This window comes from Hoplias malabaricus, chromosome 2 (genome assembly GCF_029633855.1).
Source record: "Hoplias malabaricus isolate fHopMal1 chromosome 2, fHopMal1.hap1, whole genome shotgun sequence".
Taxonomy (NCBI): domain Eukaryota; kingdom Metazoa; phylum Chordata; class Actinopteri; order Characiformes; family Erythrinidae; genus Hoplias; species Hoplias malabaricus.
The window spans coordinates 63,685,698-63,801,169 of NC_089801.1; the positions used below are offsets into that span (position 1 = coordinate 63,685,698).

General features: G+C 40.2%; 9 protein-coding genes and 2 long non-coding RNA genes across 22 annotated transcripts; 5 read left to right on the forward strand and 6 right to left on the reverse strand.

Annotated features, from left to right (window-relative positions):
- Positions 1-1,803: 1,803 nt before the first annotated feature.
- pi4k2a (phosphatidylinositol 4-kinase type 2 alpha) lies at positions 1,804-19,332 on the reverse strand. Its single transcript, XM_066660755.1, has 9 exons — positions 18,920-19,332; positions 10,432-10,632; positions 10,093-10,224; positions 8,815-8,968; positions 7,516-7,577; positions 6,993-7,092; positions 5,888-6,021; positions 4,160-4,219; positions 1,804-4,038 (listed from the first exon to the last, which is right to left on the reverse strand). The coding sequence occupies exons 1-9, from the start codon at positions 19,217-19,219 to the stop codon at positions 3,877-3,879; spliced, it is 1,305 nt and encodes a 434-aa protein (XP_066516852.1). The 5' UTR covers positions 19,220-19,332; the 3' UTR covers positions 1,804-3,876.
- On the forward strand, positions 18,639-33,158 carry cdc25d (cell division cycle 25 homolog d). 3 transcript variants are annotated; one of them, XM_066660758.1, is made up of 13 exons: positions 18,639-18,763; positions 21,142-21,241; positions 22,261-22,370; positions 22,697-22,718; positions 22,866-22,902; positions 23,989-24,072; positions 26,257-26,397; positions 27,380-27,484; positions 30,187-30,249; positions 31,584-31,682; positions 31,773-32,023; positions 32,155-32,266; positions 32,370-33,158. In XM_066660758.1, exons 2-13 carry the CDS (start codon positions 21,168-21,170, stop codon positions 32,505-32,507), a joined length of 1,236 nt encoding a protein of 411 aa, XP_066516855.1. In that variant the 5' UTR covers positions 18,639-18,763; positions 21,142-21,167; the 3' UTR covers positions 32,508-33,158. The 3 variants fall into 3 exon arrangements, with proteins under 3 accessions (XP_066516855.1, XP_066516856.1, XP_066516853.1); XM_066660756.1 differs by lacking the exon at positions 18,639-18,763 and adding an exon at positions 20,355-20,677; XM_066660759.1 differs by lacking the exons at positions 18,639-18,763; positions 23,989-24,072 and adding an exon at positions 20,354-20,677.
- A 1,304-nt stretch (positions 33,159-34,462) lies between these two features.
- pgam1b (phosphoglycerate mutase 1b) lies at positions 34,463-41,064 on the forward strand. The gene is made up of 5 exons (XM_066660760.1): positions 34,463-34,611; positions 35,398-35,564; positions 36,745-37,019; positions 37,539-37,719; positions 38,910-41,064. Exons 2-5 carry the CDS (start codon positions 35,426-35,428, stop codon positions 39,077-39,079), a joined length of 765 nt encoding a protein of 254 aa, XP_066516857.1. The 5' UTR covers positions 34,463-34,611; positions 35,398-35,425; the 3' UTR covers positions 39,080-41,064.
- A 1,317-nt stretch (positions 41,065-42,381) lies between these two features.
- Positions 42,382-49,136, forward strand: exosc1 (exosome component 1). Its single transcript, XM_066660778.1, has 8 exons — positions 42,382-42,491; positions 43,870-43,985; positions 44,229-44,303; positions 45,473-45,561; positions 46,207-46,240; positions 47,197-47,247; positions 47,680-47,764; positions 48,154-49,136. The coding sequence occupies exons 1-8, from the start codon at positions 42,464-42,466 to the stop codon at positions 48,258-48,260; spliced, it is 585 nt and encodes a 194-aa protein (XP_066516875.1). The 5' UTR covers positions 42,382-42,463; the 3' UTR covers positions 48,261-49,136.
- On the reverse strand, positions 49,137-59,450 carry knop1 (lysine-rich nucleolar protein 1). Of its 7 annotated transcripts, XM_066660774.1 has the most exons (8): positions 59,359-59,406; positions 58,470-58,588; positions 56,991-58,121; positions 56,154-56,891; positions 55,398-55,427; positions 51,432-51,494; positions 51,093-51,146; positions 49,137-50,240 (listed from the first exon to the last, which is right to left on the reverse strand). In XM_066660774.1, the coding sequence occupies exons 3-8, from the start codon at positions 58,119-58,121 to the stop codon at positions 49,935-49,937; spliced, it is 2,322 nt and encodes a 773-aa protein (XP_066516871.1). In that variant the 5' UTR covers positions 58,470-58,588; positions 59,359-59,406; the 3' UTR covers positions 49,137-49,934. The 7 variants fall into 7 exon arrangements, with proteins under 7 accessions (XP_066516871.1, XP_066516866.1, XP_066516867.1 ...); XM_066660769.1 differs by having other exon boundaries at positions 56,154-58,121; XM_066660770.1 differs by lacking the exon at positions 59,359-59,406 and adding an exon at positions 58,820-58,940 and having other exon boundaries at positions 56,154-58,121.
- Positions 59,451-62,292: 2,842 nt separating this feature from the next.
- On the reverse strand, positions 62,293-74,304 carry gprc5bb (G protein-coupled receptor, class C, group 5, member Bb). Its single transcript, XM_066660776.1, has 4 exons — positions 73,842-74,304; positions 67,236-68,348; positions 65,792-65,898; positions 62,293-63,645 (listed from the first exon to the last, which is right to left on the reverse strand). The coding sequence occupies exons 2-4, from the start codon at positions 68,344-68,346 to the stop codon at positions 63,601-63,603; spliced, it is 1,263 nt and encodes a 420-aa protein (XP_066516873.1). The 5' UTR covers positions 68,347-68,348; positions 73,842-74,304; the 3' UTR covers positions 62,293-63,600.
- On the forward strand, positions 69,538-92,146 carry LOC136686793 (uncharacterized). Of its 2 annotated transcripts, none has more exons than XR_010800383.1 (3): positions 69,538-69,786; positions 73,415-73,587; positions 91,949-92,146. It is a non-coding gene; the product is annotated as an uncharacterized lncRNA (long non-coding RNA). The 2 variants fall into 2 exon arrangements; XR_010800384.1 differs by lacking the exon at positions 91,949-92,146 and adding an exon at positions 84,226-84,646.
- On the reverse strand, positions 82,586-87,904 carry LOC136686791 (LITAF domain-containing protein-like). The gene is made up of 4 exons (XM_066660781.1): positions 87,769-87,904; positions 85,254-85,454; positions 84,823-84,955; positions 82,586-84,264 (listed from the first exon to the last, which is right to left on the reverse strand). Exons 2-4 carry the CDS (start codon positions 85,396-85,398, stop codon positions 84,159-84,161), a joined length of 384 nt encoding a protein of 127 aa, XP_066516878.1. The 5' UTR covers positions 85,399-85,454; positions 87,769-87,904; the 3' UTR covers positions 82,586-84,158.
- Positions 92,147-92,177: 31 nt separating the features above from the next.
- Positions 92,178-102,997, forward strand: LOC136686792 (uncharacterized). Of its 2 annotated transcripts, XR_010800382.1 has the most exons (6): positions 92,178-93,928; positions 94,020-94,159; positions 94,634-94,748; positions 101,035-101,087; positions 101,584-102,306; positions 102,412-102,997. It is a non-coding gene; the product is annotated as an uncharacterized lncRNA (long non-coding RNA). The 2 variants fall into 2 exon arrangements; XR_010800381.1 differs by having other exon boundaries at positions 101,035-102,306.
- LOC136686790 (LITAF domain-containing protein-like) lies at positions 98,032-104,204 on the reverse strand. Of its 2 annotated transcripts, none has more exons than XM_066660779.1 (4): positions 104,141-104,204; positions 102,406-102,642; positions 101,624-101,756; positions 98,032-101,073 (listed from the first exon to the last, which is right to left on the reverse strand). In XM_066660779.1, exons 2-4 carry the CDS (start codon positions 102,584-102,586, stop codon positions 100,968-100,970), a joined length of 420 nt encoding a protein of 139 aa, XP_066516876.1. In that variant the 5' UTR covers positions 102,587-102,642; positions 104,141-104,204; the 3' UTR covers positions 98,032-100,967. The 2 variants fall into 2 exon arrangements, with proteins under 2 accessions (XP_066516876.1, XP_066516877.1); XM_066660780.1 differs by having other exon boundaries at positions 104,135-104,175.
- Positions 104,205-105,637: 1,433 nt separating this feature from the next.
- LOC136686915 (uncharacterized) lies at positions 105,638-111,948 on the reverse strand. Its single transcript, XM_066660999.1, has 8 exons — positions 111,815-111,948; positions 110,527-110,659; positions 110,381-110,442; positions 109,606-109,687; positions 108,171-108,205; positions 107,950-108,068; positions 107,061-107,360; positions 105,638-106,614 (listed from the first exon to the last, which is right to left on the reverse strand). The coding sequence occupies exons 2-8, from the start codon at positions 110,647-110,649 to the stop codon at positions 106,595-106,597; spliced, it is 741 nt and encodes a 246-aa protein (XP_066517096.1). The 5' UTR covers positions 110,650-110,659; positions 111,815-111,948; the 3' UTR covers positions 105,638-106,594.
- Positions 111,949-115,472: the final 3,524 nt, after the last annotated feature.

A 115,472-nucleotide genomic window follows, 5' to 3' on the forward strand; every position in this document is an offset into this window, starting at 1 on the left:
AAATAAAAACAAGACCGTGGTATTAACGGATGTTAATGACGCCTTAATGAAGAAGTGTTGTCGTGTTACTGTCGCATAGTGTTTCTATGGTAATTACCCATTCACTTATGATCGTGATATTGTCGCATAAAATGTGGGTAAATATGCGACTATGTCACAAATTGCAGTCCCCTATATATGTGACTATATCACAAATAGGTGTGACACCAGGTTGAAATAGAAGGTAGTACAAGCTTGTGTCTCTCTGTGAAAAGAAGTTACAACAAGCATATGACTATTTATTTCTTGTCTATTTACTTAGAGATAGGAATTGGCATGCCTTTACTAGCTGTATTTCACCAGGAGATGAGCTATACTGGCATATGGCTAGCTTCTTCATTAGGAGTTGGTTTATTCTATTTCTATTCCATTCTTTAAAGTGTTAGCTTGTATGTTTAGCTTTTATTTCGCTAAGAGACAGAAATACCCTTAAATTCATTTGAAGCCAGAAAGGAAGTGTTCAGCTAACTTCAATTTACTCTTAGCCATGCTAGCATTTTTGCCTGCTCCTTTAACAAGCCTGACAGTCGCTACAGCCATAAAACCCTGCACTTGTGTCCAAGGTTATCCCAAGCAAGAGTATAAATGATTCAGATGTTTCTTCTTGGTCTCAGCACAGCATTTCTAAGGCTAATCATGTTAAATATTGATGTGTCATATTGTAAGTATTGACGATTCTCTGGGCAACACAGGTTCTTCTGGAGTTTTGAAATCTGGTTTCTGGATTTGTATTAAATTAGTAGTAGGCATATATAGAGCCTGTATCATTTATACCCACTACACTTTAGTAGTTATTGCTCTTAAAGGAGTGGTTCACTGAAAAACCCAAATATAGGCTTTTCCTCCTTATACAAAATGTAATCAACTGGCCAAGTCTTGTTTGTTGTCTTTTAAGTCGAATACAATTTCAGGTGACATAGATGTTAATTGTGGGCTAAATTAGCCTCTAAGGTCCAGTGAGAAAGCAACACTAAGTAAGATTTGGTATTTATGCTCCTGGGCTCCCCCTACAGTTGCCAAGCATAATTCACTTTTACAGCACTGTCCTGTAAAAATGCAACCTACTGATGCAAACCTCAGAAAGTTGTCTGCATTTGGGGAGAGTGCTCGATATTTTAAAAAACTCACCTGCTTGTCCAATATTTTTTTTAATGACACTATAGGGTAGTCATAGCACTCGTCCTTTGCTGCAGTAACAGCGTCTGCACACCTGTGAATTAGTGAATTGCTGCGAGGTTCTGATGGTATTAAACTACAAAGAATTAGTGAGGTCAGGTACTGATGTTGTATGAGTTATGGATCACAACTACTACCCCAACTTCATCACTCCAGAGAATACAGTACTGCCCCACTGCCCATTACTGAGGGAGGTTCATACCCCTCTAGCCAATGCATGGCACTGGTGTCCTTAGGATTGACAGCAAGCAGTTTCATTTTATGCTTTTTTTGTGGAGGTTTTTATACTTGAATATTTTTCAACAGAAATGAGTTCCTCTTATAATAGCTTTACTCACTAATTGTTAGGAAACGTGTCATGTATATAAACAAGGCTTTTCAGTGAACCAGCCCTTCTTAGATTCTGTCTTACTGTATGTGTGTGAGGTACAGCTTGAGGCAGACAGTCTGGTAACACCAGAGATGCTATGCACATTGTCTTACTCCGTAGCATGTTAGCAATATGCGTTCAAACATTATGAAGACTATGTAATTAAAAGTAAACCACACTGAAGGATGTATGGTAAATATGCATTAAAGCAATCACTCTCATTGTTCTTCCACACGCAAATGTATTTGAATCAGTAGATTATTACTAGGGACATGATATGCTCCTTCTTTAGACGTGAAGTAGATATTGTGGATGGAAAACTTTGACGTTGAGGAATGTAGCGGTAATTTTATAGTAAGTGACACTATTTAAAATGCCTTAGAAAAACCTGTCTATGATTCTTCATTTGAAAATGATGTGATAAACATGCAAAATGAATAAACGTCTTATTTTTTTGTGGTCTAATCATCAGGGTTCCTGAGTGAAGTGTTTTTTTTTTGTAAATAAAAGGCAGCTTTTCATTGATTTTTAATTGAATATGTTGCCGTCTTAGCTTATCTCTTTGTCATTAAATACATTACATACAAATTATACAGTTCATTGCCACGAGACTTGTTAACTTCAGTTCTGTTAACAGCTGTAGATGCATTGTTATAATAATAATAATAAAAATTTAATTTGTTACTCAAAAAAAAAAAAAAAAAAAAAAACACAAATGGAAAAGACACGAGTCAATGCAGCAGACACACAGTGACAGCAGCTGAAAAACTACCCACCATATTATCTTCCCACCCACCCATTTTTTATGTGAATGTATTACTCCAGTGTTTCTGCACATGCTCAGTTTAGCTCTGACTCCTGCCTGGACTGACAGATGCAAAAGCAAGAGTGTGACCAAACAAGAAAAGATGGAAATAAGGAAATGTACACACTTTAAAAAGGTGTGAAAATATTTCTATGAATGATGGCAATCAAACTTTTTAACCCCTTGAAGAACCACATTTGCATGAAGAACCAAAGTCTTCTTTAACACATTATTTCTATGTGAATTTTTTTTTTGTTAGTTTGTTGTTTTTTGTTTTTTTTTTCTAATCTGAAGGTTCTCTGAACTTTACAGAACCATCTGTTTAATGGTCTCTAGGGAAGAAAAACTAAAAATACAGATTTTCTGTTCTAAGAGAACTGTAAAAACTGCAAAATATTGACAAAAAATTTATAATAATAAAAAAAAATGAGGCTGATAATGCAGTGGCGGTTTTCCAACAGTAAAGAAATGTACTAAAACAAAATCAAAAACACAAAACGAAAGTGCAAACAAGCTTACAGATGCACTGGAGAAAAAAATGACCAAAGATGACCAAAAAACAAAAATTAAATAAAAACAGTAATAAACTGTAGCTGTTATTAAGCTTTGGAGGTCTCTCAAGAGAGAGCAGGCAGGTTTACAGAGATGTGGGGGAAATGAGAGAGATACTGAGAGTGTAGGAGACTCTTAAGTGTTTGATTCTTCAGTCAGTTGCTCGGCTGCGGCTGGTCAGTGTTGGAGGTTTGGAGGCAGACTGGAAGTTTCTAAACATGCAGAGCTGTTTGTCGCTGTAGCTGATACAGTTCCTCCCCCCACAGACAGAGGGAGACAGAGCGCTGCAGCAGGAGAGAGTCATGCGGCAAAACTGAAACCGACATCGTACTCACCAGTGTCTTAATCTAATGATCCATTCCACATTAAATGGTGCAGCATTTACATTCTGGCGGGGTACACAGTTTAAGGTGTAAGGAGATTATAAGTAGGAGATGAAGAGAGGGAGAGAACGAGGGAAAATGATGGAGAGAAGTATCATTTCCACCTTAAAAATGGTGCAGTACATTCCGCCACGCATAGAGAAGGGGAGGGAGGGAGAGAAAGGCACGAGTGAAACCATTTAAGGTGGAATTTAACATTTTATCAAGACGTTTTAATGTAATTACTGCACCGTTTAAGGAGGAATTGGATAATCAGAAGCTGGGGAGTAGGGAGGTGGTTTCAGGCTGCGGTTGAGCGCATGTCCGTCCTAAGAGACTGCAGCAGAGCGGCTCTTCTCCGGACTTGAGGAGTGGGTAATCGTTTACGGTGCCTCATCTCCTTGAACAGGAGCGGGCGTTAAATTCAGAGAGAAAACACAACTGAAAGGAAGCTGTCCTTTGTTCCGTCCTCTTCAGATCCTACTCTTTTCTCTCCTCTGTCCGTGAATCCAAGCATCCTTCTCTTCTCAGACCTGGTCCAGAGCTCCACCGTGGTGGAGTCCCAGGGGTCTTCACCACCATGTGAAAAAGGGTCTTCTACTCTGGAAACTCTGAGTGTACGACTCCGTGTTGGCGCGCTGCGGTGCCCTTGCCGTCTCCACGGTAACAGGCGGCATCTGGACCAGCTGCAGAGGTGTTTTACCATCCTTCAGAGCCTGACTCAAGTTCAGTATCTAATACACAGAGAGAGAGAAAAAGAAAGAGTTATTAACCTTTTCTCAGACGCAGTAATGGTGTAAAGGGTGTGCTGTAGTCACAGATCCAGAGATGAGATCATGTGACGTAGTGACTAACCTGTCCCCTCATCACTGAGATCTGCTTGTGGAACTGTCCTCTGTCAAAACCTGGATCCTTCTGCAGCAGAGAAACACAAACACAAAAACATTACTGAACTGATCCTGGATCAGTGTTTTTTAAACATGGGAAGAAACTTAAGTTGAAGGGAGAGAAAGAAGAAAAATAGATGGAGAAAAGAAATTGAGATTTCCATTTCCACCTTAAAAAACATGCTGCAAGTTGTGCCATGTTTCATCTTGGCACCAGAAGAGACGGAAACTAGAGAAAGACAGGAGTTTGAGATCATTGAGCACCAGAATGTTAACAGTTAAGGTGGAACGGAAAATGAGTGAGATGTCTTAACGCATCTCCTGCACCATTTAAGGTAGAAATGCATATTATAATCAGATGCTGGGGAGTAGGGAGGTGGTGCCCTCTCCAAGGGTCTGTTCCTGGACAATGATTTCAGACCGTTCAAGATGAACCCTGACAGACTATGAATGAAGTAACATCTGGTTACACATAAAACCACAGAGAGGGTGTGAAATCCTCTGTTCTGGAAAAAACTCAGTCAGAATTCTTTACAATGGGAGTGAATAGAACCAAACATCTGAAGAGAGTGGAACATGTTATTGATCGTCATTGTTCAGCAGTAAATTGAAACTTGCCCTCCACATTTCACTCATCTGTGGCAGTGAAAAGACACACAGGGATTAGCAGCAATGAATACACACCCATAGCAGGAAAAAGGGGTGGTTTGTAGTAAGATGCATTGCTCAAGGGCACTTAAGCAAGGCACCAACCTTGCCCCCAAAATTTTCCTGCCAACATTAGACAACGTTTTATCAAAGGTTTTTAATTATATTTTGTCCCAAATATATTTCAAATTCTGCACTCATGACTGAGAGGTACGAGGGAACATTCATGTTTTCATTCATTGCCTGTAAGCACTTATCCAGTTCAGGGTCGTGGTGGGGTCGGAGTCTACCCGGAATCACTGGGCACAAGGCAAGAACACACCCTGGAGGGGACACCAGTCCTTCTCAGGGCAACACACACACACACTCACACCTACGGACACTTTTGAGTCGCCAATCCACCTACCAACGTGTGTTTTTGGACTGTGGGAGGAAACCGGAGCACCCGGAGGAAACCCACGTGGACACGGGGAGAACACACCACACTCCTCACAGACAGTCACCCGGAGGAAACCCACGCAGACACAGGGAGAACACACCACACTCCTCACAGACAGTCACCCGGAGGAAACCCACGCAGACACAGGGAGAACACACCAAACTCCTCACAGACAGTCACCCGGAGGAAACCCACGCAGACACAGGGAGAACACACCACACTCCTCACAGACAGTCACCCGGAGGAAACCCACGCAGACACAGGGAGAACACACCAAACTCCTCACAGACAGTAACCTGAAGTGGGACTCGAACCCACAACCTTTCTGGAGCTGTGTGACTGCGACACTACCTGCTGCGCCACAGACTGACCCCTATTTTTCCATCATCAACGTCCACACAAGAACCTCAGAAGACCTGTGTAGGTCACTGAAGATGGTGGACAGTATTTGTGTTGTAGCCAGAGACGTCTGGTTACTATCACCACCACTGTAAAGAAAAGTTGCACGTCAACCCTCTCTGAATGACATTCTCTCCCTCTCTGCGTTTGATGGGGAGCTCTGGTGGATTAATACCAGGTACAACCATGCACCAGAACATTTTTACACACCTTAAACAGTTCGTAGAGGTCCTCCTCCAGGTCTTTGATGAAGTTGGGATCGGAGAGTTTGGGAAGAACCAGTTCGCGGATCTCCTGAGAGAAGGGCACCTTGGCCTGAGCCAGCCACGCCCAGTAGAACGGGTCTACAGCAAACACACACATCAACAGAGAGATAGTTCACTGCAGTGTAAACACAGTTATTCACCAAGACTATGGGTCTAGGAGGAGTAAGTTAAAGAGCTCATAGCCTACATCCACACTTGTGTGGACTGATGTACCAATAACTGAGGGAATACATTTCCAAACGACCATTCTTTCTTCATTGCTGAGGATTAATCAGTCAAAAACAAAAAAAAAATCACTTAATAAACTTTTATTTATACAAACTGAGGAACTATGAGCACTTTAAACCCTTAAAAATTAAGCAGCAAATATAAGTGGGGTCAATCACACACTACTCAGCCATAACATTAAAACCAACTCTTATTTTCATCCCTCAATGTCCACTCCCTCAGCTCCACTGACCATACAGCAGCACTTTGTAGGTCTACAATTACAGACTGTAATCCACCTGTTGCTCTGAATACTTAGTTAGCCCCCTTTCACCCTGTTCTTCAATGGTCAGGACCCCCAAAGAACCACCAAAGGGCAGGTATGATGTGGGCAGTGGATCATTCTCAGTGCTGCAGTGACACTGACTTGGTGCTGGTGTGTTAAGTGTGTCTTGTGCTGGTACGAGTGGATCAGACACAGCAGTGCTCCTGGAGTTTTTAAACTCTGTGTCCACTCACTCTAAACTCTGTTAGACACTACTCCCTCTTTGGTCCATCTTGTAGATGTAAAATCAGTGACCTTTGGGGTCCTGACCATTAAAGAACACGGTGAAAGGGGCTTATAAAGTATGCAGAGCAGCCGATGGACTACAGTCTAAGTGTAGAACAACAAACTGCTCCTGTACGGTCAGCAAAGCTGATAAAATGGACAATGAGTGAAACAATTATTTAATTAAAAATGATAACACTAAAAATAACAATAATAATAAAAACATTGCACAATTAAGGCTCTATCTGATTGGTGAGTAAAGCATGCATAAGGTGAAAATTGATTGGCTCACAAGCTCTCCAGGAGTCAGGGTGTTTCAGAGGGAAAGCCAGGCCATTATCGATGGCAGCTATTTTAATAACAGGATCTTTCACCAAAACCCAGTCTGTGTCCTGCAAGATATAAAAAACACAAACACAGGCTTAATGTGCACCAGAGAACACTCAAAAGGCTTTTGGTCCACTACTCTCCCTGGGGATCTGATCAAAATCAAGGGCACTAGTTCACACTTTGGTGCAGTAACAGTCTTTGCCCTCCTGGGAAGGCTTTATGGGGGATAATGGGAAATCTAATGGTGGGAGGATCAATGCTATAGAGGCTTTATACCTCTCTAGTTGGTATTGCGCATGGCCTGTATAGAAGCAATCTACAGGTCAATGCTTTTCTATGGTGTTTATATGAACTGTGTGTACGCAGTTCAACTCAGTATACAGAGTGCCCTGTGTATACACTGGAGTAAAGTAAAGTAGTGACCTTGAGCCCATAAATAAATAGCTACAGTAAATATAGAGACAAAACAAACCAGCAGGTCTCACCCTGTTTCCGGAGGTGTCCATAGGACAGTCGTATTTAATGAGCCAGTTGTCATTGCCTCGATCTGCAGAGAAAGTGAAAACACATCTGTTACAGCACACAGTTATTAGACACCACAACAGGAACCGTTCCATTAGACGCCGAACAAACGGCAGTGTAATGACAGTGTGAGGCAGGAACACTGTGAACCTGAAGAGGATGATGTGGTTACAGAAGATGAATGAATGAAATCTCTGTGTAGTGAGTGGAAAGAAATCTGTTCAAGGAGAAATGAAGTCTTACAGGTGGTGATCATGTTGTCATTTTATACATAATACAAGATCGAAACACATAGATATTCTCCTGAAATTGCAGATTCTAAACTTTGGAATCGCAGCCCATTTGTGTTTTTGAATAGAATGCAAATAGAACGGTGCAATGAATGTGGGTCTGCACATTTAACCCTTCACACACACACACACACACACACAAGCTGGGGGTTAGGTGCTGTGCTTGTGGTTATTTCATTCCCTCATTGTTTGAGGGAGGAGAAAGTCACCCTGCCCCCAATATTTTTATTATTACTATGAATTTGATGAACAAATTTTTTTTTGTGTGCCTCGTTTTTCAGAAAAACCAACCTTCATTATGTTAATTCTGAAGCACAGATACAAAACAATAGAGAATACAATACAAAAACCTCATTGTACAGTGGCTCTCGTTAACAGAAACCCAAGGAAACACCCATATTAAAGTGATGCAATTTTAGAGAACTGTGCGAGAAGGGAGAAGCCATGGCCTAACAGGTTTCCTTCCCCTACAGTCACCCTGTAGAGCTGTAAACTAATTATGTATCTACGTAAAGAATGTAAAGGTGCCAGATTCTATTACAGGGGAATAAACTAGGATCATTTGCTGTTCACAGCTCTGCGAGGCACAGTGTAATTCAATTTTACAGCACTGTCCTGAAATCAAGGAGGAAGGATGGTTCCCTGCACTCCTCCAAAAGTTACATAGTGCAGTTTCTGCAGTGCTGAGCCTAGAGTAGCAACAGCAGAGACGCTATTCTTCATTTTACAGCTCAGTGGAGCATCACAATGATTTTGAAGCTGTGATTTTAAGCTAAAATTACCACCTAGTGCTTCTTCAAACCTGACTCTCAACCTGTTTCTCAACGTACAGCAGTGTGATTAACTTGCACCTAGAACGCACGCTCAAACACACCCACTACTGGCGGCATTACTGTGTAGCTCAGTGAAGCTTGGAAAATGTTAAGAGAGTATGATAAAATGTGACCTTGCCCAACACTAATCTGTGTTTACCTGTGTTGCGGATGATGTAATCCAGTACCACCAGCCTCTCGAACTGAAGCTGCAGCTGCCGATTTGTGTTTTCCGGCAACGGCTCAGCCTCAAACCTCCTCAACCAGAAGTCTGCATCTTTATACCCGTCTACAAACAGCTGGAATGAACCCACCTGCAGCAGACCAGCACAGAGAGAAAGAAATGGCCAAGTGTGTCAGTTCAAAACTATTAAAATGGGTTCCTCCACACCAGGGGGTGGCACTGTGGCTAGAGCTTATATTGCACCAACAAGACTGAATATGCCTTCAGCCACATCATCTCTGATGGGGTCTGTATTGGGATCATTCATCCATGATTTAGAATCAGGATTATCATAATATGAATCACAGATAATACTGATACTAAATGATGGATTAACAATGTGATTCAGGATAAGGATTACTAATCTGTGATTCACGTTTACTAATCTGTGATTCAGGATAAGGATTACTAATCTGTGATTCACGTTTACTAATCTGTGATTCTGTATAAAGGATTACTAATCTGTGATTCAGGATAAGGATTACTAATCTGTGATTCACGTTTACTAATTTGTGATTCTGTATAAAGGATTACTAATCTGTGATTCAGGATAAGGATTACTAATCTGTGATTCATGTTTACTAATTTGTGATTCTGTATAAAGGATTACTAATCTGTGATTCAGGATAAGGATTACTAATCTGTGATTCACGTTTACTAATTTGTGATTCAGGATAAGGATTACTAATCTGTGATTCACGTTTACTAATTTGTGATTCTGTATAAAGGATTACTAATCTGTGATTCAGGATAAGGATTACTAATCTGTGATTCATGTTTACTAATTTGTGATTCTGTATAAAGGATTACTAATCTGTGATTCACGATAAGGACTAATAATGTTTGATTCAGTATAAGGATTACTAGTCTGTGATGCAGGATAAATAATCTGATTCAGTATAAGGATTACTAGTCTGTGATGCAGGATTTCTAATATGTGATTCAGGATTACTAATCTGTGATTCAGGATAAGGACTAATAATCTGATTCAGTATAAGGATTACTAGTCTAATGCAGGATTACTAATCTGATTCAGGATAAATAATCTGATTCAGTATAAGGATTAATAATCTATGATTCAGGATAAGGATTACTAATCTGTGATTCAGGATTACTAATCTATGTGATCTATGTGATCTATGTGATTGCTAATCTGTGATTCAGAACCCACAGACAGAAATACTGTAAAGACACAGGAGAGAGAAAGTGACTAACCTTGGGTGGGAGGCCGATTCTATGGAAGCGCTGTCCGACTTTCGGCACTTTTTCCAGAGCCAGCTTTTTGCCTCGAGACTTCACTCTGTCTATGGCACTGTAGTTAAACGTCTCACTCGCCAAATACACCACCTACACACACACGTTTGTTTTTTTTGTATCTCAATGGTCCACACTGTAGGGAACTGTTTACAAACCAACATTGTGGAGATTGTTTCTATGGAATGTCTCGTGAAACCATGAAGACAGGCCTGTGTGCGTCTCAAAAGGATGAACAAGCTGAGTGTAGTGAAGGGAACACTTTTGTCTAGAAAGCTAGAGACAGAGAGTGACACTGACCCTGGTTCGAGGTACTATGTTGAGCTCCAGTTTCTGGTCCACTAGACTGGCCCCTGCCTCCGAGAGATAGCCCTGATTCAGCACCAGACAATCTCGGCCGAAGCAGCACGGACAGCACAGCTTCTGCAGCCATTTGGTCCACTTCGGGTTCAGCTGACCGTACGGCTCCTCGTTCTTTGGCTTGAACACTCCGATGATCTTCTGCGCACACAGAGAGAGAGAGAGAGATTATTTGTAATGCACCACTTTAGGCTGCATATAATGGGGTCAGCCATATGTTTAACAGGTTAAATACGGATTAAATACGGTTAAATACCTTTCACGCTTACAGGCCACTAGGTGTCAGTATAAACATTAGAGAAAATGACTGACTGCTTCTTTAAAAGGAGCTAAAGGCTCTTATCATAAAGAGTAAACAAACTTTTGGACGTGACTGAGATCAGAGTATAGTGATAGTGTATTTTCTCTTGGGTGCTCTCATTTCCATGGAAACAGACCACTGGCATGAGCCCCTATTCGCACTTGCAGCACTGCAGAAACTGCACTATGTAACGGTTGGAGGAGGGTAGGAAACCAATCCTTCCCTCCCTCTTAATTTAAGGCAGTGCTGCAACTTCAGGGGGAGCCAAATGCCAGAACTTACATAGTGATTCTTTAAGGTTGAGTTAAGATAAATTAATAGAAGTAATGTCCACACAATTCACAGATAAAGGTTTTTTTTGTGTGTGTGTGCGCATGCGCTCAAGGAAGCTGTGGCAACACAATGTAAACTCCTGCTTCCTCTTCTACTAACAGATAGAAAATGCTGACTTCTCCCATGTGGCTTTATCTGGATCTCGGGGCAGATAAACTGACCAATGACTCTAACCCATTGGTTCAAGACTGTGGCAGTGCGCCATGTTTCTTCACAGAGCCCTGCTCTACACGGCTAATAAAACGTACAGTACAGGTACATTACTGTTCCCTAAAAGGTAGTAACAGTGTAAACGTAGTCCTGGAGATTAAATGGGAGTGTATGAAATCAACATAAATGTACAATTATTATAGAATATGGTACAACAATATTCTCTAAGCATAAGTAGTGAATGTGTACCCTTGAGAGTACCCCCACTGTGACAGTTTTCCAGGGAATGTAGAGTAACAGAGGGCTCCTCCACCTTCATGACTGACTGAGCAACAAGCTTTCCCCCAGATAATACCAGGTTATAACAGGACAGAGCACCACGGTACAGACTGAGACTGCCCCGCTTTCACCGGTCCACTGCATTGATGGACAGCATCAGTATCCTCAGTGTTAAAACAGCTGGGAAATATCTCACATTTCCCATACTCATATCTCACGGTATAAAGAACGGTAGTGAAGGATACCATAGGGACACAGCCTAAACAAACACTGCTCGTTCCCAAAGGCGCTGTGTCTGAACATTAAAGGCCATCTGCTTCGGGAAAACAGTGCGGTTAAAGGTTAAGATCTTAATCACAGACCATATGACAATGATTTCTCAATTATTTTCCTCATTTCATTGTGACTCCACATCTCTTCCTCTTGGATGGATAGATAGATATGTCAGAAATTGTGCCCTATTCACTATATAGTGCACAATTTTAGGGTTCTGCCATTTTGTAGCAGTGTCTCAATACAAAGTGGAAACTTTTCAGTGCACTCAAACATTCCCACAATGCACCTAAAAGGCAGTGTAGAACCCATTTACACTAGCTGACATTAGTGGATAGAGGATCCCCTGCATGAGATAGTGTCCGGAATCGTTCACTACCCTCCTGAAGTCAGCTCACTATAGTAATGAACCCATTTTGAACACAGGGATGGTGCGTCCCAATTGTGCACAACACATTAATACAGTACAGGGCTTGAATGTCCCGCAGATGTTTTCAGCTAGTGTACGTCTACTCATTTTCAGCCTACGTTTGCACCAGACGTGAAGGCACACAAACATAGACCAGTGTCTAAAACGTAAATCTTCCAAAGTTGGATCTGCACAGATTACGCAAACAATGGTACTAGCGATGTCAGCATAAACAGCATTAACCCTCAGAAGCCTCAGACATGTAACACTCATGTCACCAGTCCACAGACGAGTTTAAAATGAACTGTGGCTCGAATTTATTTGTAAACTTTACAGTTCTACTCCTTTTACTAGCAAATGTTACAAAAGGTCAACTTTAAGTAGTCAATCAGATGATTAATGTGATGACTTAATGCTACTGAAGTTGCGAAAGAGACAAAACATTACAGCAATGTCCAGAGTATTCTTTAAATTGGATAGAGCAATAAATGTAGTCCGAGGTAAAAATGGCGTTAAACTCCCAAGTAGTATCCCACTCTCCAAAGTGTATTATTCACCCCAGGTGAAGCATTAAAAGGGGGAATTCATCCCCATTTTTATATACTATTATCCATATGGTCGTATGTATGTAATAGTGGAGTAACGGTGTGTGTTAGAACACTAACCCCAAGCTGTAAGTCACTGGATTTGCATGATATTGTGGGAACTGTGCAAACCCCCAATGACTACCCATACTTTTGGGGTGTGTTCATGGCCACTAATGGGGTAAATGCAAAAGTCGCATTTCGTTGTACATTACTGGTCATTGTACAAATGTATGTTTGCACATTTCACTTGCCAACTGTGGTCTAGTTGGTCTCTCACCCCTCCTCCTCTCTCTGCAGTGTGTAATGAGTCTTGTTTTTTCTCTCTTTATTCTCTCCCTCTCTCGCTGTGCTCACATTTTAGTTTGAAACAACTGAATATAAGCTTTTCACTGAGAGTTTGGCTTTAAAATCTTATTTCAACTCATGAAATTATTGTGGATTGGACGAGGACTATATGTGGGCATTTAGGTGTGTGTAAACCTGTAGAACGTTTACATTTTACAGCTTAATTACCCAATCCAGGCTGTAATAATTACCTCAGAGGGACTACACCGCACTAAGTGGGCCAAACTGTAACGTGCACAACTGACTGTTCAAATGAAAGGAACAGAAACCTAGGTTAGTCTTATGTTGTTAATCGGTTTGCTGTTGTACTGTACTCATAGCAAAATGTGACTTGTACACTAACACCCCTGCTGTGTACTAACCTTAACTGAATATATTCACATTTAGGTTCATACACACAATGTGAACCTATTGCTAGTAGCGTTTCACGCCAACAGGAAGTGATGTCGTATTGCCATGACAACATCATTGAATTCAGTTTGGTTTTACTACAAACTAGAATTGAAAAAAAAAAAAAACCAATGCTTTAACGACTGTGGTTGTGTTCCAGTCTAAACAATTCTGGTTTCACTGCCCTCTGTCCCGGCTCTTCACTCAGGGTCAGTGGACAGTGGTGTCCATCAGCACCAGACTCAAAATCTGACCAGCTTTCAGCTTTATGTATCTGTGGAAATCTGAGTACAGTCAACACCAACACCATACGCTCAAAACACGAGTTTCTTAAAGATAATTTATTCTCAACATTAAATACAGATTGGAATACACACACAACCTTGTGTCCACACTCTGTGTTTATTTCCTATGTCCATGTGTGTTCTGTAAGAGCTTACGAGTACGGCGGGAACCGCGGCAAATCGTGGGGACACTGCAGCCAATCCTTCAAGAGAAACACGACCTCTGGTAAAATAAGTGAAAAGAATTCCCCATCCACTCAGGGTTGGACGATACGCCAAAATCTAGATCACAATATATTTCTTAATTTCAGTCGACACCATGTAATTCTGATATTGACATAAACAATGTAAAAAACCTGAAACCGAAACAATATAAAAAAAGCTGATTTTTTTCCCCGTCAGTGTTTACATTAGACTTCTTTTTGTTCAGTGTCGTCTTCACCAAGGTCCTTCCTGTTTCTCCTGTGCTGTTGAGTAGCACTGCCCTTAGATCTACATCTATACTTAATGTCATTTATTTCTTTAGTACTATTTTAATTGCACTGTTTAATTTGTCTTTAATACGTCAATTTGTTTAATTCTACTTTAATAGCTTTTTAATTGTTTTTATTGATTTATGTCAATAAACTAAGAAAGTTTAGATTATGATTCATTTATTTTAATTGCACAGCCCTAAAATTAGTCTCCAGTGGAAAGCATGCAATACGTTAGGGATTCACCCAGAGAGAGAGAGAGAGAGAGAGAGAAATTAACTGTCGCTAGGTTGGACGATCTTTTCCTGTTAATCCTTCAGCACACAGTGATGACCTCCCTCCTGTGTTTGTGATGAAGGGTTAGCGTTAGCTGATCATCAGCTGCTTCACGGACGTGACTCGATGTGGCTCACTTTCCTGGAGCCAGATCTCATCTATCGTTTCATTTTATCACACACACAGTCCACAGAGTTTCTGTGTCCCTCCATCCGTCCGTTTATCTATCCATCAGATCATTTAGGATTCAGGAGGTTTCTTTTACAGCGCTTAGGAATTCACTTCTGCTTTTTTTTTTTTTTTTAAATACACACACACACTCCACTTAAGAATCTGTTGGGCAGCACATGACCCTGTAACAGTGGCGCACGCGCGCTCACACACCCACACATAGGTCATGAAGGCATGAATAGAGATGTGTGGTGTAAGGGGATTAGTCTACACAGGCCATGCTGTACAGAATTAACCAAACCCTGTGACTCTTCTCCACACATCACAGCTTCCACGTACAGCTACTACCCCACCCAAACCTACCCCCGGCACAAAGGGAACGTTCACAGCAGAACCTCCCTGATTTGATTATCCAGAGCACCACGACTGCAATTAGCCTTCCCTAAAGCAGAGGTTAGGTAGTTTGTATTTAACACCATATCTCTCCATAGGGCCACATTCATGGCAAGAAAGGTAGTAAGATGTAACTGATTTACTAGTACAGTTTTATTTTAGGGACGCGGAGGCTGTCATCTATTTAAGTTTATCATACGTGTTGCTTATGTTTTGTTACTGACTGGAATTGTAGGAATTGTTAAATAATTATGTTATGGACGCTGCAGGTAGGATCTGTTGCCTCTCGTGGCCAAAATCAACACAGTCCAACATTAAATGTTTTATCATAAGCTGAGTTTGCCTAAATCAGAGGAGCCAGATGAAGGAGTCTAGAGTTTTACCTCTGGTTTTAATCCTGGACGTCTCCGTCTGATCTACAGCAGACTGCTCACTGCACCAAGTGACCAAGGGATTCTGAGTTTTATACTGAAATATCAAACAACTCCCCCCACCCAGGCCCCCAGAAGAAAGTCACACATTGACCCAATCACTCACACAGCCTCAAGGCCAAAACACCATTTGGGCAGCCACTGTGTTCAAATGATATAGTAAACTAAACAGCCAAAAAAATGGAGATACTTGGTTGTGGGGGGTAGGAGCGGTGTCCTGGACTGTTGTCGTTTGTTTGGTACATTCACAACCAAACAGCAGTGAGCCAGACTACGGTCAGAGGTCATCGGAGGACGTGCAGTGCTCCAGCTCGAGCCAGAGTGCCACGTTTTGGCAAAGAATGAACATAGCTTTCACTCAGAAACAATTCCCCCCTCCACATGTGACAGGGGCTTTACACCTCCGTCGCCATCCAGAGACATGTGGCTGGAGGCCTGAGACAACTGAAGAATTTATCTCAAGGCCTGGGACAGATTTAAGGCTTTAAAAATGTTATTTCAGTTTTGTAAAAGACAAATATGAAAGTCCGTAAAGATTTATACATTTACAGCTGAAAAAAACGAAAAGACCTGAGAAATACTTATTAAATTATTATTATTTTTATTGTGGGTGTTGTTATTTTCCACTTTTCCACAGACATTTCCCAGAAGAGATTTGTTGCAAAGTAAAAAAATCTGAGACCAGAATCCACCATCTACTGATTCACAGCTCCGTTCTCCAAAAACCCAAACACTCAAAGCCCTCCAGGTCACGTGAAAGAGAAGTGGGCAGCAGCGAACTTTATTAAGCTCCAAACTTCCCCAAAGAGTGAAACCTATGGAAAATACCCAGGACCACAAACTTCTCAGAACACCAGAGACACCAGTGTCCCTCTCCAACAAACACAGGCATCGGACAACTGTCTTAATCACTCTTCCCTGCCTTTCAAACCATGCTGCAGACCTCCGTCCCTCCCTCCCTCAGGTCATTATTTCGGCAGCATGCCAAGAGCCCAGACCACTGTGATTTCTGTTTGAACACACCTTGGCTGGATACAGCTGGCCTGCAGTCCTCTCTGTCTGCTGTGTCCTGTAGCAGTGTGTGGTGCCTGTTGTCAGGGGTCTGGCCTCTGGATGTGATGTAGAGACAGGTGCACGAGCTTTAGCATACGACTAATACCACTCCCCTCATTGCACACATTTATAATATTGAACTGGGAGATCCAGAGCAGATCCAAAGGACAAAGATATCAAAAGTCCAGGGTGACTGAGTGAGTGAAGCAAGGAGCGACAGAGAGTGAACGAAGCGGGTAGCGAATGAGAGAAGCAGGGATCAACAGAGAGTGAGTGAAGCAGGCATCGACTGAGAGAGTGAGTGAAGCGGGGATCGACTGAGAGATGCAGGGATCAACAGAGAGAGTGAGTGAAGCAGGCATCGACTGAGAGAGTGAGTGAAGCAGGCATCGACTGAGAGATGCAGGGATCAACAGAGAGAGTGAGTGAAGCAGGCATCGACTGAGAGATGCAGGGATCAACAGAGAGAGTGAGTGAAGCAGGCATCGACTGAGAGAGTGAGTGAAACGGGGATCGACTGAGAGATGCAGGGATCAACAGAGAGAGTGAGTGAAGCAGGCATCGACTGAGAGATGCAGGGATCAACAGAGAGAGTGAGTGAAGCAGGCATCGACAGAGAGTGAGTGAAACGGGGATCGACTGAGAGATGCAGGGATCAACAGAGAGAGTGAGTGAAGCAGGCATCGACTGAGAGATGCAGGGATCAACAGAGAGAGTGAGTGAAGCAGGCATCGACTGAGAGATGCAGGGATCAACAGAGAGAGTGAGTGAAGCAGGCATCGACTGAGAGTGAGTGAAGCGGGGATCAACAGAGATGCAGGGAACAACATAGAGTGAGTGAAGTTGGGAGCAACCAAGAGAAGCAGGGAGCAACTGAGTGAGTGAGTGAAGCAGGCATCGACTGAGAGATGCAGGGATCAACAGAGAGAGTGAGTGAAGCAGGCATCGACTGAGAGTGAGTGAAGCGGGGATCAACAGAGATGCAGGGAACAACATAGAGTGAGTGAAGTTGGGAGCAACCAAGAGAAGCAGGGAGCAACTGAGTGAGTGAGTGAAGCGGAGATCGACTGAGAGAAGCAAGGAGTGACTGAGAGAGTGAGTGAAGCAGGGAGCAACTGAGAGAAGCAAGGAGTGACTGACAGAAAGAGTGAAGCAGGGAGCGACTGAGTGAATGAGTGAAGCAGTGAATGAATGAAGCCCAGAAGGAGGCAATACGAGAATAAAACAGCAAGTGAGTGAGTGAAGCAGGGAGGGAAGACTGAGTGAGTGAAATAGAAAGCAAATGAAGCAAAACTATCAACACCCTTGGATTTTCCCTCTTGGAATTAACTGAAGACCACTGGGGGAACTGGGGTGAGCCCCTGAAGTCCAAGCCTGAAAATTATTAAATATATAAAATGTAATCTTTCTGAGTGAAGGTTGGTTCCTATCAGTGGCACCGTAAAGAAATCAGAGTCTGAGCGTTAACCTGAGCCATTTCACATCAACCTCACTGCAGGAGCATGCTTTGATCCCAACACATCTGGGAGGTGGGGGTCGGGGGGTGTCAGAATGAGCCCCTCAGTGCTGAATAAACAGTGCTGATCTTGTTTAATACACACACACACACACAGACATCAAGGTTAGTGGACCTTTAGTCTTGAAAATCACAGTCCAAGTCCAGTTTCTACTGATCAATACAGCGACCTTTGAGTCAAACACAACAGAGCTCAGTAAACCTGGATCAGCTCAACAGGACAGGACTGAGCTGGAGCTTAAGAGCAAGACTATCCGACTAAATAAAAACCAATCCATGATAAACTGAGTTAGCCTAATGAATAAGGAGAGTGGACCACACATTCATTCATCATCTATAACTGATTCACCCTCATCATGGTTGTGGTGGGACAGGAATCACACTCATGCCTGGGAACAATTTCACCCACTCACCCATTCACTCACACCTGTGGACAGTTTCGCACTCACACAGACTCTCACACACGGGACAACGTCATGCCATCCAGCCATTAACTTGTGTATTTGTCCCTAAGGCTGGGAGTACGACCACAAAGATTCTGAGGGTCCGTTGTGTATCTATTGCGGACATCATGACGCCTAGTTCCCAACCAACGCCACTGTAAAGAGGTATGAGTTTATAGGTTTCTCTGGAAGGGCCCCCCTCAGGTGAAATCTCTCTGCACGACTTTGTTTACACCTTCATGAAGTACTTCACCCGAGGTTTTGTAAACATTGCGCGGTTCGCCTTTAACTCGCTGGATAGTCTGCGTGTTCCTCACTCACCCCCTGCTCGTCTTTGACGAAGTAGCTGCCGCTGGAGCCCTGGTAGATCCGCTCCGGGTAAATGCCGTGCTCGATGGCCCGCTCGGTCCGGCGGATGATCTCCCTGAACTCGGGCTCGTCGGGAAAGTCATTGGCCCCGCCGCAGTGTGAGTCCCGGTCCCGGAGCAGCGGCTCTCTCTCCCGCTCTCTGCCCGCCGACGGGACGCGGATGGCAGAGCCCGGGGCCGAGACCCCGCCACTGCCGCCGAAAAACTCTCCGGAGCCGCGGAGGGGAGACACCAACGGACTCCGCTCGTCCATCTCGGACCCGGAGAGGGGGAAGACAGGAGGAGGAGAAGATCAAGTTAGAGGGAACTAGAAAGAGAAAGAGAGCTAGAGGGAGAAATAAAGCGATGAAGCCCCGCACACAGTGACTCCACACAAAATAACACAACACACAATCACCTGACCTGCAACCTCTTTGTGACGTCACTGCGCCGCCAGCCAATCAGCGCACACATGCTCCAAATTGAGCGATACCATAGGACGAGATCTGTCCCGCCCATAATAAAAAACACGTGACAAAGGGCAGTACAAACCATCTTGCAGTCTTAAGTGTAGCGAAGTTCAGTTCACAATTCTGGACTCACTCTTATCGACGTCATGTCGGTTGAATATAATAAAGAATCTTTCAAGAACCTTCCTAACACAATTTACAAAACCACAATGACGTTTGCTCATTCAAAATTTACCAAATGGTCCATATCTCCTAAGGTAAAGGAGACCCGTTTCAAAATAATATAATATAAATATGATATATCCTGTAGCTGTGTTTCTTTAAAAAATATTTAGTTTTAATGTTGATTTATGTGTATTTTGTAAAACAGAGAATGAATCTGGAAATTTTTTTTCATTTCAACATTCGCAAAGTTTTGGACGGATATTAGAAATTGTATTAATCTCAAACTTAACATTCCTTCCTTAGATGTTGACGCCATTTTATTTTATATGGAAAACCTAAAAAAAGTCAAGCTTTCTCTGATGCTATAAATGTAATCATACTCTGTTATCATACTCATAATCATAAAATGCCACATTCACTGCAGTTGTTGACAGCTGGAATACGTACATTTCATTCAATCACTAGACATCAACCACAGGGAAATAGGAATGTGGTGGATCATTCCAAGTGCTGCAGTGATACTGACTTTATGGTGACGTGTTAATGTGTGCGGTGCTGATGAGTGGATCAGACACATCAGTGCTGCTGGAGTTTTTTTAAACCCTGTGTCCAATTACTGTCCACTTTGTTAGACACTCCTACCTCGTTGGTCCACCTTTATCAATGTAATTGTAGAACTGTGAAGGTCTGTGGGGGCAATCTGACAGGTTCAGTCCCTCCCTCCTCATTACTGAAGCCTGTGTTGTGTTTGCGATGGCTGCTATGGGATAAGACGCTGCTTTGATCCCAGTGTGCGTGTTGTGGCAACAACCGTTTCTAACGGGTGGGGCTAAAGACCCCACAGTCGAATGCCCCCATATGAAGCTTACAGCTGGAGCAGGTGACACTTTACACAAATCAGGTGTCCATCAGCTCTTCATTTGATCTCCATCAGCTCTTCATCAGATCTTCATCAGACCTCCATCGCCTCACCATCAGCTCCATCTCAGATCATTGTCAGGTCTTTCGTCAGCTTTGTTAGATCCCTATCAGATCTCTCTCCACTCGTCATTGGCCTTTCATTCAATCTCTATCAGATCTTCACGTCTTTTCTTCAGGTAAGAACTGATTGAGGTGATGGATGTTTTGAGGTGCTACTCTCATCTGACTCTGGGCTGAATGACTTATTAACTCTTAGCCTCTCTGTATGATTTATAAGCATTTTATGATCTGTATATTTTATAAATTCAAGTGTATAATATTTATGCGGCTCCTACATGATTTGCCATGGTTAAGGTTTGCGTTGCCTGTGTTGTGATTCTGATTGGCGCTGTCCACAGCTGTGTTTGCCCCTCAGCTTCACTGGACTGATGTTGACTTTAGTGTAGTTATGAGGTTCAGAGTTGACTGATTCGCTCTTAAAAATAAAGATGACCAAATTGAAGAGATTGTTAGCTGTGGAGGACATTAATAAAATTCTGTGCAATGCCTAGTTTCTGCTGTACGTATTACATTCATAGTCATCCCTAGAAGAGAGTGTGGCTCTAACAGGTTGTTTGTGTGTTTACTTGTTGACTTTAAGCCTGTTGTGGTGCTGTAAGTGGACGAATGGAGGCTGTCTCTAATCTGTCGCCCATCTCTGAGCTCTCCAGCTGCATGCAGACCCTCCTCTGTCAAGAAAGGTAGGACATGAAGGACTGCTCCTGCCCACAGTTTAAAATACACAGTAAATGGGACTCATAGCAACCGTGCAAGACCTGCTCTCACACCACAACTGTCCCCACAAGATACACAACATTTATAGCTTTTGTCTCAGAGAGAGAGAGAGAAGAAATATAGCTCCACTCTCACTCACCTCTGATCTGAACACATCCAGAGTCCTTCCACTGTGGGTCTGAAAGGACATGGAGCTGAAAAGAGGCCTTACTTGAAGCTGAAATAAATATTATTTTTATATGTTAAAACCTAGAGTGGCTCATTTTGATATATGGTTGAAACACAAGAGAAGTGAAGGGACCAGACCATAATTTAGGTTCATCAGAGAGTGTGTTTAATTAAACCCTCAAAGAAAACATCCAAAACCAACACAAACTGAGCCTAGGTGTAATTTGGTTCTAAGAGGAGCCAACGGTGATGATGCCAAAAAAAAGAAAGGAACATAGCAAAGCATTAATTTAAGCTACATCCTGTCTAAACAAAACAAAGAAAATACCACCTACCTACTTAACCTATCAAACATAAATACAAATAAGGCACCCGCTGCTAACCTGGTGTATCTAAACATCTATAGAAATCTACATGGAAGAATGTATAAGACACCTTATTGTTATCTTGGCAAAGGGTCAACCAAAGACACACACAGAACAGGCCCCACTTCCTGTGTGTGCACCACTTCCTGTGTGATTGCAGGTTATATAGCCCAGTACTCCTCCTATGAAGGTCATGGACTTCCAAACTGCAGAGACACCTCCCAGCACACCAACAGTGTCAGGACCGAACATAACATTATATAATGGATGTTTTGATTGGGAGATAAAAGTTTATCAACACTCATGTGGTCTCTGGCATTAGTACAGTGGGCTTAATTGAGAGCAAAATTGAGGCATGGGTTTAAAGGGTTAAAGCCATGCATGAAATCCCATGGTCCCTGTTAATGAGTGTGTGTGTGTGTGTGTGTGTGTCCTTCGTCTGTGCCTTTCAGTGTTTCTGAAGGAGTCTCGAGCCCTAGGAGAGCAGCTGTGACACCAGAGCTGAAAAGACCTGAGACCAATGACACAGATCACACACAGCAACTAATAGAGACGCCAACAGGTCCAGACACGATCTCTCTGACACACACAAACACACACATACACACACACACACACACACAACAGAGAGAAAGAAGAATACTTGGTTGGCACTTTGTTTTTAAATTTTACAGTGCATTTGTTTTCAGATCTTCTTTATTTTAAAAGTCCTAAAAAAGGAACCTATACAAACAGAATTCCAGACACAGTTTGTTCATGTATTTATACAAATGAATGTCATAGCCCTTATACTGAAACTGCAATGAATTTAATAAATGAAGAACTCTTTCGGTTTCTGATTCAGAAGAAGTTATATTAACTCAGTGTTGTTTTGTCCTGTGTTTACAGGGAGCAGGATGAGGGCTCATAGGTGAGTTTATTCATGTTTTAACAATGTTTTAATAATTTTTTTGTTCTCACAGCTGATAAAATACTTTATTGATCCTAAAACAAATAGCTGAATGTGACTAGTCAATACTGATTAACTAACTGACAGTATTCTGTGTGTATTCTGCAGAAAACTCTCACCACCTCCGCTGCCTTCATTAAAAATGGTAGAGCTTTATTTATTATTAAAAAAAAAAAAAAACACTTGTAATGAGCCATAGCCACCACCCAGGAATTAGGTATTCATTCATACATTGTCTGTAACCCTTATCCAGTGCAGGGTCGCGGTGGGTCCGGAGCCTACCCAGAATCACTGGGTGCAAGGCAGGAACACACCCTGGAGGGGGCGCCTGTCCTTCACAGGGCGACACACACTCACACATTCACTCACACCTATGGACACTTTTGAGTCGCCAATCCACCTACCAACGTGTGTTTCTAGATCATGGGAGGAAACAGGAGCACCTGGATTAAACCTACTCAGACACAGGGAGAACACACCACACTCCTCACAGTCACCCGGAGCAGGACTCAAACCCACAACCTCCAGGTCCCTGGAGCCGTGTGACTGCGCCAGCGTGTCACCCTGGAATTAGTTCTCAACCATGTGATATAACAGTAACCACCATAGAACACCCTGTCATTGCAACCACTTAAAGCAAAACTAGGTAGTATATGTAACTTTAAAATCATTGTGATGTTCCATTGAGCTGTAATTGGGAGAACAGAACTTCTGACGTTGCTACTCATAGTGGAAACTGTACTATATATAATTTCTGGAGGAAAGTAGGAAACTGCACCACTTCCATTGCACCCTCCTCCACTTGATTTGAGGACCGTGCTGTAAGTTGATTACACTCTGAAACTGTAGGGGGAGCCCAGAAGCAAAAATATCACATCTTTCCTAGTGTTGTTTTAACAGAAACACACCTATCACTTTCAGTGCCTTTAGCAATCGTGTAGCAACACTGTAGCATCCACCAAGTAACACCCTCTATATATAACCTGGATTCTGTTTAGCAATGATTAAAACATTACAACTGCTTCAACAACACTCTTAGCCACCACCTGAAACTGTTGAGCAACTAATAGAGATAAACAGACAAAGATGCCGAGATGCCACTATTTTTTAACATCCTAGCAACCACCTGGAAAACAATAGCAAACACTTTAACGATATCCCTACATAATCAATCTCTCTCTCTCTCTCTCTCTCTCTCTCTCTCTCTCTCTCTCTCTCTCTCTGTGTATAGCGGTGGCGGAGGGCCAGACGTATGAGAGGAGACATGGAGGATGAAGAGGATGATGAAGATGAGAAGGAGAACACACAGATACGAGTTAGTATCATTGTTAATCAGTCAGTTACTGATTAAACACATTAGTGTTTACCCAGTGTGGAACATCAGTGATAAACTTGAGAGGGATTAGCGATCAGTGATTAATGATCAATAACCTCCTGGTAAACACAGTGATAACACATAGACATGGTCACTGAGGGTCATGCGCTACTTTAATTGAAGTTAAGAGACTTTTAAAGCAGCACTAGGTGCAATGTTCACCCTAAAATTACAGCATCAAAATCACTGTGATCCCCCACCGAACTGTAACAGGGAGAATAGAGCCTCTGTCGTTGGTACTCAAGGCACAGCATTGTAGAAACTGCACTATGTAAAGTAGGGTGGGAAACCATGACTCCTTCCCTCCTTTCTTAATATCAGGATAGTGCTGTAAAACTGAATTACACTCTGCAACTGTAGGAGGAGCCCAAGAGCAAAAATACCAAATCTTGCGCAACGTTGCTGTAAAAGGGAAAATTTGGCAAATAATCATCATCATCATCATCATCTTCTTTTCCGCTTCTCCATTTCAGGGTCGCAGTAGGTTTGGCAAATAATAATCTATCAAAATAAATAATAAATAATAATCTTTCAAAAGGGAGGCACAGTGGCACAGCAGGTAGTGTCGCAGTCACACAGCTCCAGGGACCTGGAGGTTGCGGGTTCGATTCCCGCTCCGGGTGACTGTCTGTGAGGAGTTGGTGTGTTCTCCCCGTGTCTGCGTGGGTTTCCTCCGGGTGCTCCGGTTTCCTGGTAGGTTGGTAGGTTGATTGGTGACTCAAAAGTGTCCGTAGGTGTGAATGTGTGTGTTACCCTGTGAAGGACTGGTGCCCCCTCCAGGGTGTATTCCCTGCCTTGCGCCCAATGATTCCAGGTAGGCTCTGGACCCACTGCGACCCTGAATTGGATAAGCGGTTACAGATAATGAATGAATGAATGAATGAATCTATCAAAATAAATAATAAATAATAATCTATCTTCCATCCTTACCCCAAATGTGATCAATATGCCAAGACATATCTGAACATGGGTTTAGAACTGAGGGTCTTTATCAGACATTTTGCACTAAACCTATTTAAACATGGCCATCTCCATATGGAGCATCCACTGTGTGGAGCATAAATTGCTTGAGTCCAGCATTTGGATTGTTTATCTCATGTGAGATGCACTTCAGAAACAAATGTTTATTGTTTTAAAATTGTTATTTATTTCTATATATAAAAATACTTATTGCGCCAAACATTTGAGCATATCTTTCTCTAAATAAACTAAACCGGGCTACACTTTAATTAATCTTTTAAGGTTATATTATTTTATATCCTAGGGCACAGCCAACACACCAGCAATTTGCCCATGGGATAAATGTTGGCCCAACATATGTTCAGTTAAGAGACTAGGATGGGTTAAACTCAAAAGACTTGTCCAGTTCAGGGTCTCTGTGTGAACGGACCCTCTCCAGAATCACTGGGCGCAAGGCAGGAACACCGATCCAGTCCTTCAATCCTAATGTATCTTCAAATTAAGAAAACCCACCCTAATGTATTTTTAAATTAAGAAAACCCAACCCACTATCTGTTTAAATTAAGACAACCCACTGTGGACCTATATGGGAGTTACTGGGCTGACTCGATTTATCCCATACAGGCAGTCTGCCCATGTACCAACCCACCCAGAGCCCCTCTAAGGTGTTCCAGCTGTAGAAACTTTAGGTACTTTTGATAATTTTCAGTTAAAGATACAAATCTAAAACATTACATTAACATTAGCCTGTGTATAAGTCTGGTATAAAGATGGAATGGTATTAGAAACCACATAAGACATTTTAAGGTTACTTAGCAACTCTATGCAGTTTGAGGTGTGTGATGAATAAGGCCTTATAATAAGGTTTTATTTTCTTCCTGTTCTGTCTTCTCTTCAAAGTTTAATTATGTACTACAGCTTCTATTTCCTTGTTCAAGATGTGCTATTGAACCTGGGCTAGCTGCCCAGTAGACATTAGCTTGTTAGCCACATTAGCCTTGTTGCTAAAGAAATAAACATCAGACACCAAAGTTATCTTAACTGATTGGTTACATTCTGGGTAAAGGGCAGATTGTGTACATTGAATATATTCTCCAAACTCTTGCTGTTCTTTGAATACTGTGTCATGTGGCATTGTGGGTAATGTAGTTCTTTGTGCTGCAGAAACGAGTGCGTGTGAAGCTGTTCAGTAAATCCAGCGCGGACTCTGAAGAGGAGGCTGAGAGCAGAGCTAAGAGGCAGTTTCACAGCTCTCCAGGAGAAAGACCCAGTTACAGCGGAGAGACGGAAACTCCTGACCCAGCGGTACAGTCACAGTGCACACGTACACACCTGTCAGCCATAACATTATGACCACCACCTTGTTTCTACACTCACTTTCCATTGTCTCAGCTGTCTGGATATTTTTGGTTGGTGGACTATTTTCAGTCCAGGAGTGATACTAATGGGCTTAAAAACTCCAGCAGCACTGCTCTGTCTGATCCACTCACACAGCACAACACACACTAACACCACGTCAGTGTCACTGAGGCTCTGAGAATAACCCATCACCCAAATCATACCTGCTCTGTGGTGATCCTGTTGGGATCCTGACCATTGGACATCAGGGTTAAAGGGTGCCAAAAAAGTATGCAGAGCAACAAATGGACTACAATGCTCCTGTAGGGTCAGTGGAGTTGAGAGAATGGACATGGAGTGTAAACACACTCATGGAGGTGGACATAATGTTTTGTCACATGTGATGTTAAGGCCACATCTAAGCACTTTTCCATTCATGGTCCAATTTACTAATTTTTCATTCATTATGTTCTTGTATTATTCTTTATAAAGTAAATATAAAGAATATAAATAAATAAAATAAATTAATCCAGCACAACATTTTCAGCATAAACATTATATCAGGTTTATACTCATTATTATCTCATAGTTGTTGGTAATATTAATATTAGTTTGTTTTCCAGAATAAAAGTCTCTGTGAATTTAATCCGTGAATGTAAAATCTGTTTGAGGAAATTAAAATAGAGTTCTATTCTGTACAGGACAGTAATCTGAGTGGTCCAATGGTGGACCAGCAGTGGTCTACTGTCAGTGGTGTGCCAGCCTTCTTATGCCAGTGGACCGATATGCGCTCGGTGTCTGGGAATATATTATAGAAACTGAATGATTCACAGTAGATAAAATACTAAAATAAGTCTATTTTACTATTAAAAGTTAGTAATCAACATTATTAAGGACGAGTAGTAGATGCTACTCTTCAGTCTCTCTTTGTTGTCTCTCTATTTTCCAGTCTGTGATGCTGTTCCAGAGACTGAGGTCCAGGAGAAAACTTGAACACACACACTTCCCTGACCCCATCATCACAGAGAAGCGGTTCATCGGAGACTTTAGTCAGGTACAACACCAGACATAGAGGTTATGATGAATGAAGCTCTATGTATACATTCTCTCTTGGGAAGTCACCTTTGTAAAGAAGAGAAAACGCAAAATAAAACTTAATAACTGTAATAAAGTGTAATATACTGAGCTTTAATTGAACACAGGGTAAACAGAATTACTCGTACTCTATTTGTCCACTCCATAATCAGCAAGACAGAGTTACTGGGGGCAACCATATGTTTACACACAGCTGTCTGTAAACAGAGTGTAACATGTGAAGGCCTTTTCACACCAAGTAAGATTTTTTTGTTCTTAAAAACGGACGGAATTTTTAACGTAGTAGAACCTTCACGCTGCACTTACACAGCTCCAGCACATCGACGCACCACAACACATCCCAATGGAAAGCAGTGCTGCCGTCGAGACTGGGGAAGCGGTGCGGCGAAAAGTTAGCTGTTTCTTAATATGTGTTCTTGTCTGTACTTGTGTTCTCATCTTCTTGTCTATACTTGTGTTCTTGTGTCCTTGTCTGTACTTGTGTTCTTGTCTGTAGTTGTGTTCTCGTGTTCTTGTCTGTACTTGTGTTCTCATCTTCTTGTCTGTACATGTGTTCTTGTCTGTAGTTGTGTTCTCTTGTTCTTTTCTGTACTTGTGTTCTCTTGTTCATGTCTGTACTTGTGTTCTTGTGTCCCTGTCTGTACTTGTGTTCTCATCTTCTTGTCTGTACTTGTGTTCTTGTGTCCTTGTCTGTACTTGTGTTCTTGTCTGTAGTTGTGTTCTCGTGTTCTTTTCTGTACTTGTGTTCTTGTGTCCCTGTCTGTACTTGTGTTCTTGTCTGTAGTTGTGTTCTTGTGTTCTTGTCTGTGCTTGTGTTCTCGTGTTCTTGTCTGTGCTTGTGTTTTTGTGTTCTTGTCTGTACTTGTGTTCTTGTCTGCACTTGTGTTCTTGTCTGTACTTGCGTTCTCGTGTTCTTGTCTGTACTTGTGTTCTCGTGTTCTTGTCTGTAGTTGTGTACTTGTGTTCTTGTGTCCTTGTCTGTACTCGTGTTCTTGTGTCCTTGTCTGTACTTGTGTTCTTGTCTGTAGTTGTGTTCCCGTGTTCTTTTCTGTACTTGTGTTCTCTTGTTCATGTCTGTACTTGTGTTCTCTTGTTCATGTCTGTGCTTGTGTTCTTGACTGTGCTTGTGTTCTTGTCTGTACTTGTGTTCTTGTCTGTGCTTGTGTTCTTGTCTGTACTTGTGTTCTCGTGTTTTTGTCTGTGCTTGTGTTCTCATGTCCTTGTCTGTACTTGTGTTCTCGTGTTCTTGTCTGTACTTGCGTTCTCATTTTCTTGTCTGTACTTGTGTTCAAGCGTTCTTGTCTGTACTTGTGTTCTCATGTTCGTCTGTACTTGCGTCCTAGTGTTCTTGTCTGTACTTGTGTTCTCAAATTCTTGTCTGTACTTGTGTTCTCTTGTTCATGTCTGTAGTTGTGTTCTCTTGTTCATGTCTGTAGTTGTGTTCTCGTGTTCTTGTCTGTAGTTGTGTTCTCGTGTTCTTGTCTGTACTTGTGTTCTCGTGTTCTTGTCTGTACTTGTGTTCTCATATTCTTTGGGAAACGTCATCAATCTCAGCCCAAGTGCTGTTCCATTTACAATTCCACATCTAGCCAAGTTCAGTTAAAATCCCCAGATGTGTTCTTGCTCCACCTGAACTATTGAGGATGCACTGGGACGTGACTTCTGTAGACTTGAGAGAGTCTGATATCCCAGAATGCATTTCGCAGAAGCTCAGCACTATCCGCTTGTTAAGTCGTGACGTAGCGACCTTATGAAACGTCACGCCCGGGTCCAAACCACTACTCGCTATAGTCAAGTTAGTGATTTCGCCACTAGATTTAGTGACTTTTCAGACCATCTAGCGAATTATTATGATGGGAAAAAACAACCGGCACCAAATCTAACTAATTTCTTTAAAAACCTTAGCTACTTTATATTGATATTGCAACTCGGGACTGACCATAAGTGAGAGACGTCTCTCTCCGCGGCTCCTGTACTTCCAGAGCCGGAGCAACGAGAGACACGGTTCTATCTCTCTCCGCGGTTCATTGGCTCCCAGAGACGGAGCCCACAGTGAGCCCGCACAACAGATCACACAGATTAGAATGAGCTGTGAATGTGCAAACAGGTCTGGCAGTTCACACTTGACGCACTTTGTATTGAGAAACAGTCGATCAGTCAAGATTAACTTTTTGCAAACTTTATGAATTCGGCCAACATGATGCGTCTAACCAATCAGAAGATAGCTAGTGTTTGCCTGATAGGTGCAAACACCCACATGTGATTTAAATGAACAACGCAGGACACCCCCCCCCCCCCAACCTTTAACTGTAAGACTACATAAATAAATAAATAAATAAATAAATAAATTACAGGTAGTGAACGGGCTGAAGATAGGGATGATCAAGAGGCCAGAAATGACCACAGTGGTAGATTTAACTGGACATTTCAGAGAGTCAGGAGCTAGGACAGCAACACGTGTCCAGTACAGTGTTCCTGTCACTGCACCCAGGCTTTGGGATCCCCACAGACCACAGGGACAGCACCCAGTGTTAGCCCCATGCAACATTACCCAGGAGACCCAGAGAAATGAGAGGTCTTTGAAGGTCTAGAGAAGCACTGTATGAGTTTAACTACCATAGCATCATCAGCTGTAATTAGGTATGTTTTGGATTTTTATAGCAATATGTGCTGCCGGTGGAGTGTGTGGACCACCAGGACCTCCACTGTGTTTCTGCTCAGACGGTGAGTATACTGTCAGCAGGGTCTTAAACAGGGTCTGTTTAGCCAATAGCTTAAGAACACCTGCTCATCCTACACTTAGTACCTTACAATGTACCTAAATGATAGGCTAAATGATCGTTATTGATCTTAGGCAGATTCACAAAATAAAATCCCCGACATCAGTGTGTAACTAGTGATGACAGTATTAATGCATTAGGATTAGCTTTTTTTAATGGCTATTAAAACATTTTATAAAATTTTGATCACAACTTCCTCCTGTAATTAATTTTTTACAGAGTATAATGACGTATGATCTGTTTTATCTAGCGATGTAAACACAGTGTCTGTTCTGATGTTTTCACAAGGGAAACATTTTATTTATGCTGAAATATTTATTAAATATCATAACTCTCAACTTTACCCTGACTTATCTCTCTCTTTCACACACACACAGACAGAGCTCCTGTTTCCTCTCGTACCTCACATTATCACTTCATTTATCTCTCAAAAACAAGAAAAAAACTGGAACATGAAGTTGTTTGTTGTATGAGCCACGAGGTGCATTGTAGCATTCATTTTCTCTTTTTAAGCTTCTGTGTCTGATGCTGAATCTCTCCTTTAAACTTTTAAGAACAATTTCCCAGATATCTCAAGTCTTCTGGAAGTTCTGGGAGTCTCCCACATATTATACGATATACGATGCCCCGCAGGTCAGATAAAATCTCCCGAAATATAGAATAAATGGCCAAGAGCGCACACAAACACACACACAGGTGACAGACACAGGTCCGGGGCTACCTCCCTGAAATGAGTTTTTGCAACTTGGGATGTCTGGTTTCCTCGCGCCACTCTTATGCATATCACACTAGGCATTTATCTTCCTCCCAAAAATACAAGGAATTACTAGTATATTTTTTAAAATATAGACACTACTAATATAAATGGAATTCCATTGTGTCAATCTTATTTTATGGTTTATTTTTACATTTAAACATCCATTATTAAAGGCTTCAGTCTTAAACACAATAAATTGGGCAATAAATATATTTTTTTAATGATTGATTAACAGTCCAGTGTGTAACGTCACACCAGAATGCAGTTTTCGAGATCACAAAGACCATTCCAACTCTAAGGAATTGGGTAGAGAAGGCAGTTCTATTACCTCACTGCCCAATGCTGGAGGCTTTATACATTTCCAGCTCACACTTGGCATTGAGCATGGTGACCTTAGACTCATATGAGGCTGTTGGTTGTCAACAGGGCCCTGTAAGTTTTTACAGAAGCAAATCAGGCTCAGAAATGTGTTTTTCACTCTGGTGTGTATATGAGGGTGTGTATGCGGTATTGTCCTGCAGGTGGCGTCGCTGATCAGGGGTCAATACAGCTCTGTAGTGGAGGAGTTCCTCATCATAGACTGCCGTTATCCGTATGAGTATCAGGGAGGGCACATTAAGGTAATAATAAACATATTAACACAGAATGGAGAGCCCACGTCCCCTAGCGACCCTCGAACTGACAGTGTTGTTTTATCTTTACATCCTCAGGGAGCAGTGAACCTCTACACAGAGACACAGGTCCTCCAGGCTTTCCTCCCCAGCTACACCACTTTCCAGACATCTCCAGGGGCTCAGCCAGATCCCCACACCCCAGCCCCTGTCTCTAGGTTGGGCTCACCGCAGCAGAGCAGCGGCGGGAGGACACATTCTTCAGCCGGGGAGGGTTCGGACGGAGGATCATCTCAGAGAAAACTGATAGTGTTCCACTGCGAGTTTTCATCCGAGAGAGGGCCTTGGCTGTGAGAAAGAAAACACACACACACACACACACGGTCTCTCGCTCTCAAACACACACTTTAACCATGCATGAGAATCTTTTTTAAATATTATTATTAATCATATTATGTTTAATATGTGTGTGTGTGTGTAGGTGTCAGTATCTGCGAGAGTTGGACCGTGCTGTAAATGTTTATCCTCGGCTTCTTTATCCTGAATTGTACTTGCTTCAGGGGGGATACAAACACTTCTACACCTGCTGCCCGGTAACACACACACACACACACACGTATATACACACACACATTTCTCTCTCTCTCTCTCACACACATTTCTCTCTCTCTCTCTCTCTCTCTCCCTCTCTCTCAGGAGCTGTGTGAACCCTGTGATTATGTGCCAATGCGTCACCGAGACTTCAGAGAGCAGCTTCGCCGCTTCAGCAGAAAGAGGCGCTTGCATCATCGCAGACGTCCAATCACAGCGCAGCAGAGGGTCGCACATTTGTGACGCTGACCACTGACCGGACACATCACATCCCATCATAACTAAACCAGTCTGACGTGTGCTGTCATGCTCTCTGTTAACGCAGCTAGACATGAAGGCGTCTGTGCTGAGTGTAAATACTGCAGTGGCTTTAGGGTAACCAACATAAAGAAGCCCCCCAGGGTCAGGCTCCACCCCCAAACTTTTAAAAATGTAATATTTCTGTGTTGTACTTTTATTCGTGTTTCCTTCCAGGCAGGTTCCTCACAGCTCCACTTAGTCTGAACTTTGCAGGTACTGTCCTAACTGTGCAGACATGTCCTGTGCTGATGGATGACTAAAGTGTGTTTGACCTGTGTGTCACTTCACATTTATCCCGCAGTGTAACAGGAGGTCAGCGCTGGCCACTCGAGACTGTGGTGTCCTTAGAAATATTATGTTAAAATCACTTCTCATGCCTCCCCCTTAAAGATCTACAGCTACATTCAGATGCCGCAGGTGTTTATTCGAAAGCTACAGGCTGGATTTCTCAGTTCCATATTAAATGGTGCAACCGAGCCGAGCTGATTATTTCTTGTTGTTTCTATTTCCTTGTAGTTCTCCATTCCATCATAAGGAGAGCAACAGTGACACTTATGCTGGTTGTTTTCTCACCACTTTCTAATTACAATTCTCTGTTCCACATTAAATCATGCAGCAGTGAGAATGGCGTTGGTTTCTTTCATTTTTTAAACATACTGTTCATTGTTTAGACCCAGACAGGAATCAGTTTACTCTGTCAGTAAACATGGGATAAAATGAGTCATTCTGATTCTACTCCTCCTCTGACATCAAGTCCAGAGACCTCGTCTGAGTCTGTCCAATCTGAGCGCTTGACCCACATTTATGTGTGAGCACAAAGATCAGGTTAAATGCAGCAAAACCGACACAATGGGTGCAGAGAAATAAGAGCACTGAGTAATAACAGAGAAAACAAGAATGGAAATGAAGGCGATCCGAGCAACAACAGCTAAAAACAGAGCTTCTGCTCCTCACTGCTGTGCACTCAGGGTTGGGGTGAACAGCGAGTGGCTCATTATCATTTAAAGGAACAGGCGCTGAAATCAGCTGCTCTGAACATGACTGTATAGACGGGAGAACGCTGCTGTGGAGGCGGTGTGGAATATGGCCACTTCAGTTTAGAGAGATGTTGTGTTTTCAGGTGGGCTGCTCTTATAAGCTCTATGTGTAACCCATCCTGGTGGGCCAAGGTTAAAGTAACAAACACTATGTAGTATTTTACCTTAAAATTACAGTTTCAAAATAATTGTGATATTTCACTGTTTTTGTTCTTCTGGCCTCAGGACTGCAGAAACAGTGTATCTTTGTGAGGAGGGTAGGAAACAAACCCTCATCCTCCCCCTTGATTTCAGGACAGTGTAAAATAAATTACACTCTGCAACTGTAAAGAGAGCTCCGGTTTCTTCCCACAGTCCAAAAACACGCTGGTAGGTGGATTGGCGACTCAAAAGTGTCCGTAGGTGTGAGTGTGTGAGTGAATGTGTGTGTGTCTGTGTTGCCCTGTGAAGGACTGGCGCCCCCTCCAGGGTGTATTCCCGCCTTGCGCCCAATGATTCCAGGTAGGCTCTGGACCCACCGCGACCCTAAATTGGATAAGCGGTTACAGATAATGAATGAATGAAATGAACTGTAAAGAGAGCACAGGAGGAAATATACAAAATCTAACCTAATATGTTCTTTTAAACCCATGGCCAATCCTTGCTGGTACCTGGCTGGGCTGCCCATTTGGGCCCCACAGAGGTGTGTTGGCTGGTTATAAACTACATTTATGATCATTTTAATTGTCATTCTGATAAAGTTTACAGGGTAATGAAGTAATTAAATAAAAACCTTGAACAATTCAGGATGTTGTTTTTAAACGGTATCCACACGCGATAACCGAATGAATGTATGATAATGAGGGATTCACGGTAGAGCATCCATGCAGAAGTGGAACGGTTGTCGTCACCACAGTGACGTCACGGGTCTCAGTCTCCGGTGCCGTATCTCTGAGAAGCTCCGGTTCAGCTTCAGCTTCAGGACAAAGCCGCTCCTCTGTCCCAGTGTGAGCTCCATACCCCGGGCTGAGGTAGGTTTATGACCGCTAATGCTCCTTCAGATGTTTAACCTCCAGCTTCTGCATGGGTCTCTCAGTTCCACCTTAAACGTTGCGCAGAGGCTTGATGCTGATTTCTTGCTTATTAGATTCTCCTTGGATTTCTCGTTTCCACCTTAAGGAGAGCGGTAGTGACATTGAGATTGGTTTCTTTCCCGACAGAATTTAGTTACAACTCTCGATTCCACATTAAATCATGCAGCGTTGAAGCTGAACTCGCCAACTTTTGATTACATCTCTCGGTTCCACCTTAAATCATGCAGAAACGACTCAGAAATTGCCCCTTTTCTCGCAAGTTTCTGATTACAACTCTGGGTTCCACCTTAAATCAGTGAAGATGTAGTTGGTTCTTTCTTGCCAGCTTCTTCTTAGAACTTTCTTTTCTACCTTAAATGCCGCGTAATTCCATCTGGGGAGCCGGCCTCCAGTACCATAGAAACGGCTGAACTGTTTAAGGTGGAACGGAGAATTCTGATAAGAAGCGAACCTCGGAGTCCTAAATGTAGTCGCAGTGTGAATTAAAATAAGGTGGAACGAAAAATTCCAAGCAGCTGGTCTCGGGCAGCAGTAGAGTTAACTGTAGTATTATTTAAGGTGGAAGGGGGAAATTTCTGGAAGCTTTTTGTCAGACCAAATACATTCAACTGCTATATTATTTAAGGTGGAATCGAAAAATAAAAGAAGCTGACCTTAGTATAACAGAATATACTACACAGTTTAAGGTGGAAATTAAAATCTTAATGATGTGGATATGTTTAGTTTCTTCACAGTTTGTTCGAGAGCAGAGATGGCGGCATACAGACTGGTTCTGATTCGGCACGGAGAGAGTTGCTGGAACCAAGAGAACCGCTTCTGCGGCTGGTTTGACGCGGACCTCAGTGAAACCGGAGTCGCAGAGGCCAAGAGGGGAGGAGAGGCGCTCAGAGGTAGAGAGATAGATTGGTGTTGTTTTGACCTTGTGGCTGCATCAGAGGCCTGAACACTAGGGTGGGAGAACACAGAAGGACAGGAATAGAGAGAGAGAAAGAAAGAAAAGCAGTGGATAGGAGAATATAGAGAGGATCTGAACATTTTTGAATAGTAATTACAGTCTAGTTTTAGGAGATAATTCAGTGGCTGTAGTTTACCACTGATCTCTGCAGTGATGATACACACAGACAAAAAACACACCCTGAACCACTTTAAAGGGACATATGAAGAAATCACTTGGTCAGTGGAGCCCACCAACCAACACACTGTGAAACAAGAACATCCAATTTCATGGGATCAGTCTGAAAAAAAGTATGAAACATGGGATAAAACGAGCCGTTCTGATTCTGCGCCACTTCTCACATCAAGAGCAGAGACTTTACAATCGCCCAGCCCCCTCATCTGTGTCTGTCCAATCACAGTGATGGACCTGTGTTTATATGAGAGCGCAAAGATGAGGTTAAATACAGCAAAACAGACACAACGTGCGTGGAGAAATAAGAGCACTGAGTAAAAACAGAGAGGAAGGAGAAGTGAGTGAAAGTGGCTAAAAACCAGAGCTTCTGCTCATCGCTCTCCATTGCTGTGCGCTCCGGTTGGGGTGAACAATGAGCAGCTCATCATTTAAAGAAACAGGCACTGAAAACAGCCGTCCTGAACAGGGCTTTTTAGACAGGGGGAGAACGCTGCTGTGGTGTTTGATCCTTGTGGTTTTGACCAAAGCAAATCAAAACTTTGGAAAAGGAGGAGAATATGTCAAATCATTTTCTCTTTAACCAGTCACTGAAAGGTACCTTGTTTCCTATTTAGCTTTTTTCCCTCTTTTTCATGCTTTAGTTATGTGCTTGCTTTTCATTTTTGATAACTTTATTTCCCCTCTATTTTTGTTGATGCCTCTATATTTAATTGAAGTGTCTGTGTTACTATAGAAAATGTGGTGAGTCAGCTGAGTTAGTTGGATGCACATTTGTCAGTAGGTCTTACACAGAGTAAAGGGTCTCTGGATCATTTGGGCCGAGGGGCTTTGTGAACATTGCAGACCCCCAGAAACAGAAAGAGCTCTCCACTGCATCAGTGTGTTTGAAAACAGAAGATATGAATCTTGTTGTGTGTCACCCCCTCCTGTCTCCTCTGCAGAGGCTGGGTACGAGTTTGATGTGTGCTACACTTCCGTTCTGAAGCGAGCCATTCGGACCTTGTGGCTGGTTCTGGATAATATTGATCAGATGTGGCTCCCGGTGCATCGTACCTGGCGTCTGAACGAGCGCCACTACGGTGGCCTGACAGGTTTAAACAAGGCAGAGACAGCTGCCAAACATGGAGAGGAGCAGGTGAAGATCTGGAGACGCTCTTATGACATCCCACCCCCACCCATGGAGGCCGACCATGACTATTACTCCACCATCAGCCAGGTAAGGCAGTGCCGCTGGTCCAGGGTCGGGTTTAGCTAAAGGATTTGTTGATATATCTGGGTTTAGACTTTCAAAATCTGTGGCAGTGAACACGCACGCACATGCACGCTAGTGATTGGCGGCAGTGAACACGCACGCGCATGCACGCTAGTGATTAGGGGCAGTGAACACACGCACGCTAGTGATTAGGGGCAGTGAACACACGCATGCTAGTGATTAGGGGCAGTGAACACACGCATGCTAGTGATTAGGGGCAGTGAACACACGCATGCTAGTGATTAGGGGCAGTGAACACACGCATGCTAGTGATTAAGGGCAGTGAACACACGCATGCTAGTGATTAAGGGCAGTGAACACACGCACGCTAGTGATTAGGGGCAGTGAACACACGCACGCTAGTGATTAGGGGCAGTGAACACACGCATGCTAGTGATTAGGGGCAGTGAACACGCGCACGCACACACATCCATGTCTAGCTAGGGTTTCTGCAGGAGCCTGATCTGAGGCCTATGATTTTAGGACCGTCGTTATGCTGACCTTACGGAGGATCAACTGCCATCCTGTGAGAGCCTGAAGGACACAATTGCACGCGCTCTGCCTTTCTGGAATGAGGAGATCGTCCCCCAGATCAAAGAGGGCAAGAGGGTGCTCATCGCCGCCCATGGGAACAGCCTCCGTGGGATTGTCAAGCATCTGGAGGGTGAGGACACATCGATAACTACGACCCTGGTCTTTCAGAGCTGTGCTTTTGTAGAATTTATTTCTAGTCTTAGACTTCTGAAATAGATGTCACAGATAATAAATGAATGAATGAAGAATTCATTCTAATTTGAGCAGTGCAGCAGTCTAAGCGTTCAGTCCCTGATTGTTCCTCAGCCGTTAATTCTCATTCTCCACTGGCACATTAAGATGTTCTTTGGTGCTCCATTAGCTGCAGTTTAAAAAGAAGAGTTGGGCTGGCCTCAAGTTTCCCAGAGGAAGCACATGGTCTACTCCACCCTCTTGAGGCTGGGCACTGTGTGTGATTGGGTGGAGATTCACTGAGAGGGTGGAACCGGAGGCAACTAATAATTGGTGGAGAATTCATATATCAATTAATGTTTTCTTTTGTTTTTTGGTGCATATACAAATATCAAACAGATGACTGATTACTGAGCTAAATAGTTGCCATAAGAATATGAATCTGAATGTTTTATATTTGTATTAAATTTATATGGAATTTGATCAATTAAAAAAAATATATTTTATGGCATAATTCATGAATTAGACTTTTAACCATGCTTTTGTGTGTGTTTTGAAATTGTAAGGTGGTGAATTATTTATTCATTGTCTAACTGTTTGTGCAATTCAGGGTTGTTGTGGGTGTTGACATTCTCCATGAATTCAATGAACATAATTAAAATATACAAAATTCAGATACATATAATTTAAATTTAATTAAAAATTCAGATTCAACTTCTTATGGCATCTATTTAGCTCCATGACTGATATTAGGAGATCAGGTTAATTTTAGCTGGGGTTTGGCTCAAGATACTTTTAAATATGTCAGCTACATCTTCCTTTTTCTGTTTCTTATCTGCACTAAATGTAGGGTAAAAACTGAAAGCTTGAAAGAACAGATGTTGTAAGAACTGCCCCTTGCTAAAACCCTGAACCTTTTTCATGATAATCCTTATTCAGCTTCACTAAACAGAAATATTGAAAACAAATGTCCAAACTGTAACTTAAACCATTAGATCTATAATGCAGAAACTAGATTTTAGTGAACACTACTTACTATCATCAAAAATACATCGTCACATCATAGGCTCTGACACAAACAGAAATCATGTCTGAATACATACTATATAATCTCACCTGAAGATCTGCCCCTGTGTGTGTGATCTTCAGGTATGTCTGAGGAGGCCATCATGGAGCTGAACCTGCCCACAGGAATCCCCATCCTGTATGAGCTGGACAAGAACCTGAAGCCGGTCAAGCCCATGCAGTTCCTCGGAGACGACGAGACCGTTCGCAAGGCCATGGAGGCTGTGGCCGCTCAGGGCAAGGCCAAGAAGTAAAGAGAGAGAGAGAGGGAGAGAGAGCGAAGGGGTGGGGATGGAGTGAGGGTAAAGAGAAAGAAGTATGGGTTAAAGCATTGGAGCGGTAGATTAATCAGGTTCTGGGTTTGTGTTCACAGTGCTGTCTGACTGGCTACAATCCTCAATGTATACAATCCGTGTTTTAATATGAGCCCATAAACAACCTTGTGGTATTTTTTTCATGTTACCCTAATTATTTATCATTCCAGGAAACTGCAAAAACAAACCTGGGTTTTTTAAGGCAAGAAAACATCAACACAACAATCACAAACCAACACTGACAGACTAAAGATGGGCTGTGTGAGAATGGTCAGAAAAACATGCAACAAACCAAATAACATTCAAACATGTAAGAATTTAGGAGAATGCTCTAGAACAGTGTGAATAAACAGAGAGGGATTTGGGGGGGGGGGGATATCTTCTAGAGCAGTTTGAATTGATAGGAACAGTCTAGAACCGTGTATTGTTTCTAGAACAGTGAATATATAGAAAAGTATTTTTAAGACTGTGTGAGTTGACAAGACCATTCTAGAACACATAGTATGAAAACATTTCTAGAAGAAACAGTTGGAGGAATGTATTCTAGGGCAGTGAGAGCATTTGAGAACAGTGGAAATGGAATGCAGCATTCTAGAACAGTAAAAGGAGGGGAAAATATTCTAGAGCAGTGGAAATGGGTGGCAGTATTCTAGAGCAGTAAAAGGAGAACATTCTAGAACAGTGGAAATGGAGGACAACATTTTAGAAGAGTAAAAATAGGAGAACATTCTAGAACAGTGTGAATGGAAGAGTATATTCTAGAACAGTCAATGGAGAAGTATGTGTATGAGTAATGGAAAAAAAACATTTCTAGATGAAACTGTTGTAGAACGATGGGAGAACATTTTAGAAGAAAAGTATGGTGTAAACAATCTTGAACTCAGTTTATATGGAGAACATGGAGGATAAAGTTCTAGAAAAGTGGGAACAAAGGATGACACTTTCCCATTTCTCAGAGTCTCACACATGGCTGGCAGATTTCTTCACGTTGGTATTTAGCTAAAAACATGAATGATCGACGGACCCTGGAAGACTTTTGAGAATCACTGTTCTAGATTCTCCACATAATCACATTCAGGCACAGCCCACTAACCAAACGTTGGTTTGTCAGTGTTTGACGGTTTGATGCGATCTGGCCTTAATGAATAGTCCTCATGCTTCTGGTTCCTTCAGCAGTGTGGGGTGTTAGAAGATTAGAAAGGGAACAATGTGAAGGTTCTTATGAATTTCAAAGATTACTGTAATCTTGAGCACCATGGGCACCGTCACTTATCCGCTGCACATCTCAACAGAAGGTACTTGGCTTTGCACTGTGGTGGCAGCTCTGCGGCACTGTATCCAGGCAACAGCGGATACAGGCGACAGGGCAGTGAATGAATGAGGTGTTTTTAACAGAAATGATCAAAATGCATCGCGTTCCAGATCTCCATATGACTCACACTAAGCACCGATGGCCTACGTGCCTGGACGCCCACAGCACGGCACTTAAAATACATCAGTACATCACCAAAACCTGAGAATACACACACACACATGACATTTCAGATCAACCTGCATTTGAGACATTCCCCACTCCAGGGACATTTACCACTTGAGAGTTATTCCTAATGTACTGAGCCAGTCTAGTCTTTGAAAGCAGCTCTTATAGAAAGTGTTTTTCCTCTCTTTCTGCTTCTGAACTGTGTTTAGTGTGAAAAGTAGCTTGCACTGTGGCTTGGGTCCCATTTCTGAGGCCTCTAGCACATTTGTTTAAATGTCATCCACCTGAATGTTACAAATCCACACACATTTTGATGTTACCTCCCTAAGCACATTAGTTATATTTTAAAATGATAGTCTAATATATATTTTTGCTCGACTGAATGCCACTGTCCTGCGTGATCCTACACTGGAGTTTGTGTGCAATTGCTAATAAATGTTGGCTAAGCAGAAAAATGATCTCTCTGTGCTTTATTGGTTTTTGGAAATGGTGTGTTTGCTTAACATTTAAGATTAAATTCAAGCACATTTTAATATGCTTTGTTTTAAAGTTGGGTATATGAATGATTTAATGCTGGGTCGCACAGTTGTGACTGGGTGTGAATGTGTGGAACTGTCCACAGGCATGTGTGAAAAGGGTGATTGTATGAAATTATCCATAGCTGTGTGTGAAATTGGTTGGGTGTGACTCTGTAAAAAGGTCTACAGGTGTTAATGACTGGGTGAGTGTGTGCATGACTGGGTGAATGTGTGAAAATATCCACAGGTTTGAGTGACTGGGTGAGTGTGCGAAACTTTCCACAGGTGTGAACTGAATAATTTAATGCCCACAAGACATTGTTGCTGCTTTGTATACATCAAACTAAAAACATGTTGTCGTCCAACATTATATTACATCACATTAACATTTTATAAATCACTGATCGTACATGAATTTTCAGCTCTTATCCTTTTATGGTCTTGTACAATCTGTGGTGGGCTTCAGTAGTGTTTTAGCCTTCCTTCATTTTTAATCACCTGATTTATTTCTAGAAATTGGTGTTGAAACATTACGTTTTTTTCCATAGAAACAAACTGTTCCTGCTTTTTTCCTATGGCCATAGCACCATCCCACATAGGGATATTACATAATGCAGGATTAACCAGATAACCAGATTAACCAGATAACTTAAGCCCAACATTTATAGAGTTGAGGGCGATTTGTACTGGATAATCCAAAGTTTTGAGCTCAAGTTAGCTGGCTAACTTGACATTTTTCTATGTGGAATAATCCCCAGTTTTGCAAGGTTATTTTTTCCATTAAAAAAAATCAGTCCCACACACCATTACACTTCCGCACCACAGCACGCCTTTAACATTAGGTTTGATATAATCCAGAAACATACCCCAAACTTGATAGAACTTCTTAATCTTTTTATCATGTAGATACGCTAAACTTTCGAAGGGGAGTATATTGTACAGTGTTTTGTACCACTGAGTTACACTAGATTGTATAGATATAGTCCAGTCGACCATCACAGTTAAGCATGTTGATGTAGCCTCACAAAAATAACATTTATCATAGCTAATATAGTATGACGCCCAACTTCAGACGTTCATAGGTAGCTAAAAGCACAGTACATGCGTCAATTAGGTTGTGTGTGTGAGGTCACAAAAAGGCACAAATCCAGTCTGGTAGTTGGGAAAGGAATTCAAGTACGCTTGCGGATGAGGTCGATTTATTAGTGCCGCAACAAAAATGGCGCCCAGGGTTCTCCAAACAGCCTCCTTCCAAGTAAACCAATCACAGACTCCTCTTGCTAGTACTTTCAACCAATCAGGGTTCGCTCGTCTCTTCTTGAAAACATGTCGCCCATGAAGCTGTGTGTTCCAGGTGAGTGAGAGTGGATAATGTATTTTAAACGTTTTAATTAAATTTTCTTAGCGGTAAATTACACTTTTAAGGCCGTGGAAGGGATTATGGATAATGAGATGTACTCTCTGTATACTTCAGTGTGCGTGGGTGTTAGAGCAACGTTTTTACCACGAGAACGAAAGAAACGTGCTCAAGTGGCTGAAATTGGCTCCTAATTGGAAACTCTCCGTTCCACCTTAAATGCTGCTGCAGTTTCATTGCGGGGTCTGAAACGCCTTCTGAAATGTAACTGATGCATTATTTAAGGTGGAACAGAGAGTTCCACATCAGAGGCGATTTTAAGTTAACGAAATTGTTAATATGTTGTTGTTGTTTCTGTTGGCATGTTTTAAGGAATCAACCCTCAGCATTATTTATCTTTCTTCTTCGTTATTATTATTACTATTATTACTATTATTATTATTGTTATTATTATTATTATTATTATCATCATCATTATTATTAATAATATTTGCAGTAATAGTAGTCACTTTGAGTAGCTCTTGTTGACCTGTTACTTGCTGACTGGTTTGGTGAGCCCTGCCCACAGCCTCAGGGCCAGCAGCTGCCAAGCATTCCACTTTTACCTTCTTCAGCTTCACTCAGTCCTCCCTCGTGTCTCAGACTTCTGCTGGATGTGTCTTAACATGACCTGCAGTTTCATGCAGCACCTGTTCCCTATCTTCAGCTTCATAATAATACAAATATAGCAGTCAGCTGTAACATTTAACTGACCCCCCTGTTTTTACACACTTTGTAGTATTACACAGTGCACCTTTAAGTTGACAATTACAGACTGTAGGCTCTGGAAGGAGATGGGTAATAGTGGATCAGACACAGTAATGATGCTCAAGTTTTTAAAGCCCTCAGTGTCACTGTTGTACTGAGAATAGTCCACCAACCAAACACATCCAGTCAACCTTGTCCTGTGTCCACTGATGAAGGACTAGAGGACGAACGACACGCTGTGCAGCAGCAGATGAGCTACTGTTTCTAACTTTCCTCCCTTGTAGCTGTAGTGTCTAACAGAGAGGACAGTGAGTGGACACAGTATTTAAACTCCAGCACTGCTGTGTCTGATCCACTTGTACCAGCACAACACGCACTGACATGCCACCATCACGCCAGTGTCACTGCAGTGCTGGGAATGAACCACCACCCAAATCATACCTGCTCTGTGAAGGTCCTGTGGTGTGGATTTTTAAATATGTATTTTTTTTTTAATTAATTCAATGTCTAGGAAAATCTGTATAAATAAATATGTGTTATAATCATTGTTGTTATTAAAACCCATTCATTTCAGTGCAGACCTGTGCATTGTGGTGATTTGTGTGGGTGTGTGTTATTAACGCTGCAGGTGAAAGGCTGTGTAGTACGGAGGACTGTATCCCAGGAGCAGGGACGTATCTGAGGCATGGCTTCATCTTCGCTTCGCTGGCAGGGTACGTGATCCGGAGGAACGAGGGAGAGGAGGTGAGAACACACACAAACACTGAGGTTATACAACTCCGGTGTGGAGTGTGATATTTCGCAATCTAGGAATGTGTGAAGTAGCGTTCCTCGGGAGAGATTTACATAAATCTGATCCCAGAGGCTGAGTTACCTGTCTGTAGAACCCTTCAGAGGAAGAGCCCCCTGTGCTGGGTGGACGTGTCACGTTTTTGCAGGAAACGACATTAAAGTCTAATGAGAGTCCACTGTCTGACCCCTTTTCAGCTTCCAGTTATTTCGGTCGTAAAAGAAACAGAAGCACAACTTCTGCCTGATGTCGGGGCCATCGTCACCTGCAAGGTGAGCACAAGCTTGAGATATCTACATGGACAAAAGTGTGTCGACACGTCATCTTTCATTTTATTTTAAATGTATTGCCCCCCACCCCACATGAGTCACAACTTCTGCTCTACTGGGAGTCTTTAAGCCCGAGCCTTTTACTTACTGTAAAATGAGCAGTAAATAACCCCAGGTTATATTAGTCCCTGACCTGTGGTGGAATATTTCATCATATCCTATGGTAAAAGAGTAGTTTGTGGGTTTTCTCAGGAATACTGGAGCTGGGAGAGGCTGTTAGTGTCGTGATATATGGCAGAAATAGCTTGAGTCTATCAAGTATGCGTGAACCTCAGGCACTGAGTGACTCACCACACACAAATTCACAAGACTAGTATTGTGCACAATAGCAGCCTACAGATATGTTATGAATGTGCGTCCAACTGCTTTACTACCGTTAATTGGTTTAAAACACTAGTTATATTGTTTTTGTGAAGGATTGCCTGTGAGTTAGGTTTTTTGCAATCATCTCCCACATTGTCTGTCAAGAAGGACTAGAAGACAATGTGGAGGGCTATTTTTGGCAGGAGGGCTGAACTGTCTTTTCAGAACAGTAGTGAAAGACTAAAACTCCAGTAGCACTGCTGTGTCTGTTCCACTGTGTGTAAACTGAGTCGCCACTCCCATCCAGTTTTTTTCAACAGGATTTCTTATCCAATGTGAATCCATCATATACATTACTGATGTCCTGTGGTGAAATGACATTACCACTGCTTCCCACATAAAACTAATCCCGTACAAATAGGGCTTAAGACCAGATGTTGGATGACCAGAATGTTTTAAAGCAGCACTAAGTAATATTTGTAGATTGAAATGACACCTTCCAAATAATTATGGCACTCCACTGTCCTGTAATAAGGAGAACAGTGCCTCTGTCATTGCTACTTCAGACTCATCACTGCAGACCCTGCACTATAACTACAGGAGGAGTGCACAACAGTGCACATTTATATGGAACTTAATTTTGGAACTCATGGGTTTTTACCCACAATGAGTTGTGGAACAATGCGTTGTATGGTTGGTATCTGCTATGCATTTGGCCAAAAGCCCAAACAAACTGTGGCTCTGAACAAGACGATCAGCTGAATACAGTAAATGTCATTTTAACAGTAAGCGATTTCTTCTGTTTCCAGGTGACCAGCATTAATCCACGTTTTGCTAAAGTGCACATCCTCTACGTGGGCTCCACGCCTCTTAAAGACAGGTTCAGAGGAACGATCAGGTACTACCTGCACATACTCACAGTCCCCCAGGGCTTTCAAATCTGTACAGCAAACTGCACGTGCTCTAGTACATGCAGCACAGTAGGAGAAAGTTCAGCACAGTTATGTAAAGTTTTTACAAAAAAAAACATGTGCTGCGAGACATCCAGGAGAATTTCATCACCAACCCATACACATGCAAACACAAACACACACACCATCACCGTCCAATTAAAACATTTTTTGTAAATGTATAGTTTACTACATCATTATACCACAGCAGCTGTCCTTCACACTGTGTGAAAATATCATGAATGATCCAATAGTAATGCTCCAAAATGAATAAAATTACTAAAACCTTTTACATTCAATGGCATTGAAAGTTCTTCTCCTGTAAAGAACATGCACCAAAATATTAGGACCACCTACCTAATATACTATCATTAACAGATTACAAACGTTTTTATTGATGCCGTATCACATGAATTGTTATTGCTTTGTGGGCACTTGTATGTACATAGTTACTGTAATGAGTTAGTTCCTGTTACTCTCTAAATTCCTTCCAAAGCATTCCACAGAGGCCACACATATTTCACAGCCTAGTCAGGGCTCATAAACTATGTATACTGAAAACTTCACTTTCACTCCTGTGTTTGTTTGAGCAGGAAAGAAGACGTGAGAGCGACAGAGAAAGACAAGGTGAGGCCAGTAGTGGATACAGATGCTAAATTTGATGCTAACATTGCTAACAAAGCTAGGATTATGTGGAAAACATGATTTTGCCAGCGTAGCTATAGGTGCAGCACTGTTTCGCTATAGTCAGTATTAGTGGTTAGTAATTGTAAAAACTAACTGTACTAACTGTAAAAACTAACTGCTGTATTCTGCTGTCAGTAGTGCAAACCATGAGGTCTGTGTAGATACAACAGCGATTTAGGATCGCTTTTTAAAATAGAATATGAGATTTTAAACTAATCTTTTAAAGATAGTTGTAATGTTTCAGGAGTAAAGTCACACAATTTGTAATATTCTGTTTGGACAGTTAAGTCAATATTTCAATCATAAAATTGTAATTTTTTAAAAGTATAAATACAATTTTTGGAGAATCTCACAATATGTAAAGAATAATTTTATATTTCAAGAATATAGTCCCATTATTTAAAGAATTCAGAAGTAATACATTGAGAATAAAGTCACAGGGTGTTATTACACAACGGTATCTCGTTTTTTGTGTGCATTTTACAGTTACATTGCGTTTTACAGTAGAATGTGTTAATGTGTGGGGAAACCTGACTCTCATAAATATCAGACACTGAACACCCAAAAGAACTGTGTTCTAAAACTTAATTACACCTAATTTACAGGGGTTTGGATGTTAAAGCACAGCTGAGAAGTCAAATGAATGTGCTATAAAGGGTAGAGAATCCCATTTATGCAGTGAATTTAAGAATTATTGACTTTATACTCTAAATGTTTTATTTTTTAAAACTTGGCCATCAATCGCTGTTGTATGAAGCTGAAGTGTGTGTATGGAGTGTTGTTAGTATTAATGCCATGACAGTGAACAATGATCAGATCTTGATGTTAATGGAAACATGCTGATTAATAAACAACTCTTTGTGTTAATAACTGGTTATTAATATTTTTCTCTTCAGGTGGAAACATATAAAAGCTTCAGGCCTGGTGACATTGTGCTTGCAAAAGTGGTATCCTTTAATGTGTCTCTGAGATAATCCCAAATGTGCCCTGTTGGTACGAAGTGTATCAGTGATGGATGTACGGATACAATTGGTAGGGTTCTCTGGATCGAAGTTATCTTTGGGCAGTTGGGAGTTACTTTTTAGAATTTAGCACTGTTTTCCTCCTACTGTGTAGAGGAATCGTACAACTACATTGCAGTAGCAGTGGAGTTTCATGTCTGGAAGGAAGCATGTGCTTGGAAACATCATGTGACCTCCGGGGTGGTATTTAGCGCATGGGAGAAACTAACTGATGAAACACTGGGGAGGCTCCGGACTCACTGCCACCCTGATTAGGATGAAGTGTATACAAAAAATGAATGAATGAGTATTGTCATTGTGTGGCATCCAGAGGATAGATCTGTCTTTGCAAGTTACACCCTTGACCCCAGGGACTAGATCTCGTTGGGAGATGTGCAGTCGAGCTATCTGCTGACCACAGCAGAGAATGAGCTGGGTGTGGTCGTGGCTCACAGTGAAGCAGGTGAGTGGACACATCTTCATAAGCCATAACTTCACTGAGTTAGCTAACACATGCTGATGTGATATACCTGGGCAGTCTGCGCTCTCCTCAGGCACGTTGGACTGTCCAGTGGCTTTGCATTGGCAGCAGTGCTTATCCTCAGCCTCCAAGTAATGGGGGTGTGGGAGTTCAGCAAACTGGAGTCGACAAATGTTTGGGTGAAAGATAGTGTTCATTTTGGTGAGGCTTTCTGTTCGTTAGTCCTGATCCAATGCAACTTCTTGCAAATAAAATGCTGTTACTAATGTAGGAGATACATGAACAGGTAAAATTTTAGGAAAATATATGTATGAGACAAGTTCTTTGTCCTGGTATGTGTAGTAAATTTGTCCTCTGTCTTCGTGTCTCAGGAGCCCAGATGGTGCCCATCAGCTGGTGTGAGATGCAGTGTCCTCGCACTCACAACAAAGAGTTTCGCAAGGTGGCACGGGTACAGCCGGAGTACCTGCAGGCCTGAAACTGGACATCCATCCTGTACCACTGGAACACACAGCTTCATTTAAACACACAGTGTGACTAGAGTTATCTCAGCTGGATTCTCTCAGACGTGCCTCTAGCTCACCAAAGAATTATGAGATTAATATTTTGTCACTGTCCAAAAAGGGATCTCTGTATATTTTTAAAATTTCCCTACTTCAGTTGAAAACAGGAGCTTTCCTTTGATTAGTGTGAGACATTGGTGCATTTCTACCATAAATTCTTCACCAAAGAGGCTTGGGATAAAGCCTCCTCACACATGCATTAGGAGTGAACTTGGGCTTACCCTGCTCATGTAAAGAGACCATTTTAGACAGTGATGACTTATCACACACATTGTGAACCAGCTGTTCTGAAACTTTAAGGGTTTGTAGAACCTCTAGGGTTCTGATGCTTGGGGCTGCAGTCTAGAACCCTAGGGAGTCTAGCATCTCCCTCTGGTGGGTCAGCCTGCAGAGTGAGTGGGCTTTGACTCCATCATGATGTAATGGCCTTGTTGCAACATTGATGTAAGGGGCTTTATAACATGATATAACAGGCTTTATTACAGCATTGATGCAATATGGTTTATGACATCATTATGATGTAACTGTATTTATTACAACATTGACAGTCTTTATGAACTTGTGATGATATCACCTGGTATTAAAAAAAAAAAAAAACAATCTCAGCTAGATGTATCTGTAACGGGATTTTGAAGTATTGGTAATTTGTTTGGCGGCACTGTTTTCAAACCTCTGTTAAACACATGAACCACTTACAACACTTTCAGAAACTCTGTCGTCATCCCTCCCCTCCCACATTTTATATTTTGTTTAACTTTTTCTTGACCTTTTGTCCTGCTTTGTACACATCTTTCCTATCTGTACATAGAATTTACAAAGAAACTCAATAAAGTGTTTATTCTAAATAGATGTGTGCATGCTTTGTTTCCTGATTTTACACAATGATCCTATTCCTTAAAAAATAAACCTTTCCAAGCCTGTGTCACTTTTGCCCCCTGTGGCAAGGGGTTCTTTTACAGCAGTGCCTGTTGTGAATGGCCTTGGCTTTGATGAATCTGACTCAGAAATGCAAGGCACTTAGTTGAGTATCAAATGAAATGCAACACTTTCTGTCCTGTTGTTTACAGGACAAATTCATGGCATTAATTTCTAAACGGATAAAAAAAAAAAAAAATCAATGTGATACTCCACAGATCTGTAATAGGGAGAACAGAGTCTCTACAGTGGTGATTAACACAAATAAACTGCACTATGTAACTATGTATGTGCCCTTTTCCCCCACTGATTTCAGGACAGTGCCATAAAAGAGAATTACACTCTGCAGCTGTAGGGGGCGCCCAAGAGCAAAAACACCAACTCAGTGCTTATTTAAATTTTAAATATTTTTCTGTTCTGTTGCAGTGTTGGAGATACAAGGTTTTGGTTTGTTAGCGACAACACAAAGGATCAAGAGCCTGTTAACAAAACTCGTGATGTTTTACATCCAACAATTGCAAAAAGTGGAGAAATGTTGATTCCAAAGTGAAACAATAACAGCAGGTTATAAATGTTCATGGTTGGAGTTACTGATTCTCCGCTGTGGTTGTCCTCGTTGTTCTCACTGACCGAGTGGTCGCTCCCCTGAGTTTGTACGTAGCATCCTTTACCCCTCAGTCGTCAAAACGCACTGAGTTCCGAGCATTGACGTCAATCGCAAACAACTTATTGGACGGCGCTGTGAACCCAAGCCCCGCCCCTTTGTTCTGAAAGTCCATGCGGCGGTTCTGAGCACGCTCAAACTCTCCCAGAAGGCCCTGCTGTAACGTCCGCTGGCCCTGTTCGCTCAGAGCCATGTTGAACTGACCACTGCTGGGTTTGACCGGTGGGCTGCCCTTTTTAAAGCCTCCCATCAGCCGCAGGAACTTCATCTGTTTTTCTGAACTCTCAAACTGGGCAGTGCCCCACTGACCAAAGCTCTGAAAGGGGGAAAATAGAGACCTTTAATTTAATACAAAAATAAAAACACAGGAAAACTGGCAGTTAGTAAATATGAGAAATGAAATCATCACACTGTGGGATTATAATAAATATATTAAGACAACTGAAAGATTAAGATTTGCTGAATGTGTTTTGTAATGTGTAAATGTGCGGCAGACACTGTACTTCAGGGTGTGTTTGTTATTCAATAAATTCTACACCCCTAACAGTGCAAGAATTAGGTGAACAAATGTAAGTGTAATGTGTAATGAGGTCTGGACAATATCAATATTTATCACAAAACAAAATGTTTCAATAACAACGATATTATTTTTAAACATATTTTTCAACTTGTCCATAAACATTCACATCTGTCACTGACTGATGGTCATTACACGGCGCTGTCATCAGGTCATTGCACACAATTTAAAATTTAGTTTAAAAATATTAACATTGACAATAGGGTTATGTTTGATGAGGATGACATGCCTCTAGTTTGTTCTTGGAAGTTTTTCAGTGAATTTTATAATAAACTGATATCAGAATTACATCGAGAAACATTAAGAAATATATCATAATTCAAAATCCAGACATTCTTCTGCTCTTTTGTTATTATTTTATGGTTACTGTTGTGTACTATTTAAAAATGACAAATGCTATTTTATTTAAAAAAATAACCCAAACATGAAGTAGTTTGAAAATCTGTTTTGTTCATAGGAATAACATAGTATCCAAAAGTATGTGTGAATTTTATGAAATGACTAATTATTTCCAAGTATTTAATATTATAAAACAAACTCAGTCTATAAACAGTAATATTATGTGAAAGCGATATTTGTGAAAGTACTGACCGCCTTGGGTTTAGATTCCTCATCAATGTCTCTTTGTAAAGCTAATCTCCGCTCCTGGAAAACAGCAAATAATAAATTACAGCAGTGTGTGTGTGTGTGTTTATGGGAAAGGACAAAATTCCAGTAAAAAAAAAAAAACAAACACTTCTCAATTCAATATTCACTTTTGTTGACACTTCAGAACAAAAAAGGCATATCCTGACTCTGTTTATTCCCAAAACAAAATGAGCCAAATATTTTCCTCCTGGTTACTGAGGTAGTTAACTTCAGTCCTCCTCATGTCTATGGAAAGTCCTGACATTTTAAAGTGGTACAGTGTTTGTTGATCATGGTATTTACCTGGTCAATGGAAATTTCATCTCGATTCCCTTTCTTAGATGAGAGAAACACAACATCACTCGGCTGCACACAAACAAACACACTTTAGTGTTTAATTATCAGAGTTTTGCACACTACGCGGTCACACTGATATAGGACCTTTTACTGAAGAACAGAAGGAAAACATTATCCATTATATATCAGAGGCAGGCATGAGTCATTCTTATGTATCCCTCTGAAGTACAGCTCACATGAATCAAGTTTCTTGAACAGTGTGTAGATGCAGACCTCCAGCGACAGGCCCCACTCTCGCCCCCTCACAGAAGGACCCTGTGATGTTATCAAGGACCTCTCAAGAGCTGGAAATTACTATCATCTTTAAAAGGTCCTCAGGGTGAGTGTTGTTTCCTGTGTTAGCTTATTATTTATAGGCAGCGCGACAAGCTGAATTAACAAAAATAATCTCTTGTAAATGAACAAACAGAGGAAGGCAAAGTTCACTCAAAGTTGTGACCGAATCCATTTTTTTATTTGTCTGTTCACGCCCCATGATGCTCCTGAACTGACCCACATGCACAAAAGTGTTTAACCAGAGGGAAAGGTCTGTATCATTTGTCTACAGCACTTTCCTTCTAAAGGAATGGGAATGGACCTGTGTTTACAGTGTGGCGCTGTATCACAGGACGACATGCTTTATTTTGGTGAAACGATTCTCTGTAAGAAAAAGAAAAGACTAATAGAATATTCAAATTCAAAATTAATTCAGAAAAACAACAACTGATTATTTAGTTATTTAGTCTTTAAAAAAGTACAGTACTTCGTAAACATTGCTCATACACAGCCCACAGTGAACAGTCAACATTTAAACTCTGAACAACACACAGTGAACAACACTGAACAACAGAGCGACCAAGTTGTTTACTAATCCTCACTGAGGATTACTCCCTAAATGTTAAAAAACATTTTAACTTAAATTAATAAACTTGTAATAAAATGAATCAAAAAACTTGCATAATGCTGGTGCTACACATCTGTTGCACAAAAACGCATCTTAAGCCAAACGACTCTTCGAATCACTCAGTTACACAGAAGAGTCTAAAGCGCTTCTTGTCCACAAACGTCTCCAGAAAGAGATGCATGTCCTCAATTTTGTTGAATTTAAAACAGAAAGGGTCTCTGCTTTCCTCCTTCTCACTTTCATCCCAGCTCTCTTTACACGAGTTGTACTGCTCCATAACCTGCGCAGCCTCCTCCTCTTCCATCTGCAGAATTCGAGGCAGCTGAACATCAGCAGAGAACCGCTGGGAATTTCTTGTGCACCACTTTGCGGCAATCCTCAAGTGGCCCATAAATTCTGGTTCCTATGGAGCATAAACAAAGAGTACATTTTAATGATCAGTAGAAATGCAGGTAGATACAGATTATATTCAGGTGAGGCATAAGAATACAGCGTTTACACATGGCATACATTTCCTACTTTTTCTCACATTTTCACACATTAGTTCTGAGTCGAGTAAAACGAGCCAGTGTAGCGTCTGAAGTCACTGTCGTCATAAAGCTCAATGTTAGTCACCGATCTTACCCTGCTCTAGAGCTCTTCCAGAATCATTGGGGTGTTTTAATCAAGAAAAACAAGAATCTATGAAATGTTTTTTTTCCTCTTAAAGTTTTATTTTACTGTAAAACACAAAGGAAACATTTCCAATATTTTCACCGACAGCTTTTACTATATTTTGTAAATATGAAATAATTAAGGAACTGACACCTGCAACAAAAAAAAAGACTGGGTTAGAAACCACTGCTAGATCTGCGTCACCTTCAGATGCAACTGCCATTACTGCGATAAATATAGCCACCTGGGCTCGGGAGTGCTTTGGAAAGTTGTTTTCTCTCCGCACATTCTCCCACTGTATCAGAAAATGCAACCAAACATCAAATCTATGCTGGGGCTCAACCTCATCTCAGACAATCTGCAACACTGTGGAAATGTGTGTTGTGGTCCATGTTTTTGGGGAAAACAAATATCAGATACGAGAGAGAGACCATCCAGACTTATCAGTGAAAGACGCAAAAGCCAAAACCTGACCTTTGATTGCGGGGCATCTGTGTCCACTGCATGAGTTACTTTCATATGTGACATGACAACACTGAGGAGGAGCCATCGATTTAGAGATACATGCTGCTATCAAAGCAATGTCTTTTCCAGGAAAGACCTATTTCAGCAACAATGCCAAACTTCATTCTTTAAGTGCTTCAGCAACAAGGCTTCATTGACCAGTCTGGAGTCCAGATCTGTCTCCTGTGGTGCATTGCAAATAAGATAACAGACAACGGTCAGAGACAGTTGAGCAGTCGGAGTCTTGTATCAAGTCAGATTCAGCAGAAGATCCATGTGCAAAATTTTAAAAGTCAGTATCCTCAGTTCCCAAGTGCTTATACAGTGGCGTTAAAAAGGACAGGTGATGGATGTAACACAGTGGTAGACACGACTCAATCCCAACTTTTTGTGGGATAATCTAACAGATTTTTGTGTTTAAGGAATCAAATTCTAACACTGTAAATAATTAATTGATAAAAAAAAACTCACTTTGCTCAGGAACAAAACTGGATTTTTTTTCCTTTGGGCTTTTTACAGTAAAAAAAAAATCTAATTGAATTAAAACATCAGATATTTATATTTCCTGCACATTAAAAATAGCCTAACTTTTTCAGAAACCATTTCTGTAGGACCTCTCTAATGCCCTGAAACACTTCCATCCTAAAAGTACAGAGGCTACCAGGTACATCAAAGTTTAGAGGAGACTGGCAACTGCATTTTAACCCAGACCTGTAACGATTTAATCTTCAGCATTATATTCTACTCACACTCTCATCATCTGTCTGGTCAGCTAGCTAGCTAACAGCTCATGAGGATTTATAAATTTATAATACAATTTAGAACTTACCTCATTATTTACTGATGCATGAAGACTCCAAGACGCAGCAGACTTGTTTTGAGGTATTTAGACAGATCAGCGTTTCCACTATTCTAGCCATAAATGTGGGGGATAATATAACAGAGGGATAATATAACAGATTCGCCCAGAGAAGCTTTAAAGGCGAGTGTAACTTCCAGCTCGTGACATCACAAGGTCCTATTGGGGGGGCGAGAGAAGGGGTCTGTCCCTTGAGGTCCACAGCCAAACCCTTTTCAGCATTACTGTAGTTTTTACTCTTCGGCCAGCAGTCAGTGATTGGGCTTTATGAGCAGACTTATGGATACTGTTTATAAATGTACAGAGCTCCTGTTTTTCACCCAAGTCATGTTTCACTTTCAGTAGCAGCACTGTTCTGCTCTCTCCATCAGCTAATATTCCTCTGAATGTTGTTTATATTAAGTTTCAGTGAAATAATTATGGCTAATTCCAGCTGTCCTTTAGAAATTTCACCAACAAACCAGTCACTGGAAGTAGTCCCGAATGGACTACTTCATGCTCCATATATATATATATATATATATATATATACACACACACACACACACAGGAGGTCCTCAACTTACGACATTAATTCGTTCCTACTTCATGTCATAAGCCGATTTTCGGTGCAAGTCATAACATATGTACATACTGTACGTAAATAACATACTGTAAGCACTTATCCTATCCTAACACCTATCCTCCTCGGTCCTGAGCCGCATATTCTTCCGCTGCGCACACCAAACACGAAGTTCACGTTATGACGTTTACGACGCAAAACCACTTAAGTCGAAACAAGGCTTTATACAGTAAATGGGAGATGTGTCGTAACCACGAAACATCGTAACTCGGGACTGATGTGACCCGAGGACCTCCTGTATGTGTGTGTGTGTATATATATATATATATTTTTTTTTTATGTACCTGCACTCATTGTCCTTTCTCTCAGCTCCACAGTCCATGCAGGAGTACTTTGTTGTTCTACAATTACAGACTACAGTTACAGAATAATCCACAACACAAATCATACCTGCTCTGTGGTGATCCGGGGGTGGGGGTCCTGACCATTGAAGAACAGGGTAAAATGGAGATAAGAAAGTATGTAGAAAAACAGACAGTCTACAGTCTGCAATTGCAGAATTACAAAGTACCCCTGTGTGGTCAGTGGAGCTGACAGAATGGACAGAGTATAGAAACAAATTAAGTGTTCCTAATCGAGTGATCTATACACACACACACACACAAAATATATAACGTAAAATAAATAAATGTTATTTGAGGTTATCGTCCAATACTTTGTTTTAACGGGTAATAAATAAAGATTTTAAATACTGTGTCATGTTGATTTAACAAATTCATGCAATCAAGGAGAATCTGAACAAAATATTGTTCTTCAAACTCACTCACACCTACTACTTTATAGAAAAAAATATTTTATTTCTTATTTGTTTCATATTCATATACAAGCGCCACACTCACTGAGAAGACATTAGTTTAAACGTGTATACTTATCTTAGGTTACTAAGACTTCTGCACAGTACGGTATACTATATATACACTGTGCAGTTTGTGTGTGTATATATATATATAATATTTTCTATATGTTTCTTTACTATGATTCAGGAATTCAGTAGTGCATTGTTACATTATGGCATTGTAATAAATCAATGGTAAGCGTGATAATGAAATATTGAATCAGTGCCATAATGAATCATATGTAAGAAGGAATCAGGTTAAGGAATCATGTGAATCTCTGAATCGTGTGTGATTTTGACTGTGTACTCACTGCCTCTTTTTCTCTCTCCTTCACTTGGAACACCCTCCTCACTCTCTTTTCCTCGTCCGTCTCGTTCTTTTTTCTTCCGTTCACACCTTTCTCTTTTGGCAACTGAGCTTTCTTTTCAGCTTTTTTCGTCTTTACTTTCTTCTTCGTTTTCTGTTTCTTCTCTGTCTCCTCCTCCTCCGTCAGTTCGTTTACCGAATCGTCTTCAACCGGAGTGATTTTATTAATGCTCATCCTCTCCTCACTGCTGCATTTCTTCATCGCCTTTTTCTTCTCCTTTCCCTCCATCTGTTCTTTTACAGCTGTGCACACTTCTGTCTTCTTTTTCCTTTTCATCGCTCCTCCTTGTGTGTCTCTGTCTGTCTCCTCAGTCATCTTCCTCTTCTTCGTTTCCATATCTCCATTCAGTTCCAAGTCCGGCAGCTCCTCCATTTTTATCTCCGCAGCAACTTTTGTGCCATTTCCTACACGCTTTCTCCTCTCATTCTTTCCCATCTTGATTTTTTCAGAAGCCACATCCCTTTCTTTTCTTTCCTCAATAATGATTACTCCTCCCTCCCCTTGTTTGCCCTCTGTATTCCTCGCTTTCTTCTCAATTTTCTCTTCATTTTTATCTTCCACAAGGGCTTCTTTCTTTACCTCTTTTTTCTTTTTCCTCTTCATCACTTTTCCCTTGTTCACTTCATCCATCACCTTTTCCACACCAGCTTCACTAGCCTCCTCCATCCCTTCTTCTTTAACCTCCTTCTTTATCTTCTTTTTCTTCATCTGCTTTGCAGAAACTCCCACGTCCCTCGTCTCCACACCTCCTTCACTAGCCTCCTCCATCCCTTCTTTAACCTCCTCCTTTATCTTCTTTTTCTTAACCTGCGTTGCAGAAACTCCTACGTCCCTCGTTTCCACACCTCCTTTACTAGCCTCCTCCATCCCTTCTTTAACCTCCTTCTTTATGACACCCCCCTTGCTGATGTTTGCCTCTGACATTTCTATCGCTTTTTTGGGGGTTTTCTTTACTTTCTTTTTAGGGACAGCCACATCTCTTTTATTAATCTCCTCCACTCCTTCTGTGGGTTCCTTTTTTACTTTCTTTTTCTGCTTTGCAGGAACCCCCACATCCCTTGTTTCCACACCTCCTTCACTAGCCTCCTCCATCCCTTCTTCTTTAACCTCCTTCTTTATCTTCTTTTTCTTCGTCTGCTTTGCAGGAACCCCCACATCCCTCGTCTCCACACCTCCTTCACTAGCCCCCTCCATCCCTTCTTCTTGAACCTCCTTCTTTATCTTCTTTCTCTTCGTCTGCTTTGCAGGAACCCCCACATCCCTCGTTTCCACACCTCCTTCACTAGCCTCCTGCATCCCTTCTTTAACCTCCTTCTTTATCTTCTTTTTCTTCGTCTGCTTTGCAGGAACCCCCACATCCCTCGTTTCCACACCTCCTTCACTAGCCTCCTCCATCCCTTCTTTAACCTCCTTCTGTATCTTCTTTTTCTTCGTCTGCTTTGCAGGAACCCCCACATCCCTCGTTTCCTCACCTCCCTCGTGGATGTTGGTTTCTGTCTCTTCCTCAATTACTTTTTTGGTCTTTGTCATCTTTTTCTTTCCTGAGACCCCCACATCCCTCGTTTCCACACCCCCGTCCTCTTTGGACCTTTGCTTGCTTTTTGGTTTGTTCTCGTTTCTTTTGTGGTTCTCTTCTGCATCTCTTTCCTCTTCTGGCTCTCCGCTTTCCATCTGTTTTCCCTCTGTTCTCTCTCTCCGCTGGCCTTTTTTTCTCTTCGGTCCGTTACTGTCCTCTGTGTTTTTTCTGCTCTCCATGGATAATTCTCTTGCTTTTTTCAGGAGTTTTTTCAGCATAAACACCACACTCTCCCAGGACTCTTCTTTCGTTTTCTGCTTTCGCCTCTCGTTAATCTTCCTTGAGTTCTTATTTTCCTCTTTGTCCTTCAGTGTGCTGGCTTTTTTCAGCACCATCTGAAAAGAACACATATAAAAAGATGATATTAATACAAGTGTACTCCAGGTGAACACATAAGGCTTCAAAAACACCACCGCTCAAAGTCTGTAATCAGCTGACAATCACTGTAATTTCTCTATATACCAGCACAGCTAATCCACTTAATATGGTAAACGCTTCACTGAATTAAGCCAATGAAGTTGTTTGTTTCCAATTCGTAGCCTGAGAGTGAGGACAGTGAGGTATGTTCCAAAATAAGGAAAGTTGATGCAGTAAAACAGAGGTGAAACTTTGTAAAAAGAAAAAGATGTTCAAGGCTCTGTTCAAACTTTTTTATTTGGAAGATTCACTCTAGATTTCTTTACCTTTTAATGCCATCCTCGAGTTTGTCCGGCTGGGGATGGTTTTTAAATCTGTTAATAGAGTTTTGTGTTTACTCTGTGCCAGATGAGTTCAGCGTGTTTGAGAGTTTTAAGGTCTCCTGCTGTGAAATGTGACAAAGAATAATGTTGAATTTAATTGATGAATGTAAGAAAAAGGGATAAAATCCTATTTAGACACTATTTAGGGGGGCATTTTGGGAACTGGGCCTCAATTCATTTGAACTGAATTCCTCTGGTGCAAACAATTATGTTTCACAGAATGAAATCTCATAACTCCGACCTGGTACTACATTATAATTAAACCTTATATCAAAAATATATTTTAGCCTTACCTTCTCATAAAAATGATAATTTATGAGACAGAATATCTTAATTAGAGGATGCTAAGTCATATTTATAAAGACTAGCATATCATAAATAACAAAATGCTAAACCCTATTTACGACACAGTAGTGTGATTAGGAGACGCCAAGTCATTTGCCAGTCAGTACGTCACAATTAAAAGATGCTCAGTCATAATTAGTAGATGCAAAATCGTAATTATAATGCAGCAAGCCAGTTAGGAGATGCTAAGTCATATTTGGGAGAAAGTAAAGCGCTAAGAGAGTCATAATTAAGTCGTGTTCGTAAGAAGGTATGCGAGATTCACAGAGAGAGAAGAAAGAAGGAAAGAGAGTGAAACAGACTAAAAAGAGAATTAGAGCAGAGACATACGGAAGTAAGTAACGAGAAAAAGAATTCATTAGAAGCACAGAGAGAAAGGGGGAGTTAGTGTTGTATATGTGAGCGTTTTAAAGACTCGGTGAGTTGTGAATGATGTGAAGTGAAGGCTTTGCCGCTAATAAAAAACGCCTGAAAATTATAAACTGACCTGAAAACACGTGGATCAAGAGTGTGTGGCTCACCCGGAACTTCAAGCTTACGCTCACCTTCTTTGTGTGTCGGTGTCTCATTTGGCTCCTCGGTCCCTACAGAGTGCGCACTACGTAGGCCTTAACACTGCTATAGTGTTACAAACACTACAGTAGGACTTTGGGTGTCTGCCAGTTTAAAATCGCACAAATGTTGCTTTCTATTCGACAATTAATACGCGGTTTGAATGTTTATTTTATGACCTGAAGTGGAGTAGGCAGCCATTTGACATTAAAACAGATGAGAAAACAACAATCGATATTTTCTTTAAGAACTGGGTCATTGTGACGTCATTGTGAAGGTAAGATCTAAGATATTATTTTTTTTAATGCTATGATACAACGATATACAAGTCTGGGACATATAACATATATAAAACCAATACACATTAAGCTATAAATCATAAGAACAAAAAGTACAACAGAGAGAGAAAAAACCTATTGTGGGGGATTAACAGACATATACATATGGATATACAGGGGTTGGACAATGAAACTGAAACAGCTGGTTTTAGACCACAATAATTTATTAGTATGGTGTAGGGCCTCCTTTTCCGGCCAATACAGCGTCAATTCGTCTTGGGAATGACATATACAAATCCTGCACAGTGGTCAGAGGGATTTTAAGCCATTCTTCTTGCAGGATAGTGGCCAGGTCACTACGTGATGCTGGTGGAGGAAAACATTTCCTGACTCGCTCCTCCAAAACACCCCAAAGTGGCTCAATAATATATAGATCTTGTGACTGTGCAGGCCATGGGAGATGTTCAACTTCACTTTCATGTTCATCAAACCAATCTTTCACCAGTCTTGCTGTGTGTATTGGTGCATTGTCATCCTGATACACGTCACCGCCTTCAGGATACAATGTTTGAAACATTGGATGCACATGGTCATCCAGAATGGTTCGGTAGTCCTTGGCAGTGACGCGCCCATCTAGCACAAGTATTGGGCCAAGGGAATGCCATGATATGGCAGCCCAAACCATCACTGATCCACCCCCATGCTTCATTCTGGGCATGCAACAGTCTGGGTGGTATGCTTCTTTGGGGCTTCTCCAGACCGTAACTCTCCCGGATGTGGACTCATCAGAGAACAATACATGTTTCACATGTTTCACAGATTTGCGCTCCTTGCACCATTGAAACTGACGTTTGGCATTGGCATGAGTGACCAAAGGTTTGGCTATAGCAGCCCGGCCGTGTATATTGACCCTGTGGAGCTCCCGACGGACAGTTCTGATGGAAACAGGAGACTTGTGGGGCACATATAATTCTGCCGTGATTTGGGCAGCCGTGGTTTTATGTTTTTTGGATACAATCCGCGTTAGCACCCAAACATCCCTTTCAGACAGCTTCCTCTTGCGTCCACAGTTAATCCTGTTGGATGTGTTTTGTCCTTCTTGGTGGTATGCTGACATTACCCTGGATACCGTGGCTCTTGATACATCACAAAGACTTGCTGTCTTGGTCACAGATGCGCCTGCAAAACGTGCACCAACAATTTGTCCTCTTTGAACTCTGGTATTTCACCCATAATTTTGAGTGCAATATTTTGAGCAAATCTGTGCTCTTACCCTCTGTTAATTGAACCTTCACACTCGGCTCTTACTGGTGCAATGTGCAATTAATGAAGATTGGCCACCAGGCTGGTCCAATTTAGCCATGAAACCTCCCACACTAAAATGACAGGTGTTTCAGTTTCATTGTCCAACCCCTGTACAAGCAAATTAACTGGAAGGAGCAATATGTACTTCAATTAAATATCTAAGAATTGTGACATTTTTTAATTATTTATTTTTTGGTTATAATAACCAACAAAATCATTCTTAAAGAAAATATGACTTTATACTTACACAAATGGACATGATATTATTTTCCCATAATAATGATGAAGTTAACTATTTTAGAAATGTCAAAATCAAGATTATCATCTTAATATCGTATATGAATATATTGGAACTTGTGAATGTTACTTATTTTAAGGGTTAACCGATTATAAGTATCATTCCAAAATGTTTTTGTAAATTTACATGAAAAAGAATAAATGTTCTTAAGTTTCTAATTCTGCAGAACAGAACGTGCAATGGTATACTTCAAAGCTAAATCTCTTTTGAAAAAAGTAATTAACAGGATATGTAGATGTTAATATTTTATAATGAGTTTCTTTAGCTTTGGGTGTTATAGGAGATCTAAGGATGCACTGGGACGGGGGCTGGATTGGGGCAACACCAGGGAGTGCAGCAGGAATCGGACGTCTCGATGCACGAGAGACAGGAAAGAAACGAATACGGGAAATACAGGCTGTTGCTTCAATGGCTTTCTACAATCCATCACGAATGAAAGGTGTATCATGAATCAAACAGCCAGGATTTCATACATCATAAACCTGAGGAACCAATCCTGTCATGTTGCAGAGTGGAGATTTTGAGACAATTGCATATTCATAGATCCATTTTTTAAAAACTTAAAAGGCATTAGGGGATTTTATTCTTGAAAATAACAGAGATAAACAGAGATGAGATTTTAGTGGTTTAACTGATGACCCTAGGATGAATTTAAGTTATCAATCTATCTAATAATCTGCACCCCATCCCCTGGTCTTCCTTAGGGTGGATATCATATAAATATTCCTACTGGTAAAAGGTGACATGAGACTATATCCAAATCCTACTGTGTATCATTCCCTTGTATTTGTGTATTTCTTGTTTTTCTTTACCGCTCTTGTCTGGACTTTATTGTCATTTACCTTTTTGAATGCAAATAAAAATAAATAAAACGTAACATGTAAAAGTAGTAACATGACACTTCTGTAGGTCTAAAAATGTCAGTGAATGGGGACTGCAGTGTCCCCTCATATATACAACACATTTGATCATATTTGTATGTCTTTATTTGCGTCAAATGTAATATGTGTAAATGTTATTGCACAAGACACTGTAAACAAACAAATAAATTGCACAGTTTATTTATCACGACTGCACTCTCTGATTGTGTACTTGTACAACACTCCAAATCATGGTTTGTCACTAAAGTGTTAAATATTAGCCACATATAAACACCCTCGTTAAGTAGGCAACATTGGAGCAGTCCACCATCTGAAAGAAGGGACCTGGACCATACCATTCACAAACAAATGGGTGTCCTGGAGGAGGTGAAGCTGATTAGCAAAGCGTGCAAAAAAAATAAGTAAATAAAAATAAAAATAATACACACCACTTACATCAAAACTATCCACAATAGCACTGACGACCAACGTAAACGTCTGTTTAAAGTGCTACTTACAATCGCTTCTCATTTTAAAATAGCCTGCTTATTTAAAACACGACAAAGGCTACTCAGTACTGAACTCACAAACTAGCTACAAAACTCCTGTTTCTGTAAATTCCTAGTAATTTTTGTTAAGTTAGAAAATTCATTTCAAAGAGAAAACTATTCAAGAGGAAATGAAGGAACATATGCGGTACAGCGTCATGTCTTAAAGTGCACATAAACACATCCCTGAAGAGCATAGATAAATAAAAACAGCAACGGCAATGTTTTGTTATCAAATCTAACATTTACAAAAGCAGTCAGGAAATGTTGTGAAACTCCAGGTGGTAAAAAACATCAAGGTGAATAAAAAAAAAGAGAAAAGACAGAAAAAAAAAAAAAACAAGTGAATCACAAATTTGATCGTTTGTATCTCAGGATCAATATATAACTCAATAACTAATCACGCACATAATTGCCTAAATAAACAAATAAGCCAAAACGTTTGAGAAAAAAATGCTTTGAAAATATAATTATTATTGATGAATTATTAAATATTTATTATTATTAAATTATTATTGTAATCTCAAATAGGTAAATAATTATTGGTAAAGGTATCTCAAATAGTGCTTTGCAGGTAATAAAAGACAGGCAGAACAGGTCAGCTAATAATAATAATAATAATACAGTACCTTTACATCAGAGTTGTCTTATCTCTGTGACCAGGCAGTGCAAAAATCATTATGTCATTCACACTGAAAACACCGCTCCCATTCAGGTGAGTGGTTTATTACAATATGAAATGAAAGCTTGGGCACAGTTTGAAGAGTACAGGGACAAATCTATTACGTCACCACGGGACCCTCTATCCACACACTTCAAATCTGTGACATCATCTAAGGTGCGTTTTTTCCAGGTGACAGGTGGGCTGTTTGTTGCTGGTGGTGGGTTTCACCACAGATGTCTTCCTGTGTAGTTTGGTGGAGCAGTAGGAATCTGCAGTGGAAAATCAGTGGAATAAAAACCAAATGAAAACACTCATTCTACTTGGTCTAAAGTTTTCAATTGAAATCACAATGTCAACATCTCATTCGTTATTACTGACAAACACAATATGAAATATATAAGAGTAGAAAAAAGTAAAAATATTTTTGGCACATTTTAAAGTGGACACAGTCAAAACACCACAAGGATCAAACCACACAGCAGCATTTTTCTTCTGTCTAAACAGCCCTGTTCAGAACAGGTTTCAGCGCCTGTTTCTTATCTCTATGATAATGAGCTGCTCAGTTCTCACTCAGTTCTCTTTCTTCTCTGTTCTCATTTTCTCTGTTTTTATTCAGTGCTCTTATTTCACTGCAATTGTGTATGTTTTGCTGCATTTAACCTTGTCTTTGCACTCTCACAGCTAACACATATCCAGAGCTGTGATTCGAAAAAGACTCAGATGAGGGGGGTGGGGCAGTTCTAAAGTCTTGCACTTGACGTCAGATTTCCACATTTTTTTACTGGTTGGTCTTATTTCATTAATATACACATACACTGCACTGAACAAGGAATTAAATATATATATATATAATCTTCACTTTACCTGTTAAATGTAACGTATTGGGAAATAAATTAAAAAATATAAAAAACTGTCAATTTGTGCCACTGCAACCAGATAAAGTGATAATAATTAAAGGCCAGTGCTTTTCTGTAGACAGGGCTGTCACCAGAGATGAATGATTAGGGGCTAAGCTTATCCGGGGGGGGTCTGCGGTAATTGCCTCATAGCAGCACATTTCTTCGACAAGGTACAGATTAAGCAAAGCCACAAGGAGCTGCCTTTAGAAAAGAATTTGAATATCTATCTACGGGTAGAAAAACAAAACGGAGCTGTGGACAATTATTAACTGAATACATACATGTAACTGTAAAATACACAGTCATAATGTCAGGAAAGAACATAGATTCAGTCTGCCGTAAATACTGCAGTGTTTAATGCATGAACATTTTAACTGCCTTTTTCAGCAGCTTACTTTACATTCATCAATAATCAGGCTTCCTCTGCTGCATAACGATATTTCAAATAGTGCATCAGTGACTCTTCAGTTTGGTTAATTAAAGATTATAACAGGCGTTCAATTAATATATTTTCTTTATTTTTGTCTTGAAAAGACACTCAATGTCAGGACATTCACCACACTTTCTCTCTGTATACACTGTGTGCGTAATGTGGCCAACTTTCTGGAATCAAAATAAGGAATGCAGAGACCAGGGGACAGGTACGCACATGTAAATACTTTTCCACTGTAGTCAATCAGATAAAACATTTTTGTTGTCAGACATTTATTAAGCCAACAGCCATCAGGACGGTCAGGGCCTGTCAGTAGCCTTTTGAACAACGGCAAAGCAGAATCTGTCCATGTATTTTACAAATACTCTATTACCAGTTTAAAATAACTATTATTTAAAATTGTTCATTAATTACAATAAGGTCTAAGTGGAAGAATCTTATTGGTCTAAGTGTCTAAAGACATATGTCCAGTCAAAATGTCATAGAATTATTAGCTTATATAGGACTCATGTCTTATTCTAATAATAGTTTGCTAATGTTATTTTTAATCTATATGAAACTATTTCATGTGATTTATTTGTATAATGAATTACTTTGCTACAAAAATTAATCTGTGATGTGTGGAGGGAGAATGAACTGTAGTTTCTCCAGGACCCGGTGCTAACTCTATTATCTATCCGGAGGCAGAGCTGTAGTTCCCAGTGTTTCAGCACTGACCTGCTGCTCTCAGCGCCCCCTGTAGGCGGGACCGTGACTCCATTGGCTGCAGCACTGAATGATAGACAGATAACACTGGCAGCTTACTAAATAAAAGTGACAACCAATGAAAATCGTGTTCTCTGTTTAGGAGCCGTGGAGAATCTGCCCCTCTCTCCGGCGGAGAGAAAGAGAGAGAGGGAACTGTGTTTCTGTCTTTAACCATCGCCATAACAGTGTGACCTCAAAAGTACGAAACAAAACACGTCCCGTATAGGTTCAAAACGGAACGTATCTTTTAGTATCCAAGTGCCAGACGGTTGGCCACACTACGTGTGCGTATTATGTCAAGAGGGGGTAATTGACTATATGTTTGCATATACTCACCGTTCCTCCATTCATGAGTAGGGCCATCTCAGTGGGTTGGTACACATGGCTACGAAATGGAAGCGTGGGCCTGATTACTCCAGCATGATATCCTCCAGCCTGTACCGCTGTTATAAACACACACACACACACACACCCACACACATTGTTGTCAAGAACAAAACCTTTTCAAGCTCTGACACACAGCCAGATGTAATCCATCTTTAAAATGAACAATGTAGACACTGCTATCTGTTGTAAACATGCCCACCCACATCCTTCACCGGTGTCACCACAGTCTCTAACATGAGACTTTCTGATGCGAAGACCAGGAAAACCATCTCCTTACAATTTACCTTAATCACAAAACTGATGAGAAGGCTAAACCCTACCATGACAGCTACCTGGGTATCTATAGACCTCAGTTTGACTTCTTTTCTCTAGCTGAATGTAGGCCTGTCACAATAATTATATTATTGACTTATCCTGCAATATATTTCCTCAGATGTTCTAACCTTAGTTGCGTTGTGTTTAGCCGCTCACTCTGTTCCATTCTCTAGTTTTCTCTGGTCTCTCTTTTCCACGGTCTGAATACTTCTAGTAACTATGTTTTTATTATGCATTATTAATCTATTTTTTATGTTTTACTATGATGCTCTTATATCATATAAATATCACAAGTATTTCACATTGACCACAAAAATGTTAAAAGAGGAGAAATGTGTCACAAGTGTCCAGACTAAACACAAAATGTGGGACGAAAGATTAATTTTTTTATGTGAACATTGAAATTTGAGTTCAAGTTTCAGATTGTAAGAGTTGTAATTTTTATAGCCTTCAGTGTCAAGCACAGTATCTTCACAAGCTTTAAATTAGCCCTTTTAATTTCAGTATACCTTCATATAATGAGCGTGACCAACTGGAGGCAACCAGACACTGTGCTGTGCACATGACAACAACCAGAGCTGAATGACTGCCTGCTGCTCTACATTCAGTGTTTAAAATTAACCCTAAACCTAGCCAGATTTTCTTGGTTATTTTCTTGATTCTAAAAGTAGGCCTGGTTTGAAATGTATAGAATTATAAACTATAATATAGATTAATATTTAATCTATAATTAAATATAATTATAATTATATAATTATATAATTAATCATTGACATTTAAATCACTATCACAGTATTTGTCAGAAAAGTCACAATTATATATTTTTCTCGAATCGTCCAGCCCTACACAGAATTCCTGTTTTCTTCACAAATCTTGTTGCGGTAGAATAGCACATATGGCTAATGCTAGCATGTTTGTGTTTATTAATATTAGTATTAGAATTTCTAATCAAATTTCACACCTGGAATTATTGGGTGGAAGGCAGGAACACAGTCAACTTGTGGATAATTTTACAAACTCACACACACACATATATATACACACACACATATATATATACACACAATTACACACACACCTGCAGTGTGCTGCTCCTCCACGGTGAATGCTTGCCTTTCCGCATATGCTGCCCTCTGATTGGCTGATGGTGCATCGTCGTCATGGTAACCCTGCGTCGTCGTGGTAGGCTGTCGCACGTCGTAGTAGGAATCTGGCCCTGTGTTCTCGCCTCTCTGATTGCCTGGGGACCTCAGGCACAGGTGTGCTTCCGGTATGGCGTGGAACAGCAGCAAAGCCCAGCCGACTGTTACCAAAGCAACAGCGAGGGCGGGTTCGTCCCAGTCTGTCGCTCCATTGCCTCGTAGACGTAAGACTCCTTTTGTAGACACGCTGCCATAAAGATAAAACGAGATCCAGCCGGCCCACAGGAGGAGGCAAGTGAGGCAGGTGAGGAAAAGCCACACGCCATTGCATCTCCACTTCCGCCTCCGCCTCTTGCTTGTGTCCTCGCTGCCTCCTCGTCCTCCACACAGCACCACACTCAAGGACAGGGCCGCGGCGGACAGCAGCAGGCCCAGTGAGTAGCTCCCGGCAAGTGCAAAGTCCAGAGGCAGGTAATCACACGCGGCACGGCCCTCACGTGCCACTGTGAGTAGGAGCCACTCGCCAGCTAACATGCCCTGGACCATGGCCAGCCCCACAGCCAGCAGAGACAGGGTACTCCCTGCTGGGCTTCGTTTTCCAGCTGCTAGACGCCGCAGTCGAACACCCTGTGCTAGCAGGCAGGAGAAACATAGAGCAAACAGCGCCCCCCATAGGCTGCGGCGAGCCACACAAAGGGCCTCACCACGGCCGACCAAAAACAAAGGAGAGAGGCCAAAGAGCCCGGCAGTGCCCAGCAGTAACAGCAGCAGGGGCCCTACCCCGCATCGTCGCTCCTGCTCCGTCACTGTCTTGAGATTTGCCAGGAGAACAGTAGCAAGGACAATGGCTGTAACAGCACCACCACAGGCCACTGCCTCCAACACCACGCCCCACACAGACTCCAGGTCACACAGGACCCTATAGGCCGGGACCACAGCAGACCCACAACCACGAGGAGGTGGTGGAGATTCTTCCTGAGCCGCACCCTCTGATGTGCCATGGCCAATAAAACAGAGGACGATGAGGAAGGTGGAGCTTATCGCCATGGCTGCAAGGGAAAAACAAGTAGTTTAAATGTCATTATACAAGGACCTGTACTTCTCAGACAAATAAGAGTCACAGTAAAATGTGATAAGTAGGACAATTTCCTTTTGTGGAAACCGGTTTGTGACGATTTGCCGCAAGATGTACACATCTTTCTTCGTTCCTCCCCAATTCAATCAACAGTGCCACTCATTCTTTGCACTGTCATATCTGAAATTTAGCATGCAGACATGCCTTAGTGCTAATGCTAGATTTCTGTGTTAGTACTCTGTCCTCTCTGATTTAAGCTGAATCCCAGATAGTTGATTAACAGGCATTTAAGTTTAATTCTCACTGTAAAATAGCACAAATGTCATGTCCCCATCATGATCAGTAGCCAATGACAATATGCCTTACACTTCAGACCTTCACTTCACCATTTAACATACATATTAACAAACTATAGCAGTGATGTAATGCCTTGAATGCAGTTGATAAATCAACTTAAATGCATGAAAACGTGTGCCTAACAGCGGCTCATTTATATAATAATTTTTACATAATTTATGTACGAATTATTTTTGTTAGTGGGCCAATAAAAACGGAATCCATTTTCTTAGCCAATAATTCTGCTCCCAGTTGAGGTCGAGGAGTTTGTGTATCGCTCCCCCTACTGACCAAACACTGGCTACTGGAATAAATGAAATGAACAAAATTTTTGGATTCATTTTAGATTATATTAGACTGGTGTGAATGTGTTTACTGTCCTAAAATAATATTTTTAAACAATGTACTTAAACAATGTGATTGTTATGTATTAGAATATTTTACTACACTAGCTCCGTTTATGATTTGTATTAATGGTATCAGTATGAATAAAAGCACATTGTAACAGGGCACTCTTAAAAAAAGAAAACAAATTGAGCAATTATTATTATTATTATTATTTGCCATAGAAGAACGATTTCTCTCACATGTTGAATGATAAAAATGATAAATGTGATCAATAGTGATAAATGAGAAGTCAATGCGATTTCTTTCATGTAGAGAAACGTTCATTATCAATATAAATTTCACATTAAAAATAATCCAAAATTTTTTAATTCAAATACAAATGTAAACTGTTTATTAGTAGAGCTCGAGCGCGAACTCATGGGAAATATTTAAATCTAACGGTTTCTCAACGGATCAGCTTCTTCCAACGGTCGGTTCATAACAGTCGGTATATAATTGCTGCTGCTTTACCTCTCTCTCTCTCTCTCTCTCTCTCTCTCTCTCTCTTTCCGTGTCGGTATATAATTTTTTTTTTAAAAAGTGTTTTGGACATAGGTTGAGACATGAGGGGGACATGCCTTGCTTTAGCAACAAGCCAGTTTATTCAGTTAGCTTGGTCTAGTCTTAACACATAATGTATTTCTAGCAGCACCATATGAAAAACTTAGAAATCTCAGAAAATGTGACTGGTAAGTGAAAAAATGCATTTTGTAAATAAAGTTATATTTAAAAACTTCAATATTAATGATTTAAAATAGTTTCTCTAACCTTTTACCCTGTAACTCAAGCTGCTTTATGACTGAATTGTAAGCTAAATTAAGTAAAAACTTGTTTCAGACATTCCCAAGAGCTTCTCTGAATCCCAGGTTCAGGTCTGTGAATTAGTTGCATGTATTTAACTTTTTATAAATGTAAATTGTTGCATTTTTGTTAGTACATGAATTACTTCAGTTTTCTGTATTTTACATAATCATTGTTGTCAATTCATTCTTTACTGATATAAAAATATTGAATGAGTGCTATTTCATGTCAGGAAGCACATATAAAAATAGTTGTCTTTAGACCCACCAAATATTTGGTGAAGTGAAATGATATAACCTTGTTTAATAACTCAGCTGAATATGACAAAAGACATAAAAAAAATTGTAGAATAGAAAATTTATTTCTAGATTTTTATATTTATATTTAGCACAAATATATTTGTATATTTATTATTTATAACTAGGATACAGTTTAAAAATCACTGGACTGGAAACTAAAAACTTTATACAAATGTCATACTTGAAAAAGGATTATGCCCCAGAAGTTACTGTTAATGTAAAATGTATCTACAGATCATTCTTCTTAATTTAGTTAGGTCCAGTACTGTAATATAAGCCGTGTGAAAGATGATGATGCTCTAGCAATATTGTTAATTCTTCTTGAATAGTAAAGTATTAATGAGTTATTGCAATAAACAAACAAATTATGGTAATACTTTATGATATTTTCATTATACATATGATATTTTATCACACAAACATAATACATTAGTAGTGCTGAATTTAATACTGCCATCAAAACACTGGGTACAATATGTTTTCAGAATTTCTGTCTGGTCCTGGGTCTGAACCTTTAGCAGGATATCATTACTTTTAAAACTAAAGGTACCGTCGCTTTCTGGTGTCAGACATTTTCAAAGATTGTCACTGGAAACACTAGCAACCAGTTTAATCGCATTAACACAAAACATGCTTGAATACCAATGTCATTTGTCAGACATGAAGCAAGGTCAGTGAGACACAGAAGCCTGAGGGTTAGTCTCTTACTCACAACTCACGGGAAAAAAGCACTTCCACAAGGCTCTTAACAGCAAAAAGCAAATGGTGGAGGAAAAAAACAAGTGTATTAATGGTACATTTATGTAAGGACTTGGTTCCGCTGCAAAGAGCAGAGAAAGACTGATTTCAGGGATTGATGGAAAATATCTTAGGTACATAAAACCAGATGAGAAAATAATTCAGCCGAACAGCTCCATCTTAAACAAAATATATACATGTTTTATTTTTTAATTTTCTGAAACAACAATTACATTTAATTTAGCTGTGAAATATATTTTAGTTAATTTAATCACTATTATTATGATGACCATGCTCAAATAACTAGGTCTTTCTTAAATGGAACATTAAAAAAATATCACTTTATTGTGCATTAATATCTGGAGCCCACCAAACCACAAACTGTGAAACAAGATCACCCAGTTACTTACTGGTGATCTACCTCAGATAAATCAAGCTATTCTGTTTCTGCTCCACTTCTAACATCAAGTTCAGAGACTTTAGAATTGCCCCTCCTCTTTGTCAGAGTCTCTCCAATCACAGCACTGCACTTACATTTGTGAGAGCACAAAGACAAGGTCAAACGACACAAAACACACAAAGAGCGCAGAGAAATAAGAGTACTGAGTAAAAACATAAAATGAACAGAGAAGAGAACAGAGAGAAAACAGCAAAAAAAACAGCTTTTGGTCCTCGCTCCTCACTGCTGTGCACTCTGGTTGAGGTGAACAGCGAGTGGCTCATTGTCATTTAAAGGAACAGCTGCTGAACAAGTGTTTAGAAGAAGTAGATTGCTGCTGTGGCCTTGGTACTTGTTGTATTTTGTCCAAAGCAAATCACAAAAATTTAATTAAGACCCAGAACTGTGTTCCCTTGAGAAAAAAAGGCATGTGTCCTGTTAAAAATTTGTGATTTTCATTAGTCTAAATGACAACTGATATAAACCTGCCTAAACAAATTTAAGCCGATATTACAACCGATAAATTGGCGCAGTTTTTGTGCTTACAGATATGCATCAGTAAATACACAACTAATGTCTGCCGTGTGGACGGTTTTCACAGTTTCTGCAGAGAACAGTTTCTGGGATTAAATTTCTCTGTGTTGAAATCTAATTTAAAGTATCAGCAATGCTCAGTACACACTCACACACGCACACACACAAAGAAGGTTAAATGGCAGAAAGATACTCTCAACCACCACAGTGCAGGAGCCTTTATTATAAAACACATGAAAATAGATATAGATTCAGCATCTGAATTTATGATTTAAACACGATGATTACTAAACCATTACAAACACTCGCTCAGACACTCTCCTTCCTCGCTAGCTCTGATCCACTTTATGCCGCTCTATCCCTTGCTCTCCAAATCAAACCCGGTGCTGCACTAATTAGCCCCCCCCCTAGAAACCATTCATGGGGAACCAGCAGTAAATATTTGATAAAAATATAAAATAACTACAAAAAAACAGTACAGAAATGTACAAATACTGAAGAAAAGTCATGTCCTGTGACAACCTTTAAAAGAATTTGTTTTGCTTTAATCCAAAGTGGATTTAATTTAATTACAAAAAGATAAAATTATCGGTTACTTATATCTGTATTGGTGCATGAAATTGGGTGTATGAAATCAATACTACTTAAAAATGTACAGTTAATATAGAATATTGTTAAATTATGTTCCCTAATTACAAGTACTGAATATGTACCAACACAGTGACAATTACAACAACACCAATAATAATAATATTAATAGAAGTAATAATAATAGTTTTTATTTGGACATAAATGCAGCTCAGGGTGTTTTACATAAATTCTTTAAAACCAACATTAAATATAAACGGGTAAAAAAACATAAAGTATGAAATATTAATAAAAAAAGATAAAATATGAAATGTTAAACGTTGCAACTAAAACGATTTTTTTGGAGAGTGTATAGCAGTTATACTGGGTTGCCAATATCTGCCAATATTATTGGCCAACTTATGTGTCATTACACTCCTGAAGTCACTTGTTATTTTTAAGCGGTTAGCTTAAGATCAGTTTGTGCACTACAGCAGATTTTCTTGATTTATTATTGTTGCTTTAAAGGAACACTAGGTAAGATTTTAGTATTGTTTTTTTATATTTTAGTATTTCCTCTGCTCCCCCTGCTGTCTGTAGAGTGTAATTCACTTTTACATCACTGTCCTAAAATAAAGGAACATAGTCATACCCTAAGCCACAAGTTATGTAGTGCAGTTTCTGCAGTGTTCAGCCCGGAGTAGTGTCGACAGAGGCTCTGTTCTCCCCATTACAACTCAGCGGATTATTGCAATGATATTAATGATGGAATTTGAAAGTAAAAATACTACTTGGTGTTGCTTTAATAACTGTTCATCTCACACTTGTTCTGTGCTGCACCTGTGCTACTCCTGTAACATGCATTTTGAATGTGTTCTGTTCTGTATGGTCACCTTGTTGTAGTGACAGTGTGTTTTTGGGTCTGTGCTCTGCTTGCAGGCGCTGAGTGGACTGGTGACGTCATGTCTTTGTTGGGTCTCGCGCTTTTGTGAGGCCTCCGTGCTGCACCGGGCCAAATGAGTTCCTATAGCAACCAGAGGCACGCGTGGGATGGCCTACATGGAGCTGAGCTGAGTTTATATAAGGAGCGATCACTGTGACAACCAGCTGAGGTTCGCGCACACACACACACACACACAGACACATACACACACCCATACACGTACACACACAAATTCACACTCTTACACACACCACTGATTAAGCAAGCAGCATAGCAGCACTCATGGTTTTACAAGGAAGCATTTATGCACTGGATTCTGGCTTCTTCTCATTCCACTACCAACATATTCCTGCTCTTATTATGCAAGTTACACACATGGATAGCCAAGAATCCAAACAGCACGATCTTATATAAATATCTCACCTTTAGGAATGAAGAATTTACCCGACAAGGTCCAGAAGCAGTGATTCGTTTCTGTTCCTATTTATAAATGATGTCCAAACATGTCTACAGCGCTTAAAGTTAAGGGCTCTTCTCTGGGAGAAAAAACAAGCACCTGCAGAGTTGGTTAGTTGATTCAAAGCTCCCTTTGAGCGCAGCTCGTCATTTCAGTAAGCTCCTCCGTGTGTGTGTGTGTATGCTGAAAGTGCATTATCCAGTGAAGACCACCCGCTCTCTGCCCACTTCTCCCTCTGCTGAAGAAAGTCCTCGAGGAAAAATCAGTTCTTTGTTGGATGCAGACAAAACCCGAGAGGTGGCTGTCTTTTCTTGATGTGTGATAGGCAAATTTTTACCATCTGCGCTTGACATTCCTCGCAGAAAGGGTTAAAACAATGCTGCTGCTTCACCCCTCTCTCTCTCTCTCTCTCTCTCTCTCTCTCTTTCTCTCTCTCCCTCTCTCTTTCCGTGTCTCTCCCCTCCCTCTCCTTTTTCTCTCTCACTATGTGGCTCACTTACCCTATCTCTCTCCCTCACATTTTTGCTTTTTTCATTCTCTCCCATCTCTCTTCCCTCTCCTTACTCCCTCATTTTGTCTGCCTAGTTATCTCTTTCCTTGTATCTCACTCTGTATGTTTTCCTCACTCTCTTCCTCTCTCCCAATTCCTCTCTCTCTCTCTCTCTCTCTCTCTCTCTCTCTCTCTCTCTCTCTTTCTCTCTCTCTCTCTCTCTCTCTCTCTCTCTCTCTTTCTCTCTCTCACTCACGCTCTCTCTCTCTATCTCTCACTTTCTCTCTCACTCTCTATCTCACTCACGCACTCTCTCTCTCTCTCTCACACACACACACTCTCTCTCTCACTCTCTCTCTCACACACACACTCTCTCTCTCACACCCTTTTTCTATCTTTACCTCATTCTCACTCTACCCCAATTTTTATTTCTCACGCTCTCTCCTTTTATCATATATCTTCCTATTTGCCCTCTCCCCTCTCTCTCATTCTCTTTTCCTTTTCAGTCACTGTTTACTTAAATCTGCCCCTTTTGCTTAGTCTGTGATACTCTTTTGCCGTCTATACTCTCTATTCATCTGTGTTCTCTCTTGTCATCCTTCTATTTCTTCCTCCCCCTTTCTCTCTCTATTTCCTTCCCTGTATCTCTTCCTCTGGGTTCATCTCCCTCTCTCTCTGCTCCTCATAATGATGTGCCCTCCCTCCGTTTGTTTCAGAGTGTGTAGAGTAACTCCTACAGTCTCTGTCAGTTGTACATGTTCGAGTGTGCATCAGGGAGAGAATTTTAGGGGGAATAAAGTCGAGTGACTTGCTGGCGAACCACCACCCCCTACAACACACACACACACACACACACACACACACACATACACAAACACACACAGAGGTTGACAAACTCCCAGGTGTGTATACACGTGGGATGTCCTGGAGTGGATTATATAATAGATTTAGACATTGTGACTCAGGTCTTAGCCAAATGTGTGTATGTGCTTGTGTGTATGTGTGTATAGCCTTGTCCTTTTAAGTAGCCCAGAGCTAATCCTTTCGTCTTCTTATCCTCCCTTCCCTTTCTTTACTCTGGCTTAGTCAGATGACCCTGGGAATAGTGGTCTTATATTCTGTAGCTAGGATGACTTATTAAAAATTCTGTGAGGTCCAGCTGCTAAATAATTCTGTCCTCACTCCCACGTCCCTCTCACTCTCACCAGTGAACCGACAACAATGTCCTCACTCTCACATAAGTCTCTCTCTCTCTCTAATGAACCAACCATGCTGTCCTCGCTCTCACGTCTCTGTCACTCTCTCTAGTGAACCGACAACAATGTCCTCACTCTCACATAAGTCTCTCTCTCTCTAATGAACCAACCATGCTGTCCTCGCTCTCACGTCTCTGTCACTCTCTCTAGTGAACCGGAAACAATGTCCTCACTCTCACATTAGTCTCTCTCTCTCTAATGAACCAACCACGCTGTCCTCGCTCTCACGTCTCTGTCACTCTCTCTAGTGAACCGACAACAATGTCCTCACTCTCACATAAGTTTCTCTCTCTAATGAACCAACCACGCTGTCCTCGCTCTCACGTCTCTGTCACTCTCTCTAGTGAACCGACAACAATGTCCTCACTCTCACATAAGTCTCTCTCTCTCTAATGAACCAACCATGCTGTCCTCGCTCTCATGTCTCTGTCACTCTCTCTAGTGAACCGACAACAATGTCCTCACTCTCACATAAGTTTCTCTCTCTAATGAACCAACCACGCTGTCCTCGCTCTCACGTCTCTCTCACTCTCCAGTGAGCCGACAACAATGTCCTCACTCTCGCATCTCTCTCACTCTCTAATGAATTAACCATGCTGTCCTCACTCTCCAGTGAGCCAACAACAATATCCTCACTTCCTAGTGAACTGACCACTGTGTCCTCACTCTCACGTACCTCTCACTCTCTAGTGACTGACCACGCTGTCCACACGAATACGTCTTTTTCACTCTTTAGTGAACTGACCACACTGTCTTTGCTCTCACGTCCCTCTTGCTCTTTCTAGTGAACCGACCACTCTGTCCTCACTCTAACGTACCTCTCACTCTCTAGAGAATTGGCCACTCTCTCCTCACTCTAACGTACCTCTCACTCTCTAGTGACTGACCACACTGTCCTGACTCTAACGTACCTCTCACTCTCTAGAGAATTGGCCACTCTCTCCTCACTCTAACGTACCTCTCACTCTCTAGTGACTGACCACACTGTCCTGACTCTAACGTACCTCTCACTCTCTAGAGAATTGGCCACTCTCTCCTCACTCTAACGTACCTCTCACTCTCTATTGACTGACCACACTGTCCTCACTCTCATGCCCCTCTCCCTGTCTAGTGAACTGACCACACTGTCTTTGCTCTCACCTCCCTCTTGCTCTTTCTAGTGAACCGACCACTCTGTCCTCACTCTCACGTTCCTCTCACTCTCTAGAGAATTGACCACAATGTCCTCACTCTAACGTCCCTCTCACTCTCTAGTGACTGACCACGCTGTCCTCACTCTCCCGTCCCTCTCACTCTCTCTAGTGATCCGAACACGCCGCCTTCGCTCTCACCCAGTCTGTATATATGAATATGCATCAGACACTTAATCAGCTATGTTGATGATGTATATATTGGGAATAAAATCTGCATATTCTAATTTTCAATATTCTTTTTGTACATTTTTGCTGGTGGCAGTCCATGACTATTTATGGCATTTCGAAAAAAATATATGTGGCTTGATGAAGAATAATTACCTTTATTTATATACCTAACATTGCCAAAATGTTCTGTTCAAATACTCATTAGATATCCTTTAGATGCTGAAATGATTTTAAAACGCAGTTATTATTTGCAGATGCCGATATGATTTTGATGTCATTGTTTGTTCCTGATTGAACACAGATTTTTATCTGTGTTTCTGAAGTGATCTCAACTCTTTGTTATTTGTTTATGTCTCAGAGTTAGATGTGAAGCCCATATATTAATGCATATATCCACCTTACAACAGCTCTCTCTCTGTCACACACCCAGAGACACCCATTCAAAAGCTCCTCATCTTGTGTGTTCAGATTAGTTGTGATTGTTATGCTGGACAAAGGTCAGCTGATAAAATGTCTGCAGACCTATTCAGTGCACTGTCACTTTGGTTAGACTGATCTACAGCCTGTTTTCTAAGCAGATTACCAGTGACTGCTGCATGTATACAGCAGAATATATGCTCTCTGGCAGTTTGAACTTTTAGTTCCACTGTATTTCACAGATGGTGGCTTCACCTCGGTTAAAGTAGAATACTAAAGCATATGGTGTGCAGTTGTGCTCCAGAGTTAGGAAACACTAATGAGGAAACCGACTATATACTACAGCAGCCCTTAGGCTCACACTGTGACATGTGCTTGTTAGTCAGCATCTTTTACACTGGGGAACGTGTTCATGCCTTTGGTCAGATTTTAGATGTAAATGAATCCACTCTTATGGAGTGTATACTAAGGGTAAGACATATGGTAAGTTTCAATGGCGTACACCCCATGATAATATATAGATCAAAATATTTATATTTCTGAGATTAGCCAAGTAGGTTCCTATGATTTCTGTTCTGTGGAGAATACAGACCTCATCGTGGAATAGAGGAAAATACACAATTCTGATATAAAGACGGAAATAGCTACAATTTGAAAACTGCACCATTTTCTTTACAAACATGCACTTAAGGGTTCAATAGTGCGGCTGTCTGCTTCGTGCGATGCACTGTTAACCCCTGTAGCATGATAGATGTGTCTATGCTGTCTTCTCCACTTCTGTTTACATTTGCAAGCCTGTTGCCTTCATCTAGTTAAGACTTTAGAATTACCAATGTCTAGTGATGTTCTCAGGTCCTAGATGGCTTACATGTACTGCACAGACAGCTCATTAAATACAAATAGTTTTTGCTATTTGCTATTGCAAAAATATAGCAGCAATTTCAATCAACATATAGGTGCAATTTTGCTAATATACTTTCCACTGTAATTCTTTCCTTAAAGACAAATTGAATGGTCAAACAATAAACCCATAAAAACAAAAATAGAGAAAAAATAAAATGGAATTTGGGAAAAAATATCATAGGGTCCAATATCATCAAAATATTGCATGAAAGCACTGCATTAAATACGCTGCAATTCATCAGTATATTTATGTACTAGTGATATCCATGGTGTGTTCATAAAAGAGTACTGTTTTGTACTTTGTCAAGATATTACAAAATATAATGACAATGCCCACATCTGCTACACAGAGATCAGTGGACTTGAAAAGCAATTTTGCTATAAAGAAATTAAGAAAAGTTGCCTTAAATTATTTTACTTAAAAGGACATGTATAAACAATAACAGTCAAGCACTTACTTCACTCACTGTCCACTTTGTTAGACACACCTACCTCTGTGGTCCACCTTAGATGTAGATGTAAAGTCAGAAACAGTAGCTCCTCTGTCGCTGCACAGTTTGTGTTGGTCGTCCTCTATTCCTGCATCAGTGGACACGCTGTTGGATGCTTTTGGTTGTTGGACTATTCTCAGTCCAGCAGTGACACTGTGGGCTTTAAAAACATGAGCAGCACTGCTGTGTCTGATCCACTAATACCAACGCAACACACACTAACACACCACCACCACGTCAGTGTCACTACAGCGCTGAGAATGATCCACCACACACATCATACCTGCTCTTTGGTGGTCCTGACTCTTGAAGAACAGGATGGAAGGGGACTAACAATGCATTGCTCCAGATGGACTACAGTCTGACAGTGAGTGTAGATACAAGTTAATTGTAAAGTTGTGGCTGAGCAGTGTACATTGTAGGTGACTGACACAGTGGCTGGGCTGACTTCAAATTCGCTGAGCAACTGTGTCGCCAAGATTAGCCCACACTTTGTGTATGTGTGTAGGTTTGTAAGGAGATTATCCCAACTAAGTACTAAGTGCAGGATCACAGTGGGAAGATATTCTGGGTCTCAACAATGCTGAAAAACTAAAAGCTTGTGTCTTTCAGTCTGCGAATAACAAAAGCATCTGAATTGCACTTCTGTAAACCTCTGAATGTAAGGTTTCCGTTTTTGAGAATATATACAGAATAACTGTTATGTTTACCATTCGTCACTGTACTTCATGAATCATCTACCGTCCGTGCGAAAACCTGCTGATCAGTTTAAAGCCACACAGAATGTCACAGAGTGGGCTGCTATTTGGATTTGCTGGGATGTAGAGCTTAGCTTCAGTCCTTATTTAACCCTCCTGTCCCAGCTAATCAGGTTTTGAGGACCCTCTAGGAATATGGTGGACACATTAAAAGTTGAATTGAACTTTACTCATTGTAAGCATAGTTTAGCACCTTGTGGTAACACATCCATTTTCCATTTTGTCATTTTTACATTTCCAAACGAATTGTATCATACCTGAGTACCTGTTCTTAGTTTCTTCTTGTTTTACTTGTTAGAATATATTAGTAGAGTTGGATGTGGTTTGGTTATTGAAGGGTCCAATGCAGTTGACTCAATCATCAAGACTATTAAGAATTAGTGATGCGTCAGCATGAACTCAAGAAAAAGATAATGACATCTGAGCATTTGGTACACACCACTTGCTTGTCTGCAGCGTTAGAATGTATTACGTTTACAAATGAGTTTTTTCTGTACCATATAATTGTAATTCATGGCAGCACAGTGGCGCAACAGGTTGGCATCTGCTGTTGTGGGTTCGAGCCCTGCTCTGTCTATGAGGAGTTTGGTGTATTCTCTCTGTGTCCACGTGGGTTTCCTTCGGGTGCTCCAGTTTCCTTCCATGGACCAAAAACACATTGGTAGGTGGATTGGTGACTCAAAAGTGTCCATATGTGTGAGTGTGTGAGAGAATGTGTGAGTGTGTGTCACCCTGTGAAGGACTGGTACCCCCTCCAGGGTGTGTTCCTGCCTTGCGCCCAGTGATTACTGGTAGGTGCCGGACCCACCGCGACCTTGATTTCGAAAAGTTTAAAATGTTTTTAGACAGAACATTTCAGGTTACGGTGACTCAAAGGCCTCTATCAACATATCAGTGGAGTCTTACGTGGAGGTTATTGTACTGTACTCTCCAGTTGAACTGAGCTTTTGGTAGTCTGTGTTTCTGATGTGTGTAAACACATAGCATGAGTGTAAACTACACAAGGCCCTGGGAGATCATTGTGCATTCCCTTGATATAACCATATATGGTTGTGATGACTATGTTTCTGTGTATAATCTTGATTAACATGGTTGGACTTTTCTCACATGAATAGAACTGGCTTTCACATTTGTACACAGAAATCACATTGGCTTGGCAGCAGCACCCCTTAGTGGACAAAATCAGTTCTGCTTCCAGTTTCAAGACAGTATCAAATTCAGAGAGATGGATATCTGTGTAGGCCTAACCAGCTCCAAGTAGGAGATACACTCTCATCTCTAACCCTAACCATTCAATGGTGAAGCATTAGTCTCAGCTACAGACACTTTGCCCACAAGTTGACGGAGAGTCTTATTTCTTCAGTGCACTAACCTGTCCTCACTGTCAGGATTCTGCCTTCTGCCAGCTGCCTTCTGATTGGCTCTCTAGGCAAGGCAAGGAAAGGGAAGTTTATTTATAGAGCACCTTTCATACAGAAGCAATTCAAAGTGCTTTATAGAAAAAAAAACTGTTAAATTAAAAGCCAGAATAAAATCATAAAAGTCCAATAAAATAATTACATAAAAAGAGTAAAATTATTAAATGATTAAAACAATTAAAAATGATACAATAAAATAAATAAAATGCTGTTACAGAAATAAAAGTGCAGAATATTTTAAACTGAGCTGTAGCTGCTCAAACAGGAATGTTTTAAGCCTTGATTTAAAAGTCTATAGTCGGGGCTCTTCTCAGTATATTCTCAGTCAGCTAGTTCCATTTAAGAGCGGCATAATAGCTAAACGCTGCCTCTCCGCGTATAGTTTTGACTTGAGGCAGGACTAACTGACTAGTTCCTAAAGATCTGAGATCTCTGCTCGGCTCATATCTCTGTAGCAGATCTGATAAATAGGCTGGTCCAATATACATCTGTGTAAATGCACTTCTGTGTATGGATCTGTACTGACTCTGGTTTTGGTCCAAAGTGAACCATAAAGACTGTCATGTCAAAATAACCAAATTGTGATTGGTCCTTTTTTGTGTCAAATACACTTTCCTGTAGTAATACGGTACGGTGAGTAATACGGTAAGTGGCGAAAGGTACCAGACTCTGGCAATGCAAGAGTAGTGAAGCATAACAACCACCAAAGTAATTATATTGTTTATTTTCCTGACTAGAGACCTGTATCTGGGTGTTAGACTGTTGTCTAAATCATGCATATAATTAATTGTCTGTAAATGCTAATCCATTTCAGGGTTGTGGTGGGTCCCGAGCATACATAGAATAAGTAGGCACAAGGCAGGAACACACCCTAAGGGGGCAACAGTCTTTCACAGGGCGACACACACACATTCTCACCTACAGACACTCTTGAATGTGTGGGAGGAAACCGGAGCACCCAGAGGAATCCACACAAACACTACAAACTCCTCACTGAACCCACAACCCAGTGTGACTGCGACACTACCTGCTGTGCCACCGTGCTGCCCATGAATATACTTGTAATCAAATTAAAATATATGCTAATATTAATTTTCAATTAAATTAATTTCTGCAAAAGTTCTCAGTAAAATGAATCAACACACTGCACTTCACTTTTGCTCTACTTTTCAGTACAGTTCCTGTGTGGAATTATATTTGAGATTTCTGGATGATTGTGACCAGCATGTATAAGCGACTACCACAGATGATAACAGAACTGGTTTTCTGAGAAAAGGCTTGAATTCCATTGACGCTTACAGTTAATTCCATTTAAGCTTAATAACAAGAGCTTTTTGTATACCTGAGTTTCACTGAGACCTCTTGAATGTGTTTGTTGGAGGAAATACATTTTAGAAATATGTGGACTGTTCCACAAACCAACCAGCTGAACTCACTTTTGTGTTGGCATTACTCCAAACAATTCAAGGAACTTTAAAGATGCTGCCCATTACTTTCTGTAAAAGACTGGTGAACTTTTCCTTGATTTTCCTTAAAACAGAAAGCTTCTCAAACTCAGACAAAAGCAGGTGAATGATAGTAACAGGTAGAAATCAGTGTCAAAATTTGGAGCTTTGTTTATTTTAGCGTTTGTCATTTATTGACACATTGAGACGTTACACTGTAACACACAGTCTCAAAGGGGAGTAAAGTCACTGATGGAGATTTGATATGAAATGTCAGAAATGCTTACACAGTCAGTAGTGTTCACAGTGGTGGTGAAAGTTTCTTACAAAAAGTCATTACATAAAGTGATTATAAATACAGTGTCCAAGGCATTGTTTTACATTAGTTTTAATGCATTTTAGGGCCATATCGCCCACCCCTAGTTGGTAAGCTTCTCTGTGTTTAACCATTTAAAAACTTTTGAGAAAAGGTCCCAAGGAAGCACAAAAGAATTTACAACCATTTTTTTAATTTTCTTTTTAATGATTACTTAAGTAGCTACAGATTATACAGATTTCAGATTGCTACTAAACATAAAGGGTTACAATCACCCATAAGTGTTGGGAAGATTTATTGCATAGTTTCTCAATTTATTTTCAGTTATTAATTATTTCTATAATAGTTTTCCTTAATTGCTTCAGCCAGTTACAAAAAAAAATGCAGTATGAAACCCAGTGGACTTAAACACTAAATAGGTTTCTATGTGAAAGCTATTACTGCTTTATTTTGGATGTGATCCCTTGAATCTCCTTTAAATTATTAAAATTTTTTGATTAACTTAGGGGGCGGCACAGTGGCGCAGCAGGTAGTGTCGCAGTCACACAGTTCCAGGGGCCTGGAGGTTGTGGGTTCGATTCCTGCTCCGGGTGACTGTCTGTGAGGAGTTGGTGTCTTCTCCTCGTGTACACGTGGGTTTCCTCCGGGTGCTCCGGTTTCCTCCCACAGTCCAAGGTGGATTGGCGACTCAAAAGTGTCCGTAGGTGTGAATGTGTGCGGTGAAGGACTGGCGCCCCCTCCAGGGTGTATTCCCGCCTTGCGCCCAATGATTCCAGGTAGGCTCTGGACCCACCATGACCCTGAATTGGATAAGCGCTTACAGATAATGAATAAATGAATGAATGAAAGGATTAACTTAGGTCTGGGAAAGAAAATGTAAACAAAGGAGGTTTTAAAGACTTTCAGAAAACTTTAAAATACGTCAAAGTTTGCAAAAAAGTTCAGCAAAAACAGTTGTACGTGGGTTTAACACACGTACAACTGGGGGACTACACATGACCAGATGCCAGTGGTTTATGACCCCTATTGTGTAAGTGGGAGGAATCAGTAAAGACTGCAGTGTTTATCCAAGAAAATTGCTTCAGAGAGCCTGATATGCACGCCACTCAAACCATCACCATCACATCATGACATGGCCACATTAATCATAATTTTTAAAGCTTTTGAAAGCACACATAAGAATGAACAGTTTACAAGTTGAAAAAATGAAAGTAGGAGGGGAGTAAGCTGACTGCTGTCATAAACAGTCTCAGATCTCTTTAGACCCACAACCAAAGAGGAAAGAGACACATTCCTGAATTTATTCCCAAATGGTAGTAAATGTGAAAAAACATTTATATAGTGACCATTATTTTCTGTATCACCAGGCCTAATCCTAGTAGTTATCATGCTTCTTTGGGTTCTGCGTGTTCTGTTGTGAGGAGATCATCACATGCGTTTGTGAATGGTGATAACGTTGTGGCAGTTTGGGCAGCTGTGTTCAACATCTTTACAGGAACTCACGAAGAAGGGGATCAGACAGCACGGCCAGATCCTGCAGAGAGAAAAGTGAGGAAGCCATGAATGTGTGCACATCATGTACAACCATGTGCAAAACTTTGGACACTCCTGCTTAAAAAACATTTTTAACATAAAAATCTTATTCTATTTGTATTGAGGCTAGTATATGGAAAATAATAAAACATGTATCTCCATTTTTTCCGCTTACTTTTTTTTTTTTACTTACTACATCATTTGAGCACAGCAGCTGCCCTTCACACTATGTGAAAATTTCATGATGAATAAATCAATAGAAATGCTCAAAAATTACTTGGAATTAAATCTTTTGACACTGACTTCCACTGAAAGTTAAAAAAGCTTTTTCCTTCCATAAATTTACCATTTTAGATATACATGTTTTTGTTAGCATAGTGATGTTTTGCACATGTCAAAATATATGTAATTATATATTGTTACAATCAACACATAAACAGTTAAATGTGGACAATTGAATTCACTGTACATCACATGCAACATATTTTCACTGTGTAAGTCAACAAAACATGTCGTTAAACAGGTATGAGGTTAGAGTGTGTGTGTGCAGAACTCTCACAATAATACTAAGAGGGCCCCAAAAACAGTCCAGGTAAGGAGTCCGTTGATGGGCCTGGTCACTGTAACGATTTCCTGATGGCAGAAATTGCACCTCATTCTCCCAGGTGTTTCTCCCAGACGAGGCTGAACCACTGCAAATACAGTTTATGTTTCAGGTCACATAAATGCTGTTAAATGTGAGAGAGAGAGAAAGCCTAGCATGTCTGACTGAGTCACTTTGTTTTTTACTTGTTTAATAACACTGGGCCAGATCAGGCAAACCGACTGGAGAGCAGCAGATGGTGAGAAAACATCTTCTGAATTTTATAAAAAGTATTTTTTTTTTTACAGTCGTGAATGTTTAATGCTTAAATTGTGCATTACAAAAAGTAGCAGAAAGAAAAAAGAAAAATCCAATATAATTTATAATTTTATACTAAAAAAACTCACCCACAGGGCTTTGAACCTGCTGCACCACAGTTACAGGTGGTGACTGGACCATTACAGCAGGCTGAACCACAGGCTGGATTATTGTAGGCTCAGGTTCTATTACCACAATGTTCCGTTCAGGCATGGGCTGAAGCATCATAGCCATGATGTAAGCAGGAGGGGAGACAGCAGTCTAAACTTACTGTGACAAACTTTAGACACCTGTGAAAGGAAAGCACCTGATAAATAAAATCTGTCAGGGTCAAAAGCTCAAAAGCAGATTTGGTTTTTGTTGGAGGGCGGCACGGTGGCGCAGCAGGTAGTGTCGCAGTCACACAGCTCCAGGGGCCTGGAGGTTGTGGGTTCGATTCCAGCTCCGGGTGACTGTCTGTGAGGAGTTGGTGTGTTCTCCCCGTGTCCGCGTGGGTTTCCTCCAGGTGCTCCGGTTTCCTCCCACAGTCCAAAAAAACACACGTTGCAGGTGGATTGGCGACTCGAAAGTGTCCGTAGGTGTGAGTGAATGTGTGTGTGTCTGTGTTGCCCTGTGAAGGACTGGCGTCCCCTCCAGGGTGTATTCCCGCCTTGCGCCCGATGATTCCAGGTAGGCTCTGGACCCCCCGCGACCCTAAATTGGATAAGCGGTTACAGATAATGGATGGATGGTTTTTGTTGGATGTGCCATTAATCCACTTTTGAGATTTGTCCCAAAAACTAAATCATATAGATGCAAATATTCACAAATACAAGTGTGCAGAATGTTGCAAAGGAAATTATTTACCATAATGCATCGAGAAGGTGCTTGATATGGAAAGAGAGTAAACAAATGGTAACTTGGCTTGTAGCCATACTGAGATATACATACTCAGAATACATCGGAATATGATTGATATGAAAAAAGAACAAACAAATCGTAACTTCAAAGAGCGCTATGGTAATTACAGGCATAAAAGACTCTGGTTGAGAAACGGTCAGAGAGAGAGAGGAAAAAGGTGCTACGCGTAGCATTCTCTCCAATAAATAAATTTGTTCTTTCATTTGATGCCGACTCAGAGACTCAGTTTTCTTATTTCTGTCATAATTTTCCACCATATCAGTGGCTTGAGAAAAATAAGGAGGGGAAATGAGAAAGCAATATATAGCAATGTTCTTTTTAAAAAATGTATACCAATAATTACTCGTAAGAAAACCAACGTGATAGCAGAATTGTTATTCAGAATTGTCAGAGTATCTGTAATTAAAGTGAGGAACCCTTGTTGTGAGAGTAGAAGGACAAAGTCTAAATATGTAAGACAAGTGAAGTGAAGAGAACTGAGTAAAAATGACAACAAGTGGAAAATGAAGAGAACCAAACAAAAACAGCCACAACAAAAACGTCTATGGGCCTCGCTTGGCTTCGCTGCTTTCTAAAAAGTGAGCTGTGTGTGGCTCATTATCATTTAAAGAAAAGAAATTAAATGAAACTGGCTCTTCTGAAGAGGGCAGTGTGGACGGAAGAGGACACTGCTGTGGGGTTTGATCTTTGTGGTGTTTTGACCAAAACTAGTCACAGGAGTTCCATTATGACACAGAACTGTGTTCCCTAGTGGAAAAGGAGAAGAACGTCACTTTTAACCAGGTCCAAAAGGATAACATATTTGACCCATGGAGCAATCTGTTAACCTATCTTTAGTTTGGTGACATTTTAATTAGAGTCTGTGTTATTTCAGTATTGGTGGTATTACACATCCAGACAAATGAGAATTAATATTCTGGTGGACATTTCTAAAATAATTTGACCAAACATCATTTTGATATTTTATATCTATAGTGTTCTCACGTGTTGTAAAATGTCTACAGAAAAACATGAAATATTTTGGGATGCAGTGGAAGCCTGTTCTCTGGAGTGATGGGTCTCCATGTGATTATTGATGACTACGATGCAGAACGAATCATCCAAAATCAGTACCTGATTGAAGGCCAAAGTCTAGTATAAAGCCAAGCCAACTAGCAAATAGCTGTCTAGAAACTGGTATGTAGAAAGATGAAATATAAGGAAAGTTCAGTTATACTGAAGCGCAGAATAAAAAAAAAATACACCAGATAATTATTATGTAAAGACGTAAATTATTGATTAGATTGACAACAAACCTTAGGAAATCTGTAGTTAAACTTTCTACTGTTTATTGTGCTGGGTATATTTTATTTCTTTTGAGAGTACTAAAGCTTCTGTTATAATTCAACATTCCTTTCATCCCGGGTTGCTGTGTAATTTCACCTTCTCCTTTTCACTGTTCGACTTCTTCTCTACCTTCTTCTCCACATTTCATTTTTATGTGTCTAAAGGAACACATGTGGATGCACACTGCATCTGCATTTAACACTGAGGTTTCAACCAAAATAGGACTAAACCTCATTGGATTTACATTTCACTCCATACTACCACAGAAATTACAATTTAGTATTAAAGGATTATTACAGTTGCTGATTAAAATAATAGATGCTTTTTTAACCTGAACGCAGTCTTTTAAAAAATATACAAAGGCACACGTGCACTTACCTCTGTCCCTGATATGTGGATTCTCTTGTGAGTGTTATTTAGAGAGTACAGTTCCAAATACACAACCTGTACTAAGAGAGAAAATAGGAAAGAGGATACTAGAAAGTAAGAGAATGAAAGCACGAATGAGGCTGAGCGACTACTACAGTCTATCACTGTCAGTGTCACTATATTTACAGAGATATTATCAGTGCAGCATTTTTGTAAAACCTGTTAAGAGTGAAGTAGAATTATTGAACTCATATTTAAAAAGACTGACGTTTAAACTGTAGCAGAAATACTAGAGGGGCCCATGGCCCAAAAACATTCATTCAAGCCTGAAACCATCACTGTCTGAGGACGACCTGACACTTCAGGTGAAAAACATTTAAATCTTACTGTCAGTTAGTGCAAGGCCTTTTTGATCATTTCTGTCAGCGTTGTCATGTAAAGTCCAGCTACTGATGTAAAAAAGGAAATTAGTACCAACAAATATAGAGTTTTAAAGATTGGATATTTCAAGAAAAATGGATACCACTTTAGAATAAGTCTACACTTCTAAAGTTGTATTAATGGTTTAAGATTTCTATGTTAATAGTTATTAATTATGTTGTTAATGCATTAATAGTCATTAATAATCAATAATAACACAGAGATAGAAAGAGCAACAGTTGGTCAAAAAGTGAACCCACATCCATCTAAAATTAAACCTCAAATCTCACCGAATATTGACCACAATTTGTCTTCTTCTTCAGTCGACATTAACCTTGTCAGCTCCAGTACTTATTAGTTGATACGTTAACCACCAACACAGTGTCTTTTTTATACATTAGTCTTTTATATACATGTGAAATGACTAAATTCACATTCTCAGGTCTGAGATCAGTCTTTCCCTTCATATTTGCATTGAGTTCTCTGACATTTTGAGTGTAAGACAAAAAGAGCTCATTGTTTTCTTTCCTATCTCTATGTTACAAATCATTATGAATGGCTTGTAATGTGTTTGCAGTTGAATTACTAACTCCATAATAAACAAGTTTTTAAATAATTTATAAACATTTATAGTTGTAGTCTTATTTTAAAGTACTAATGAAATGTTTAGGCAGTTAAATATTATATTAGGAGGTTTTATAAGATTTTAAAAATACTTTATTCAAGCATTATGTACATACATTATTTATTACAATTGTTGGATAAGTCATTAGATAAGTCACTAGACTCCAAATCACAGACCAAAAAAAAAGCTTTTTTCTGTATACTTTAGTATATATGAATATAAAATACATTTGAAATTGTATTTTTAACTTCATTTATAATCAAGGTTTTGCAGTATACTTTCTTTTAAAATAGCTTCTCTGTAGTTTTCCACCCCTTACTGTTAATCATAATTGTAGGACTATTACTGATTAAAATGAAATCCAAAAAAATATAATGGAATACAATAAATAAGGAGTGGAGAATTAAATTCTACAATGTGCAGTGTGATTCTGATCAGAAATAAGAAATAAGAAGTCTAAAGCTGTAGATGTTTAATGTTGCTCTCAGTTTCCCTAGGAACTTGATTTGTGTTAATTCATGTGCACATTGATTACAACTATCAAAGCAGATGTTATACATGTATTTTAAAATATTCATTTGCATTGTCATTACACAGGGTCTTTATTCAAGGTGACATGGCGTAACAGCATGTATCTCATGGTGAAGATTAACAGAGACATAGGTGGTTAAACCAGAATTTCCTCATTCACGCAGAAATGTCCATATTTGGATCACTGCTGTTTTGAAGTATACATGTTCAGCCATGGGGTTGACTGCTTATTTTACTCAAGATAGGTTTTCTAGTGTATAAACAACAAAACACTGACATGCTTGGACAGGCTAACAATGTTAAACACTTGCTTGTCACTAAAGGAGGTCCTTAATATACTTATTTACCAGTGTCCCTTATTATTTATCATATTAAACAAAACCCAGAAGCAAATCTAGACCAAGAATAAGAGTAACACCCACAAAAATACCCCAGTAAAGACCACGTAAAGAAGCATACAGCATTCAGAGTTTCAAATGTTGGAACTTTTTGGCACTTTGACTTGAGTCAAATTTAAAGTAATCTTTTAATTGTGAAAAATGACAGAAATAGACTGATGCATATTTCATCCAAAATTAGGACCCAGTTTCTTGAACGATTATGTTCAGTTATACATTCATGATATTTTTTCCTAATTACACTAAAAGACTCACGTGCTCAAAAAAAAGTTAAAAAGTTAATAATTTATTTTAAAAATTCAGATGTCAAAATTTAAATGTTTTCATGGAGCTCTTATAAAGACTATGCATTTGCAGAAGATTATTAGAAGCTCCAAATATGTAATTTTTATATATAAACTTAGCACAAAAAGTAAGGAAATATATGTTGGATAGATTATTTATTTTTTTTAACAATGCTTCTTGGCAATAAATCTCATACCGTTGGAAGCCTGTTAATTTCCCATTTAAATGGTGCCACATTTGTAAGGATCATGAATTTGTGGGATGAGCAGTGGAGATGAGGGTGATATGTGGGTTGCGCCCATGAAAAATGTACCAAATCCTCTACCAATGCCAAGCAGCTCATCCTGCCATTGACTTGTTTGGTGTGTGGTGGACTGAAAGATTTAAGTTTGAAGAAGCAAGAACATATCAGCAATTTAACAGTTTATTCATTTAACAAACAGGAGCCTCAGTAGCGTGTGGAAGAACCATACACAGCCACAACAGCTTGGCACCTCCTCCTCCTCCTGGTCACCAGCCTGGTCACACACTGATGTCGGACGGCATCCCATTCTTCAATCAGCATTTGTCGTAAGTCAACCAACGTGGTTGTGTTGGTCACTGTGTTACAAACAGCATGGCCAAGCTGATCCCACAAGTATTCAGTGTGGTTGATGTCAGGAAGCTGGCAGGTCGTTCCATCCTCTCCACTTCCAAATTCTGGAGGTAATCTCTGATAAACCCCACTCTGTGGAGGCGAGTGTTTTCATCTTGGAGGATAGAGTTCAGTCCCAGATTGTAGAGATATGGGATTGCCACTGGTTGCAGAATTTCATCTCTATATCTCTGTATTGAGATTGCCTCCAATGATGATAAGCCTTGTTTTTCCAGGGAGATGCTGCCTATCACACTGCCTCCACCAAAATATGTTACTCTACTGGGGAAGCAATCAAGAATCAAATCAAAGAAAATAGCGTTTTCTGCCTTCTTTACACCTTGTTCCTATAATCCAACTCCCAAAGGCAGAATCTGGGCTCATCGCTGAACATAATGTTTTTCCCCATGTCCACATTTATTGCCAAGAAGCATTGTTACAACAACGAAATAATCTACCAAACACAAATTTCCTTACTTTTTGTGCTAACTTTACATTTTAATGAAGACATTGTCTTCGTTGGATCAGGCTTGTGTTCTCCAGGATCTTTGAATTATTCCAGAGTATGCTGGTGCCATCCAGGTGGAGAATTCAACCGGTAAAAACAGTGATTTACTGCAAAGACCGGAAAAATAGCAAAGAAAGTTCAAATTCATATAAACCTTTTTATGAGCCATTAAATATATTTTAGTTTTTGATATTAGTTTTTGTAGATACATGCATGTTTGGTTGTTTATAAAATTTCGCAGAATGATTGGTTTACAAAAATAAAAGAACCAGATGTTCAGATGTACTGTTTTCGGTTTTTAGTCTTGTGTGGAGAGCCATGATTTATTTTCAGTGTTTTTTTCTCTTTCTCTCCCCTTTGCCCCAATTGCTCGCTAGCAGTGTTCAAAATCTATTTGACAATGGCTTTAGAGGGAAGATATTTTAATTGTCAATTTGTATTGCTTTAGCCGAGTGAACCCACAGAAGCTTCACAGAGGCTTCTACCCTAATCCTGTCTGATCTTGGCAAAAAATCTAATTAGAATAAAAGTCTTTCTTAGTAAAGACTCAGATACAGGCCCAATCCTAACCACAAGAATTCAGATTGTGCTTTGTGTATACTTGTAAGGTTTGTAATGTTTTATTACTGAAAATGATTAATAGCAGTGTTCATTAATGTATATATATATATATATATATATATATATATAATTTATATGTACATATATATAAAATGAAGTGTTTCTCCCAAAAAATAATTAAAATTACACGTTTTGTTATACAAATTTTTATTGCCTTTGCAATGCAGGGTAGTCCATATGATGGATAAGCAGCCCCAATCAAGTTCCAAAGAAATTCAAGCTGTCCTGCAGGCTCAGGGTTCATCAATGTCAAAGCAAACTATCCCTCGACGTTTGAATGAAATGAAACGCTATGGCAGGAGACCTAGGAGGACACCACTGCTGACACAGAGACATAAAAAAGTAGACTGCATTTTGCCAGAATATACGTGAGTAAGCCAAAATGAAGAGGTGAGACCTTTTGTTAAAGCACATCATTATCCTGTTTACCGAAAATGGAATGGGGGCTTCAAAGAAAAGAACACAGTACAGTTAAATATGGTGTAGGTTCAAAGATGTTTTGGGGTTGTTTTGCTGCCTCTGGCACTGGGTGCGTAGACTGTGTGCAAAGGCCTTTAACACAGGCCTTTCTGATATAATGACGAAAATAGCTACAATTTGAAAACTGCGCCATTTTCTTTACAAACATGCACTTAGAGTTCAGCAGTGCGGCTGTGTGTTTTGTGTGTGGCACTGTGAACCCCTGTAGCATGATAGCTGTGTCTATGCTGTCTTCCCCACTTCAGTTTTTCTTTTAGCAGCAATTGTTCTCTCACGCGTATCAAAGTAATATGCCTGGAATTCATCTTTTTCTAGATGAAACGCGATGGCCAGCCCAAACTAAGGCCTACAGACTTGACATTTGGTCAACTGGTAGTAAACCCTCCAGGCACAAAGAATCGGCCAGGTCAGCCTGATGGTGGAGCTATAGCGACACGGAATGCGTTGACTTCTGTATCTATTACCCCATGTGACGTAGAGATGAAATTCTTATTTTATCTGATTCTTCAGGTCAGACCCTACAAAAAAGCCTCAAGACCCCATAAGCTTTGCCCACTTAGATTTTGAGTGAATTCTACATAATTGAAATATGCATATGCATGGACATATGTGATATCAGCAGAATCCTAAGAACCTGAACCTTAATAATTATAAAAAATGTTGGAATTTCATCACTGCTTGGCTACCAGACTCACAAACGAGTGGAGCTTGCATTCCAAAATTCAGACAAATACAGCTATAACTCACAAACTCTTAACCTGAATGTTATGATACATCACACCCTATAGGGGTTGGAAGATATGATTACTTGGTGCTGCAACTGCAAGCATAGGGGGTGCTATAACAACAAAAACATTGTTAGGCTTCACAGGATTGTCCAATTGACATGATGATTGGTATGCATGTAGTGGGTGATGTCCTGAATCAGATTCTATGATGATGATGATGTCATATTCAAAAAACATGGCTGCCATCAGTCAATCAGATTTCAGCAGCTCTTTGGCAACCTTGGTCAGTGGAACTCAGAAAATGGAAGGTGATTGTAGAAAACAGGAGGTGGTCATGAAGTTATAGTCGATGGGTGCATACACACACAGAGACACACAGACACAAACACACACTACCCAGCTCCATCAAGGATCACATTTAAAAATACTACAAAAACTAAGTTAAAATGTGTCTTCTGTATCAGGAAATGTCATATGCTAACCTCTTGCTCTGCAGAGATTGCTTGCTTTCACCCTGTTCTTCAATGGTCAGGGCAGCCATACAGCAGGTATGACTTAAGTGTTGAAGTTTTAAAAACCCTCAGCATCACTGCTGAACTGAGAATAGTCCACAACCAAACACATCCAGCAGGCAGTGTCCTGTGTCCACTGATAAAGCACTAGCAGACAAGCAACTCAAATGTAATGCAGCAGATGAGCTATTATTTTATATATAAAATAATATCTATCAAGTGGACCAAGAAGGTAGGTGTGTCTAACAGTGCAGACAGTCAGTGGACACAGGTTTTAAAGTCTCCAGCAGCAGTGCTCTGTCTGAACCAATCATAAGAGCACAATACACACTGAACTGATATTTAACCATAATGTCAGTGTCTCTACAGTGATGAGAATGATCAACCACCCACATCATATCTGCTTTGTGGGAATCCTGAACATTAGGTGAGAATCCAGGATGAAACCAGAGTGAGTTCTGTGCTCTATGCTGTGTCTGTCATCCACTACTCCTCCAACTCACACTCCATCTCCACAGAGACACCAAAACACCAAGGGACACCTAAGAAACACTACAAAGACTAACCTAAAAAGTATGGCTTCAAACTCAGGAAAGGTCATATGCTGACGCATTGTTCATCTTCTAGCGAATACTGGCTTGGACCCCAAGAATTGCTGGTAGAGGCTATATTTATTTCTTAATTTTATGTGCTTTAATTATTAAGTATTGGAACTCTGATTTAAAGTTTATATTCAACACTCATCTGCTTTGTGTTCACATGTGTTTGTGTTGTAATGAGCTTGTTCTTGATATATGAAGTAGGGTAGTATGTAATCAGAACAGCTTTTTCTGTGCCATATTTTTTTTACTTTGACTTTGGTGTTATTATTTCACAGTTGGGGGTTGGTAGACATACCATCTCTTAATGTGTGCGCTCAAGCACTGAAAAGTTTTTCATATGTCCCCTTTACATGTTACTTCAAAGCAAACTCCTGCGCGGCAGCATCTTGCATCTCTTACATCTCGTAGCTTGTTTCAGGATTTCAGGATAACCAAGTGTTGTTGTGATGCCTATGTTTTGTGTATAATATTGACTAACAGGTTTGGGCTCTTAATGCATGACTAGAACTGGCTTTCACATTTGTACACAGAAATCACTGGCTTGGCAGGAGCACCCCTTAGTGGACAAAATTAGTTCTGCTGCCAGTATCAAGACAATTCAGAGGGATGAATATCTGTGTAGGCCCAATCAGCTCCAAGTAGGAGGTACACACTAACACTAATCCTATCTCTAACCCTAACCACTCATTGGTGAAGCATTAGTCTGTGGTGAAGCTCAGCCACAGACTCTGCCCACAAGTTGACAGAGATTTCTTCAGTGCACTTACCTGTCGTCACTGTCAGTATTCTGACTGCTGCATTTTAATTGGCTCTGATTGGTCAAGAGCCTACCCTGTATCACTGGGTGAAAGGCTGGAACAAACTCTGAGGGGGCAACAGTCTTTCACAGGGCGACACACGTACACTTTTGAGTCCAACGTGTCCTTTTGGACAGTGAGAGGAAACCAGAGGAAACCCATGCAAACACGACCATCTCCTCTCTAAACCCACAACCCTGTGTGACTGCGACATTACCTGCTGTGCCACCATGCCGTCCATAATATAATTGTACAAATACAAACACAAATCTTGGTTATGTTTGTTGGAGAAAATTCATTCATTCATTCATTCATTGTCTATAACCACTTATCCAGTTCAGGGTGGCGGTGGGTCCAGTGCCTACCCGGAATCATTGGACGCAAGGCAGGAACACACCCTGGAAGGGGCGTCACACCCACAATGACTCACACAGTCACGTCTACAGACACTTTTGAGTCTCCAATCCACCTACCAACATGTGTTTTTGGGCCATGGGAGAAAACCAGAGCACCCAGAAGAAACCCATGAAGACACAGGGAGAATCCCCAAACTCCTCACAGACAGTCACCTGGAGAGAGACCTGAACCCACAACCTCTGGGTCCCTGGAGCTGTCATACTACCTGCTGCCAATACAATTGTGAAGTGGAATGAAATTTATTGGATCTCTCAAACTTTTTTAACATATAAAAAACTGAAAAGTGGGGCATAAAATATTATTCGCCCCCCCTTGCGTTAATACTTTGTAGCACCACCTTTTGCTGCAATTGCAGCATTTGCACATTGAGAGACTGAAATTCTTGCCCATTATTCCTTGCAAAACAGCTCGAGCTCAGTGAGGTTGGATAGAGAGCGTTTGTGAACAGCAGTCTTCAGCTCTTTCCACAGATTCTCAATTGGATTCAGGTCTGGACTTTGACTTGACCATTCCAACACCTGGATACCTTTATTTGTGAGCCAATCCATTGTAGATTTGGCTTTATGTTTTGGATCATTGTCTTGTTGGAAGATAAATCTCCATCCCAGTCTTGGGTCTCTTGCAGACTCCAACAGGTTTTCTTCCAGAATGGTTTTTTATTTGTCCCCATTCATCTTCCCATTAATTTTGACCATCTTCCCTCTCCCTGATGACGAAAAGCAGGCCCAAACCATGATGCTGCTACCACCATGTTTGACAGTAGGGATGGTGTGTTCAGGGTGATGAGCTGTGTTGCTTTTATGCCAAACATATATTGTGGCCAAACAGTTCGATTTTGGTTTTATCTGACCAGAGCACCTTCTTCCACATGTTTGGTGTGTCTTCCAGGTCGCTTGTGGCAAACTTTAAACGAGACTTTTTATGGATATCTTTGAGAAATGGCTTTCTTCTTGCCACTCTTCCATAAAGGCCAGATTTGTGCAGTGTACGACTGATTGTTTTCCTATGGACAGACTCTCCCACCTCAGCTGTAGATCTCTGCAGTTCATCCAGAGTGATCATGGGCCTCTTGCCTGCATCTCTGATCAGTCGTCTCCTTGTTCAAGATGAAAGTTTAGAGGGACGGCCGAGCCTTGGTAGATTTGCAGTGGTCTGATACACCTTCTATTTCAATATGATTGCTTGCACAGTGCTCCTGGGGTGTTTAAAGCCTGGGAACATCTTTTTGTATCCAAATCTGGCTTTAAACTTTTCCACAATACTTTCGCAAGGCACTGTATGTGTGGTATGTTCCCAAACCAACCTGCTGAACACAGTTTTGTGTTGACATCACTCAAAACAATCTCTGGAACTTTAACTATGCTGCAAATTACTTTCTGTAAATGACTTGTCCCTTGATTTTCCTTGAAACAGAAAGATCATATTAATCACCTCATACTCAGATAGAAGCAGGTGAATTATTCACAGTGTTGGTGAATGGAATAAGACATCAGAAGAGTTTAAGGATTTTTAAAGTTTCTTGCAAAAAGTTATTACATAAGGTGATTATAAATGCAGTACCCGAGACATTGTTGTACAATAGTTTTAATGCAATCTTTTGACCTTAATACACACTTGTGGTGGAGAAGTACCTGTTGAGTGTTGTAGTTGTTATAGTAATAGTAGTTTTAAATGCAGAACAACTCATGGACCTGGCTCACTCAGTTACACACTCACTCACAGTATGGGCACTATTTATCTCATACTCACTTTTTAATAGACTACTTCATGAGGAATGCTATTATGTTTAACATTGAATCTTTGTTTTATATCTACTACAATGTGTCTTACAAGGCACAGGAAGGTTTATACAACAGAGTTTTAGGGCTATGGGATTGGGAAATAATATTCGCAGAATAAATTCAGAATTCTGAGAATAATCTTCAAATAATTCACTGCATGGGTAATGAGGTAGACACAAGCACAGTGTAACTAAGGAATTCAGTGTATTGCTAAAGTCATACTATGGTACAGATTTCAGGAATAAATACTTTATTTGTTTACACATTGAATCAGTGCAAGAACCTGTTTATTCAAAAAGGGGGATGCGGCTCCATCGTGTTACATCTTATGGACTCATACAATAAACTAGAGCCATATGCATTGCAGTCGGGCTGAACCAATGGGGTTAGTTATCGTGTGGATGCGTTTAATAATTAGTTCTTCTTACTTCACTTGCTGCTTGTAACTGCAATGACATTGTGCAGTTACACATAATATGGCTGTGTTAATAAGTGAGTCATTTAGGAACAGCCACAGTACACTGACAGATAGTGGTGGTTGTGAAGCAAAGGTGTGCATCACAATTCCAGTATTTGCATGTGCCTGGCAACTTAAATAATGACATATACATCACAGTACACAGAAACTGCTACAGTTCTATGACAGTGAGATTTAGGGTCTTGTAGACATTGCACTGTATTGCATATAGATTTGTTCTACAATAACTTGTAGGCAACATGTCTTCACAAAAAAGCTGAATATATATATATATATATATATATATATATATATATATATATATATATATATATATATATATGTATGTATCTGACAATGAAGTTCCATGCTAACCACTTGCTTACCAAACACAGTGCGAACTTTACTGATTACCAAGAATTGCAGGGCAACCTTTCAATATCAGATGAGATCCGGATTCTGAAGACATTTTGCAAGTCATTGTCTCTGTTGTGAAATAATTTATTCCAAAACAGAGAGCGACTTTAGTTGTGCCTGTAACAACAAAAGGGGAAACCCAAGTAATCTGTTTCACCACCTCAAGCAGAAGTATCAAATTAAGTATGAGGAAAAGACAAAGATTCAGCTAGGAGAACTCAGTTGTCATTGCTATCTCTAAACTAGGCAGACAGATGACACTGAAACTAGCTGAGTATCTATTTTGTATTTGTTTATTTACTGTGAAGTTTTAGGGGTATTTTAAGGGTGTTTTTAAAGTCAGAATCTGTTTACAGATTTTTTTGTATGCTTCTACTGAATGTTCAAAACCATAAATATAACTAAAATATAATTTAAGTATTAAGTATCAAAAATACCCTGAAATATGGTGATATTTGGTTAGGGCCATATCGCCCACCCCTAGTTGGTAAGCTTCTCTGTGTCTAACCATTTTAAAACTTTTGAAAAAGGTCCAGAGAAAGCAGAAATAGAAAGAACTTACAACATTTTTTAAAATGTTCTTTTTATTTAGAGTAGTTAATATTCATCCTTATTAATGTTATTGAAGTAGCTACAGATTGTACAGATTACAGATTGCACCCAGAAGTGTTGGAAAGCTTTATCTCATAGTTTCTCAGTTTATTTTCAGTAATTATGTATTTCTGTAACAGTTTTCCTTAATAACTTGTACCAGTTCCTGAATAAATTTGCAGCATTAAACTCAGTGGACTTAAACACTAAATGAGTTTCAATGTGAAAGCTGTTACTGCTTTATTTTAGAAGTGACCTCTTGAATCTCCCTTAACTTAATTAATATTTTTGATTAACCTAGGTCTGGGAAAAACTAAGAAGGTAGAAAGAGCTTTTAAAGGCTTTTAGAAAACTCTTGCAAACAACATCTATTTTAAAATGTACAGCACAAGTTATTTTTGGAGGGCAGCACGGTGGCGTGGTCACACAGCTCCAGGGACCTGGAGGTTGTGGGTTCGAGTTCCGCTCTGGATGACTGTCTGACTGTGAGGAGTTTGGTGTGTTCTTTCTGTGTCTGAATGGGTTTCCTCTGGGTGTTCCGGTTTCCTCTCACGGTCCAAAAACACATGTTGGTAGGTGGATTGGAGACTCAAATGTGTCTGAAGGTGTGAGTGAATGTGTGAGTGTGTGTTGCCCTGTGAAGGACTGGTGACCCCTCCAGGGTGTGTTTTTTCTGTGTGCCCAGTGATTTAAGGTAGGCTCTGGAACCACCTTGACTCTGAACTGGATAAGCACTTACAGACAATGAATGAATGAAAGTTATTTTTGGATGGGTTTATCATACATACAACTGGGTGATAAGACAACACATGGCCAAATGCCTGTGGTTTATGGCCAACGTTGTGTAAGAGGGAGGAGGCACTTTTCTTTTTCCAATAAGAGTGCTTCAGAGAGCCTGATTTACACACCACTTGAACCATCACAAAATGACATGTCATGACATGAAAAAATGAAAGTAGGAGGGGATTGAGTTGACTGCTATCATTAAAGGAGCAATCTGTAAGATATTTAATTAGACATAAAATGTCCAGGGTGTGTGATCATAGATTAAGGAAACCGTCAAAGCTGAAACACTGCTGCCTCTCACAGCATTTGCTGAAGCAGTATATACTTTTTGAGAAGTGGCCGGTCCAGAACGAAGCACAAATGCTTCATTCCACCCTCTGTCCAATCACATTACAGGTGTTGCCAGGTCAACAAACATAGTATCTTAAAGCCATGAATGACCAAGTGAACAGAGTTAATGTTATATTATACTGGACCAAAAAAAATTTGGGATAAATACTGTTTATACAAAATAATAATTTTGTTTATAAAACCTAGTGCTAGCTTTAGTTGACATAGCTGTTTAAGGTGGAAATTAGTATTCAATAAGTAGCTGGAGAATAATGTATATAAGACTCTGAAACAAACTCTTTAAGGTGAAGCTAAATGCCTGCACGATTAAGAATAAGAAATCAAGGGTCTGCTTTCTAAAATGACATTTATGGTTGAAGGGAAAATAACACCAGCCTTGTGTAGTCTAAAAATGTGGTTTAGTCAGTATGTTCTTGTAAATGGAGGGAAAATGGCAGCAGCTCTTTCCCTTTTTGCCTTACACATAAGTAGGTAAATGTTAAGTGACATAAGATACAGTTGTTCTGTGTGATTTAAACGGAAAAGATAGAATAACAGTTGCTTCAAAAATTTCAAAAGCTATAGCACTAGCTTTGGCTCTTAAGGTGGAACATAGAATTGCGAATTATGCCATTAGGACTCTTAAACTGGCACATATAAGGTGGAACGAAATGTTTGACGTAGTAACATCAACCTTGTCTAGTCAACATATTTCTAGTAGACTTGGACAGTAAAGGCTTTTAAATGCAGGGAATTGGCAGCCGCTCAGAATTTTTTCTTTTGTGTTGATAGATGTTTTAGTGAAACAATGAACACTGTTCCGTGTAAATATGTTGATTATGGCACATTCTTCTTAGCTATTATGGCCCAAGTTTCTTAAACTTGTCTCTTGCTTGTTCATTACGTTTTCCTCAAACTGGCAACCTTCTTGAGCTTCACATCTGGTGAGGAGGCAGCAGCTCCACTGTTTTATAGTTCTGATTTTAAAAACTGTATTATAGTTCTGATGCTTGTTGTAAGTATTACAGATTGCTCCTTTAACAATCTCAGATCTCTTTAAATTCATAACCAGCAAAGAGAGAAAATCCTGAATTTATGCTCAAAATTAAACTGTTTAGCCAAGTGTTACTCAAATGGTAATACATTTTAAAGCAAAAAAAAAAAAAACATATCCAAACTTTGGCTGAAAAATCCAAACAATAGATATATAGTGATCATTACTTTCTGTATTACCAGGCCTAATCCTAGTAGTTGTTATTCTTCTTTGGGTTCTTTTGTGTGGAGATCATCACATGCGTCTGTGGACGCTGATGATGTTGTGGCAGCTTGGGCAGCTGTGTTCAATGTCTTTACAGGCTGGCACGCAGAAGGGGATCAGACAGAACGGCCAGATGCTGCAGAGAGAAAAGTGAGGAAGCTGTGAATGTGTGCAGTTTGTACAGCCATATGCAAAACGTTGAACACTCCTGCTTAAAATACATACTTTCTTGATGTTCTAGGTCAAAATATTTATATTATTATTTAGATAATTTCTGCAATTTTTACATAGAAGTCCTGTTTATTTCTATATGTGTTGAGGCTAGCATATGCAAAATAAAACACATCCATTTTTTCATTTTTAGCTTACTAAATAATTAGAACACAGCTGTCTTTCACACTTTGTAAAACGTTCATGATGAATGAACCAGTAGAAATGCTCAAAAATTATCTGTAAATTTACTATTTTGGAAATATCTGATTTTCTTTGGATAGCTATGTTTTGTACATGCCAAATTATGTGTAATTTTCCCCAGTACGTTACAGTCAACACATAAACAGTTATATGTGCAGAATTGTATTCATTGTAGATCACATGCAACATATTTTCACTGTGAAAGTCAACAAGTCAACATGTTGTTCTACAGGAATGAGGTGAGTGTGTCCATGTATGTGTGCAGATCTCACCACAAAGCAAATAGGACCCCAAAAATAGTCCAGGTAAGGGTTCCCATGATGGGTTTGGTCACTGTAACGATTTCCTGTTGGCAGTAATGGCACCTCGTTCGCCCAGGATCTTCTCCCAGACGAGGCTGAACCACTGCAAACACAGTTTATATTTCAGGTCACATGAATGATACATCAACATTCTAACAGAGTCATTTACATAAAAAAGGCAGTGGATTTTGTCTGAGGTATTAAAACAAAATGTCTGGATTGTTGGGAACTGTAGTTCTCTCTGCTTTTCTTATGTTCAGAATCTCTGCATCTTTTAAGGTGTTGTTTTTTTTGGGCAATATTGTAGCTAGTCTGTAAGACTTCATTCAATTTAAATTATCACAGACACTCATCTGTAACTTACTTTTGTAGCACTTTTTGGTTACTTTCATGCCTTAAATGCTCCCCCAAATCTAGAATGTTTTCGTACTTAAATAATCAAAAATGACAAAACTAAGTCATAACCTTTTGGAGCAGGAATAATGCAATATTCTTATTTCTTTTGATGATTTTCATGATTTAAGGTCTCTTTCAGGTGTATCTCTGCTATGAGCAGAGAGAGAGAGAGAAAGAGAGAAAGCCTGTCTGACTGAGCCACTGTCTTTTATTCATTTACTGCCAGATCATGCAAACCAACTTGAGAGCAGCAAATGGTGAGGAATCTTCTGAATTTTTACAGTCATGAACATTGCATGGTAAAACAAAAACTCATATAATTGATCATTTTATACTAAATAGAGCTTTAAACTCACCCACAGTGGTTGGAACCTGCTGCACCACAGTTACAGGTGGTGCCTGGACCACAGGCTGGATTACAGCAGGCTGAAGCACAGGCTGGATTACAGCAGGCTGAATCACAGACTGGATTATTGTAGGCTCAGGTTCTATTATCACAATGTTCGGTTCAGGCATGGGCTGAAGTATCATAGCCATGATGTAAGCAGGAGGGGAGACAGCAGTGTAAACTTACTCTGACAAACTTTAGACACCTGTGAAAGGAAAGCACCTGATAAATAAAATCTGTCACGGTCAAAATCTCTGAAGCAAATTTGTTTTTTTCTCACTTTGGAGATTTGTGCCAAAAACTAAATCATACAGATGCAAACGTTAACAAATACTGAGAGAAATTGGATAAAGACATCAGATAAAGCAAGTTTACTACGTCCTGGGGTCACTTCAGAAAGACCTTTGCAAAGGTCTGACACTCCCAGTCAGCTTATATCCAAAAAGATGTAAGTTCCACAGTGTTCCTCCTTTAACCTAACACCCACCTCTCATGTTGCATGAAGAGTCTGAGCCAGATTTACTGTTTAGTTTTTTCCTTTTTTTATTCGGCGGACACCCACAGTCAGAGTAAAAAGACAAAGTCTAAATAAGCAAAATAAGGGAGGAGCCTCAAGAGCCTCACTTGGCTTTCATTTAAAAAAAAAGGGGTGCTGAAACTGGCTGGTCTGAAGAGGGTAATTTGGACAGGGGAGAACGCTGCTTTGGGGGTTGATCCTTGTGGTGTTTTGACCAAAACTAGTCACAGTTTCATTACGACCTGTACGAATGGCATCTTTAACCAACTGCAAAATGATATCATGTCTGGGGAGGTCTTTTAACCTATCTTTAGTTTGGTGACATATTAATTAGACTCTTTGTTATTAAAATATTTGTGATATCACACATCCAAATAAATGAGAATTCATTTTCTGGTGGGCCTTTACAAAATTATTGAACCAAACTGCATTTTAACATTTTATATTTATAGTGTTCTCACATGATGTAAAATTTAAAAAACAGAAAAGCATGAAATATTTTGCAGTGGAACCCTTTTCTCTGGATTGATGAGTATCCATTGATGGTGTTACGATGCAGATCGAATCATCTAAAATCAGTACCTGTCTGTTCTAAGGCCAAAGTCTAGTAAAAATCAAACTAACAAATAGCTGTCTAGAGACATGTTATAGAAATAGTATGTTATAGAAAGATGAACTTTAAGGAAAGTTCCGTTGTACTAAAGAGCAGAGTAAAACAAATACATCAGCTAAATACTATGTGAAAAATCTTAAGTAAATTATTGATTAGTTTAACAGCAACCTGTAAATCTACTGTTAAACCTTCTGCAGTTTAATTATTATGCTCGGTATATTTTATTTCTTTTGAGAGCACTGAAGCTTCATTTACAATATGATATTCCTGTCATAACACTGTGTAATTTCCTTCTCTGTTTCCCTGTTCGACTGGTTTACTATTTTAATTACTTCTCAACATTTTGTTTTTACAAGTCTAATGGAACAAAATAGCTAACCGCGTTTACATTTGACTCTAAAATTGCAGCCAAAATAGGACTAAACCTTATGGGATTTACATTTCACTCCATACTATCACAGCAATAACATTTTAGTATTAAAGGGTTATTACAGTTGCAGATTAAAACAATGGATGATTTTTTAATCGGAACTCAGTCTTTTAAAACATATACAAAGGCATACTCACACTTACCTCTCTCCCTGATATGTGGATGATTCTCTTATGAGTGTTACTGAGAGACTACCCACAGTACAGGATACACAACCTGTACTAACAGAGAAAAAAGGAAAGAGGAAGCTAGCAACTTAGAGAATGACAGCAGGAATGAGGCTGAGAGAATAATACTGTCTTATACTCTCAGTATCACTGCATTTACAGAGATATTTTCAATGCCTCTTTTTTATAATACTTTTTAAGTATTATAGTGGAGTAGAACTATTCAACTTGTTTTAAAAAGGACTTTTAAAGCTGTATTAATGGTTTAAATCGCTATATTTATAGTTATTAATTATGCTGTTAATACATTAATAGTCATTAATAATCAGTTATAATACACTGATAGAACGGGCAACAGTGACCCGTTTTTTTTGCCAAATAGTGACCCCACATCCATCTACAATTTAACATCAGATCTCACTGAATATTGACCTCACTATGTCTCCATCAGCAGACATTAACCCTGTCAGCTCCATCACATTTTCGTTGATAAGTTTAACTCTTTAATTAATTGATCACCAACAGAGAGTCTTTTAATACATTAATGATAACGTGGTGTTTCCATTAAGATGTGAAATAACAGTATTCACATTCTCAGGTCTGAGATTATACTTCCCCTTCATATTTTCAGTGAGTTCTCTGACATTTTCAGTATTAGACAAAAAGAGGTCACTGTTTACTGTGTTTGGTGTACAGGTTTTGACACCATTTATAAACTTTTATAAATGTAATCTTCTTTTAAAGTAGGTTACTGAAAATTTAGGCACTTTAATGTATCATTAGGAGGTTTTATAAGGTATAAAAATACTTTATTTTGAGCATTATTAACATAGAATTGTTTTAGTTTTGTGTGGTTTCATTTCCAAAAGAAGTCAGTTGTAGTGCCGCCTTTTCATTTTGACCAGTGAAATTCTTAAATAACCAATGAGTTTTTACCCTTTTCTTTTGTATTCATATAAAACCCATTTCAGAGTAAAACTTCAAAAAAGAAAACCTTTTTCTCTGTATAGTTTAGTATATATGGGTATAAAAATAAATTTTAACTTAAATGTAAATTAAAAAGAAATTGTATGTTTTTCACTCGTAATTTTTAATCAAGGTTTGAAGTATACTTTTTAAAAATAGGTTATTTGTAGCCTTCCACCCCTGACTGTTCATCAGTAATTACTGATTATAATGAAATTCACATTTAAAATCTAACAACAAATATAATGGAATAAATTGAATAAGGATTGGAGAATTAAATTCTTCAATTTGAACTGTAATTCAGATTAAAAAAAAGTCTAAATCTGTAGATGTTTAATGTTCTATCTATAGTTACACTTATATAGCGCCTTTCTAGATACCCAAGGACGCTTTACAATCCACACTGCTCAGAACACTCAATCCACACACTGGCGATAATGTTGCTCTCAGTTTCCCCAGGAACTTAATGTGTGTTAATTCATGTGTGCATTGATTAAAATTATTAAAGCAGATGTTGTAAATGTATTTTAAAATATTTATTGGCATTATTATAACACAAGGTCATTATGCAGTTACATCTTTATACCTTCAAGGTCTCTAATGCAGGTCAAGCTTAAACTATTAGCAGAGACGAAGGTGGGGAAACCGTGCACAATTTTTTACATAGTTGTACACGTTTCTTGTCCAGACCAGAATTTCCTCATTCACAAATTCAGAAATGTCATTGTCCCATCAATTAAACTTCTAAAGACTAGCCTGCAAACTGAACACACCCATACACCCATATTTGGATCACTGCTGTTTTGAAGTATAAATGTTCAGCCATGGGGTTGACTGCTTATTTCACTCAAGATAGGTTTTCTAGTGTATAAACAACACCACGCTGACATGCTCAGACAGGTTAACAATGTTAAACACTTGCTTGTCACTAAAGGAGGTCCTTAACATACTTATTTACCAGTGTCCCTTATTATTTATCATATTAAACAAACCCAGGAGCAAATCTAGTCCCAGAATAAGAGTAACACCCACATAAACACCCCAGTTAAAACCATGTAAAGAAGCATACAGCATTCAGATGTTGGAGCTGTAATATAAAATAATATTTTATTTGTGAAAAATGACAGAGATAGACTGATTCAGATTTCATCCAAAATTAGAACCCAGTTTCTTGAACGATTATGTGCAGTTATACATTCATGATATTTCTTCCTAATTACTCTAAAAGATTTGAGAGAGAAACCCTGAAAAATATAGTTAGTTAATAATATATTTTAAAAATACAGATGTTAAAATTAAAGTGTTTTCAATTTAGCTCTTATACAGACTTTGCATTTGCAGAAGATTATATTTTAGATTTCATTATATTTTCATATTAATGAAGTTGGATCAGGCTTGTGTTCTCCAGGATCTTTGAGTTCTTCCAGGTTGTGCTGGATGATGCCATCCGGGTGGAGAATTCAATCAGTAGAATGTGCGATATACTGCAGAGACAGAAAAAATAGCAAAGATGTGTTTTTGTGTACTTTTGTTAGAAGCTACAAACTTTGACAAGTTAAAATTCCTATTAACTGCTCAAAATCTATTTGATAATTTTATTAAATTGCCGATTTCCTTTACTTTAGCTGAATGAACCCACAGAAGCTTCCGCTCTAAACCTGTGTGATCTTGGCAAAAAACATAATTAGAATAAAAAACATTCTAAGTAAAGATTCAGATACAGGCCCAACCCTAGCCATAAGAATTTAGATTATGCCTTGTATGTAATTAAAATGTAAGCAAGTTTATGTATTATTTCTGAAAATGCATTTTTAAAACTAGTGTTTATTAATACACACACACACACTCACACACACACACACACACACACACACACATATATGTACAATTTTACTCTTTTTTTTTTTTTGTTATTTTTTTGAGTACTCACCGACTGTGTTTGCAGGTTGGGTTTGGTAGATTACCCTTGGCTGAACCACACGCTGGATTACAGTGGGCATAACCTGGGGTTGGACCACAGTGGGTAGGACTTGAACCCGTGGCTGAACCACAGTCTGGATTAGAGATGATGACCCAGGCTGAAGCACCATTGCTGGGTTTGAAGCCTGGATTACTGTGGCAGGATTAATTGGTTGTTGAAATACAGCCTGTGGTGCAGACTGGGCTACTGTGATGCTGCTCTGTTGAGTCACCACTCCAGGGTATTCTGCAAACTTTGATGCAGATGTATCTGTGGAGTTACACAATAAAGCAGTATTAGATGTATCAGAATGTTGCTGTTTTTGTCATTTTCAAATAACCACGAAATTTTAAAATATAAGAACTTTGATCATGAGGTATCCCAACTCCATCAAGGAGTAGTGACGGTAGTACAGTTAGTAGCTGTAATTATCCAGTGATTTAATATAATGACTTTTGAATTTATTAGGAAATTTGAGTGAAATAATAATAAATTACTGAAACATCTTTAACAATAACAGTGTTCATTTTATTTATTTATTTATTTTTTAATATACCTTTATTGGTCTCAGGTTCCCACAGTGACAAATGAATTGTCTTAGCTCTTATCTTGGATATTTCTCTCTGTAGCACGATTACAATGCGTTGCTCTGGATGAGTGCATATGGCACACTCTATAAATGTAAAACCCTAAGGTATATTTTATAGTTCTGCAGCAGGCAGTTCCTAATCACATTATTATAATGACTTGACTTCAGACAGGAAGGAGATTAAACTTGGAACCCTTTACACAGCCAGTGCTCCACAGCTTCTACTTTATATGCTGTTATGTGATGTGTGGTGGAGGCGGGTTTGCGGACCTCCTTGGACGTAGTTGTAGGATTGATAGTTGAGAGGTGGGCCGGGGTATGGTGGAGGGAGTATGTTCCCACATTGCTGACTGTCCTTAAGAGGAGTTGAAGCAGAGGGGTTCTCTGAACTGTAGAAGAGAAAAGAGAAGATGCACTTTTCTTTCTGCCACAGCAGAATGAGTGGTCAGTTCTGTACCTGAGTTTGATGCAGTGAGATGTCAGTGCTGTACCTGCGCTGAGTGGGTAGTTGGCTGATCTCAGGAAACTGCAAGTGAACACAAGAAACTGAACATTTGGAAGCAAAATTGAGGAGAGCAGTATACTTCAACACATTTCCTGGCATTGTTTATTTTGGCAGCTGATATTAATGTATTATAAAATTCTTTGGACTAAAATGTGAATTAGTTTTAATCTCATATTAGTCATTAAATTATTGTGAGTTTTGGTCTAGTTTTAGTTGAAAGAATCAAAACATTAACTAAAACAGTCTTATTTTAGTCCATTAACTTTTTAAAAAGTTGCCTACTTTTAAAGGGTTATACTATTATTTATTACTTGAGAGATTATTTATTACTTGCTTTCAGATACAGTGAGTTAAAGTTAGGTTACATTTAAAAACACACAAATCAAATTTTCATCGCCACTTTTTTGTTCAAATATGTTTTGTGTTTATTTAACACTTACACTTTACTTTCAAATTGCACTAGAGAAGGTGTTGCTAACTCAAGACTCAAGAATCAAGACTGAAGACTCAAGAAAGACTCAAGTACAAAGAACACCCTGCAGTGTCTGCCACTGTTTTGCATAATTACAGGGAAGAACGAGGGTTTTTCAAAAGGAGCGTGAAAAGATTTTGATTTACAATGACAGGTATTAACTCTATTCACAATGCTGTCACATGGGGCAGATAGATGAAATATCTGAAGTGTGATATTTTTAGAGTCTGGTTCCAAAGTTGACCCTCTGGAGCAATGTCTCTTCTCACAGTGAGAGCAGTGGCATAATATCAAAGTAAACCTAAAGAGGGATGAGGAGTCGACTCCCAAAGAATCACCCTGACACCCGCAAATAGACAGAGCATTTTCCTGTTTTCATTTTCTTGTGAGTCTTTTGTTTTCAGATCATAAATAACAGGTAATTTATTAATAATGTATTTGTAATTATAATAACAATGTATTTGACATTATAAAACATTCAGCAGTTTTTGTTCAGATGATTTTTATTAGGTAGTTTTGTCAAGGAAATTAAGACTGCTTAGTTCCCGTAATGATATTTGCAAAACTATCTCTTCCAGTGAACTACTATTGTTTGCCAAAATTTGAATGTCCATCAAATATATCGTTTACATTTTATTTTCCAGTACATATCATTATTTACACAGTTGGTTGTATTATTTATTTAGTTTGTGGTTTGTTACTGTACACCACCTTGGTCATCATACCAATGTGTTATCTCTGTGTGGTTAAACACAGTGTGGAGTGGTCTCTAGTCTTTGTAAAACAGACAGTTCAGGGATTGTTTTGTTAAAAACATAAAATTGTCTAAATGCACTATACTTTCCTTTATTGATGCCTTTGCTACAATACCAGTGGATATGGTCAGGTTTCAGATTTTCTGAATATTTAACATGTTAAACTGAGTATTAGCCTGTCACCTCAGTTTTACCTCAGTGTACGGTGGCGGATCACACTTCTGAATGGCGTATGCTTGCTGCGGGTACTGGCTTCCTAGAGATGGTCCTCCAGAACTGTAAAAGAAAAACAGGAGGATGAATGTGTTTGTTTTCGAAAAGCACAACCCTCGTTCTGTTTCTCTTTCCCTTTGAAGTCTTGCTTTGTCATGAAACATCAGCTTGAAAAGCGGGTCTGGTCTCATTTTTAGAATTTAGTACAAAAAGTACAATAGCAGATATGTGGTTTCTTACCAAGTTCAGGACAAAAACAGAGTGGCATTTAATAGAACCCTTCAGGGCATTGGTGAGCAGTACTGTCAGTCAAAGGCATGTCCCAACATAATATACAAATGTTTTATAGTGAAAATGTCTTCACAATGATACATTACATGGCCACCTGCTAATTCAGCATGTCTTCTGGAGTGTATTTTATAAGTGCTTGGTCAGATGATAGTGAGGTGAGGACTTGATGTTGGAGGATTAATTATGGGAGGCTTTATACCCGTAAGTTGACACTTGATATTGAGCATTGTGAGCTAAAGCTAGCTCATGTGTAGCTGCTGACTTGTTTCTTGCTCCTCTGTGGATGTTATAAAAGCTGTGTGTGCTCAAATGAATGTTTTTCTGTGATGGGCACCTTACTGCCCTAGATAACTTCAATGATTATAAGGGGTGTCCACTTATTTTTGGCCATGTAGTGTATCAAGAGGAAGCAGCAGGGCATTGCAGTAGAATTGCATTTGATGTACACAGTTAAATCCCTCATACCTCTTTGTGTTTTCAGGACTGAAGGTGGGAGGACAAGGATTGTGCAGGTTGCCATTGAGACCCTGTGTATCAGAGAGAGAGAGTAAAGAAGAGGTAAAGATGTGAAGTGGCCTAAGAAATGCTCCGCTCTCCTGGCTCGGCTTTACCTTAGTGCTGCTGTTGTATGTAGTAACCTGTTGTTGAACGAAAGCTGACTTCTGGGCAGAGTTGGGGTACTGCAGGCCAGTTTGGGGGTATTTCTCTCCCAGCGGTGGTCTGGGGTATGGCATGATTTCACCACTGAAGGAAAGCAGAAATATATACAGGGTGAGTCAAAGGTTGCAGGATATCCTTTTATCTGAATACCCCAGCAAGTAATGGGTGAGGAGCCTATCTCTTAGGACTGTGTCCGGAATATGGCCGCCATATTGGATCAAGGGCAAATTTTTCAGATTGGAAAGTGGTCATGTAGCATATAAAACAATAATAATAAAAGGGTATCGACATTTGACTTGGTTTCAGTGAAAAAACAACACCGCAGAAAAAATCAAATGTCAATATAACAAATATTAAACAAATACATTGCAGTAATTTATCAGAAAAGTACTGGTTGGTTCCTGAATTATGGTTTTACATGCTCCTCTTAGTTCTGGTTTTGATCTCACTTTTTCCAGTTTTTCTGATTTTGGACTTTCCTGTATTCATTAAATATGTCTGTTTTATATCCGCTGACGTCTACTCTGTTGCACGCCATTACAGTCATTACAGCATAATTATATGTTAAATAAAGAATAAATGTAAGCTCAACACGATGGAATTATATTTATATTAGTCATGTCTATCAATTTAAAACAGCATCAACAATACAGTTAAAATACTAGTACATCTGTAAACATATATGTATATAGGTCCTTGTGGAACGAGCCTTAGAAACATCAATGTGATGTGAGCTAAAAATTGCACCTAAAGATTCAACCTAGACACAGTGAGTTCTAAGTTAAACAGATATTTATAATCACTGCTGTAAACTGAACCTGAAAATGAAATTAGATTTTTGAAAATGACAACCTGCTAATCTTGTAGCTGCTCCAAACAAGCGTCAAGTAATCTAAAACCCCAGAGTACAGCAGTCAAGATCCTCACTTGTTTTTAACTAGTTTATGACCTACACAAGTTAAGGTGTTCCAACAAAGTTGTGGATTTAATGTATGAACATAAAAAAAGTAATAATAACAAACACACATCGGTAGGTGTCTCTGTCTCAGGTTTCTGATTTTCTCAGGTGCTCTGTAACATGTTTTCTGCCGAATGTTACAATAACACACTATTTCTCATTTCATAGTTATTCTGATTGTTGTGGAAATGAGAATCTAACAAAAAAATCACTTTAGGCTTTATTTTGAGCCACAGCAACAGATACACACCGACATAACACTCACACACACACACACATACCTGTGTTTTGTCGAGGAGTGCCAGTAGTGGTTTGGATGCTTCCGCAGTGAGAGTTACCTAGAGACTGAAAGCAAGAAATTGAAAGAGAGGTGAATAACACAAGACAGATGGGTAGATAAAGAGCCCGGTGCCTTCAGGATAGAGAGCAATACTGCATTTCAAACTCAGACGTAAATGTGACCATACATTTAAAGGTGGAGAAATGAACAGGAGGCTGGGGCTTGTGCAGGACTATATTTAAAATTTCATTTCCCTGTTACACCACTGAGAGGAAACCTGAGAAAATAATTATTTATAAACAAATTAGTTTATATTACATTTCAGTCATTTTAACACAGGGTGACATGGTGTCTCTGAAACACTGCTCCAGGGTCAGAGAACTAATTCTCATATTTCCAAAGTGGAAGATTGGAAGAACCAGTGACACGGTGGTGCAGCAGGTAGTGTCGCTGTCACCCATCACCTGGAGGTTGTGGGTTCAATTCCGCTCTGAGTGACTGTCTGTGAAGAGTTGGTGTGTTCTCTCTGTGTCTGCGTGGGTTTCCTCCATGTGCTCTGGTTTCCTCCCACGGTCCAAAAAACCTCACAGGTTGATAGGTGGATTGGCGACTCAGAAAGTGTCTGTAGGTGTGAGTTTTCCTGCCTTGCACCCAATGACTCCAGATAGGCTCCAGACCTACCGCGAGCCTGAACTGTATAATGTCTTACAGACAATGAATGAAAGAAAGGTTGGAAGAAGATCACTGACTTTGAGGAGTGTGGTGTGTTCTCTCTGTGTCTGTGTAGGTTTCCTCTGGGTGCTCCACTTTCATCTCCCACATTCCATTCCAATCACAAATTCCTATAGAGGCTGTGAGGCAGTGTGTGTGAGTGAATGTGTAAAATTGTCCTCCTGTGTGAGTGACTGGGTGAATGGGTGAGTCTGAAATTTTCCTTAGGCTGTGGAAGTGACTGGGTAGCTCACAATGTTTCTGTGTGAGCTCCAGCTTCATGTACACCCAAGTGAATAAATTAATTTTATCATAGGACAGTTAAACAAATGCTAGTTAAACTAAGTTTTAACTAAAATAAAGCATCAAAACTCTCAGTTAATTAAAAAATCAAAGCAAACTTATTTGAAGTCAACTGTGAGTTTTCTTGCACAATGTGACTAAAATCAACAAAAGGGATATGTGAGTATTACAAAGTAAAGCAAATACTCAAACATATGGAGCCAAATCATTCATTCATTATCTGTAAACCTTATACAATTCATGGTCACGGTGGGTCCAGAGCCTACCTGGAATCATTGGGCGCAAGGCGGGAATACACCCTGGAGGGGGGGCCAGTCCTTCACAGGGCAACACAAACACACACACATTCACTTACACACTCATGCCTACGGACACTTTTGAGTCGCCAATCCACCTACCAACGTGTGTTTTTGGACTGTGGGAGGAAACCGGAGCACCCGGAGAAACCCACGCGGACACAGGAAGAACACACCAACTCCTCACAGTCACCTGAAGCGGGAATCAAACCCACAACCTCCGGGCCCCTGGAGCTGTGTGACTGCGACACTACCTGCTGCGCCACCGTGCCGCCCAGCCAAATAATTAACATTATAAAAATTAATATAAAAAAAATTAAGATTATGAAAATTCATTCATTCATTATCTGTAATGCGGTTACTGGAATCATTGGGCGCAAGGGAGGAACACACCCTGGAGGGGGTGCCAGTCCTTCACAGGGCAACACACACACTCACACTTTTGAGTCAAAAAAATCCACAGACAAGATCTCCAACCATCCACAGAGCAAGTGGTTTGATCAACATTTTAATGATTGTGAATGTCCATTACAAACATCAGACATTTATAGAAATATAAACATTTCTAAATAAACACTCTGTTCCTTATTTGAGTTTATATTATTCTGCATAATTAAATGAAATGGTGATTGCGTTTAATGACATGTCACTATTAAAATTTTACCTTTTCGGCTCCTGCCATGTTCTTGGGGGTTCTTGTATAAATTGAGCGTAATTCAGTAGTCCTCAGTTTCATAGTTTGTTTTGAACACACAGGCTTTCCATGATCCTACTTTTCCTGAACTGCATGTTTATATTATATCATGATGGCAAGTTAACAGAGCTTTTTCCAAAAAGACACTGTACAGAAATGACCCCTGTTTACATGAAATAAGGTCAGATCATGAATACCTTTCATTTAAACTGTGATATTTTTTACCCCTCCCTGGATCACCACCTTAACATCGTGGAGTGGCTTGCGTACCTGTGTGAGCCTAGGAGCTATGTTGTCGGGGGCAATGGTAGGGTATCCCAAGGCAAATTGGTCCTAAGTGATGGGCCAGACAAAGAGTTATCCATAAAGACAAGGATGAAGAGATTAAGAACAGGGACACAGCTTCCCTTCCCCGGAGTAGGGTTACCGGGGCCCCACCCTGGAGCCAGGCCTGGGGGAGGGGCTCCTTGGTAAGTGCCTGGTGGCCGAACTTTCACTCATGGGGTCCAGCCGGGCTCAGCCCGAAGGAGCAACATGGGTCCACTCTCCCATGGGCCCACCACCTGTGGGAGAGGTAGTAATCCGGGTCTGGTGCATTGTGGATCGGGTGGCAGCCGGGGTCTGGAGCCTTGGCGTTCTGATCCTCGGTTACTAAAACTGGCTCTTGGAACATGGAACGTAACCTCTCTGGTGGGAAAAGAGCCTGAGCTGGTGCGCGAGGTTGAGAGGTATCGGCTAGATTTAGTTGGGCTCACCTCGACACACAGTATGGGCTCTGGAACCAATCTCCTTGAACAGGCTTAGCCTGTTCGTCTGGGTTTACCCCAGTGGACGAGAGGGTAATTTCCCTGTGCCTTCGTGTTGGGGAAAGGGGTCTGATGGTTGTTTGTGCTTATGCACTGAACAGCAGTTCAGGGTGCCATGACTTGTACTTGTTCTGCTGGGGGATTTCAACGCTCACGTGGGCAATGACAGTGAGACCTTGAGGGGCGTAATTGGGAGGAACGGCCCCACTGATCTGAATCAGAGTGGTGTTCTGTTATTGGATTTCTGTGCCTATCACAGTTTATGTCCATTACGAACACCATTTTCAAGCATAAGAGTGTCCACAAGTACACCTGGGATCAGGATACCCTAGGCCACCTTTCGATGAGCGACTTTATACTCGTATCATCTGACCTGCGGGAATATGTTCTAGACACTCTAGGGTGAAGAGAGGTGCTGAGCTGACAACTGATCAGCACCTAGTGGTGAGTTGGATCAGATGGCGTGGGAGGATGCTGGACAGACCTGGCAGGCCTAAATGTGTGTTGAGGGTTTGCTGGGAACGTTTGGCAGAGGATCCTGTCAGAAAGATCTTCAACTCCCACATCCGGCAGAGCTTCGACTGCATCCCGGGGGAGGCCGGTGACATTAAGTCCGAATGGGCCATGTTCCAGACCTACATTGATGAGGTGGCTGAACAGAGCTGTGGCTGCAAGGTTGTCGGTGGTGGACACCCCAGGTGAGGGAGGCTGTCAAGCTGAAGAAAGAGTCCTATCCAGCCCGTTTGGCTCAGGGCACTCCGGAGGCAGCTAACAGGTACTGAAGAGCCACGCGGCTTTGGCTGTCGCTGAGGCAAAAACTGGGGTGTGGGAGGAGTTCGTGAGGACATG

Bases quoted from the DNA above. Each gene is read 5' to 3' on its own strand.
- pi4k2a (XM_066660755.1), bottom strand. From the start codon at position 19,219: ATGGACGAGCGGAGTCCGTTGGTGTCTCCCCTCCGCGGCTCCGGAGAG. The intron at 10,225-10,431 runs GTCAGTGTCACT...GTGTGTGTGTAG, and splicing joins ACATAGTACCTCGAACCAGG to GTGGTGTATTTGGCGAGTGA. The intron at 4,039-4,159 runs GTTAGTCACTAC...TCTGTGTATTAG, and splicing joins TCTCAGTGATGAGGGGACAG to ATACTGAACTTGAGTCAGGC.
- cdc25d (XM_066660758.1), top strand. From the start codon at position 21,168: ATGGAGGCTGTCTCTAATCTGTCGCCCATCTCTGAGCTCTCCAGCTGC. The intron at 22,719-22,865 runs GTGAGTTTATTC...TGTATTCTGCAG, and splicing joins AGCAGGATGAGGGCTCATAG to AAAACTCTCACCACCTCCGC. The intron at 26,398-27,379 runs GTACAGTCACAG...TCTATTTTCCAG, and splicing joins CGGAAACTCCTGACCCAGCG to TCTGTGATGCTGTTCCAGAG.
- pgam1b (XM_066660760.1), top strand. From the start codon at position 35,426: ATGGCGGCATACAGACTGGTTCTGATTCGGCACGGAGAGAGTTGCTGG. The intron at 35,565-36,744 runs GTAGAGAGATAG...TCTCCTCTGCAG, and splicing joins GGGAGGAGAGGCGCTCAGAG to AGGCTGGGTACGAGTTTGAT. The intron at 37,720-38,909 runs GTGAGGACACAT...TGTGATCTTCAG, and splicing joins GATTGTCAAGCATCTGGAGG to GTATGTCTGAGGAGGCCATC.
- exosc1 (XM_066660778.1), top strand. From the start codon at position 42,464: ATGTCGCCCATGAAGCTGTGTGTTCCAG. The intron at 44,304-45,472 runs GTGAGCACAAGC...TTCTGTTTCCAG, and splicing joins GGGCCATCGTCACCTGCAAG to GTGACCAGCATTAATCCACG. The intron at 47,765-48,153 runs GTGAGTGGACAC...TTCGTGTCTCAG, and splicing joins CGTGGCTCACAGTGAAGCAG to GAGCCCAGATGGTGCCCATC.
- knop1 (XM_066660771.1), bottom strand. From the start codon at position 58,121: ATGGTGCTGAAAAAAGCCAGCACACTGAAGGACAAAGAGGAAAATAAG. The intron at 55,428-56,153 runs GTGAGTACACAG...TTCAATGGTCAG, and splicing joins AGGAGAGAGAAAAAGAGGCA to GACCCCCACCCCCGGATCAC. The intron at 51,495-55,397 runs GTATGATTTGTG...GTTTGTGTGCAG, and splicing joins CCCGGATCACCACAGAGCAG to CCGAGTGATGTTGTGTTTCT.
- gprc5bb (XM_066660776.1), bottom strand. From the start codon at position 68,346: ATGGCGATAAGCTCCACCTTCCTCATCGTCCTCTGTTTTATTGGCCAT. The intron at 65,899-67,235 runs GTGTGTGTGTAA...TGTTTATAACAG, and splicing joins GGAGGAGCAGCACACTGCAG to CGGTACAGGCTGGAGGATAT. The intron at 63,646-65,791 runs GTGAGTATATGC...TTTCCACTGCAG, and splicing joins TACTCATGAATGGAGGAACG to ATTCCTACTGCTCCACCAAA.
- LOC136686791 (XM_066660781.1), bottom strand. From the start codon at position 85,398: ATGGCTATGATGCTTCAGCCCATGCCTGAACGGAACATTGTGGTAATA. The intron at 84,956-85,253 runs GTGAGTTTTTTT...CTGTATTTGCAG, and splicing joins GCAGGTTCAAAGCCCTGTGG to TGGTTCAGCCTCGTCTGGGA. The intron at 84,265-84,822 runs GTGAGAGTTCTG...TTCTCTCTGCAG, and splicing joins GGGGCCCTCTTAGTATTATT to GATCTGGCCGTGCTGTCTGA.
- LOC136686790 (XM_066660779.1), bottom strand. From the start codon at position 102,586: ATGGCTATGATACTTCAGCCCATGCCTGAACCGAACATTGTGATAATA. The intron at 101,757-102,405 runs GTGAGTTTAAAG...CTGTGTTTGCAG, and splicing joins GCAGGTTCCAACCACTGTGG to TGGTTCAGCCTCGTCTGGGA. The intron at 101,074-101,623 runs GTGAGATCTGCA...TTCTCTCTGCAG, and splicing joins GGGGTCCTATTTGCTTTGTG to CATCTGGCCGTTCTGTCTGA.
- LOC136686915 (XM_066660999.1), bottom strand. From the start codon at position 110,649: ATGCCATACCCCAGACCACCGCTGGGAGAGAAATACCCCCAAACTGGC. The intron at 108,206-109,605 runs GTAAAACTGAGG...GTTCACTTGCAG, and splicing joins ATCCGCCACCGTACACTGAG to TTTCCTGAGATCAGCCAACT. The intron at 108,069-108,170 runs GTACAGCACTGA...TCTCTTCTACAG, and splicing joins CAACTACCCACTCAGCGCAG to TTCAGAGAACCCCTCTGCTT.